Source organism: Mangifera indica, chromosome 4 (assembly GCF_011075055.1).
Source record: "Mangifera indica cultivar Alphonso chromosome 4, CATAS_Mindica_2.1, whole genome shotgun sequence".
NCBI classification, from domain to species: domain Eukaryota; kingdom Viridiplantae; phylum Streptophyta; class Magnoliopsida; order Sapindales; family Anacardiaceae; genus Mangifera; species Mangifera indica.
In genome coordinates this window covers 212,988-355,071 of record NC_058140.1, presented here as the reverse complement: position 1 = coordinate 355,071, position 142,084 = coordinate 212,988, and the positions used below count along the sequence as shown (strand labels likewise).

General features: G+C 32.7%; 15 protein-coding genes, 3 long non-coding RNA genes and 1 pseudogene across 25 annotated transcripts in view; 14 read left to right on the top strand and 5 right to left on the bottom strand.

The window, feature by feature from the left end:
• LOC123214194 overlaps window positions 1-1,220 on the top strand; it is a 1,822-nt gene extending 602 nt beyond the window's left edge. The window contains exons 2-3 of the long non-coding RNA XR_006501822.1: window positions 719-822; window positions 903-1,220. This is a non-coding gene — a long non-coding RNA (uncharacterized LOC123214194). The remainder of the gene's footprint in view (window positions 1-718; window positions 823-902) is intronic.
• Window positions 1,221-1,225: 5 nt separating this feature from the next.
• On the top strand, window positions 1,226-1,889 carry LOC123214191. Its single transcript, XR_006501820.1, has 3 exons — window positions 1,226-1,341; window positions 1,522-1,587; window positions 1,817-1,889. It is a non-coding gene; the product is annotated as an uncharacterized LOC123214191 (long non-coding RNA).
• A 15,088-nt stretch (window positions 1,890-16,977) lies between these two features.
• Window positions 16,978-17,907, top strand: LOC123213586 (PR5-like receptor kinase). The gene has a single exon (XM_044633059.1). The coding sequence runs from the start codon at window positions 16,993-16,995 to the stop codon at window positions 17,905-17,907; it is 915 nt and encodes a 304-aa protein (XP_044488994.1). The 5' UTR covers window positions 16,978-16,992.
• Window positions 17,908-24,537: 6,630 nt separating this feature from the next.
• On the top strand, window positions 24,538-29,101 carry LOC123214189. 3 transcript variants are annotated; one of them, XR_006501819.1, is made up of 7 exons: window positions 24,538-26,009; window positions 26,123-26,162; window positions 27,439-27,533; window positions 27,614-28,033; window positions 28,215-28,280; window positions 28,510-28,581; window positions 28,691-29,101. XR_006501819.1 is itself a non-coding variant. In XM_044633954.1 (5 exons), the coding sequence occupies exons 1-5, from the start codon at window positions 27,399-27,401 to the stop codon at window positions 28,934-28,936; spliced, it is 579 nt and encodes a 192-aa protein (XP_044489889.1). In that variant the 5' UTR covers window positions 26,200-27,398; the 3' UTR covers window positions 28,937-29,101. The 3 variants fall into 3 exon arrangements, 1 of the variants encoding a protein (XP_044489889.1); XR_006501818.1 differs by having other exon boundaries at window positions 27,430-27,533; XM_044633954.1 differs by lacking the exons at window positions 24,538-26,009; window positions 26,123-26,162 and having other exon boundaries at window positions 26,200-27,533; window positions 27,614-27,673.
• Window positions 29,102-36,200: 7,099 nt separating this feature from the next.
• LOC123213584 lies at window positions 36,201-37,195 on the top strand. The gene is made up of 2 exons (XM_044633057.1): window positions 36,201-36,407; window positions 36,680-37,195. The coding sequence occupies exons 1-2, from the start codon at window positions 36,201-36,203 to the stop codon at window positions 37,193-37,195; spliced, it is 723 nt and encodes a 240-aa protein (XP_044488992.1).
• A 12,172-nt stretch (window positions 37,196-49,367) lies between these two features.
• LOC123213581 lies at window positions 49,368-50,488 on the top strand (annotated as a pseudogene).
• A 6,607-nt stretch (window positions 50,489-57,095) lies between these two features.
• On the top strand, window positions 57,096-61,672 carry LOC123213587. Its single transcript, XM_044633060.1, has 6 exons — window positions 57,096-58,567; window positions 58,681-60,104; window positions 60,185-60,244; window positions 60,786-60,851; window positions 61,081-61,152; window positions 61,262-61,672. The coding sequence occupies exons 2-6, from the start codon at window positions 59,970-59,972 to the stop codon at window positions 61,505-61,507; spliced, it is 579 nt and encodes a 192-aa protein (XP_044488995.1). The 5' UTR covers window positions 57,096-58,567; window positions 58,681-59,969; the 3' UTR covers window positions 61,508-61,672.
• A 7,407-nt stretch (window positions 61,673-69,079) lies between these two features.
• On the bottom strand, window positions 69,080-70,038 carry LOC123212730. The gene is made up of 2 exons (XR_006501606.1): window positions 69,517-70,038; window positions 69,080-69,422 (listed from the first exon to the last, which is right to left on the bottom strand). It is a non-coding gene; the product is annotated as an uncharacterized LOC123212730 (long non-coding RNA).
• A 1,314-nt stretch (window positions 70,039-71,352) lies between these two features.
• On the top strand, window positions 71,353-79,718 carry LOC123214103 (glutamine--tRNA ligase, cytoplasmic-like). 2 transcript variants are annotated; one of them, XM_044633832.1, is made up of 24 exons: window positions 71,353-71,608; window positions 71,765-71,815; window positions 72,138-72,209; window positions 72,335-72,434; window positions 72,657-72,752; window positions 73,327-73,388; window positions 73,504-73,602; window positions 73,702-73,794; window positions 74,069-74,221; window positions 74,343-74,398; window positions 75,002-75,092; window positions 75,176-75,262; window positions 75,359-75,556; window positions 75,640-75,738; window positions 76,711-76,842; window positions 76,948-77,084; window positions 77,181-77,280; window positions 77,361-77,456; window positions 77,786-77,886; window positions 77,970-78,075; window positions 78,220-78,309; window positions 78,403-78,532; window positions 78,742-78,885; window positions 79,302-79,718. In XM_044633832.1, exons 1-23 carry the CDS (start codon window positions 71,474-71,476, stop codon window positions 78,834-78,836), a joined length of 2,379 nt encoding a protein of 792 aa, XP_044489767.1. In that variant the 5' UTR covers window positions 71,353-71,473; the 3' UTR covers window positions 78,837-78,885; window positions 79,302-79,718. The 2 variants fall into 2 exon arrangements, with proteins under 2 accessions (XP_044489767.1, XP_044489766.1); XM_044633831.1 differs by lacking the exon at window positions 79,302-79,718 and having other exon boundaries at window positions 78,742-79,118.
• A 2,918-nt stretch (window positions 79,719-82,636) lies between these two features.
• LOC123212857 (transcription factor MYB62) lies at window positions 82,637-84,178 on the bottom strand. The gene is made up of 3 exons (XM_044632082.1): window positions 83,852-84,178; window positions 83,634-83,763; window positions 82,637-83,551 (listed from the first exon to the last, which is right to left on the bottom strand). Exons 1-3 carry the CDS (start codon window positions 84,021-84,023, stop codon window positions 82,936-82,938), a joined length of 918 nt encoding a protein of 305 aa, XP_044488017.1. The 5' UTR covers window positions 84,024-84,178; the 3' UTR covers window positions 82,637-82,935.
• A 6,859-nt stretch (window positions 84,179-91,037) lies between these two features.
• On the top strand, window positions 91,038-96,242 carry LOC123213354 (transcription factor bHLH75-like). Its single transcript, XM_044632772.1, has 8 exons — window positions 91,038-91,550; window positions 91,632-91,751; window positions 91,855-91,920; window positions 92,120-92,188; window positions 92,276-92,353; window positions 92,444-92,493; window positions 93,275-94,772; window positions 95,077-96,242. Exons 1-7 carry the CDS (start codon window positions 91,290-91,292, stop codon window positions 93,366-93,368), a joined length of 738 nt encoding a protein of 245 aa, XP_044488707.1. The 5' UTR covers window positions 91,038-91,289; the 3' UTR covers window positions 93,369-94,772; window positions 95,077-96,242.
• Window positions 93,847-95,974, top strand: LOC123213579. The gene is made up of 6 exons (XM_044633053.1): window positions 93,847-93,858; window positions 93,934-93,945; window positions 94,245-94,252; window positions 94,337-94,523; window positions 94,632-94,772; window positions 95,687-95,974. Exons 1-6 carry the CDS (start codon window positions 93,847-93,849, stop codon window positions 95,972-95,974), a joined length of 648 nt encoding a protein of 215 aa, XP_044488988.1.
• A 665-nt stretch (window positions 96,243-96,907) lies between the features above and the next one.
• Window positions 96,908-99,343, top strand: LOC123212679 (acyl-acyl carrier protein thioesterase ATL3, chloroplastic). 2 transcript variants are annotated; one of them, XR_006501598.1, is made up of 6 exons: window positions 96,908-97,162; window positions 97,268-97,368; window positions 97,864-97,973; window positions 98,387-98,482; window positions 98,572-98,750; window positions 98,984-99,343. XR_006501598.1 is itself a non-coding variant. In XM_044631814.1 (5 exons), the coding sequence occupies exons 1-5, from the start codon at window positions 96,924-96,926 to the stop codon at window positions 98,689-98,691; spliced, it is 666 nt and encodes a 221-aa protein (XP_044487749.1). In that variant the 5' UTR covers window positions 96,909-96,923; the 3' UTR covers window positions 98,692-99,343. The 2 variants fall into 2 exon arrangements, 1 of the variants encoding a protein (XP_044487749.1); XM_044631814.1 differs by having other exon boundaries at window positions 96,909-97,162; window positions 98,572-99,343.
• A 1,702-nt stretch (window positions 99,344-101,045) lies between these two features.
• LOC123214047 (universal stress protein YxiE) lies at window positions 101,046-102,568 on the top strand. Its single transcript, XM_044633742.1, has 4 exons — window positions 101,046-101,286; window positions 101,497-101,588; window positions 102,050-102,168; window positions 102,286-102,568. The coding sequence occupies exons 1-4, from the start codon at window positions 101,103-101,105 to the stop codon at window positions 102,362-102,364; spliced, it is 474 nt and encodes a 157-aa protein (XP_044489677.1). The 5' UTR covers window positions 101,046-101,102; the 3' UTR covers window positions 102,365-102,568.
• A 149-nt stretch (window positions 102,569-102,717) lies between these two features.
• LOC123214048 lies at window positions 102,718-107,389 on the top strand. 4 transcript variants are annotated; one of them, XM_044633746.1, is made up of 4 exons: window positions 102,718-103,789; window positions 103,874-103,962; window positions 104,537-104,692; window positions 107,140-107,389. In XM_044633746.1, exons 1-4 carry the CDS (start codon window positions 103,768-103,770, stop codon window positions 107,158-107,160), a joined length of 288 nt encoding a protein of 95 aa, XP_044489681.1. In that variant the 5' UTR covers window positions 102,718-103,767; the 3' UTR covers window positions 107,161-107,389. The 4 variants fall into 4 exon arrangements, with proteins under 4 accessions (XP_044489681.1, XP_044489678.1, XP_044489680.1 ...); XM_044633743.1 differs by lacking the exon at window positions 107,140-107,389 and adding an exon at window positions 106,514-106,997; XM_044633745.1 differs by lacking the exon at window positions 107,140-107,389 and adding an exon at window positions 105,466-106,042.
• On the bottom strand, window positions 107,060-108,994 carry LOC123214046 (endonuclease 2). Its single transcript, XM_044633741.1, has 9 exons — window positions 108,618-108,994; window positions 108,367-108,541; window positions 108,184-108,285; window positions 108,029-108,084; window positions 107,866-107,949; window positions 107,692-107,784; window positions 107,537-107,604; window positions 107,384-107,457; window positions 107,060-107,291 (listed from the first exon to the last, which is right to left on the bottom strand). The coding sequence occupies exons 1-9, from the start codon at window positions 108,735-108,737 to the stop codon at window positions 107,197-107,199; spliced, it is 867 nt and encodes a 288-aa protein (XP_044489676.1). The 5' UTR covers window positions 108,738-108,994; the 3' UTR covers window positions 107,060-107,196.
• Window positions 108,995-115,344: 6,350 nt separating this feature from the next.
• LOC123212927 lies at window positions 115,345-116,595 on the top strand. The gene has a single exon (XM_044632171.1). The coding sequence runs from the start codon at window positions 115,534-115,536 to the stop codon at window positions 116,533-116,535; it is 1,002 nt and encodes a 333-aa protein (XP_044488106.1). The 5' UTR covers window positions 115,345-115,533; the 3' UTR covers window positions 116,536-116,595.
• Window positions 116,596-119,431: 2,836 nt separating this feature from the next.
• Window positions 119,432-120,139, bottom strand: LOC123215078 (VQ motif-containing protein 8, chloroplastic-like). Its single transcript, XM_044635136.1, has one exon. The coding sequence runs from the start codon at window positions 120,079-120,081 to the stop codon at window positions 119,494-119,496; it is 588 nt and encodes a 195-aa protein (XP_044491071.1). The 5' UTR covers window positions 120,082-120,139; the 3' UTR covers window positions 119,432-119,493.
• Window positions 120,140-130,471: 10,332 nt separating this feature from the next.
• Window positions 130,472-131,760, bottom strand: LOC123214025 (adenylate isopentenyltransferase-like). The gene has a single exon (XM_044633710.1). The coding sequence runs from the start codon at window positions 131,675-131,677 to the stop codon at window positions 130,568-130,570; it is 1,110 nt and encodes a 369-aa protein (XP_044489645.1). The 5' UTR covers window positions 131,678-131,760; the 3' UTR covers window positions 130,472-130,567.
• Window positions 131,761-142,084: the final 10,324 nt, after the last annotated feature.

The window sequence follows — 142,084 nt, the reverse complement described above, 5'->3', positions numbered from 1 at the left end:
TGACGGAGACAAAAGATTCATCATTTTTTATTTTCATTGACAAAAAGACTGTAATGAATCGTTTTCGTCTTTTACTTGATGGAGAAGACGAGACAACTTTGTCTCATCTTCGTGGATGGAGATAGAATTTTTTGTCTCCATCAGCGTCCTCTGTCGAGAGAGGAGACAGTTGGGCTAAAGGTGGAGATGGTGACAACTAGGGGAGAAAACCTTGGGTTTTGGAGGAGGAGGAGGAAGTTACTTTTCAAAGTTAAGACTGGGAATAAAATACGAGTTTTCAATATTTGGGATAGAAATAAGATAAAATTATATATTTTTTTAATATTATTGATAAATAACAATTTTATTTTTAGCTATTATAGAAAATTCTAACAGCAGTTGGTTATTGGGTGAGTGTTTGGATTTTTAAAAAGCTGTAGGCATACTTTTAAGATTGAGCTAAACATTGGGTGGGCGATTGTCCTTTGCCTTAAAAAAAAATTCTATTGTAATTTCCATAAAACCATAAGTTGGCCCTTTAACCTGCAGGTTATAAAATCATGGTTTAAACATAGTAAAAATTCCCTTGTCAAATTGTGTACGCTCAGATTAATAATCACTTGCGATTTTCCTATACTGCCCTTGCTCTCCAGCCCCTATATAAGCAGAAACTACGGTTTTATTCATTTATCTCCATAATTAGCAAATATGTCGGAATTTCATTCAGAGCAATCTGAAGCTTTTGTAGGCGAAAACGCCCCAGTCAATGACTTGGGTTGTGATGACAGGAGCTTATTTTCTGAACAACCCGATGTATTTTTCGAGGGTATTGCCTTTTTTCAGGTCTGTTGATAGATAGATAGATTGTTTTGTCGCCTGATAAATTTCTTATCATATTTGTTAACATGAATCCTGGCCTGCAGGTGATCTATGATGGAGAAGAGTCCTTGACCAAGTTTTTCAGCCTATCGCTTCAAGAAAAGGTACACTCTGTGTTATTTAAGACACACGCCAGAGTTCCAACTGACCAAGAAAACGTTCCCTCAGTTTGGAAGGTTTTTCTTGGTTGTGCTGGAAAAACCAAGAAAATCCTGCCAACGGAGGGAACGTTTTCTTGGTTTAAGTTTACTATCGGTTCAAGAAAAGGTAATGCACGCCACTTTCTCAGCATAGACCACACCGGAGTTCCAACTGACTGAGAAATCCAAGAGAACGTTCCCTCAGTCGGAAGGTTTTTCTTGGTTTTCTTGGTTTTCTTGGTTGTGCCGGAAAAACCAAGAAAAACCTTCTAACGGAGGGAACGTTTTCTTGGTTTAAGTTTATGGAGACCGTTTGGTGGGTGTTTGCGCAGCTTTACCTAAGGTTCGTGAGTTTCTATTTTCTTCTTGGTTCTGATAGCATGTACTAGAGATTATCTGGGGTAGTTTTGTTGTTTAGCTGTTCCTTGGTTTATTCATTGGGCATGATGAGTCAAAGTAACCGTTGATTTTCAATGTTTTATATGGCTCTAATATGTTGATGCTAATTATGATGTTTTAATAGGTCATGTCATGCAGTACTGGCGGTAAGACACCCCTGTCTAACTTTGAAGCTGGTCAGAACTATAAGGTATGTTATTTTAACATTTGGAAATCGTCATTTATATCATTGGTGGAAATTAAGTTGCTGAATAGACATTACTGTTGACATTCTTGGTCTCATCAAATGAAGTTTGAATAATTAAAAAAGTTTATGCGTTTGTGTAACCACCTACCTCCCGGTGAATTTTGGATGGAATTGTACTAATCAAGTCTGTAATTGTTATTCTAAAATCTGTGCTTGCTTACCATGCACACAGGATCGCCTGATAAATGATGAATATCATAATATGGATTCAGGAATAACACAAAGTTCAAATCTGCCGCTACAGGTTTCTATACCAAGAAATATAATCTAGAATTTCTTGTGCTTATGCTGTTTTTGATCACTGATGTCCATATACTAGAAACTAACTTGGGTCGTGTTTGTATTATTTTCAGGGCAATATTGGTTACTTCCAAAATATTAAGTGGATAAAATGCAGTAAAGGTGGGAGGGTTGAGAACATTCGCCCTGGTCGTATCAGCAGATTAAGAAAAAGACGTGACAAGAAGGACGATGATGATGACGGTGAGGACAATCGGCAGCCATCAGACCCTCATGCTCTTTACATTATCTTTTTAATAGCTATCATGCTTATGTTGTTTCTGATCATTCTTTCCTTGATTATCTGGCTTATGAGATAATTAGACGATTCTCTACGCATGTACTTAGGAAAAACAAACTGTTGCTTTTGAGTTTGATCGTTTTTAGTGTTGTTTTTACTTGCTTAAAAAAAGCTTAATCTTGTTTGTGCTTGGTGAAAATTAACATAGGGCTGGCGGCTGTCAGACTCATTTTATTTTCTTTCACTTATGCTGATATATTTTATAGTGTTATAGGTAAACTCCAATCCACTAATAGCTTTGAGAGAAAACGCCAGCAATAGAAATAATAACTCTCTCTTGACTTACATATGAACATCTAAATTATATACATTAATTAACCATGATAAGTCTTATCAACAAATGGAAATACAACTAAGCCATTTCATTTGTAAATCCCAATCACAGTGTTGATAACACACCAAAGGGATGCAAGATGGACAAGTAAGTTTTATACCATTCATTTAAGATGCGTTAGACATTTGTTGAAGGAATTTTATACCAAGAGGCATGTAATATTGCCATTTCCTTTGGAACTTAGTCATCTTGCCCTGTGAAACTTTGGAAGATGTGATTGAAAGCGATGACCTTACAGTGCAGCCTACGCCCACCCCCACTCCCCTGTTCTCCCTCCTTCAGTGGATTATTATATAATGAATAGAAAAGAAATTAGAATCTCCGATCAGCTAAAACTCTTGAGGGAAACTCGGAATGATGAAAGCTGTGGACCTTGATTACTGATTTGTTTCTGCTTTTAGTCACTCTTCGGTAAATTGAATCCAAATTGATTCATCTCGTTCACAGCTACGTGACTTTTTCTTTCATAATTTAATTTACCAAAAGTCAAGACAGATTCCTTTTGTGAAGCTGAAGTTCGCCTTGTTAGACCATAATGACACCTTCCGCACGAGCAGTTTATTCACTTTATGAGCATGCACTCTGGTGTAAATATATTTATGGACTAGTACCAGTAGTTTTTTTGTTGTACAAAATTTCAGCACACTTCTATTTGTCCGAGAGTATATTTATCATGTACCATCATAAGGTAGTTTAGTACATCTTCTTAGATGTAATTTCAAATGTCCAATACTTCAGAAGTGTGACAAAGTTTGTGGAAAACATGTGGTGCCATTATTCGTGCCCATTTATTGTTTTTGTATTTTTAACTAGCTTTTTTTCATTTTTAATTCATTTGGTTTCAAGAGGGGGTTTTCTATGAAGATGGTGAACAAATAATAGATGGGGAATCTGGAGAGCTGATGGTTAGTTTTCAACCCTTGCTTGTAATTTGTATTTTTTATATTCACTTTGCAACAGAAGATAACTCTCACACTCTTTGCAGTTCCGCATTCCCACAGTAATCCATGATACCTTCAGAAGGGAAGGAACTAACTTGCATACAACTGTTACTCTGGTAAATCTCATTTCTAGTAATATTATTAATAATATATAATTTGACAAGAGTAGGGGATACTTATCCCTTTTTGAAGAAAACCAGCCAGTCTCATTGGAGTTCTACCTGGTTGCCTCCTTTCAGGTTCAAGCTCCTGTCGGTTTTGACAAGACCTTCAAGCACCTTGATGAACATTTGGTTGACATTAGGTCAAAGGTTAGCATGAGCATAGCCTTTAAACCATTTGATTTGACTGTGGTTACTGATTAAGTGAGCTGGGAACGGATCGACGCCAAAAATTTATCTGATGGCATACTTCAAATTTTTCTTCAGGGAATCACTAAGCCCAAGGAAGTGAGAAAGTTCAAAGGCGAAGGAATGCCATTGCATTTTAGCAACAAGAAAGGAGACCTTTATGTCACATTTGAGGTTCTGTTTCCCACATGTCTTACAGAAGATCAGAACAAGAAGATCAAGGAAGCCATTTCAAATATACTTGAGTACATGATAACACATCAGGCTTTTGTACCCGTTTGTATATTATTGCTTCACAAAATCACACAATCTATCATGGAAAGAGTTTGAAAGCAGGAGTTCTTTAGCAAGTTGTTTAGCCTATCGGATGAAGAAAACGTTCACGCTATATATTATCTTTATGTACAACTAATTCTTCTCCCTTCCTTCAAGTAGCAGGATCCAGCACAACCAATAAAACCAAGAAAAACCTTCGAACTGAGGGAACGTTTTCTTGTTTTTTCTGGATACTCCTACTGGAAAGAAGGAAGAAGAATTAGTTGTACATAAAGATAATATATAGGATGTATATAGCGTGTACCTTTTCTTCAATTGATAGGCTGAAAAACTTGTTAAAGAACTCTTCTGCTTTCAAACCCTTTCCATGACAGAGAGTGTGATTTTCTGAGGCAATAATACACAAATGGATACAAAAAACTGATGTGTTATCATGTACTCAAGTATATCTTGAAAAAGATTTTGAAAATTCAATCCTTAAATCCACACTTCGTTAAATCAAATAACCCCTTACAAAATTCGGGTCAACACTACGCAACAGATGCACTAGGTATGTTTCATTTTTACAGAACCTTCAAGTTTCTTTTATGAAGTTCGATGATTTATCGCCATCTAAACTCTACTCATGGTTATATATTTAAGAGCTCATTGTTCTGGAGCTTCTGTTATTTAGACGTATGATTAAGATTGCAACGGAGATAGCTAATGCAATTACATGTCTTCATAGTGGATTCTCCAGGCGTATTGTGTTTAGGGATATCAATTCGATTCGATGAGGACTACGTTCCAAAACCGTTAAACTTTTCCTTCTCCCAATTTGTACCAGAAGGTGAAACGCATTTAAAAGGTGCAATTTCTTGAATTGACCTTCAAATGTCTCTCGCATTCAGAAGAAGATAAGCTAAACGCGAAACAGCTCAGGCAAATGCGTCAATCTAGTTAATGTCTCATTAATTATCAAACTTAGGGAGTGTGGTGCTTTCCCTGTTCTTGGATTTTTGCTTTATGTGATGTTTTAAACATCCTATTTAATGCCTTTAATATTTCTCATAAGGATTGGACTCAAGCCAGTTTAATTCAAATTTAAGTCCACAGCAAAGTTCGGCAACTTATATCCCTCTCCTGCCACCATCTCTATCTCTAACAACCTCTTTTTTTCATCCTAAACAATCATCGTTGACTTATCACATTTTTCTCTTTCCATTTTTCTGGCTAGTTGTTTGGATTTGATGAATCTAGATAAAGAGTTTCGTCTGGATGCGTCGTCATCCAAATGAAACTCTTCGTCTGGATGACACTAGACGATGAAAGCTTTTTGTGTTGATTTTGGATGACAAAACTCTCAGGCTCCATGACTTCACCTCTTTGGCACAAAAAGATGAAACCCCTAATGAAAATCAATTTGGACGGACGACAAACAGTTTCGTCATGACTTCACCTCTTCGTCATTTGGTGTCATCCAAACAAAGAGTTTCATTTAGAAGATGATGTGTCCATACGAAACTCTTTACCTAAATTCATCGAATCTAGACGACTAGCCAAAGATGTGAAAAGGGAAAATGTGATATGATAGGACCCGTCTTGACCAGCTAAACTCATAATATTCGAATACTCTTATGAGACTTAGGAGGCTGAGATGTATCTTGCAAAGCTGCTCAAATATTCTACAAAACACACACACACACACACACACATATACAAATGCATCTTAATTTCCATTCAAACATGAAAATAAGTTTTTGTTAGACCTTTAGCCATTCAATTTTTATATAAGTTCACAAGATCCACATACATAAACAAATACGACACCTACGAAGGATGCTCTATTGTGGCACAACCTTGAGCGGAGTCACGGCTTGACACGACCCTAGAGATGTCTTGAAGGGGAAATTTCTATAAGGATGAGCTAAAAGCTCAGTGAGTGGATAATTTATAAAATAATTCTAGAATAACTGAATGTGTATATATAAAGGAATATATAACAGTTTATAATATGTTAACTAATCAGGATGTTAAATTTCTAAGGAGAGTTTGAACCATCACCACACAAATAAAAACCATTTATTGTTGATAATTAAGTTTTATTAAGAAACACTGTACTTGAATTAATACTGGAGTTCTTACTAAAAATTTACAATAACATTTCCCCAAATAAAATTTTCAAACTACAATTACAACTAAACCAAATTGTAGCCACTTTTAGATTTTTCTTTTCTTTTTTTTCCTTTGGCAACATACTCTTGACAACAAAATTTGTCAATGGTTCTATGCATATTAAAATTTCGTGAAAACGTCACACTAGTGATAAGGATGTTTGGGGAAGATCATATTTAAATAGAAAAACTGATTATCAACAACTCATATTTATTTCTTTCTTAATATAAACCCTTCCCCAAAACAATAACTTGAGCTGTACACCACCACTTATATTTTCAAAGAGAAATCTGTCATACTTGTTGAGTATCACCTACATAGGCAGAGCGAGGAAAAATTGTCATACCCGACATCTTGTAATCTTGCTGAGGTAGAACACTAAAATTTGTCATGTCTGACATAAATATACAGACAGAATAACTGAAATATGTCATACCTGACATAAAACACTGTATAAGCAGAACAATTGAAATCTGTCATACCTGATATAAAACATTGTACAACCAGAACAACTGGAATTGTCATACCTGACATAAATCATTACGCAAGTAGAACAACTGGAATCTATCATACCTAGCATAAATCATTGCACAAGCAGAGCAATTGAAATCTATCATACTGATATAAAACACTATACAGTCAGAGCAATTTATCACATGGTATGCATTTGCTGAGAATATTTGAGCAATACCATCTTTTAATACCATATTCATTAGACAGTAACTCACTAATAGATTTAAAATAATCATGATCAAGTAGCCACGTTCTCAGCATACTGAATTAACTATATTAACTCTACATCCAGCTACAAAACTAATTTGATAACATTCAACAATATGGCCATCCCATCACTGAGTTAGGCTAACCACGTAGTCACATTCATTATTGAATTAAGATTCTTAAGCTTTACAGCTACGCATAATATTAGTAATAATTTATTTAGCAATTTCAATCATCCATGAAATTGTGTAATATAACCTTTTGCTATACAACCTCACAAAATATCAATTCAAATAATATTAGCAAATTTTAGTCTCTCATATAACAAAACTAAATATTTAACTCTGCAACCATAAGCAATATCAATTAACAATTTATTCAGCAATTTCAATCCTTTATGGAACTGAATTATAAAACCTTCAATTATAAAATCTCATAATATATAAATTTAAATAACATTTAGCGATTCCAATCCCATAAAACTGAACTAAACATCTTTTAGCTCTACAACTATACACAACACCAAATCAATCAACTCTTAATGATTTCCTTCACTTATAGGACTGAACTAAATATCTTCCAACTTTATAGCTATACAAAATATCAATACATTAAATATCCAAATTTCAGTTAAGTCATAACTAAATTAAACAACATTGGCTCCCTAGCCACACATACAACATTAATTAAATTAACATTCAAAATCTATAATAACACACAACATTGGATTAAGTGGCCTTTAACTATATGGTTACCACAACCAAAATCAACAACATGCACAACATTCTATTCTTTATAAGAGATTCCATGAAATCCATAATATCATTTGTCAGAGATTTAAAATTAAAAAAAAAATTCAATTCAAAGTTTATTTTCCACTGATAGATTTGAGTAAACCCAAAGCCGATGTTGAAATTTCCTACGAATCCCTCCTCCTTCCTCACCTTTTTGCATAAATTTGAAGCAACATGTTAGAATTTTGGAAATCTCCAATTTAAACAGTAATTTAAAACCTAAAACTAAAATGAGGGGAAAATGGGTACTTTTTTCTCCTTTCTCATCCATTCCTCTTCTATTTCCTTCTTCTTCTCTTTTTTTTTTTTTTCTTTTCTTTTTCCTTCTTCTCTTTCTCATCCCTGCTTCTGTTTTTCTTTCTTTCTTTCCTTTCAAAAAAGTAAGCCTAAAGGCTTTTTCCTTTATTTAATGTTTCAATGGCAATTTTTCTTTAAACCCCCATACATTTGCTTAATCTTTTTTACCCCAAACGTTTTCACTACTATAAAAATATTACTTATTTTATATTATTTCTCGTTTAAAACACTCTACCAAAAATATTGGGCATTTCTTGGTAGGTCAACGACAATGGTTTAAGATAAAAAGGGAAGGTCATTAGAGATGAAGATGATGGTCGCAGAGGTAAAGAAGAAAAACCCTAGGTTCGGAGAGAAAATGTGACTTTTTAAAAATATAAAATTTTAGGTAGGGATGATGTTGATAGTTTATAGAACATGAGAGAGATTATAATAAATTATACACTTTTTAATATTATTGTTAAAATAACTATTTTACTCTTGTGTTTTGCTAACGAACTATAACGTGATAAATATTAAAAAAAAATTAGTGAATTATGTTTTCTGATCATTTTTGATTGTTTTGTCATTAATGGTTGATTGGTGGACGACAAGTTGCCCATAGGTAGAAATGATAATTTTTATTTCTATGTTCATTTGTCCATTGTGTCTGATGCTTTCTACTTTCATGTACTTGTTATCTATGGATTAGCAGTTTCGAGTAAGATTTGTATGTTTGTTAATGTTAGGTTATTGTTATCCTTTTCCAACAATAAAAATAGAAAAAGAGAGAGCTCTCCTTGTCCTCTTGTATAAATCAAAATTCAGATATGAATAAAGTAGATAACTGGGTGCTTTTCTTTCTCCTTTTAGATAAACCGTTAGTAAGTTGAGCTTCTTTGTATTTTTTTGTTAAATAATCCAAGTCAGTCGTGGTAGTTGAAAATTATTTGTGTTTTGTTTAAAATGTATGATGATCCTGGTTTTAAGGACATTTTGGAAGCTTTTTACTGTAACAAGTATGACAGACATTTATTAAAGCATAGTGTAAAAGCTTGTACCATATGAAATATATATATGTATAGAAATCCTTCATCAGTGTGCGACGACAAATCATCAGTTTCTTTCATCCTCTGTGTTCTTCTGAAAAATCTGATCTTTCATTTTTTCTTCTTCCTCTTGGTTCAGCCAAAGTATTTCTGAATTTGAATTCTATCTTCTAGTTCAACATCTCAACATGGTATTAAAGCATTATTAGATCTTAAAGGGTTGTGTTGGCTAAAATTAAATTTCTTGATAAGTTTTTTTTAGACTGATCTATTTGATGGCTTTATCCTCTTCTTTTTTGGTTCCACCTGTATACAATGAAGAAAACTATCATATTTGGGCAGTAAAGATGAAAACCTTCCTTAGAGGAGTTGGATTGTGGCATTATGTTGAGGAGGAAAAACAGTCTCCTCCTTTGGGGCCGAATCCTACTCTAAATCAAATCAGACAGCATGAAGAGGACGTAACTAAAACTCCTAGAGCACTGTCCATTCTTCATTAGGGTGTAACAGATGCAGTATTCACAAAGATTGTTGCTTGTGAAACTGCCAAAGAGGCCTGGGACAAGCTCTAAGAAGACTCATAGGGTAATGAAAGGTCAAGGCAGATAATGGCTTTGAATCTTAGAAGAGAGTTTGAAGTACTTAAGATGAAGGAGACTGAATCCATACAAGAATATGCTAACAGAACCATGAAGATTGTTAATCAGATTAGATTGATGGGAGAAAAATTATCTGATGAAAGAATTGTTAAAAAAATCTTGGTGAGCATTTCAGAAAGGTATGAGGCCAAGATATCTTCTCTTGAAGACTCTAAAATTTTTCAAAGTTAACTTTATCTGAAGTGGTTAATGCCTTGAAAGCTCAAGACCAAAGGAGAGCTTTGAGAAGGCAAGAAGAAAACATAGAAAGTGTTTTTAGTGTTAAAACAAATGAGAAGAAGTCTAACAACAATCCTCACAAAAAATTCTTTGGTGAAAAAAAGGAAAAATGGAAACAAGCTGGATGTGAGAGCTAAAAATCTGGAGATAAGAAATGAAGGTATCAACCGTGTCCTCATTGCAAAAAGAGAGGCCACTCTCCAAATTTTTGTTGGCACAGACCTAATGCTAAATGTAGGATCTGTAACCAATTTGGGCATGTTGATAAAGTCTACAAAAGTAAAGAAAACAACTCATTTCAGCAAAGTCAGCAAGTCCAAGAAGTGGAGAAGCAAAATGAAACAAGTGAACATTTGTTTATGGTGTCTAATTGTGACACTACAAAAGAACATTCAACTTGGCTAATAGATAGTGGATGTTCAAACCATATGACGAATGACAACGATCTATTGGTGAAGCTTGACTGCACTTACACCTTCAAAGTGAAGATAAAAAATGGTGAACTGCTAAATGTAAAAGGAAAAGGTGCAATCCTCATTGAGTCTCCAACAGGCATTAAGGTGATCAATGATGTTCTTTATGTTCCTCAAATCAATCATAACTTATTAAGTGTTGCTCAAATGTTAGAGAAGGGTTATGCATTGCATTCAAATCCTTCCTCATTACATGTTCACAAAAAGTTTCATACGGTTTGATGAATCATTTCACTTATTGTAGAGCGATTGTACTTCCAATGTTGGCCATAATTCTAGCTATTTGTTTCAATAAAAAGCTGACTTTGAAACTGATTGCCTTTTAGAAGAAGAAAACTAATAAACATACAAACATTTAGCTTAATTTCAAGAACTGGTTTACATATTTATTTTATTCACAAATTTTATTTTTATTACCTTATATAATTCATTCAGATTTCTGGTTCACTTCACTAGCTTGAAAGTATGCACGGTTTTAAAGAAGTGGGCTTACATTTGTGGATTTAAAGAATTGGGCCTCTAAAAGCCCTTATATATATATATATATATATATATATATATATATATATATATATATATATATATATATTGAAAGTTTGCATGGTTTTAAAGAAGTGGGTTACATTTGTGGATTTAAAGAATTGGGCCTTTAAATGCCCTTATATATATATATATATAAAACCTTATAATTTTTAATTTTAAGGAATTGGGCCGTTAAGAGGTTTGCATGCATGCAGACAGACAAACAGCTTTTAGGGTTTCTCATGCAAATTAATAATAATACTAAAAAAAAACTAAAAATAAACAAAGTTGTGTGGCATGGTAGTGTCTGGTCAAGCTATACAATGGCTGGGACCAGATACGGCTGAATTGGTAGTTGAATCGTAATTCGGCGGGGTTTGCTCAATTGAGTTAAGATTCACAATGTATTCTAATATCCCGGATTAAGTTGGTTCTTAGGTTTGACTGGTTTCATATTTGGATTTTAAATCATTGGTTAAATTTTTTAAACAGATTCCAGAGTCTTTACACAATTCTTTACCACCAATTTATAATATCAAGAATCCTATTTGACAGTGTGTTACTTAGTCTACCTAGAATTAACTTCCAATTTTCGAAAGCATAGAAGAAAACAATGGTACTAAAAGACAAGTGAGCAGAATTGTCTCCTACTCTTTATATATTGTCAAGGCCAAACGACTATTTCCCACCCAAGGTTTGATGTTTCTCAAGTTTCCACCCTTTAACTATGGAAACACCAAACACCCACCTATGGCCGGTTAGATTTAACAAAACTCTAACGGTGGAAAGGGTAAAATCATCATTTTCGCTATAATATTAAAAATAAACTAAAATAGAATCTAATTTTGCCCTCCTAAACTTTAAAAACTAAAATTTTCCCCAAGCCTAAGTTTTAAAAAATGGCAGTTTCACCCTAGGGTTTGGTTTTGAAATCTCCGGTGACCATTTCGGCTCCATTATCGATGGCCTCTCCCTCCTGAAGCAACCTCTCCTTCCGACGAATGCTTTCCTCCCATTTGGAGGCTCGATTGGCTTCGTCTTTGCCTTAGGAGACGAAGAACTTCGTCGCGGAAGACGAAGTTTTTCACCTTCCCAGGCGAAGACGAAGCTGTCATCTTTGTCTGGGAAGACGAAGAACTTTGTCTTCCCCAATGAAGTTCTTCGTTTCCCAAGGCGAAGACGAAGCCGATCGAGCCTCCAAATGCGAGGAAAGCATTCGCCGGAAGGAGAGGCTGCTTCGGGAGGGAGAGGTCGTCGACAATGGAGCCGGAACGATTGTCGGAGATTTCAAAACCAAACCCTACGGTGAAACTGTCATTTTTTAAAACTTAGGCTGAGAGAAAATTTTAGTTTTTAAAGTTTAGGGGGGCAAAAAGAGATAAAATTTTTAGGCGTTAGAGTTTTGTTAAATCTAACCGGTCATGGGTGGATGTTTGGTGTTTCCATAGTTAAAGAGGGGACATTTGAGAAAACATCAAACCTTGGGTGGGAAATAGTCGTTTGGCCTATTGTCAAATCCATTGATAAGAAGTAATGATGCCATTGTTTTGCTTTTCTTTCAGACCTTCACAATTGAATTGAGACTGAGACAGATTGCACTTGGAAAAATATATTCTGATTTAATTCTTCTGTCAATTATGATGACGATGCAAACTATAAATGTGTGTTTTCTTTACAGTAAACATGCATGTAATCATTTATACCATTTTTGTCAAATTTTCATCAACTCCAGCCAATGTCAGATTCATAGAAAAGGTCTCCAGCCGATGCCATTGTAATATTATCGGGTAAAATATTGTAGCAATCTTACAAGGTGACTAAATTTGCCCATAACAATCAGTTGATTTTTTTTTGGTAAATAATGCATATAGACAAAAACAACGAATGTACAGATGAGAGTCCGGGAACAAATTAGGCTCACCGTGTCTAACAGCAGGATAGTAGAAACAAGTTAAAACTAACTTCACCATCCAAGAAAAGACTATACAAAACTAGGGATGTCTTCTCTTAAAGCCCTATCAAAGTTTCAACAATGATAGTTTAAGAGAAAACCCGTACAAAAATTAATAGCATCAAAAAGACCAAAAGAAGTCCTAAGCCAGTTCCTCATGCTCAACCTATACAAACAATCATTTACATCATATTGCATGACAAAAACAACTATGAAAAGGTTAATGACTATGCCACTGGCAATGCTAGGACAAATTAAGGTCACTTGAAGACCACGTCGATGACAGGTATTAGGATTGGTCTGAAACAAGAGATTAAGAGTCATCCAATGATCTGTTGATTTTGACAAAAAGGAGTCTGTTGTAAGAACTTTCCAAAATAGTGTGAACAAGGCAGCAAAGATAACGGCTTGTCCTGTGGGAAGAAGCTTCTTCACGAAAACATAAGCTGGAAATTGGGACAGCATTTTGGAATCAAGATACAGTAATCAGTTTGAATATTGATGATGGTGAAATTTATCTATTTTTGTAGGGACCTGTTTCCATGAATTTCCTTTTTTCTAAAATTTTCTAATCCTTTCTTTCATCTATCACTGTCCACAGATGACTTGATTAAGGTAAGGCCATACAATTTCTTATTTATTAAGTGTAATACTATATATAGTAATGTACAAATGTATTCATAAAATAGTAATTGATTGGGTAGTTTTGAACAGAAAAAAAAAGTTATATTATCCAATCATAAACTATCATTTTTGTTTGTATAAATAAGTTTATACAATTTCTTTTTATACATATTTTTATTCATTTATTAATATTTTCTTTTCTTTTGATCAACAGTTGAATTGAATAAAATCAACTTAAATGGGATCCTTGTAAGGGAATAAGGGATCTTAATATTTACTCTATGTCATTTCTTATTTATTTATTTATTTATTTTCTTTTCCATCCCTTTTAAGAATATTTTCAGATCTCCATAGATTCAAAAACTAAAAAAACATGTCACCGTATTAATTCTTTACCACCAATTTATATAACTTATAAGCATCCTATTTCTAAAGTAAACCAACAACTTGAATGAATTATAAGGCAATAAATATTAAAGAAAATTAGTGAATAAATATGTAAACCTATCTCTATGATTTTTGCAGTGAGTTTTCCTCTACAGTTTACCATAATATTTTAATTAGAACTCATATATTAACCTTGAGTCATCGTTTGAACTTATTGTCAATTTGTCATAAATCTAGAGAACTTCATTGTGATTTCCTATATACTTTTGAAGCAAAGTCTTCTGAACCTCTTTTCTGGTTATGTTCATTCTGCTTCTCATTTTGTAACTAATCTCTTTAAGACTCAAACTCACCTTTTTTTCATCTTCGTCTTGATCTGCTAATTGGCCTTCAAACGTGTATCACATTCAGAAGAAGATAGGCCAGACATGATTGATCTGGCAAAACAGCTCAAGCAAATGCCCCGCTGTCATGCACTGTTGCCCCTTCCCAAAGATCATTCAATTTTTCCTTGGTGGTGAGCAGAAAATGGTCTCCTATGCACTTGCCTGTGCAGTTGGCCCAAATCTTCTCAGTGACGCTTTCTACGACAATGGGTGATGTTAGAAAAATCAATCTAGTTAATGTCCCATTAATTATCAATCTTAGGACTGTGGCACTTTCCCTGTTCTTGGAATTTTCCTTTATGTTATGTATCGGTCATCCTAGTAAATGCCTATAACATTTTTCTTATAGATCTGATTTAAATTAGTTTAGTTCAAATTCAAATTCGGTCATTTTGAATTTACAGTTACCTTGACAATTTGGATTCAAGATTAATTTGTTTGTTTAACAGTGATTTTCTGGTTGGCAAATATGTACGATGCCGCATGACAGCTTAGACTTTTTGTCAATTTGATCTTGCAAGTCTTCTGAAAGTGAAAAACCGGATAGCTGGTCTCATTTCAATAAATAGTGATGGTTTCTCTTAGCTTTTAATAAGTCCACTTTCTACCCTTCTTCACAATTTCATCATCCCCAGATGAAGAATCAAGTTCCAGGCTTCTGTGTTTTCATTCTTTGTACTCTTTCAGCAACAGTTTTGGCCAAAGTGGACCCTTTTTATGAAGCCTGTGTGCGTCGTGAAACTTGTGGCGATGGACAAAACATAACCACTGCTAAAATCACCACTGCAGGTGAAGTTTTGGCACTGGTTAAGAATGATCCTAACCTAGAAAATGTCTCCAGGAAATTGCCTGGCTTCAGTGTTTCAGCTAATCATTTCGTGCGTTTCAACTCGGATAAGGTTCATACTGTGCCTTGCACATCTCCTGGTAAGTCTCTTCTAACTGAAATTCCTTTGAAAATTTTAATTAATTGAGGAACTAGAGAGTGAATGGTTTCAGGGGTGGGTCTGTTGTACCAGGATGCCCTCCCCGGGGTGGTGGAGAGTGTGGGGTGCGGTTGTGTGTGTTTGTGCCTATAATTCAAACATTTCTCAGAATCCTTATTCCCTTTCATACTTAAATCACTTTTTCGCTCAAATTTAAAATGTGCTTCTTAAAACCTATTTTCAAATTATTTCACAAATATTATTTTCATCATAAAATTTGTATAATAAAATATTAAATTAGAGAGTGATTTATGCATATTTTTTTAATGTCTTTATTTTTTTTTTATTGAATGTCATGCATGTTTGTATAAATTAGTTGTTTATAGTAGTGTTTTATAGTTGATTATTTTCTTTGTCTCTTCAAATTACCCAAGTTATATTTAAAATAATAATTAAAATTTTGGATATATATTTTCATGAAAAAAAGACAAATGAGATTTTGACAAAGTACCCATGTTATATTCAAAATAACAAATAATATTTTGGATATACTAAATTACCTAAGTCTCGAAATAAAAATATCATTGAACATTTTAAAATATATCAAATTGAAAAATTGTGTTATATTGAAGAACTTTAAGAATATTATTATAATTTGCCTTTATATTTAAATAATCGATATTCAGATATTCAGATTTTTAGATAGAACATTCTAACTTGATATTTTAATTAGTACACAAAGAAAGTATTAATCTTTAATTTGAATAATTGAGTTTTGATTTTTATAATTAGATTTACAATTATACAACTTAACGTTTGTCTGTTTTTCTGATAATGTAACTCTAAATATTTTTTGTAGATATTGGATTTGAGTGAATTTTCTTTTTTATTCTTTTCACATGAAGATATTTTTCTAATTAAGTAAGAAAGTATTTTGTGTTATTGTATTTTTTCCTTTCATTTTCTTGATATTTTATTATTTTCTTAAGATTTGATGGCTTTCTTAAATTTTTTCCTAATTAATTAATGAACAATAACAAAGTCGAAAGACCCTCCCTTGATGAAAGTTTTGGGTATGCCCATGAGTTTACCGAAAACAAATTATTATTATATTTATGACATTAACATGATAATAATATCATTTCACCTCTCTCATTAATACAAACCACCTACTAGCATTCCTATATCTAAAAGAAATTTTTAAGCGGGTTTGGGAGAGCCGTCGTTGCACCCTCAACTACTCACTGATTAGATGACAAAACCTGTATGCGTCTGCATAGAGCCTTATAAACAAAGTGGTAATCAATTCCAACCATTTGGGGTCTAATATTTTGGAGATTTCAATATTAGAAATAGTAGATTAAGAGTTTTTGTTTTTCTTAGGGAAGTTTGCATTGATGGTATGTTGTATTTTGCAGGCAATGCCAAAATCCTTTTCACCAGAGTTCATTTAACAGGTTATACATTGATTTAACAGGTTTTTATTTCTGTTTGCCCTGTTTTTTGGTGGCAGTGTATTAATGATTCCTTTCTTGATTGCAGCAATAGTAGCCATTGCAATTGGCATGTTGATCTTCCTAGCTATCTGCTTCAGGAACAAATTTTCTTCAAATAATTGCTTGGTCCTCTGGAAAAACAAAACTGAGGATTGCCGAAACATTGAGGCATTTTTAAGGAACCATGAATCCCTTGCACCTAAAAGATATAGTTATTCAGATATTAAGAAAATGACCAACTCATTCAAGCATAAACTAGGCCAAGGAGGCTATGGAGGCGTTTATAAAGGCCACTTGCTTGATGGTCGTAATGTGGCAGTGAAGGTCTTGATTGAATCCAAAAGTAATGGTGAAGAATTTATTAATGAGGTTGCCAGCATCAGTAGGACTTCTCATGTTAACATAGTCACTCTTTTAGGTTTTTGTTTTGAGGGTCGAAAAAGAGCTCTCATCTATGAGTTCATGTTCAATGGATCTCTCGAGAAGTTCATATTTGAAAACAATCAATCCAAGACAGATCATAAGTTAATGTGGGAAGCATTGTACAAAATTGCAATTGGCATAGCTCGAGGATTGGAATATCTACATCATGGTTGCAATACACGAATTTTGCACTTTGACATAAAGCCTCATAACATTCTTTTAGATGAAGATTTTTGTCCCAAAATATCTGATTTTGGACTTGCTAAAATTTGCTCAAAGAAAAAAAGTATTGTATCAATGACAATTGCACGAGGGACTATTGGTTATATTGCTCCAGAAGTATTTTGTAGGAACTTTGGAATAGTCTCTCACAAGTCAGATGTTTATAGTTATGGAATGATGGTTTTAGACATGACTGGAGGAAGAATAAATAACAATGTTAGAGTCGAAAATAGCAATGAAATATATTTTCCACATTGGATTTACCAACGTCTTGAGGCAGATGAAGAACTTGGATTAGAAGGCATGACAAATGAATGTGTTAAGAAGATGGTAATAGTGAGCTTGTGGTGCATCCAGACTAATCCCTCTGACAGACCAACAATTAGTAGAGTGGTGGAAATGTTGGAAGGAAGCCTTGAGTCCTTGCAAATCCCACCAAATCCTTTCTTTACTTCCCCAGAACCACCTGCAAAAGATTCTACAACTTCAGTTGCATTCTAGCCTTGTAATTCAATAATGTTTGTATTGTATCCATTTTGAGAAATTATGTTACACTGTTAATAAAAGTCGCAATTGCGATGTTGAGAAAGCTCTAGTAAAATTGGTAATTTAATTATGCTCACAATATAGAACGAAAAGCTTTATCCAGCAGGTGTAATCATTCACTTTGTAATACCTTACTTTAAATATCCTACTTCGAAACAAATTATTACTAAAATCTAACATGTATGTTTGAAATTCTCAATTTCAAATTAAATAATATATAATCACATTTTGTAACAATAATTCGTATAAGATTTATTTGTTTCAAACCACAGCAGCCACAAGTCCAAGTCAAGCTCAAAAGGTGTAAAATGAGGCAAAAATATTTCCTTCCTTTTTAAAATCTTTAGTAAAACAAATGCCGAATACATGTTATGTAGTGTATGATGTTTCATGTTTTTAATCATTTCAACTAGCCAACGATCATTGGATGGAGAGGAATTTTTACTATATTTGGACCATAATTTTATGACCTGTTTAAAGGGCCAATGCATGGTATGGTTTTATAGAAAATGGCAGACTTAAACATGTTACACATGCCTTCTATAATCTTGTACTAACTGTAATTCATATTACTCACTTCCTTCTGGCAGCAACAAAACCTGTGACAATCCTGGATTCCAACTCTAAGGCAATCGCCAAGGACAATGCCTAGTCAACTTATCCAAAGCCGTTTACACTGTCCACCAAATTTTCTTTATCTTCTTTAATTCTTCCCGTGAATTAATAGAGAATCCCGGGGGGGGGGGGGGGGGGGGGGGGGGGGGGGGGGGGGGTGGGGGCCATTATTAAATTAAATGAAGAATTAAAAAAGATCACATGTCCCATGCACAAGTAAAGTTAATTGGCAAAGCATTTACCTTAATATCATTAAATTATTTGTCCAAGTAAAGTTAATTTGACCTTCACTTGTTTGATGTCTGATATATATTTTTATGAAATTAGTAATATATAAACTTTATTATATATCACTAAATTTTTGTCTTGAACAATTTGCATCCATATTAAAACGTGCCAACTAATTAAGCTCTGCAAAGCTATAGCAGCAGCAGTCCTCTAATTAACTTTAATACATAAATTCACTTAAAAATCTTCCTTGGGAAGTTAGATCTGGAAAAAATTCATGTAAGGGATAGAAGAGAAAAATAAAATAAAATATTAATAAATAAGAAGTTGACGGAAAGTCAATATTGACACCCCTTCTAGGGGGGATTCCAATTATTCAAGTTTATTTTCCTCAATTCAACTGTTGACTAAAAGAAAAGAAATATTAATAAATAAGAAATGTGGTATATTACATAGAATAAAAATGCTTCCAACCAAATAATACATTAACGCAAAATCTTTTTTTGATAATAGATAAGTTTTAATGTTTTACTAGTTTTTGTTAATTTTTAGAATCTAAAAAATAGTATAGTATATTAATTATCAAACAATTTTTAACACAAAACCTTGAAAGAAATGTTAGAAAAAGATGAAGACCGAGATAAAGGGAAGAATCCAGAATGAAGTATTGTTTGTTCATATAAGCTACTCTTCAACAGTCTCGAGTCTCATCCATATTATACAGCTTGACAAGGCACTACCATGCCACACAACTTTGTTTCATTTTAGTTTTTCTTATTTAATATTATAATTAATTTGAACGTGAGAGTATTGTAAACCAATATTGGGATGAAGAGAAACCCTAAAAGCTGCTTCTATGGTCTGCAATCCAATTCCCTAAAATAAAAAAATAAAAAAATAAAAAAATGTAAAATAAAGGGATGTTAAAGGCCCAATTCTTTATCTCCACAAATGTTAGCCCACTTCTCTAAACCCAGACATACTTTCAACTTTGTGAAGTAAACCAAAAATTTGAATGAATTATATAAGGAAATGAAAATAATATTAGTGATTAAATTTGTAAGCCAGTTCTCGAAAATGTGCTCAGTTCGAACGTTCATTAGTTTTCTTCTTCCAGAAGGCAATCAGTGTCGATGTCAGCTTTTTCTTGAAGCAAAGAGCTAGAATTATGGTCAACATTGCAATTATAATCACTGCTATTGCCACAAGAAGTGAAAGGATTCATCGGACCATATAAAGTTAAGTTGTGTAAACCTTTAATAAGCATTTGAATATTTGTACGATCTGACTAAATGAGTTGATTTTGAATCAAAATTCTAATTTAATAGTTAGGTTCAAGATTGACTTAATTATATATTTAATGATATTATTTATTTTATTGACAATAAAATATGAATGGCCTATCACAGATACTATTTATTGAGTTGAAAAAACTTAAACTCAAACACCAACTAGGCATCAACCCATCCTAAGGCCTTGATGACAGCATTACCTAGAGCAACTTTTCTATTAAGGCCTTTTCTATTTACCTGGAATTAACTTCCAAGTTTAAATCCAATTTTCACACAAATCTTTCAAAGAAATAAGAAAAGAAGATAACAGTAGTTGTTGAACAGTTGTTGAAGACTGGCTTATGAAGCTTCTTTCTAGAATCTTTCCCTTATCTCTGTCTGCATGTTCAAAGTGAAAAAAATTATTGTTGTTTGGTCTCCTAATCATTATATTCAATGTTAATAAACGTAGTATTAAAATATTTTTTCACTTGCAAATCCACTAGCTAGTTAATTTAATAATAGCAAACGTGGGTTTGGGTTCTTTACTTTTCTTCTCATAATCTTATTAGGCAAGGGTAAAATTATCATTTTATTATTAAATCTTAAAAAGTTATATCATTTTTTTTTATAAGTTTAAAAAATTAATAATTTTTTTTGACATTAAATTTTAAAAAATTTATTTTTTCCTTATAATTCCTAAACCCTAGGTTTCCAAATCTGTCACGGCTCCTCTGACAATGGCAACAGCAACAATCGCAGCTCCTCCATTTTCTTCCGTTCTCTTTTTGCTACATTTGACATTGTCTGATGACAAGCGCCCAAACAATAACCGATGACAAAATGCGACAATCGAAGATGAAGAAGAAATTTGAATCAGTGACGGAGTTCAAGCTTGCATTTGTGGATTTAAAGAATTGGGCCTTTAAAGGCCCTATTATATATATAAAACCTATATATTTTTTAATTTTAAGGAATTGGGCCGTTAAGAGGTTTGCATGCATGCAGACAGACAAGCAGCTTTTAGGGTTTCCCATGCAAATTAATAATAATACTAAAAAAAAAAAGTTAAAAAAAAAAACTAAAAGTAAACAAAGTTGTGTGGCATGGTAGTGCCTGGTCAAGCTATACAATGGCTGGGACCAGACACGGCTGAACTGGTAGTTGAATCGTAATTTGGTGTGGCTTGCTCAATTGAGTTAAGATTCACAACGCGTTCTAATATCCCCGAATCAAGTTGGTTTTAGGTTTGACTGGTTCCATATTTGGATTTTAAATCATTAGTTAAATTTTTTAAACAGATTCCAGAGTCTTTACACAATTCTTTACCACCAATTTATAATATCAAGAATCCTATTTGACAGCGTGTTACTTACTCTACCTGGAATTAACTTCCAATTTTCGAAAGCATAGAAGAAAACAATGGTACTGAAGGAGATGCGAGCAGAATTGTCTCCTACTCTTTATGTATTGTCAAATCCATTGATAAGAAGTAATGATGCCATTGTTTTGCTTTTCTTTCAGATTCGCAATTGAATTGAGACTGAGAGAGACTGCACTTGGGAAAATATGTTCTGATTTAATTCTTCTGTCAATTATGATGATGATGCAAACTATAAATGTATGTTTTCTTTACAGTAAACATGCATGTAATCATTTACACCATTTTTGTCAAATTTTCATCAACTCCAGCCAATTTCAGATTCATAGAAAAGGTCTCCAGGCCGATGCCATTGTAATACTGTCGGGTAAAATATTGTAGCAATCTTACAAGGTGACTAAATTTGCCCATAACAATCAGTTGATTTTTTTTCTTTTTTTGTTTTTTTTGGGTAAATAATGCATACATATAGACAAAAACAACGAATGTACAGAAGAGAGTCCGGGAACAAATTAGGCTCACCGTATCTAACTGCAGGATAGTAGAAACAAGTTAAAACTAAGTTCACTATCCAAGAAAAGGCCATCAAGAATAAATATTCACTTTGTAATACATTACTTTGAATATCCTATCTTCGAAACAAAACTATTACTAAAATCTAACATGTAAGTATGAAATTCTCAATTTCAAATCAAATAATATCTAATCACATTTTGTAACAATAATTTGTATAAGATTTTTTTGTATATATACTTTCATTTGTTTCGAACCACAGCAGCAACAAGTCCAAGTCAAGCTCAAAAGGTGTGAATGAGGCAAAAATATTTCCTTCCTTTTTTAAATCTTTAGTAAAACAAATGCGGAATACATGTTATGCAGTATGATGTTTCATATTTTTAATCATTTTAATTAGCCAACGATCATTGGATGGAGGGGAATTTTTACTATATTTGGACCATAATTTTCTGACCAGTTTAAAGAAAATGGCAGACTTAAACATGTTAAACATGCCTTCTATAATCTTGTTCTATAATAATCATACTAGAAACTTTTTTATAGACCCAAACTGTAATTCACATTACTCACTTCCTTTTGGCAGCAACAAAACCTGTGACAATCCTGGATTTCAACTATAAAGCAATCGCCAAGGACAATGCCTAGTCAACTTATCCATATCATTTAAATATAACATAAACATATTAAATAACAAAATTAACAAAAATTAAAATCACCTATTATTTTAAATGTCATAAATAACATATTTAAATCACTTTAATATTTATAATAAAAATATAAATAAATTTGAAAAATATAAATAATTTAAAATTACAAGAATATTTAGTATTTTAAATGTAAATATTAATAAAAAAAAAAGATAAGGGTGAGGACGGAGACAAGGTGAGATAGGATGATGTGGAGATATATGTATCTTTATCCTAAATTACGAAAAAATTATTTTATCTCTATTCATTTCCTATTTTTATTATGAGATCTCTTATTTGTTAGAGTTAAGATTCCTAAATTCAGATCAAAATTATTATTTTTAATTTATAAATAAATATTTAGTTTTTTTTTTAAATAATGGATAGAAGGTTTTAAGTTCAGTAAACTTTGGGTGGGAACAAGTCTGTGTTGGCTATATAATAACACCATTCCCAGAGGCCGGCCCCACTTAATGTTTTCTTCCGGCAACACGATGGGAAAATCATAAAAGAAACCGCTAAATGTTACTGTGTGCCAATAATTTGTCTATAAAAAGCCACTTGCAAAATCTTCGATAAGATGTAATGACGTCATTGATTTGTTCCTTCATATGTTCCATATAATATTGCATGGAGGCTGCGTCAGATTGAATATGGCTCACTAACTCGGAAAGAACAGTATATTTTTTGTTTTAATTCTTCAGTCAATTAATTTAATAATAATAATAATAATAATAAACTTGGGTTTTCGTTAAAATTTATACCTTTTTGTCAAATTTTCAACAATATGAACATTTTAGAGTAACAACATTCGAATGAATTATAAGTTTAAATCATAGACGTTACTTCATATTTAATCTAATAATTTTAATTTGTTTTTTGTCTGGATATAAAAGATTATTGGATTGGGTAATTAATGAGTTAACTGAAAGTATATAGAACTAATGAGTTTTTCATTTTCAATTCGGATATTGACATGTGATGCATATAATACATCAATTTTATGATATCCCATATTATTCTATTCTAGGTTTTTCCTCACATAACGCACAAAAAGTATAATAAAATGAAAATAATAATAATAATACCATAATTAGAGCCCCAGCTTTAATAACAAAAATCAAAATATTTGTCAAAATTCAAAGATAAGTAAGTAGATGGGCAATTGCAATTCTGTTAATTAAAGTTAACTGGAGCGTGATATTTACAGAATTATATATCAAATTAGTTAAAAAATTGGTTTTCATGAGTAGGTAGACGGAGGCCTTTGTGGAATCAGGATTTTATCTAAAGGGGCTTCATGACTCTCTTATTATTCATCAATAAACACAACATTTAATCAAATATTAAGTTGTATATCATAAATGATGATGATTTTTTAATTACAATTAAAATTATATTCGAGTTAAGCTTATTTAAATTTAAAAAATGAGTTCAATTTGAATGAGTTTGAAACGAATTCAGCTCAAGCAAACTCAAACTAAAACTCGAGTTTAAGCTTAAAAGTTAAATATTTTTTAATTCGAGTTTGATACGTGTTTGACTAGTTTAGCTTACAAGCTTAGAAAAATTTGATATAAATTGATTAAAATGATGTTTTAATTTATACAAATTAAAACAATATCATTTAATTATTTTTTACTCGATTGTAGTATGAAACCAAATTTGAACAATTTTGAGGGGAGCTTGACTTAACTCAAATCAAAGTCTAATTGCAATACAAATTAATTAGTGATAATTAATTTTATTATTAACTCTGTAATATAACGTATTAAATGAAAGATGGTTATATACATACAGCATGCAAAATTTTAGAAAGATACTAATTGTAACTATTATATAATGCTTGAAAATAGGTATAATATATTAATTTTATGCCAACAACGATTCCTCAACGCCACTTCTTCAATTCCTCAACCCTCCCCCTGATCCTTCTTCCTAGCGTGCTTAACCACTTATCATCAAGCAATTCATCTTCTTTCTGCCAATCTCCCTCAAGATTCCTCCCTTCAACAGTCTCACACTAGGCCCTCAATGTTGAAAAGAGAACCGTCGTCCTCTCCTGTCGTTAAGATTCAGAGATTCAAGAGCGGAAAGGAGGATAAGTTAGGGTTTATCTGATCATCAACATCTTGAGGATCTATTTTCACTCTCTCAATCATCTGTCGTAAGTTCGCCAATTCAGCTATTAAATCTCACTGTCGATTTTGCTTCAATTTTTTTTTTTTTTTTAATTCTTCTTTCGAAATACAACTTAGGGTTTGCTTTTTTCTGTAATGTAAACTAATTTTGCTATTATGAAACATTTCTTCAAACAGCTAGCATTCTTTCTCTTACTTTTATTTATGTTTGAACGCTGTTAGCTTTTGTTATATTATGCCATGCCTTAGCTTTTGAGACTCCTAGGTGAGTAGTAATACCTTATATAAGGAGAACGAAGAACCTGCACAAGATGTGCCAGTTTCTTCTCATAATGAAGGATAAAATTCCATCAATCCACGAGTTGAAGCTCCTCGCCTTTGTACCTTTGGCCGTGGAAGCGACTAACCCTATTCTCCCTGAGGATCAACATCCTCTAAATGGTACCAACACAGCTACTGATGCTAACAACTTTGAAAAAGAGTCCACTTCACATGAAGAATTATCGACCTCTGTTGCTTTAGGGGCCACCGGAGGATCAGATAAGCCTGATATTCAACTGCTTCATGTTGTTGTCAAAGCTTAGTCCAATGAAGCTCCTCGTGATAAACCCCAAGATCAAGTTAATGAAGTTCCTGATGCAAAAACCCTAGCTCAAGCCAATGAAGTTCCTGATGCTAAAACCGAAGTTGAAACCAATGAAGTTCCTGTTACTGTAACCCTAGTTGAAACTAATGAAATTCCTGATAGTATCAACGCCGTTTCCACAAACTCTGAACCCCCAAACAACACCGTTTCCACTAGTTCTGAGCCCCCTAAAAGCACCATTTCCATTCATTCTCAACTCCCTGTCAACTCTGTTTCCTCAAATTCGGAGACCCCTGCAAATCCTGAGGCTGAACCTTCTTCCCAGGCACCGCAAACTAAATTTGAACCTGCTACTCCCAAGCCTGATGTGGTTTCTGCTGACATAAAACCTGATAATGCAAATAGCACAGAAATCAAAAGTGAAGTCAAGAAAATAGAGTTGTCTACACCCACAGCAAATCAAAACTCCAACTCGACATATTCATTTCTCTTAGATGAAAATTATGAGGGTAGTGAATCAGGGACCGAGGAGGAGCAACCTGCATTCATGAAGGAACTTGAAAAAATTTTTAGGGAGAGGAGCATGGAATTGAAGCCTCCTAAGTTCTATGGAGAGGGATTGAGTTGTCTTAAGTAAGTTCCTACCAACACTTACCTCCCTAAATTGTTTTTTATATATCTATTGCAATATTGCCAATTTAGACATTTCTATTTTGGGGTTAATGTAAATATTTATGGGAATACAGGTTGTGGAGAGCTGTGACTAGGTTGGGTGGCTAGGACAAGGTATGCACTGCAACTTTTTTATCCTTTCACTGGCATTTAGTAATTTGTTGATGTTTTTGTTTTGGTCAATTTTATAATTTTATGATTTAGGACATTGATTGGAACATTGCAAATGAGTAGTTTAGCCACCGTTTACAACATTAACCTTTAGGCTTACTGGTATTAGATACTTAGATTGTCAATATGTCTCACTTCAGGTGACCATATCATGCTATATGTTGATATACAAGTAGCAGCTTCCTTGATGCAGTAACAATATTAATCTCTTTTGCATTCTTTTTCATGTTATGTGCTCCCTTTTTTAATTATTACATGGAAGCATGTAGTTTTTGCACAGAAATCAATTCAAAATCAGAAATGCCAGAACGTGAAAACTAGAAAAACCTGTGTATGACACAATTAAAAATTCAGATGGGCTTTTAATAGTTTTGCCCTTTTTGTCCTTTTCCTAGGCTTTGTGTTAGAATTTTCACTGTTGATACAAAAACATTATTACTATTAATAGCGGCCACAGTTTCTGTGATTTCATATTTCATTACACGATTTGTCTCTGTTTCTTTGTTGACGGAGATAAAAGATTCATCATTTTTTATTTCCATTGACAAAGAGACTGCAACGAATCGTCTTTATCTCTTCTTTGAAAGAGAAGACGAGACAACTTTGTCTCATCTTCGTGGATGTAGATAGAGTTTTTCGTCTCCATCGACGTCCTCTGTCGAGAGAGGAGACAGTGGAGATGGTGACAGCCAAGGGAGAAAACCTTGGGTTTTGAGGGGAGAAGAAAGTTACTTTTCAAAGTTGAGATTGGGAGTAAAATACGAGTTTTCAAAATTTGGGGTAGAAATAAGATAAAATTATATATATTTTTAATATTATTGATAAATAACAATTTTATTTTTAGCTATTATAGAAAATTCTAACAGCAGTTGGTTATTGGGTGAGTGTTTGGATTTTTAAAAAGCTGTAGGTATACTTTTGAGATTGAGCTAAACATTGGGTGGGCAATTGTCGTTTGCCTAAAAAAAAAAATTCTATTGTAATTTCCATAAAACCATAAGTTGGCCCTTTAACCTGCAGGTTATAAAATCATGGTTTAAACATAGTAAAAATTCCCTTGTCAAATTGTGTACGCTCAGATTAATAATCACTTGCGATTTTCCTATACTGCCCTTGCCCTCCAGCCCCTATATAAGCAGAAACTACGGTTTTATTCATTTATCTCCATAATTAGAAAATATGTTGGAATTTCACTCAGAGCAATCTGAAGCTTTTGTAGGCGAAAACGCCCCAGTCAATGACTTGGGTTGTGATGACAGGAGCTTATTTTCTGAACAACCCGATGTATTTTTCGAGGGTATTGCCTTTTTTCAGGTCTGTTGATAGATAGATAGTTTGTTTTGTTGCCTGATAAATTTCTTATTATATTTATTAACATGAATCTTGGCCTGCAGGTGATCTATGATGGAGAAGAGTCCTTGAACAAGTTTCTTAGCCTATCGCTTCAAGAAAAGGTACACTCTGTAATATTTAAGATACACGCCAGAGTTCCAACTGACCAAGAAAACGTTCCCTCAGTTTGGAAGGTTTTTCTTGGTTGTGCTGGAAAAACCAAGAAAATCCTGCCAACGGAGGGAACGTTTTCTTGGTTTAAGTTTACTATCGGTTCAAGAAAAGGTAATGCACGCCACTTTCTGAGCATAGACCACACCGGAGTTCCAACTGACTGAGAAATCCAAGAGAAAGTTCCCTCAGTCGGAAGGTTATTCTTGGTTTTCTTGGTTGTGCCGGAAAAACCTTCTAACGGAGGGAACGTTTTCTTGGTTTAAGTTTATGGAGACCGTTTGGTGGGTGTTTGCGCAGCTTTACCTAAGGTTCGTGAGTTTCTATTTTCTTCTTGGTTCTGATAGCATGTACTAGAGATTATCTGGGGTAGTTTTGTTGTTTAGCTGTTCCTTGGTTTATTCATTGGGCATGATGAGTCAAAGTAACGGTTGATTTTCAATGTTTTAATATGGCTCTAATATGTTGATGCTAATTATGATGTTTTAATAGGTCATGTCATGCAGTACTGGCGGTAAGACACCCCTGTCTAACTTTGAAGCTGGTCAGAACTATAAGGTATGTTATTTTAACATTTGGAAGTCGTCATTTATATCATTGGTGGAAATTAAGTTGCTGAATAGACATTACTGTTGACATTCTTGGTCTCATCAAATGAAGTTTGAATAATTAAAAAAGTTTATGCGTTTGTGTAACCACCTACCTCCCGGTGAATTTTGGATGGAATTGTACTAATCAAGTCTGTAATTGTTATTCTAAAATCTGTGCTTGCTTACCATGCACACAGGATCGCCTGATAAATGATGAATATCATATTATGGATTCGGGAATAACACAAAGTTCAAATCTGCCACTACAGGTTTCTATACCAAGAAATATAATCTAGAATTTCTTGTGCTTATGCTGTTTTTGATCACTGATGTCCATATACTAGAAACTAACTTGGGTCGTGTTTGTATTATTTTCAGGGCAATGTTGGTTACTTCCAAAATATTAAGTGGACAAAATGTAGTAAAGGTGGGAGGGTTGAGAACATTCGCCCTGGTCGTATCAGCAGATTAAGAAAAAGACGTGACAAGAAGGACGATGATGATGACGGTGAGGACAATCGGCAGCCATCAGACCCTCATGCTCTTTATATTATCTTTTTAATAGCTATCATGCTTATGTTGTTTCTGATCATTCTTTCCTTGATTATCTGGCTTATGAGATAATTAGACGATTCTCTACGCATGTACTTAGGAAAAACAAACTGTTGCTTTTGAGTTTGATCGTTTTTAGTGTTGTTTTTACTTGCTTAAAAAAAGCTTAATCTTGTTTGTGCTTGGTGAAAATTAACATAGGGCTGGCGGCTGTCAGACTCATTTTATTTTCTTTCACTTATGCTGATATATTTTATAGTGTTATAGGTAAACTGCAATCCACTAATAGCTTTGAGAGAAAACGCCAGCAATAGAAATAATAACTCTCTCTTGACTTACATATGAACATCTAAATTATATACATTAATTAACCATGATAAGTCTTATCAACAAATGGAAATACAACTAAGCCATTTCATTTGTAAATCCCAATCATAGTGTTGATAACACACCAAAGGGATGCAAGATGGACAAGTAAGTTTTATACCATTCATTTAAGATGCGTTAGACCTTTGTTGAAGGAATTTTATACCAAGAGGCATGTAATATTGCCATTTCCTTTGGAACTTAGTCATCTTGCCCTGTGAAACTTTGGAAGATGTGATTGAAAGCGATGACCTTACAGTGCAGCCTACGCCCACCCCCACTCCCCTGTTCTCCCTCCTTCAGTGGATTATTATATAATGAATAGAAAAGAAATTAGACTCTCCGATCAGCTAAGACTCTTGAGGGAAACTCGGAATGATGAAAGCTGTGGACCTTGATTACTGATTTGTTTCTGCTTTTAGTCACTCTTCGGTAAATTGAATCCAAATTCATTCATCTCGTTCACAGCTACGTGACTTTTTCTTTCATAATTTAATTTATCAAAAGTCAAGACAGATTCCTTTTGTGAAGCTGAAGTTCGCCTTGTTAGACCATAATGACACCTTCCGCACGAGCAGTTTATTCACTTTATGAGCATGCACTCTGGTGTAAATATATTTATGGACTAGTACCAGTAGTTTTTTTGTTGTACAAAATTTCAGCACACTTCTATTTGTCCGAGAGTATATTTATCATGTACCATCACAAGGCAGTTTAGTACATCTTCTTAGATGTAATTTCAAATGTCCAATACTTCAGAAGTGTGACAAAGTTTGTGGAAAACATGTGGTGCCATTATTCGTGCCCATTTATTGTTTTTGTATTTTTAACTAGCTTTTTTTCTTTTTTAATTCATTTGGTTTCAAGAGGGGGTTTTCTATGAAGATGGTGAACCAATAATAGATGGGGAATCTGGAGAGCTTATGGTTAGTTTTCAACCCTTGCTTGTAATTTGTATTTTTTATATTCACTTTGCAACAGAAGATAACTCTCACACTCTTTGCAGTTCCGCATTCCCACAGCAATCCATGATACCTTCAGAAGGGAAGGAACTAACTTGCATACAACTGTTACTCTGGTAAATCTCATTTCTAGTAATATTATTAATAATATATAATTTGACAAGAGTAGGGGATACTTATCCCTTTTTGAAGAAAACCATCCAGTCTCATTGGAGTTCTACCTGGTTGCCTCCTTTCAGGTTCAAGCTCCTGTCGGTTTTGACAAGACCTTCAAGCACCTTGATGAACATTTGGTTGACATTAGGTCAAAGGTTAGCATGAGCATAGCCTTTAAACCATTTGATTTGACTGTGGTTACTGATTAAGTGAGCTGGGAACGGATCGACGCTAAAAATTTATCTGATGGCATACTTTAAATTTTTCTTCAGGGAATCACTAAGCCCAAGGAAGTGAGAAAGTTCAAAGGCGAAGGAATGCCATTGCATTTTATCAACAAGAAAGGAGACCTTTATGTCACATTTGAGGTTCTGTTTCCCACATGTCTTACAGAAGATCAGAACAAGAAGATCAAGGAAGCCATTTCAAATATACTTGAGTACATGATAACACATCAGGCTTTTGTACCCGTTTGTATATTATTGCTTCACAAAATCACACAATCTATCATGGAAAGAGTTTGAAAGCAGGAGTTCTTTAGCAAGTTGTTTAGCCTATCGGATGAAGAAAACGTTCACGCTATATATTATCTTTATGTACAACTAATTCTTCTCCCTTCCTTCAAGTAGCAGGATCCAGCACAACCAATAAAACCAAGAAAAACCTTCGAACTGAGGGAACGTTTTCTTGTTTTTTTCTGGATACTCCTACTGGAAAGAAGGAAGAAGCATTAGTTGTACATAAAGATAATATATAGGATGTATATAGCGTGCACCTTTTCTTCAATTGATAGGCTAAGAAACTTGTTAAAGAACTCTTCTGCTTTCAAACCCTTTCCATGACAGAGAGTGTGATTTTCTGAGGCAATAATACACAAATGGATACAAAAAACTGATGTGTTATCATGTACTCAAGTATATCTTGAAAAAGATTTTGAAAATTCAATCCTTAAATCCACACTTCGTTAATTCAAATAACCCCTTACAAAATTCGGGTCAACACTACGCAACAGATACACTAGGTATGTTTCATTTTTACAGAACCTTCAAGTTTCTTTTATGAAGTTCAATGATTTATCGCCATCTAAACTCTACTCATGGTTATATATTTAAGAGCTCATTGTTCTGGAGCTTCTGTTATTTAGACGTATGATTAAGATTGCAATGGAGATAGCTAATGCAATTACATGTCTTCATAGTGGATTCTCCAGGCGTATTGTGTTTAGGGATATCAATTCGATTCGATGAAGACTACGTTCCAAAACCGTTAAACTTTTCCTTCTCCCAATTTATACCAGAAGGTGAAACGCATTTGAAAGGTGCAATTTCTTGAATTGGCCTTCAAATGTCTCTCGCATTCAGAAGAAGATAAGCTAAACATGATTGATGTGGCGAAACAGCTCAGGCAAATGCGTCAATCTAGTTAATGTCTCATTAATTATCAAACTTAGGGAGTGTGGTGCTTTCCCTGTTCTTGGATTTTTGCTTTATGTGATGTTTTAAACATCCTATTTAATGCCTCTAATATTTCTCATAAGGATTGGACTCAAGCCAGTTTAGTTCAAATTTAAGTCCACAGCAAAGTTCGGCAACTTATATCCCTCTCCTGCCACCATCTCTATCTCTAGCAACCTCTTTTTTCCATCTTAAACAATCATCATTGACTTATCACATTTTTCTCTTTCCATTTCTCTGGCTAGTTGTTTGGATTTGATGAATCTAGATAAAGAGTTTCGTCTGGATGCGTCGTCATCCAAATGAAACTCTTCGTCTGGATGACACTAGACAATGAAAGTTTTTTGTGTTGATTTTGGATGACAAAACTCTCAGGCTCCATGACTTCACCTCTTTGGCACAAAAAGATGAAACCCCTAAGGAAAATCAATTTGGACGGACGACAAACTGTTTCGTCATGACTTCACCTCTTCGTCATTTGGTGTCATCCAAACAAAGAGTTTCATTTAGAAGACGATGTGTCCATACGAAACTCTTTACCTAAATTCATCGAATCTAGACGACTAGCCAAAGATGTGAAATGGGAAAATGTGATATGACAGGACCCGTCTTGACCAGCTAAACTCGTAATATTCGAATACTCTTATGAGACTTAGGAGGCTGAGATGTATCTTGCAAAGCTACTCAAATATTTTACAAAACACACACACACACACACACACACACATATATAAATACATCTTAATTTCCATTCAAACATGAGAATAAGTTTTTGTTAGGCCTTTAGCCATTCAATTTTTACATAAGTTCACAAGATCCACATACATAAACAAATACGACACCTACGAAGGATGCTCTATTGTGGCACAACCTTGAGCGAAGTCACGGCTAGACACGACCTTAGAGATGTCTTGAAGGGGAAATTTCTATAAGGATGAGCTAAAAGCTCAGTGAGTGGATAATTTATAAAACAATTCTAGAATAACTGAATATGTATATATAAAGGAATATATAACAGTTTATAATATATTAACTAATCAGGATGTTAAATTTCTAAGGAGAGTTTGAACCATCACCACACAAATAAAAACCATTTATTGTTGATAATTAAGTTTTATTAAGAAACATTGTACTTGAATTAATACTGGAGTTCTTACTAAAAATTTACAATAACATTTTCCCAAATAAAATTTTCAAACTACAATTACAACTAAACCAAATTGTAGCCACTTTTAGATTTTTCTTTTCTTTTTTTTTCCTTTGGCAACATACTCTTGACAACAAGATTTGTCAATGGTTCTATGCATATTAAAATTTCGTGAAAACGTCACACTAGTGATAAGGATGCTTGGGGAAGATCATATTTAAATAGAAAAACTGATTATCAACAACTCATATTTATTTCTTTCTTAATATAAACCCTTCCCCAAAACAATAACTTGAGCTGTACACCACCACTTATATTTTCAAAGAGAAATTTGTCATACCTGTTGAGTATCACCTACATAGGCAGAGCGAGGAAAAACTGTCATACCCGACATCTTGTAATCTTGCTCGGGTAAAACACTAAAATTTGTCATGTCTGACATAAATATACAGACATAACAATTGAAATTTGTTATACCTGACATAAAACACTATATAAGCAGAACAATTGAAATCTGTCATACCTGACATAAAACATTGTATAGCGAGAACAACTGGAATCGTCATACCTGACATAAATCATTACGCAAGTAGAACAATTGGAATCTGTCATACTTAGCATAAATCACTACACAAGCAGAGCAACTGAAATCTATCATACCTGATATAAAACACTATACAGGCAGAACAATTTATCACATGGTATGCATTTGCTGAGAATATTTGAGCAATACCATCTTTTAATACCATATTCATTATACAGTAACTCACTAATAGATTTAAAATAATCATGATCAAGTAGCCACGTTCTCAGCATACTAAATTAACTATATTAACTCTACATCCAACTACAAAACCAATTTGATAACATTCAACAATATGGCCATCCCATCACTGAGTTAGGCTAACCACGTAGTCACATTCATTATTGAATTAAGATTCTTAAGCTTTACAGCTACGCATAATATTAGTAATAATTTATTCAGCAATTTCAATCATCCATGAAATTGTGTAATATAACCTTTTGCTATACAACCTCACAAAATATCAATTCAAATAATATTAGTAAATTTTAGTCTCTCATATAACAAAACTAAATATTTAACTCTGCAACCATAAACAATATCAATTAACAATTTATTCAGCAATTTCAATCCTTTATGGAACTGAACTATAAAACCTTCAATTATAAAATCTCATAATATATAAATTCAAATAACATTTAGCCATTCCAATCCCATAAAACTGAACTAAATATCTTTTAGCTCTACAACTATACACAACACCAAATCAATCAACTCTTGACGATTTCCTTCACTCATAGGACTGAACTAAATATCTTCCAACTTTATAGCTATACAAAATATCAATACATTAAATATCCAAATTTCAGTTAAGTCATAACTAAATTAAACAACATTGGCTCTCTAGCCACACATACAACATTAATTAAATTAACATTCAAAATCTATAATAACACACAACATTGGATTAAGTGGCCTTTAACTATATGGTTACCACAACCAAAATCAACAACATGCACAACATTCTATTCTTTATAAGAGATTCCATGAAATTCATAATATCATTTGTCAGAGATTTAAAATAAAAATAAAATTTCAATTCAAAGTTTATTTTCCACTGATAGATTTGAGTAAACCCAAAGCCGATGTTGAAATTTCCTACGAATCCCTCCTCCTTCCTCACCTTTTTGCATAAATTTGAAGCAACATGTTAGAATTTTGGAAATCTCCAATTTAAACAGTAATTTAAAACCTAAAACTAAAATGAGGGGAAAATGGGTACCTTTTTCTCCTTTCCCATCCATTCCTCTTCTATTTCCTTCTTCTCTTTTCTTTTTTTTCTTTTCTTTTTCCTTCTTCTCTTCTTTCCCTTTCCCTTCTTCTCTTTCTTATCTCTGCTTCTGTTTTTCTTTCTTTCTTTCCTTTCAAAAAAGTAAGCCTAAAGGCTTTTTCCTTTATTTAATGTTTCAATGGCAATTTTTCTTTAAACCCCCATACATTTGCTTAATCTTTTTTACCCCAAACGTTTTCACTACTATAAAAATATTACTTATTTTATATTATTTCTCGTTTAAAACACTCTACCAAAAATATTGGGCATTTCTTGGTAGGTCAACGACAACGGTTTAAGATAAAAAGGGAAGGTCATTAGAGATGAAGATGATGGTCACAGAGGTAAAGAAGAAAAACCCTAGGTTCGGAGAGAAAATGTGACTTTTTAAAAATATAAAATTTTAGGTAGGGATGATGTTGATAGTTTATAGAACATGAGAGAGATTATAATAAATTATACACTTTTTAATATTATTGTTAAAATAACTATTTTACTCTTGTGTTTTGCTAACGAACTATAACGTGATAAATATTAAAAAAAAAAATTAGTGAATTATGTTTTCTGATCATCTTTGATTGTTTTGTCATTAATGGTTGATTGGTGGACGACAAGTTGCCCATAGGTAGAAATAATAATTTTTATTTCTATGTTCATTTGTCCATTGTGTCTGATGCTTTCTACTTTCATGTACTTGTTATCTGTGGATTAGCAGTTCCGAGTAAGATTTGTATGTCTGTTAATGTTAGGTTATTGTTATCCTTTTCCAACAATAAAAATAGAAAAAGAGAGAGCTCTCCTTGTCCTCTTGTATAAATCAAAATTCAGATATGAATAAAGTAGATAACTGGGTTCTTTTCTTTCTCCTTTTAGATAAACTGTTAGTAAGTTGAGCTTGTTTGTATTTTTTTGTTAAATAATCCAAGTCAGCCGTGGTAGTTGAAAATTATTTGTGTTTTGTTTAAAATGTATGATGATCCTGGTTTTAAGGACATTTTGGAAGCTTTTTACTGTAACAAGTATGACTGACATTTATTAAAGCATGATGTAAAAGCTTGTACCATATGAAATATATATATATATAGAAATCCTTCATCAGTGTGCAATGGCAAATCATCAGTTTCTTTCATGCTCTGTGTTCTTCTGAAAAATCTGATCTTCCATTTTTTCTTCTTCCTCTTGGTTCAGCCAAAGTATTTCTGAATTTGAATTCTATCTTTTGGTTCAACATCTCAACATGGTATTAGAGCATTATTAGATCTTAAAGGGTTGTGTTGGCTGAAATTAAATTTCTTGATAAGTTTTTTTTTTAGACTGATCTGTTTGATGGCTTCATCCTCTTCTTTTTTGGTTCCACCTGTACACAATGGAGAAAACTATCATATTTGGGCAGTAAAGATGAAAGCCTTCCTTAGAGGAGTTGGATTGTGGCATTATGTTAAGGAGGAAAAGCAGCCTCCTCCTTTGGGGCCGAATCCTACTCTAAATCAAATCAGACAGCATGAAGAAGACGTAACTAAAACTCCTAGAGCACTGTCCAGTCTTCATCAGGGTGTAACAGATGTAGTATTCACAAAGATTGTTGCTTGTGAAACTGTCAAAGAGGTCTAGGACAAGCTCTAAGAAGACTCTTAGGGTAATGAAAGGTCAAGGCAGATGATGGCCTTGAATCTCAGAAGAGAGTTTGAAGTACTTAAGATAAAGGAGACTGAATCCATACAAGAATATGCTAACAGAACCATGAAGATTGTTAATCAGATTAGATTGATGGGAGAAAAATTATCTGATGAAAGAATTGTTGAAAAAATCTTGGTGAGCATTTCAGAAAGGTATGAGGCCAAGATATCTTCTCTTGAAGTCTCTAAAATTTTTCAAAGTTAACTTTATCTGAAGTGGTTAATGCCTTGAAAGTTGAAGACCAAAGGAGAGCTTTGAGAAGGCAAGAAGAAAACATAGAAGGTGTTTTTAGTGCTAAAACAAATGAGAAGAAGTCTAACAACAGTCCTCATAAAAAATTCTTTGGTGAAAAAAAGGAAAAATGGAAACAAGCTGGAAGTGAGAGCCAGAAATCTGGAGATAAGAAAGGAAGGTATCAACCGTGTCCTCATTGCAAAAAGAGAGGCCACTCTCCAAATTTTTGTTGGCACAAACCTAATGCTAAATGTAGGATCTGTAACCAATTTGGGCATGTTGATAAAGTCTACAAAAGTAAAGAAAGCAGCTCATTTCAACAAAGTCAGCAAGTCCAAGAAGTGGAGAAGCAAAATGAAACAAGTGAACATTTGTTTGTGGTGTCTAATTGTGACACTACAGAAGAACATTCAACTTGGCTAATAGATAGTGGATGTTCAAACCATATGACGTATGAACAACGATCTATTGGTGAAGCTTGACTGCACTTACACCTTCAAAGTGAAGATAAAAAATGGCGAGCTGCTAAATGTAAAAGGAAAAGGTGCAGTCCTCATTGAGTCTCCAATAGGCATTAAGGTGATCAATGATGTTCTTTATGTTCCTCAAATCAATCATAACTTATTAAGTGTTGCTCAAATGTTAGAGAAGGGTTATGCATTGCATTCAAATCCTTCCTCATTACATGTTCACAAAAAGTTTCATACGGTTTGATGAATCATTTCACTTATTGTAGAGCGATTGTACTTCCAATGTTGGCCATAATTCTAGCTATTTGCTTCAATAAAAAGCTGATTTTGAAACTGAATGCCTTCTAGAAGAAGAAAACTAATAAACATACAAACATTTAGCTTAATTTCAAGAACTGGTTTACATATTTATTTTATTCACAAATTTTATTTTATTACCTTATATAATTCATTTAGATTTCTGGTTCACTTCACTAGCTTGAAAGTATGCACGGTTTTAAAGAAGTGGGCTTGCATTTGTGGATTTAAAGAATTGGGCCTCTAAACGCCCTTTTATATATATATATATATATATATATATATTGAAAGTTTGCATGGTTTAAAGAAGTGGGTTACATTTGTGGATTTAAAGAATTGGGCCTTTAAATGCCCTTATATATATATAAAACCTTATAATTTTTAATTTTAAGGAATTGGGCCGTTAAGAGGTTTGCATGCATGCAGACAGACAAGCAGCTTTTAGGGTTTCTTATGCAAATTAATAATAATACTAAAAAAAAAAGTAAAAAAAAAAAAACTAAAAATAAACAAAGTTGTGTGGCATGGTAGTGCCTGGTCAAGCTATACAATAGCTGGGACCAGATACGGTTGAACTGGTAGTTGAATCGTAATTTGGTAGGGTTTGCTCAATTGAGTTAAGATTCACAATGTATTCTAATATCCTAGATTAAGTTGGTTTTTAGGTTTGACTGGTTTCATATTTGGATTTTAAATCATTGGTTAAATTTTTTAAACAGATTCCAGAGTCTTTACACAATTCTTTACCACCAATTTATAATATCAAGAATCCTATTTGACAGCGTGTTACTTAGACTACCTGGAATTAACTTCCAATTTTCGAAAGCATAGACGAAAACAATGGTACTGACGGACAAGTGAGCAGAATTGTCTCCTACTCTTTATATATTGTCAAGGCCAAACGACTATTTCCCACCCAAGGTTTGATGTTTTCTCAAGTTTCCACCCTTTAGCTATGGAAACACCAAACACCTACTTATGGCTGGTTAGATTTAATAAAACCCTAAAGGTGGTAAGGGTAAAATCATCATTTTTGCTATAATATTAAAAATAAACTAAAATAGAATTTAATTTTGCCCCCCTAAACTTTAAAAACTAAAATTTTCCCTCAGCCTAAGTTTTAAAAAATGGCAGTTTCACCCTAGGGTTTGGTTTTGAAATCTCCGGTGACCGTTCCGACTCCATTATCGACGGCCTTTCTCTCCCGAAGTAGCCTCTCCTTCCGGCGAATGCTTTCCTCCCATTTGGAGGCTCGATCAGCTTCGTCTTCGCCTTGGGAGACAAAGAACTTCGTCGGGGAAGATGAAGTTCTTCGCCTTCCCAGGCGAAGATGAAGCCGTCATCTTCAACTGGGAAAACGACGGCTTCGTCTTCATCTGGGAAGACGAAGAACTTCGTCTTCCCCGATGAAGTTCTTCGTCTCCCAAGGCAAAGACGAAGTCGATCGAGCCTCCAAATGGGAGGAAAGCATTTGTCGGAAGGAGAGACTGCTTCGGGAGGGAGAGGTCGTCGGCAATGGAGCCGGAACGATCGTCGGAGATTTCAAAACCAAACCCTAGGGTGAAATTGCCATTTTTTTAAACTTAGGCTGAGGGTAAATTTTAGTTTTTAAAGTTTAGGGGGGCAAAAAGAGATAAAATTTTCAGGCGTTAGGGTTTTGTTAAATCTAACCGATCATAGGTGGGTGTTTGGTGTTTCCATAGTTAAAGGAGGGACATTTGAGAAAACATCAAACCTTGGGTGGGAAATAGTCGTTTGGCCTATTGTCAAATCCATTGATAAGAAGTAATGATGCCATTGTTTCGCTTTTCTTTCAGACCTTCACAATTGAATTGAGACTGAGACAGATTGCACTTGGAAAAATATATTCTGATTTAATTCTTCTGTCAATTATGATGATGATGCAAACTATAAATGTGTGTTTTCTTTACAGTAAACATGCATGTAATCATTTATACCATTTTTGTCAAATTTTCATCAACTCCAGCCAATGTCAGATTCATAGAAAAGGTCTCCAGCCGATGCCATTGTAATACTATCGGGTAAAATATTGTAGCAATCTTACAAGGTGACTAAATTTGCCCATAACAATCAGTTCATTTTTTTTTTGGTAAATAATGCATATAGACAAAAACAACGAATGTACAGAAGAGAGTCCGGGAACAAATTAGGCTCACCGTGTCTAACAGCAGGATAGTAGAAACAAGTTAAAACTAACTTCACCATCCAAGAAAAGACTATACAAAACTAGGGATGTCTTCTCTTAAAGCCCTATCAAAGTTTCAACAATGATAGTTTAAGAGAAAACCCGTACAAAAATTAATAGCATCAAAAAGACCAAAAGAAGTCCTAAGCCAGTTCCTCATGCTCAACCTATACAAACAATCATTTACATCATATTGCATGACAAAAACAACTATGAAAAGGTTAATGACTATGCCACTGGCAATGCTAGGACAAATTAAGGTCACTTGAAGACCACGTTGATGACAGGTATTAGGATTGGTCTGAAACAAGAGATTAAGAGTCATCCAATGATCTGTTGATTTTGACAAAAAGGAGTCTGTTGTAAGAACTTTCCAAAATAGTGTGAACAAGGCAGCAAAGATAACGGCTTGTCCTGTGGGAAGAAGCTTCTTCAAGAAAACATAAGCTGGAAATTGGGACAGCATTTCGGAATCAAGATACAGTAATCAGTTTGAATATTGATGATGGTGAAATTTATCTATTTTTGTAGGGACCTGTTTCCATGAATTTCCTTTTTTCTAAAATTTTCTAATCCTTTCTTTCATCTGTCATTGTCCACAGATGACTTGATTAAGGTAAGGCCATACAATTTCTTATTTATTAAGTGTAATACTATATATAGTAATGTACAAATGTATTCATAAAATAGTAATTGATTGGGTAGTTTTGAACAGAAAAAAAAAGTTATATTATCCAATCATAAACTATCATTTTTGTTTGTATAAATAAGTTTATACAATTTCTTTTTACACATAGTTTTATTCATTTATTAATATTTTCTTTTCTTTTGGTCAATAGTTGAATTGAATAAAATCAACTTAAATGGGATCCTTGTAAGGGAATAAGGGATCTTAATATTTACTCTATGTCATTTCTTATTTATTTATTTATTTTTTTTCTTTTCCATCCCTTTTAAGAATATTTTCAGATCTCCATAGATTCAAAAACTAAAAAAACATGTCACCGTATTAATTCTTTACCACCAATTTATATAACTTATAAGCATCCTATTTCTAAAGTAAACCAACAACTTGAATGAATTATAAGGCAATAAATATTAAAGAAAATTAGTGAATAAATATGTAAACCTATCTCTATGATTTTTGCAGTGAGTTTTCCCCTACAGTTTACCATAATATTTTAATTAGAACTCATATATTAACCTTGAGTCATCGTTTGAACTTATTGTCAATTTGTCATAAATCTAGAGAACTTCATTGTGATTTCCTATATACTTTTGAAGCAAAGTCTTCTGAACCTCTTTTCTGGTTATGTTCATTCTGCTTCTCATTTTGTAACTAATCTCTCTGAGACTCAAAACTCACCTTTTTTTCATCTTCGTCTTGATCTGCTAATTGGCCTTCAAACGTGTATCACATTCAGAAGAAGATAGGCCAGACATGATTGATCTGGCAAAACAGCTCAAGCAAATGCCCCGCTGTCATGCACTGTTGCCCCTTCCCAAAGATCATACAATTTTTTCTTGGTGGTGAGCAGAAAATGGTCTCCTATGCGCTTGCCTGTGCAGTTGGCCCAAATCTTCTCAGTGACGCTTTCTACGACAATGGGTGATGTTAGAAAAATCAATCTAGTTAATGTCCCATTAATTATCAATCTTAGGACTGTGGCACTTTCCCTGTTCTTGGAATTTTCCTTTATGTTATGTATCGGTCATCCTAGTAAATGCCTATAACATTTTTCTTACAGATCTGATTTAAATTAGTTTAGTTCAAATTCAAATTCGGTCATTTTGAATTTACAGTTACCTTGACAATTTGGATTCAAGATTAATTTGTTTGTTTAACAGTGATTTTCTGGTTGGCAACGTTGGTCAATAAAAAATATGTACGATGCCGCATGACAGCTTTGACTTTTTGTCAATTTGATCTTGCAAGTCTTCTGAAAGTGAAAAACCGGATAGCTGGTCTCATTTCAATAAATAGTGATGGTTTCTCTTAGCTTTTAATAAGTCCTCTTTCTACCCTTCTTCACAATTTCATCATCCCCAGATGAAGAATCAAGTTCCAGGCTTCTGTGTTTTCATTCTTTGTACTCTTTCAGCAACAGTTTTGGACAAAGTGGACCCTTTTTATGAAGCCTGTGTGCGTCGTGAAACTTGTGGCGATGGACAAAACATAACCTTCCCGTTTTACATCCGGGACAAACAGCAATCTTTCTATGGCTATTCCAGATTTGAAGTCTCATGCAATAGCCAAGGAAAACCAGTTCTGAACTTGCACAATATCGACTACATTATCCACCAAATCTTCTGCAAGAACCGAATTCTTCGCGTCTCAAACGCTAACAGTACCTCCTGTATAAATCTTTCCAGTCATTGCATCCAAAATGTGTCACTTCCTGAGGACTGGTTCGCGCTTCTTTCTAAACAAACTGCCCATGTTTTGCTATACAATTGTAGCAGTTCATCGCCGGGAGAATTTTCAGTGATGACACTTTAAAAAAAAAAAAAATTAACTCTCAGGATTTCAGAATCTCACCAAAATCTCGAGGGAACTAATTGGAATCTCTCCAATAAATAACAGGGTTTACTAAAACTAATCTGTCTTTATTCATCATAACAGGGCCTTAAATAGCCATCTAATACAGAAACGAAAATGAGAATTTTAAGCACTAACAAATGTGCATCAACAACTAATAACAAATAAACACAAATCAAGGACCCATGTTCCACAGTTTGTTCACATAAATAGGGGAAAGTGGGCTATTATTTAACTGACAATAAAACAGTAAAGACTTGGTCAACCACGTGACTGCCCATGTTACGAAGTAACCACCCATGCTAGTGTCCATGTATGCCATGCAACTGCATCAATTGCCTCCCTCCCAAAGAACTTGCCTCCGACAAGTATTTCTGTACGTAGGCGTTATACAAATCAACATTGAGACGATTAATTTCTTCACCTTGCAACCAAACTGATTCATAAATAGGTTTATTTGTCCAACGAACCAGAAATTTGTAGTAACCTCCTCTACGTGTGGACACGAATTGGTGGTCTAAAATGGCACTTACAGTATCATCTTGCTTAGAAGAGGAAGGAATTCGAATAGGAGTGTCGGTTAAAGAGTTTGGAGGGACTTCTTCACCCTTGAATTCTGTCAAATCTTCCACGTTAAAAACAGAGCTGATGGAATAGTCAGGTGGAAGGTCAATCACATAAGCATTTGGACCCAATTTCTTCAAAACCCGGAATGGACCGGCTCTACGAGCATGAAGCTTGCTGTAACTTCCAGGAGGAAATCGTTCTTGGCGTAAGCGAATCATCACTTGATCTCCAACGACAAACTGTTTATCTTGTCTTCTTAGATTGGCATGTTGGGCATATGCGTCAGTTTGAAGAGCAATCTTCCTCCGAACCTCCTCGTGAATGGACACCATGTGAGCTACAAAATCAAGTCCAGCTTCACTAGTTCGTTGTGGTAGAGGCAACGAAATTGTATCCAAGGGTGTGCGTGGGTTCATGCCGTAAACAAGTTGAAACGGTGTGGTTCTAGTAGTACGGTTGACTGAATTATTAAAGGCAAATTCAGCTTGTGGCAGGATGAGATCCCAAGTTGAAACATGGTCTTGAATTAAGCATCGAAGTAAATTTCCCAAACTACGATTTACAACCTCCGTTTGCCCATCGATTTGGGGATGAAATGCACTAGAGAAACACAACTTCGTACCTAATTTCGCCCAAAGTGTCTTCCAAAAGTAGCTGATGAATTTAACATCACGATCGGAAACAATGGTGTTAGGGAGGCCATGTAACCAAACAATTTCCTTCAAAAAGAGTGTAGCAATATTAGAAGCATCATATGTTTTTCGACAAGGAATAAAATGGGCCATATGAGAGAAACGATCCACAACCACCATGATAGAGTCATTATTGCGTTGGGTACGTGGCAATCCAAGAACAAAATCCATGCTGATATCAATCCAAGGATGATGAGGAATTGGCAGTGGTGTATAGAGTCCGGTGTTGTGTTTTGTACCTTTATTAATCTGGCAAGTGCGACATCTAGCAACAATTTTGTGCACATCACGACGTAAATATGGCCAAAAAAATTTGTCAGCTACTAGGAGGAGAGTTTTATCAAACCCAAAGTGCCCTGCTAAACCCCCTCCATGTAACTCTAAGATAATAAAATCCCTCAGTGAACCATGTGGAATACATATGTGGCCATTCTTGGTAAGGTACCTATCTATTAAAGAAAAATCAGTCCTGTGGGGTAAAGAACCATTTTGTAGGGCTGTCCATATTTCTTTGAAGTCAGGATCAACTGCATAATCATCTTTTATGGCATCAAAACCTGCAGTGTTAATAGTGAATATAGCAAGGATATGGGGTCTTCGACTTAAAGCATCAGCCACCTTGTTTTCACGACCAGATGTGTGTCTAATGATGAAGTCAAATTGTTGCAGGTAATCAAACCATCTAGCATGCTTGGAATCCATCCTGCTTTGAGAATGGAGATGCTTCAAAGAATCATGATCAGTGAATAAAATGAATTCTTGATGGATTAGGTAATGAAGCCAATGTTTTAATGTTTGAATCAAAGCATAAAATTCCACCTCATAAGCCGAATACTTCCTTCTAGCTTCGTTGAGTTTCTCACTAAAGAAAGCAATGGGGTGGCCTTCTTGACTCAATACTCCGCCAATGCCAACATGGGAAGCGTCACATGCTACTTCAAAAACTTTGGAGAAGTCTGGCAGTTTCAAAACTGGGGCAGTTGACATTTTCTGTTTAATTGCATAAAATGCTTTGGCCGCCAATGGAGTCCATATAAAGGTCTTGGATTTGAGACACTCAGTAATTGGAGATGTTATGGTGCTGAATCCTTGTATAAACCTTCGATAAAATGTCGCTAACCCAATAAAGCTACGAATATCAAAGAAAGACTGTAGTTTAAGCTACTCTTGAATTGCTTGAACTTTCACTAGGTCAACTTCAATGCCTTGATGTGATACAATAAATCCCAAGAAATTGGTCTTTTCTTTGAGAAAAGAACACTTGCCTTTGTTAATATAAAGATGTTCTTTTCGGAGTGTTTCAAAGACTTGTCGTAAATGTTCCAAATGATCTGCAACAGACTTGCTAAAAATGAGTATATCGTCAAAATATACTACAATAAACTTACCCAAGAAAGGTCGTAGTGCTTGTGTCATCACGTGCATAAATGTACTGGGTGCATTGGTAAGACCGAATGGCATTACAAGCCATTCATACAATCCTTCTTTAGTTTTGAAGGCTGTTTTCCATTCATCTCCAAGCCTTATCCAGATTTGGTGATATTCGCTTTGAAGATCAATTTTTGTGAAGATCATAGCACCTCCTAGCTGATTGAGCATGTCATCTAGGCGTGGAATTGGAAACCGATATTTGACTATGATCTGATTCACTGCTCAGCTGTTAACACACATTCTCCAGCTACCATTTTTTTTTTGGAGTGAGTAATACGGGCACAGCGCATGGGCTAAGACTTTCACGGATGAAGCCTCTGTTAAGCAAATCTTGAACCTGCCTTTGGAGTTCTTCATACTTAGTTGGGCTCATTCTATAATGAGGTAAATTTGGTGAAGATGATCCAGGTACCAAATCAATCGCATGTTGGATGTCGCGGAGTGGTGGCAGTTGCTGTGGGAGTTCATCTGGCATCAGGTCATGAAATTCCTAGAGAAGAACTTTGACACATTCGGGTACCATGCCATCCATTTGTTTCAACTCACGTCCAACTAGGAACAGTATAGTAGTACCTTTTTGTACAACTTCTTCCACTTGACGAAGAGTTAGCATGTTATTAAACTTCTTTGGGTTGTCAAATTCTGTGATTGGTAGGGGTTCTAACACAATCCTTCGTCCTTGGAATCGGAACGCATAAGTATTCTCTTTACCATCATAGCTAACCTGACGATCATACATCTATGGTCTTCCTAACAGTAAGTGACAAACGGACATAGGTATCACATCACACCACACTTGGTCTACATAATTCTTACCCAATGAAAACTTCACAAGGCAACGAGTTTGGACCAAAACTGAATTGCTATCATTGATCCAGTTGACTTTCTATGGAGTAGGATACGTTTCTTGAGGCAAACCAAGTCATTCAACTACTTCTTTAGCCACAACATTCATGCTGCTTCCGTTGTCGATGATTACATTCAAAGCTTTATCTTCATGTTCGACTCTAGTATGGAAGATGTTGGTTCACTTCCAGTCATGTTCTAAGCGATCCACCTTTGTTTTGCTTCCTGTTAACACATGTTGAATCACACAAAGAGGTAAATCTGTGGCTTGTAGCCGCTCCTCCATATATTCAGACTCTTTATGGTCATTGATGTCTTGAGTATTGTTTGGCTCTTTATCGAACATCAAGTCTTTTTCACATACGAATGTTATCCTTTGGTCTCGTGTTGGACAAACTACTGCAAAGTGGCCAAACCTTTTACATTTATAACATTGGGGTCCTTCACCGAAAGCCTTACCTTTGCCTTTGCTATCATTAACTATCACTCCTTTAGGTGTGTCAACAGAAGGCTTTGAGCTAGTAGGAGCTGGAAAACGAAAAGTTCTCGAATCAGTATAGTAAAAGCGACGAGAATTACTTGATGGCTACCGTTCAAATTGCAAAGCAAGTTGATATGCTTCCTCCACATTATAAAGGCGAGCAGACAACAATTCTCTGTGAATATCAGGTTTCAGCCCCTTTAAATACCGCGCTAACACTTGGACTTCAGTTTCAGCTGACTTGCTTCTAACTGTCAACTCATAGAACCGTTCTGTATATTGATCCACTGTAATTTTAGCACTTTGACTCCATTGAAACATGTCCTCATAAATAAGTTGTTCATAATTGAGGGGGAGGTATTTAGATTTCAAACGTTCTTTCATTTCGTCCCACTCTGTGATAGGAGCTTGACAGGTCCTTTTAAGTCGTTCTTCCACACTGCTCCACCATGCACGGGATGGTCTTTTCAACTTGAGCTTAACAAATCAAACTTTACGATCATCAAGTATCGCAAACCAATCAAAATAATCTTCAAGAGTAGTAATCCAATCATAGAAAGCATCTGGATCAAGTCTCCCTATAAAGTCTGGTACTTAGACTTTCATTCGTTTGGTCAATTCGTCTATGGAGTTCCTTCGAGCATCTACATCATGTGGTTGCCGATGATCAATCCTAGGCTCTCTACATCTGACTTGCCCAGCTGCACTTCCTCAAACTCGTCATCATTATCGCCAATCCCTTCCCTGCCTCTAGGAATACGTCTTCCTTCCCTTGGTAGTCGTCCCACTTCTCGACTGCTACGTTCATCTATCACATCCAAACGGTGCATTACTAAATTCAAAGTTTGGGATAATTGATCAATTTGTTGCTGCACACTAGAAGATGCTTGGGTTGTGTTGGTGTTTGGGTTTGGTGGGTTGTTAGAACTTTGCTCCATGAAATTATAAGATTGACCACTCTTGGTTTTTGGCATAAAGGAAGTGCTTGTCAACGGAACCTGGCTCTGATACCAAATCTTGATGACACTTTTAAAAAAAAAAAAATTAACTTTCAGGATTTCAGAATCTCACCAAAATCTTGAGGGAACTAATTGGAATCTCTCCAATAAATAACAGAGTTTACTAAAACTAATCTATCTTTATCCAATAAATAACAGGGCCTTAAATAGCCATCTAATACAGAAGCGAAAATGAGAATTTTAAGCATTAACAAATGTGCATCAACAACTAATAACAAATAGGCCAAACGACTATTTCCCACCCAAGGTTTGATGTTTTCTCAAATGTCCCCCCTTTAACTATAGAAATACCAAACACCCACCCATGACCGGTTAGATTTAACAAAACCCTAACGCCTGAAAATTTTATCTCTTTTTGCCCCCCTAAACTTTAAAAACTAAAATTTTCCCCTAGCCTAAGTTTTAAAAAATGGCAGTTTCACCCTAGGGTTTGGTTTTGAAATCTCCGGCGACCGTTCTGGCTCCATTGCCAACGGTCTCTCCCTCCCGAAGCAGTCTCTCCTTCCGGGGAATGCTTTCCTCCCATTTAGAGGCTCGATCGGCTTCGTCTTCGCCTTGGGAGACAAAGAACTTCGTCGGAAAAGACGAAGTTCTTCGTCTTCCCAGGCGAAGATAAAGTCGTCGTCTTCCCCGATGAAGTTCTTTGTCTCCCAAGGCGAAGACAAAGCCGATCGAGCCTCTAAATGGGAGGAAAGCATTCGTCGGAAGGAGAGGCTGCTTCGGGAGGGAGAGGTCATCGGCAATGGAGCCGGAACAGTCGCTGGAGATTTCAAAACCAAACCCTAGGGTGAAACTGTCATTTTTTAAAACTTAGGCTGGGGGAAAATTTTAGTTTTTAAAGTTTAGAGGGAAAAAATTAGATTCTATTTTAGTTTATTAAATTAGAGAGTGATTTATGCATATTTTTTTAATGTCTTTATTTTTTTTTTTATTGAATGTCATGCATGTTTGTATATATTAGTTGTTTATAGTAGTGTTTTATAGTTGATTATTTTCTTTGTCTCTTCAAATTACCCAAGTTATATTTAAAATAATAATTAAAATTTTGGATATATATTTTCATGTAAAAAAGACAAATGAGATTTTGACAAAGTACCCAAGTTATATTCAAAATAACAAATAATATTTTGGATATACTAAATTACCTAAGTCTCGAAATAAAAATATTATTGAACATTTTAAAAATATATCAAATTGAAAAATCGCGTTATATTGAAGAACTTTAAGAATATTATTATAATTTGCCTTTATATTTAAATAATCAATATTCGGATATTCAGATTTTTAGACATAACATTCTAATTTGATGTTTTAATTAGTACGCAAAGAAAGTGTTGATCTTTAATCTGAATAATTGAGTTTTGATTTTTATAATTAGATTTACAATTATACAACTAAACGTTTGTCTACTTTTCTGATAATATAACTCTAAATATTTTTTGTAGATATTGGATTTGAGTGAATTTTCTTTTTTATTCTTTTCACGTGAAGACATTTTTCTAATTAAGTAAGAAAGTATTTTGTGTTATTGTATTTTTTCCTTTCAATTTCTTGATATTTTATTATTTTCTTAAGATTTGATGGCTTTCTTAAATTTTTTCCTAATTAATTAATGAACAATAACAAAGTCGAAAGACCCTCCCTTGATGAAAGTTTTGGGTATGCCCATGAGTTTACCAAAAATAGGTTATTATTATATTTATGAGATTAATATGATAATAATATCATTTCACCTCTCTCATTAATACAAACCACCTACTAGCATTCCTATATCTAAAAGAAATTCTTAAACAGGCTTGGGAGAGCCGTCGTTGCACCCTCACCTACTCATTGATTAGATGACAAAACCCGTATGCGTCTACATAGAGCCTTATAAACAAAGTGGTAATCAATTCCAACCATTTGGGGTCTAATATTTTGGAGATTTCAATATTAGAAATAGTAGATTAAGAGATTTTGTTTTTCTTAGGGAAGTTTGCATTGATGGTATGTTGTATTTTGCAGGCAATGCCAAAATCCTTTTCATCAGAGTTCATTTAACAGGTTATACATTGATTTAACAGGTTTTTATTTCTGTTTGCCCTGTTTTTTGGTGGCAGTGTATTAATGATTCCTTTCTTGATTGCAGCAATAGTAGCCATTGCAATTGGCATGTTGATCTTCCTAGCTATCGGCTTTAGGAACAAATTTTCGTCAAATAATTGCTTGGTCCTCTGGAAAAACAAAACTGAGGATTGCCGAAACATTGAGGCATTTTTTAGGAACCATGAATCCCTTACACCTAAAAGATATAGTTATTCAGATATTAAGAAAATGACCAACTCATTCAAGCATAAACTAGGCCAAGGAAGCTATGGAGGCGTTTATAAAGGCCACTTGCTTGATGGTCGTAATGTGGCAGTGAAGGTCTTGATTGAATCCAAAAGTAATGGTGAAGAATTTATTAATGAGGTTGCCAGCATCAGTAGGACTTCTCATGTTAACATAGTCACTCTTTTAGGTTTTTGTTTTGAGGGTCGAAAAAGAGCTCTCATCTATGAGTTCATGTCTAATGGATCTCTCGAGAAGTTCATATTTGAAAACAATCAATCCAAGACAGATCATAAGTTAATGTGGGAAGCATTGTACAAAATTGCAGTTGGCATAGCTCGAGGATTGGAATATCTACATCATGGTTGCAATACACGAATTTTGCACTTTGACATAAAGCCTCATAAAATTCTTTTAGATGATGATTTTTGTCGCAACATATCTGATTTTGGACTTGCTAAAATTTGCTCAAAGAAAAAAAGTATTATATCAATGACAGTTGCACAAGGGACTATTGGTTATATTGCTCCAGAAGTATTTTGTAAGAACTTTGGAACAGTTCTCACAAGTCAAATGTTTATAGTTATGGAATGATGGTTTTAGACATAACTGGAGGAAGAATAAATAACAATGTTAGAATCGAAAATAGCAGTGGAATGTATTTTCCACATTGAATTTACCAACGTCTTGAGGCAGATGAAGAACTTGGATTAGAAGGCATGGCAAATGAATGTGTAAAGAAAATGGTAGTAGTGAGCTTGTGGTGCATCCAGACTAATCCCTCTGACAGACCAACAATTAGTAGAGTAGTGGAAATGTTGGAAGGAAGCCTTGAGTCCTTGCAAATCCCACCAAATCCTTTCTTTACTTCCCCAGAACCACCTGCAAGAGATTCTACAACTTCAGTTGCATTCTAGCCTTGTAATTCAATGATGTTTGTATTGTATCCATTTTCAGAAATTATGTTACACTGTTAATAAAAGTCGCAATTGCGATGTTGAGAAAGCTCTAGTAAAAGTGGTAATTTAGTTATGCTCACAATATAGAACGAAAAGCTTCATCTAGCAAGTGTAACCATCAAGAATATATATTCACTTTGTAATACCTTACTTTAAATATCCTACTTCGAAACAAATTATTACTAAAATCTAATATGTATGTTTGAAATTCTCAATTTCAAATTAAATAATATCTAATCTCATTTTGTAACAATAATTCGTATAAGATTTATTTGTTTCGAACCACAGCAGCCAAAAGTCCAAGTCAAGCTCAAAAGGTGTAAAATGAGGCAAAAATATTTCCTTCCTTTTAAAATCTTTAGTAAAACAAATGCCGAATACATGTTATGTAGTGTATGATGTTTCATGTTTTTAATCATTTCAACTAGCCAACGATCATTGGATGGAGAGGAATTTTTACTATATTTGGACCATAATTTTATGACCTGTTTAAAGGGCCAATGCATGGTATGGTTTTATAGAAAATGGCAGACTTAAACATGTTACACATGCCTTCTATAATCTTGTACTAACTGTAATTCATATTACTCACTTCCTTCTGGCTGCAACAAAACCTGTGACAATCCTGGATTCCAACTCTAAGGCAATCGCCAAGGACAATGCCTAGTCAACTTATCCAAAGCCGTTTACACTGTCCACCAAATTTTCTTTATCTTCTTTAATTCTTCCCGTAAATTAATAGAGAATCCCGGGGGGGTGGGGGCCATTATTAAATTAAATGAAGAATTAAAAAAGATCACATGTCCCATGCACAAGTAAAGTTAATTGGCAAAGCATTTACCTTAATATCATTAAATTATTTGTCCAAGTAAAGTTAATTTGACCTTCACTTGTTTGATGTCTGATATATATTTTTATGAAATTAGTAATATATAAACTTTATTATATATCACTAAATTTTTGTCTTGAACAATTTGCATCCATATTAAAACGTGCCAACTAATTAAGCTCTGCAAAGCTATAGCAGCAGCAGTCCTCTAATTAACTTTAATACATAAATTCACTTAAAAATCTTCCTTGGGAGGTTAGATCTGGAAAAAATTCATGTAAGGGATAGAAGAGAAAAATAAAATAAAATATTAATAAATAAGAAGTTGACGGAAAGTCAATATTGAGACCCCTTCTAGGGGGGATTCCAATTATTCAAGTTTATTTTCCTCAATTCAACTGTTGACTAAAAGAAAAGAAATATTAATAAATAAGAAATGTGGTATATTACATAGAATAAAAATGCTTTCAACCAAATAATACATTAACGCAAAATCTTTTTTTGATAATAGATAAGTTTTAATGTTTTACTAGTTTTTGTTAATTTTTGGAATCTAAAAAATAGTATAGTATATTAATTATCAAACAATTTTTAACACAAAACCTTGAAAGAAATGTTAGAAGAAGATGAAGACCGAGATAAAGAGAAGAATCCAGAATGAAGTATTGTTTGTTCATGTAAGCTAGTCTTCAACAGTCTCGAGTCTCATCCATATTATACAGCTTGACAAGGCACTACCATGCCACACAACTTTGTTTCATTTTAGTTTTTCTTATTTAATATTATAATTAATTTGAACGTGAGAGTATTGCAAACCAATATTGGGATGAAGAGAAACCCTAAAAGCTGCTTCTATGGTCTGCAATCCAATTCCCTAAAATAAAAAAATGTAAAATAAAGGGATGTTAAAGGCCCAATTCTTTAAATCCACAAATGTAAGTCCACTTCTCTAAACCCAGACATACTTTCAACTTTGTGAAGTAAACCAAAAATTTGAATGAATTATATAAGGAAATGAAAATAATATTAGTGATTAAATTTGTAAGCCAGTTCTCGAAAATGTGCTCAGTTCGAACGTTCATTAGTTTTCTTCTTCCAGAAGGCAATCAGTGTCGATGTCAGCTTTTTCTTGAAGCAAAGAGCTAGAATTATGGTCAACATTGCAATTATAATCACTGCTATTGCTGCAAGAAGTGAAAGGATTCATCGGACCATATAAAGTTAAGTTGTGTAAACCTTTAATAAGCATTTGAATATCTGTACAATCTGATTAAATGAGCTGATTTTGAATCAAAATTCTAATTTAATAGTTAGGTTCAAGATTGACTTAATTATATATTTAATGATATTATTTATTTTATTGACAATAAAATATAAATGGCCTATCACAGATACTATTTATTGAGTTGAAAAAACTTAAACTCAAATACCAACTAGGCATCAACCCATCCTAAGGCTTGAACAAATTCACCTTGATGACAGCATTACCTAGAGCAACTTTTCTATTAAGGCCTTTTCTATTTACCTGGAATTAACTTCCAAGTTTAAATCCAATTTTCACACAAATCTTTTAAAGAAATAAGAAAAGAAGATAACAGTAGTTGTTGAACAGTTGTTGAAGACTGCTTATGAAGCTTCTTTCTAGAATCTTTCCCTTATCTCTGTCTGCATGTTCAAAGTGAAAAAAATTATTGTTGTTTGGTCTCCTAATCATTATATTCAATGTTAATAAACGTAGTATTAAAATATTTTTTCACTTGCAAATCCACTAGCTAGTTAATTTAATAATAGCAAACGTGGGTTTGGGTTCTTTACTTTTCTTCTCATAATCTTATTAGACAAGGGTAAAATTATCATTTTATTATTAAATCTTAAAAAGTTATATCATTTTTTTTATAAGTTTAAAAAATTAATAATTTTTTTTCGACATTAAATTTTAAAAAATTTATTTTTTCCTTATAATTCCTAAACCCTAGGTTTCCAAATCTGTCACGGCTCCTCTGACAATGGCAACAGCAACAATCGCAGCTCCTCCATTTTCTTCCGTTCTCTTTTTGCTACATTTGACATTGTCTGATGACAAGCGCCCAAACAATAACCGATGACAAAATGCGACAATCGAAGATGAAGAAGAAATTTGAATCAGTGACGGAGTTCAAGCTTGCATTTGTGGATTTAAAGAATTGGGCCTTTAAAGGCCCTATTATATATATAAAACCTATATATTTTTTAATTTTAAGGAATTGGGCCGTTAAGAGGTTTGCATGCATGCAGACAGACAAGCAGCTTTTAGGGTTTCCCATGCAAATTAATAATAATACTAAAAAAAAAAGTTAAAAAAAAAAACTAAAAGTAAACAAAGTTGTGTGGCATGGTAGTGCCTGGTCAAGCTATACAATGGCTGGGACCAGACACGGCTGAACTGGTAGTTGAATCGTAATTTGGTGTGGCTTGCTCAATTGAGTTAAGATTCACAACGCGTTCTAATATCCCCGAATCAAGTTGGTTTTAGGTTTGACTGGTTCCATATTTGGATTTTAAATCATTAGTTAAATTTTTTAAACAGATTCCAGAGTCTTTACACAATTCTTTACCACCAATTTATAATATCAAGAATCCTATTTGACAGCGTGTTACTTACTCTACCTGGAATTAACTTCCAATTTTCGAAAGCATAGAAGAAAACAATGGTACTGAAGGAGATGCGAGCAGAATTGTCTCCTACTCTTTATGTATTGTCAAATCCATTGATAAGAAGTAATGATGCCATTGTTTTGCTTTTCTTTCAGATTCGCAATTGAATTGAGACTGAGAGAGACTGCACTTGGGAAAATATGTTCTGATTTAATTCTTCTGTCAATTATGATGATGATGCAAACTATAAATGTATGTTTTCTTTACAGTAAACATGCATGTAATCATTTACACCATTTTTGTCAAATTTTCATCAACTCCAGCCAATTTCAGATTCATAGAAAAGGTCTCCAGGCCGATGCCATTGTAATACTGTCGGGTAAAATATTGTAGCAATCTTACAAGGTGACTAAATTTGCCCATAACAATCAGTTGATTTTTTTTCTTTTTTTGTTTTTTTTGGGTAAATAATGCATACATATAGACAAAAACAACGAATGTACAGAAGAGAGTCCGGGAACAAATTAGGCTCACCGTATCTAACTGCAGGATAGTAGAAACAAGTTAAAACTAAGTTCACTATCCAAGAAAAGGCCATCAAGAATAAATATTCACTTTGTAATACATTACTTTGAATATCCTATCTTCGAAACAAAACTATTACTAAAATCTAACATGTAAGTATGAAATTCTCAATTTCAAATCAAATAATATCTAATCACATTTTGTAACAATAATTTGTATAAGATTTTTTTGTATATATACTTTCATTTGTTTCGAACCACAGCAGCAACAAGTCCAAGTCAAGCTCAAAAGGTGTGAATGAGGCAAAAATATTTCCTTCCTTTTTTAAATCTTTAGTAAAACAAATGCGGAATACATGTTATGCAGTATGATGTTTCATATTTTTAATCATTTTAATTAGCCAACGATCATTGGATGGAGGGGAATTTTTACTATATTTGGACCATAATTTTCTGACCAGTTTAAAGAAAATGGCAGACTTAAACATGTTAAACATGCCTTCTATAATCTTGTTCTATAATAATCATACTAGAAACTTTTTTATAGACCCAAACTGTAATTCACATTACTCACTTCCTTTTGGCAGCAACAAAACCTGTGACAATCCTGGATTTCAACTATAAAGCAATCGCCAAGGACAATGCCTAGTCAACTTATCCATATCATTTAAATATAACATAAACATATTAAATAACAAAATTAACAAAAATTAAAATCACCTATTATTTTAAATGTCATAAATAACATATTTAAATCACTTTAATATTTATAATAAAAATATAAATAAATTTGAAAAATATAAATAATTTAAAATTACAAGAATATTTAGTATTTTAAATGTAAATATTAATAAAAAAAAAAGATAAGGGTGAGGACGGAGACAAGGTGAGATAGGATGATGTGGAGATATATGTATCTTTATCCTAAATTACGAAAAAATTATTTTATCTCTATTCATTTCCTATTTTTATTATGAGATCTCTTATTTGTTAGAGTTAAGATTCCTAAATTCAGATCAAAATTATTATTTTTAATTTATAAATAAATATTTAGTTTTTTTTTTAAATAATGGATAGAAGGTTTTAAGTTCAGTAAACTTTGGGTGGGAACAAGTCTGTGTTGGCTATATAATAACACCATTCCCAGAGGCCGGCCCCACTTAATGTTTTCTTCCGGCAACACGATGGGAAAATCATAAAAGAAACCGCTAAATGTTACTGTGTGCCAATAATTTGTCTATAAAAAGCCACTTGCAAAATCTTCGATAAGATGTAATGACGTCATTGATTTGTTCCTTCATATGTTCCATATAATATTGCATGGAGGCTGCGTCAGATTGAATATGGCTCACTAACTCGGAAAGAACAGTATATTTTTTGTTTTAATTCTTCAGTCAATTAATTTAATAATAATAATAATAATAATAAACTTGGGTTTTCGTTAAAATTTATACCTTTTTGTCAAATTTTCAACAATATGAACATTTTAGAGTAACAACATTCGAATGAATTATAAGTTTAAATCATAGACGTTACTTCATATTTAATCTAATAATTTTAATTTGTTTTTTGTCTGGATATAAAAGATTATTGGATTGGGTAATTAATGAGTTAACTGAAAGTATATAGAACTAATGAGTTTTTCATTTTCAATTCGGATATTGACATGTGATGCATATAATACATCAATTTTATGATATCCCATATTATTCTATTCTAGGTTTTTCCTCACATAACGCACAAAAAGTATAATAAAATGAAAATAATAATAATAATACCATAATTAGAGCCCCAGCTTTAATAACAAAAATCAAAATATTTGTCAAAATTCAAAGATAAGTAAGTAGATGGGCAATTGCAATTCTGTTAATTAAAGTTAACTGGAGCGTGATATTTACAGAATTATATATCAAATTAGTTAAAAAATTGGTTTTCATGAGTAGGTAGACGGAGGCCTTTGTGGAATCAGGATTTTATCTAAAGGGGCTTCATGACTCTCTTATTATTCATCAATAAACACAACATTTAATCAAATATTAAGTTGTATATCATAAATGATGATGATTTTTTAATTACAATTAAAATTATATTCGAGTTAAGCTTATTTAAATTTAAAAAATGAGTTCAATTTGAATGAGTTTGAAACGAATTCAGCTCAAGCAAACTCAAACTAAAACTCGAGTTTAAGCTTAAAAGTTAAATATTTTTTAATTCGAGTTTGATACGTGTTTGACTAGTTTAGCTTACAAGCTTAGAAAAATTTGATATAAATTGATTAAAATGATGTTTTAATTTATACAAATTAAAACAATATCATTTAATTATTTTTTACTCGATTGTAGTATGAAACCAAATTTGAACAATTTTGAGGGGAGCTTGACTTAACTCAAATCAAAGTCTAATTGCAATACAAATTAATTAGTGATAATTAATTTTATTATTAACTCTGTAATATAACGTATTAAATGAAAGATGGTTATATACATACAGCATGCAAAATTTTAGAAAGATACTAATTGTAACTATTATATAATGCTTGAAAATAGGTATAATATATTAATTTTATGCCAACAACGATTCCTCAACGCCACTTCTTCAATTCCTCAACCCTCCCCCTGATCCTTCTTCCTAGCGTGCTTAACCACTTATCATCAAGCAATTCATCTTCTTTCTGCCAATCTCCCTCAAGATTCCTCCCTTCAACAGTCTCACACTAGGCCCTCAATGTTGAAAAGAGAACCGTCGTCCTCTCCTGTCGTTAAGATTCAGAGATTCAAGAGCGGAAAGGAGGATAAGTTAGGGTTTATCTGATCATCAACATCTTGAGGATCTATTTTCACTCTCTCAATCATCTGTCGTAAGTTCGCCAATTCAGCTATTAAATCTCACTGTCGATTTTGCTTCAATTTTTTTTTTTTTTTTAATTCTTCTTTCGAAATACAACTTAGGGTTTGCTTTTTTCTGTAATGTAAACTAATTTTGCTATTATGAAACATTTCTTCAAACAGCTAGCATTCTTTCTCTTACTTTTATTTATGTTTGAACGCTGTTAGCTTTTGTTATATTATGCCATGCCTTAGCTTTTGAGACTCCTAGGTGAGTAGTAATACCTTATATAAGGAGAACGAAGAACCTGCACAAGATGTGCCAGTTTCTTCTCATAATGAAGGATAAAATTCCATCAATCCACGAGTTGAAGCTCCTCGCCTTTGTACCTTTGGCCGTGGAAGCGACTAACCCTATTCTCCCTGAGGATCAACATCCTCTAAATGGTACCAACACAGCTACTGATGCTAACAACTTTGAAAAAGAGTCCACTTCACATGAAGAATTATCGACCTCTGTTGCTTTAGGGGCCACCGGAGGATCAGATAAGCCTGATATTCAACTGCTTCATGATATTGTCAAAGCTTAGTCCAATGAAGCTCCTCGTGATAAACCCCAAGATCAAGTTAATGAAGTTCCTGATGCAAAAACCCTAGCTCAAGCCAATGAAGTTCCTGATGCTAAAACCGAAGTTGAAACCAATGAAGTTCCTGTTACTGTAACCCTAGTTGAAACTAATGAAATTCCTGATAGTATCAACGCCGTTTCCACAAACTCTGAACCCCCAAACAACACCGTTTCCACTAGTTCTGAGCCCCCTAAAAACACCATTTCCATTCATTCTCAACTCCCTGTCAACTCTGTTTCCTCAAATTCGGAGACCCCTGCAAATCCTGAGGCTGAACCTTCTTCCCAGGCACCGCAAACTAAATTTGAACCTGCTACTCCCAAGCCTGATGTGGTTTCTGCTGACATAAAACCTGATAATGCAAATAGCACAGAAATCAAAAGTGAAGTCAAGAAAATAGAGTTGTCTACACCCACAGCAAATCAAAACTCCAACTCGACATATTCATTTCTCTTAGATGAAAATTATGAGGGTAGTGAATCAGGGACCGAGGAGGAGCAACCTGCATTCATGAAGGAACTTGAAAAAATTTTTAGGGAGAGGAGCATGGAATTGAAACCTCCTAAGTTCTATGGAGAGGGATTGAGTTGTCTTAAGTAAGTTCCTACCAACACTTACCTCCCTAAATTGTTTTTTATATATCTATTGCAATATTGCCAATTTAGACATTTCTATTTTGGGGTTAATGTAAATATTTATGGGAATACAGGTTGTGGAGAGCTGTGACTAGGTTGGGTGGCTAGGACAAGGTATGCACTGCAACTTTTTTATCCTTTCACTGGCATTTAGTAATTTGTTGATGTTTTTGTTTTGGTCAATTTTATAATTTTATGATTTAGGACATTGATTGGAACATTGCAAATGAGTAGTTTAGCCACCGTTTACAACATTAACCTTTAGGCTTACTGGTATTAGATACTTAGATTGTCAATATGTCTCACTTCAGGTGACCATATCATGCTATATGTTGATATACAAGTAGCAGCTTCCTTGATGCAGTAACAATATTAATCTCTTTTGCATTCTTTTTCATGTTATGTGCTCCCTTTTTTAATTATTACATGGAAGCATGTAGTTTTTGCACAGAAATCAATTCAAAATCAGAAATGCCAGAACGTGAAAACTAGAAAAACCTGTGTATGACACAATTAAAAATTCAGATGGGCTTTTAATAGTTTTGCCCTTTTTGTCCTTTTCCTAGGCTTTGTGTTAGAATTTTCACTGTTGATACAAAAACATTATTACTATTAATAGCGGCCACAGTTTCTGTGATTTCATATTTCATTACACGATTTGTCTCTGTTTCTTTGTTGACGGAGATAAAAGATTCATCATTTTTTATTTCCATTGACAAAGAGACTGCAACGAATCGTCTTTATCTCTTCCTTGAAAGAGAAGACGAGACAACTTTGTCTCATCTTCGTGGATGTAGATAGAGTTTTTCGTCTCCATCGACGTCCTCTGTCGAGAGAGGAGACAGTTGGGCTAAAGGTGGAGATGGTGACAGCCAAGGGAGAAAACCTTGGGTTTTGAGGGGAGAGGAAAGTTACTTTTCAAAGTTGAGATTGGGAGTAAAATACGAGTTTTCAAAATTTGGGGTAGAAATAAGATAAAATTATATATATTTTTAATATTATTGATAAATAACAATTTTATTTTTAGCTATTATAGAAAATTCTAACAGCAGTTGGTTATTGGGGTGAGTGTTTGGATTTTTAAAAAGCTGTAGGTATACTTTTGAGATTGAGCTAAACATTGGGTGGGCAATTGTCGTTTGCCTAAAAAAAAAAATTCTATTGTAATTTCCATAAAACCATAAGTTGGCCCTTTAACCTGCAGGTTATAAAATCATGGTTTAAACATAGTAAAAATTCCCTTGTCAAATTGTGTACGCTCAGGTTAATAATCACTTGCGATTTTCCTATACTGCCCTTGCCCTCCAGCCCCTATATAAGCAGAAACTACGGTTTTATTCATTTATCTCCATAATTAGAAAATATGTTGGAATTTCACTCAGAGCAATCTGAAGCTTTTGTAGGCGAAAACGCCCCAGTCAATGACTTGGGTTGTAATGACAGGAGCTTATTTTCTGAACAACCCGATGTATTTTTCGAGGGTATTGCCTTTTTTCAGGTCTGTTGATAGATAGATAGTTTGTTTTGTTGCCTGATAAATTTCTTATTATATTTATTAACATGAATCTTGGCCTGCAGGTGATCTATGATGGAGAAGAGTCCTTGAACAAGTTTCTTAGCCTATCGCTTCAAGAAAAGGTACACTCTGTAATATTTAAGATACACGCCAGAGTTCCAACTGACCAAGAAAACGTTCCCTCAGTTTGGAAGGTTTTTCTTGGTTGTGCTGGAAAAACCAAGAAAATCCTGCCAACGGAGGGAACGTTTTCTTGGTTTAAGTTTACTATCGGTTCAAGAAAAGGTAATGCACGCCACTTTCTGAGCATAGACCACACCGGAGTTCCAACTGACTGAGAAATCCAAGAGAAAGTTCCCTCAGTCGGAAGGTTATTCTTGGTTTTCTTGGTTGTGCCGGAAAAACCTTCTAACGGAGGGAACGTTTTCTTGGTTTAAGTTTATGGAGACCGTTTGGTGGGTGTTTGCGCAGCTTTACCTAAGGTTCGTGAGTTTCTATTTTCTTCTTGGTTCTGATAGCATGTACTAGAGATTATCTGGGGTAGTTTTGTTGTTTAGCTGTTCCTTGGTTTATTCATTGGGCATGATGAGTCAAAGTAACGGTTGATTTTCAATGTTTTAATATGGCTCTAATATGTTGATGCTAATTATGATGTTTTAATAGGTCATGTCATGCAGTACTGGCGGTAAGACACCCCTGTCTAACTTTGAAGCTGGTCAGAACTATAAGGTATGTTATTTTAACATTTGGAAGTCGTCATTTATATCATTGGTGGAAATTAAGTTGCTGAATAGACATTACTGTTGACATTCTTGGTCTCATCAAATGAAGTTTGAATAATTAAAAAAGTTTATGCGTTTGTGTAACCACCTACCTCCCGGTGAATTTTGGATGGAATTGTACTAATCAAGTCTGTAATTGTTATTCTAAAATCTGTGCTTGCTTACCATGCACACAGGATCGCCTGATAAATGATGAATATCATATTATGGATTCGGGAATAACACAAAGTTCAAATCTGCCACTACAGGTTTCTATACCAAGAAATATAATCTAGAATTTCTTGTGCTTATGCTGTTTTTGATCACTGATGTCCATATACTAGAAACTAACTTGGGTCGTGTTTGTATTATTTTCAGGGCAATGTTGGTTACTTCCAAAATATTAAGTGGACAAAATGTAGTAAAGGTGGGAGGGTTGAGAACATTCGCCCTGGTCGTATCAGCAGATTAAGAAAAAGACGTGACAAGAAGGACGATGATGATGACGGTGAGGACAATCGGCAGCCATCAGACCCTCATGCTCTTTATATTATCTTTTTAATAGCTATCATGCTTATGTTGTTTCTGATCATTCTTTCCTTGATTATCTGGCTTATGAGATAATTAGACGATTCTCTACGCATGTACTTAGGAAAAACAAACTGTTGCTTTTGAGTTTGATCGTTTTTAGTGTTGTTTTTACTTGCTTAAAAAAAGCTTAATCTTGTTTGTGCTTGGTGAAAATTAACATAGGGCTGGCGGCTGTCAGACTCATTTTATTTTCTTTCACTTATGCTGATATATTTTATAGTGTTATAGGTAAACTGCAATCCACTAATAGCTTTGAGAGAAAACGCCAGCAATAGAAATAATAACTCTCTCTTGACTTACATATGAACATCTAAATTATATACATTAATTAACCATGATAAGTCTTATCAACAAATGGAAATACAACTAAGCCATTTCATTTGTAAATCCCAATCACAGTGTTGATAACACACCAAAGGGATGCAAGATGGACAAGTAAGTTTTATACCATTCATTTAAGATGCGTTAGACATTTGTTGAAGGAATTTTATACCAAGAGGCATGTAATATTGCCATTTCCTTTGGAACTTAGTCATCTTGCCCTGTGAAACTTTGGAAGATGTGATTGAAAGCGATGACCTTACAGTGCAGCCTACGCCCACCCCCACTCCCCTGTTCTCCCTCCTTCAGTGGATTATTATATAATGAATAGAAAAGAAATTAGACTCTCCGATCAGCTAAGACTCTTGAGGGAAACTCGGAATGATGAAAGCTGTGGACCTTGATTACTGATTTGTTTCTGCTTTTAGTCACTCTTCGGTAAATTGAATCCAAATTCATTCATCTCGTTCACAGCTACGTGACTTTTTCTTTCATAATTTAATTTATCAAAAGTCAAGACAGATTCCTTTTGTGAAGCTGAAGTTCGCCTTGTTAGACCATAATGACACCTTCCGCACGAGCAGTTTATTCACTTTATGAGCATGCACTCTGGTGTAAATATATTTATGGACTAGTACCAGTAGTTTTTTTGTTGTACAAAATTTCAGCACACTTCTATTTGTCCGAGAGTATATTTATCATGTACCATCACAAGGCAGTTTAGTACATCTTCTTAGATGTAATTTCAAATGTCCAATACTTCAGAAGTGTGACAAAGTTTGTGGAAAACATGTGGTGCCATTATTCGTGCCCATTTATTGTTTTTGTATTTTTAACTAGCTTTTTTTCTTTTTTAATTCATTTGGTTTCAAGAGGGGGTTTTCTATGAAGATGGTGAACCAATAATAGATGGGGAATCTGGAGAGCTTATGGTTAGTTTTCAACCCTTGCTTGTAATTTGTATTTTTTATATTCACTTTGCAACAGAAGATAACTCTCACACTCTTTGCAGTTCCGCATTCCCACAGCAATCCATGATACCTTCAGAAGGGAAGGAACTAACTTGCATACAACTGTTACTCTGGTAAATCTCATTTCTAGTAATATTATTAATAATATATAATTTGACAAGAGTAGGGGATACTTATCCCTTTTTGAAGAAAACCATCCAGTCTCATTGGAGTTCTACCTGGTTGCCTCCTTTCAGGTTCAAGCTCCTGTCGGTTTTGACAAGACCTTCAAGCACCTTGATGAACATTTGGTTGACATTAGGTCAAAGGTTAGCATGAGCATAGCCTTTAAACCATTTGATTTGACTGTGGTTACTGATTAAGTGAGCTGGGAACGGATCGACGCTAAAAATTTATCTGATGGCATACTTTAAATTTTTCTTCAGGGAATCACTAAGCCCAAGGAAGTGAGAAAGTTCAAAGGCGAAGGAATGCCATTGCATTTTATCAACAAGAAAGGAGACCTTTATGTCACATTTGAGGTTCTGTTTCCCACATGTCTTACAGAAGATCAGAACAAGAAGATCAAGGAAGCCATTTCAAATATACTTGAGTACATGATAACACATCAGGCTTTTGTACCCGTTTGTATATTATTGCTTCACAAAATCACACAATCTATCATGGAAAGAGTTTGAAAGCAGGAGTTCTTTAGCAAGTTGTTTAGCCTATCGGATGAAGAAAACGTTCACGCTATATATTATCTTTATGTACAACTAATTCTTCTCCCTTCCTTCAAGTAGCAGGATCCAGCACAACCAATAAAACCAAGAAAAACCTTCGAACTGAGGGAACGTTTTCTTGTTTTTTTCTGGATACTCCTACTGGAAAGAAGGAAGAAGCATTAGTTGTACATAAAGATAATATATAGGATGTATATAGCGTGCACCTTTTCTTCAATTGATAGGCTAAGAAACTTGTTAAAGAACTCTTCTGCTTTCAAACCCTTTCCATGACAGAGAGTGTGATTTTCTGAGGCAATAATACACAAATGGATACAAAAAACTGATGTGTTATCATGTACTCAAGTATATCTTGAAAAAGATTTTGAAAATTCAATCCTTAAATCCACACTTCGTTAATTCAAATAACCCCTTACAAAATTCGGGTCAACACTACGCAACAGATACACTAGGTATGTTTCATTTTTACAGAACCTTCAAGTTTCTTTTATGAAGTTCAATGATTTATCGCCATCTAAACTCTACTCATGGTTATATATTTAAGAGCTCATTGTTCTGGAGCTTCTGTTATTTAGACGTATGATTAAGATTGCAATGGAGATAGCTAATGCAATTACATGTCTTCATAGTGGATTCTCCAGGCGTATTGTGTTTAGGGATATCAATTCGATTCGATGAAGACTACGTTCCAAAACCGTTAAACTTTTCCTTCTCCCAATTTATACCAGAAGGTGAAACGCATTTAAAAGGTGCAATTTCTTGAATTGGCCTTCAAATGTCTCTCGCATTCAGAAGAAGATAAGCTAAACATGATTGATGTGGCGAAACAGCTCAGGCAAATGCGTCAATCTAGTTAATGTCTCATTAATTATCAAACTTAGGGAGTGTGGTGCTTTCCCTGTCCTTGGATTTTCCCTTTATGTGATGTTTTAAACATCTTATTTAATGCCTTTAATATTTCTCATAAGGATTGGACTCAAGCTAGTTCAGTTTGAATTTAAATTTACAGCAAAATTCGGCAACTTATATCCCTTTTCTGCTATTATCTCCATCTTTAACGACCTCTTTTTTTCACCCTAAACCATCCTCATTGGCCTATCACATTTTTCCCTTTCCACTTCTCTAGCCAGTCGTTTGGATTCAATGAAACTAGATAAATAGTTTTATTTGGATGCGTCGTCAATCAAATGAAACTCTTCATTTGGATGACAGACTTAAACTTATGTGTACTTTTGTGAAAAATATTGGAGGGTTGGCGGCTGTTAGACTCATTTTATAATCTTTCACTTATGCAGTTATGCTGCTATTAATAGTGTTATAGATAGCTTTGAGAGAAGACAACAGTACTAGAAATAATAACTCCCTCTTGTCTTATTTGTAGGCATCTCAAGAATATAATATAAAAGCAGACTATCAAGAATATAATTTATTAGTCCTCCTTCGTTACTCCTTGTCTTACAAATCTTCATTATTATTTTATCTTCATTATAAAAACAGACTATCAAGAATACAATATATTAGTCCTCCTTCCTAACTTCTTGTCTTACAAATCTTCATAATTATTTTATCTTCAATTATTATAATAACAATTGTTTCTATTAATTAGTTTCCTTTTACAGCAAGCACGTAATATCCTATTTAATATTTTTTAGGTCTATGTCAATTGATTTCGACGTGGAGACTTTCGATGGTTTCATTGTATTTTTTCTAATTATTATTTTCATTCTTTTTGCTTTCGCTTTTCTTATATGCATTCCCATTTGCTGTGAGACTCAGAACACTTGCTTGAAGACAAAACTTTAAAAGAATCTATTCTTCTATAATTCCTCAGTCAGTCACGATGATAGAATAGTTAATTTACTAATAATAGACGTTGGTTTTCTTTAAAATAAACACGTGACCATTTGTACAGTTATACCCATTTGTCAAATTTTCAATTTACAATACGAAAACTGTAAAACTAACCACATTTGAATGAATTAGAAGGTAATAACAACAAAAACAAAAAAAAAATATAGTGAATTTTTATTACAAGGTGGGTAGCCAAAATATTGTAGAGTGAGAGATTGTGTTACAAGGTGACTAAATTTGCCCTTAATAATAGTTTTGAATATTAGTTTCGAATATCGATGGTGAAATTTCTTCGTGGTTAATTCCATTTACCTAAACTTTGTAGCGACCTGTTAATTCCCATGGAGTTTTCTTTTTTTTGGCTATTTTTTCTATTCCTTTCTTCTATCATTATGGAAGATGACTTGATTAAGGATTTAAGGTAAGGTTAGGCATTGCTTATTTTCTTTCTTTTGGTCAATGGTTTAATTGTTTAAATTCAACAAAAGTGGGAACCCTGTAGAACCTTAATATTTGCTTTCGGTTTATTAATATTTTCAACGATCTTCTAGTTACTCCAACCTACCAGAATTTGGACGAATGGAAAACAAAACCCAAGAAGTTTTACATTATTATTATACACGTCTTTCGTGTAGATAATAATCTTTGGAGTGAAGCAAATTAATGGACACAACAAGTACATACATATTATTAAAAAAAAAAATTAGGTGTTAAAGTATGATAATGATGTCTTAGAATTATCGGACTCTCTCAGTTTCAACGTTATTAAAGAAATTGTTTTAATATTAGCATTCACATGCAGCCACCGTTTAGTAAGCCACACTCCAAAATTCCACGCTATTAGCAGCCGTTTCTAAAAGTGTCTTAGAATTATCTGACTCTTAAGTTCAACATTGGTGGTGATAGCAGCAAGAAGGAGCAACTACCATATCCGAGAGATTGGAATACACCGGAGGAGTCAAACAAGTCCAATAAAGATCTTTTGCACATTTCGATTTGATCAATCACGAGATCAAAAGCTAAGAAGATGTAGTAGACTTTAATAGGGCTTATTGAAGACTTGGAGGTCAAGACAAGTTTGCTTAAAAAGGATTGGATACTTGAAAGATCTAAAAGAGAGATTAATCTAATTTAAATTCAAATTCAAGAGTTCTTGTAATTTTAAACCAAAGAAGTTTCAAGGGTACGTCCAAGATTGCTTAAGTAGGTTTAATATTATGTTATTTTATGATAATTTATATTGGGCTAGAATTATTACTAAAGTTCAAACCTTATTAGTCGAGTTATGTGTGTTTAATAGGTTAAGTTAATTTTTGTTATAAATCCAATTGTTATATTAATTTTAATTAGAGTTTTTGAATAGTTAAATAGGTAATGGATTTAGGAAATATGAAAATCCATTGGGTCATCGGTTAGGTTAGTCCTTTTAGAATTATGATTGCTTATTATATTAATATCTTTTTCTCATAATGAAGGGATGACGTTTTTACACCAAAATTCGTATGCTTGTTGTCTTAATTTAAGATCTCATCATTCTTGATTCAATCTTCAAATAACTTATCAAAAATTTATTCTTGTGGCGTTTAATCACCTAATTATACCAAGGTTTGATTGTTTTCACATCAATCAGGTTAAGGTCCATCCAAATTTCAGAATTGTGATTCAATCTCAGAGTTATTTTCTATTTCAAATGTTAGGTTTTTGTATAGTATTGCCAAGGTTTGCACCAGGTGGTCTTACATCTTCCTTAAGAAACCGTGTGTCTGAAAGACCCACATAAAATTGTGTTAATATTGAAGGATATGTTGCTAGCCTTACAATTTCCGTTATCATTTTTCAAACCATAAAGAAATAAGCGACAATCCAACATCCAGGTTTTTGAGTGCGACAAGCGACACTCAAAAAGTCCATGCAACTTTAGCAACTGTTGCAAAGACACTGTAAAACAGATCATTGGCATTAAGCTACCATATATATTTGCCTTTGTTAATTTCTATTTGCCACGTTTGCACATACTTAATCAATACTTTTAAGCTGAGCAAAGAAGTATTAATTATTTAGTATGAGCCGTGGATGACTAAAGAAATTAAATTTGTAATTTTTTCTAACCCAAACTGTCATTTTTGAATGGTTCCATTTGGTTAATTTAATTACAGTGTGAAACCATTTTTCAGTCAATAACTGAGAATACAAGAGAATCTAGTGCAATATATGATTGGTTATATGTCAATAAAGAAATCACGTATCGTGGACCTGCTATTGAGTGTAATAAGCTACACTCCAAAAGTCTATGCAACTTTAGCACCAGTTATAAATTAATAATCCTGTAGAGCCCTTGTACTCCTCCTGTGGTGCCCTTGCACTCCACCAATGTGTGATTACTAACACATAATTGAACATGGTTATTTTCTTTGTTTCATAGATGATGCAAGAGGCTTGTGAACAGTTAGACAGTATTTCTGTAATTGTTACTCTAAAATTTGTGCTTGCTTCCCATGTAAACAGCTTCGCCTGATAAAGGATGAATATGGATTCTAAAATTTCTGTAATTGTACAAACTATCATGATCTGATACTGATGTTGGTTTTAATAATGCGGCTCTTGAGTTCTACATGGACAAACTACTTGTTTGTATTTCGTGATAATTAATGGAGGTTCAGACTCTCGTTTTATTTTCTTTTACTAAAGCTAGCTGCTAATAGAAGCATTTTAGGGTGAACTCAAACCCTAACTCGTGCAGTAGCTTTCTGACCAGTGACTAGCCGCAAAACTAGCTCCTTGCTATTTCTCGTTCAGAGAATGCAATCTGTTAGAGCCCACAATGGAAAACAATAGCTAGGGTCCATGACTACGAAGATCCTGCTACCGGCAGCTTCAGTTTCATCGTTGGTTCCTTCTATAGCGATTATTCAGCCCATTGTTTCAGTGCTTCCAGGTCTTTCCTAAGACTGTCTTTTAAGTGCCAAGTATATGTATGAAATCATCCTCTGCAACATCGTCGATGGTTTATAGCTTCCAGGTCAATCAGATATGGTCGTTAATAATTATTCCCCTGTGGGCAGAAAGCAGCCACAAAAATAATTTGATTTATGAACGCTAACGGGCTGCCAGAACCCCAATCCTTCAAACCCATTCATGGAAGCCCAGTTCTTCAAACAGAGATGAGATAAATAGTATTATTAATATAATATATAATTTTATAAATAAAATAAAGAGTATATACATTATTTTATTGTATGTCCTTTTGTCAAATCTTGGTGAGAAATAATCATTTGACTTTTTTTCTTTCCTATTTAATGGAAAAAAAATATGCAAAATAAAACAAATATATTTTATTTTTCTTTTAAAACAAGCATGTAACCATTTTGTGCAATTTTTTTGTTCTCAAATTTTCAGTTTACAAAATGAAAATTGTAGAGTAACAACATTTGAACGAATTAATAGGCAATGAAAATAAAAATTAGTGAATAAATATTTATACCACATTTTATTTGTGTCCTTATCTTATCAATAATTTATTTTCACTTTAATAATTCTTTTTCTTTTATAATGTTACTGTTTATCAATCAATCAAGTTGAGTTTAATTTCAAATTAATCGTTTTGATTTTGAATTAAACTTAAACTAATCTCTATTCAAATTAGTTTGATACAAATCTATTTCTATTAATAGTGTCTAAATAACTTTACTTTGTGATTAAAGATTTATTTTGGTTGGAAGCCCATTCATTCTTTCATAAGATTGGCATTAAGTCTTAAGATATTATGGTACTTGAACAAGGCAATTTGATGCAACATCATTGAATTACAGAGCTAGCATGTAAGTGGAGTTTCATAGGTCCGGTCTTGTGTTTCGGATGTTCATTAATTCTCTTCCTTCGGAAGGTAATCAGTTTCAATGACAGCTTTTTCCTGAAGCGAAAAAATAGAAATACGATCGACATTTCTATTCCAATCACAGCTACTTTTGCAAAAAGTGAAGGGATTCATCAGACTGCATGAAACTGTGTGTACACCTTTTATGAGGAAGGATTTGATGACAAAATTTCCTGGAACAAATTTTCTATTAAGGCCTTTTCCATTTCCTGCAATACAGAGCATAACAATTGTATTATTTGGTAGCAGATAAATTAGTACTCTTGATGTGCTGTTAGAAAATAATCATTAAAATCTACTTACTTGAGACAGATTTATGTTGATCATGATCATCAACTGTACAATAACAACATAAAGAAAGAAAAGAAAAAGCAATCAGTACCCAGAAATAGAAATAATAGAGGTACCAATATTCAGTTTGCCAACAGAAATAAGAGAGAATATGAAGTTTGTTTGCATGGAGGTAAGAGATAACTGCAGTCCACATAACTAGAAACCCTTTCTCAGGCCTTTCTTGGATCCCAGGACTGCTTTCTTCTCAGAACATATTCACATCAGCCAATCTTCATACACCTTCAACGCCCTTTCCCAGATCAGGATTTTCGCCGTCCACAGCCAGAATGGCGCTATCTACACTGTTGCAAGAACGGTTCCTGCTTACATATCCAAAAAGAAGTACATATAAAAAACAACAATCATCTAAATGAAGATAAAAATAAACTGATTTTGTCAGGACTCAAGATTCATATGATCACTGCAATTTGATCAGTTTGTGTCACATGCTACACAGAAAAGGGGCAGTAAGCCAAAATTGTCTTCCATGGAATCGATGCTCCCTGTGCAATTCTCCATTTGTTATCACTTAGAATAAAGATTAAAGGAATATACTCATCCATTCATCAAAAATTAAATCACGCAATTAAATTCTTAATGAGCTTACTAATCAAGTTTAATCTTTTGAATAAGTTAGAGCTATAATCACACTGAGCCAATTTAGCTTGTATTGATGTTTGGTTTAATTCAAACTGAATAATATAAATTAAATAATTTAATTCGAATTTAATTCAAATCCTTCTTCTATAATAATATTTATTTTATTAATAATATTATTTATTTTATCTCCATTATTTACAATTTTAAATAGTATCTTTAGACAATTCAAATGACCGTAAGTTAATCATATAAAAGTTGAGTTATGCTTGAGTAAGGCCTTGCTGAGGTAGGCTTGGAATCCAATCCTAATGCAAGGAGTTTCCAAAAGTTGGTTCTTTTGCTTGAAGCACAAGTTGGAAAGTGATGGGTCAATAGCCGACCCAGTCCCATCCCAAGCAACAGATCTTTATATGGAAATTAAGATATTGGGTAAGTTCACTCAAGTCCCTGAACTTCAGTTTGATGGATTAAAATACTTATGGTTTTGAATTTGTTTAAATAAGTCCATAATAATTAATATTAGAGGCATAGAGTTTAGTTTACATCTATCCTTTGAAAAACGCATCCTACATCAATTCAATATTGCTTTCCCTAAGCTATTTTTTTCTAATAGTCTAACATATTACTTGGTGTACTACATTAACCAAACTCGACCCAAAAAATTGATTTGAAATTATATAATTAATTTGGTTTTTATTGAGAAAATTTTGTATGACTTGATATATATAAGTAACTTAACACAATGTTTTAATTATTAGATCAAATCTTGAGTTGATCAAAAGTTTGATCGAAGTTTTTATTAATTTGACTAATTAGATTGATGAAATATATCATAAATAAACTTGTGATTTGATGGTATTGTTTATACGTAACAAATAATAAATCTTGATATTTATAAAAAAAAAAATTACATATGTAATGTTGATGTCAACACAACCTTGAACCACAAACTAATAAAATTAACTCGATTGAACTACTATTCAAAACATTCAAATTTTTTTTTTAGCATAACTCTGGCTAACGATGGGGGTTCAAGGAGCTATATCCAGAATCACAGAAGTTTAATTGTTACCTCACAAGTCAAAATAGATTTGGCAGTCCTATTTGGAAATTAGGTAAAAGTTAGGGGCCTTAAAAATCATTTCACAAAATATCCAGGATTCCACGGATTCTCCATACAAAAGGAAACACGCACGCAGATTCTTCTTGACAATGTTAAGTAGGCTAGGGTTTTTAACTCTCTAGCTATAATAAATTAAGATACAAAATACCCAGTTCTAGAATTAACCTTCCTCAATCTCTCTATTAGCAGCAATAACAATCAACAATGGTGGTGGGGAAAGAGGAGAAAGCAGAGGAGTCGCTTGAGCTCTTCTTGAAGATCGGCCTGGATGAACGAACGGCGAATAACACCATCGCCAACAACAAGGTCACCACCAATTTAATTGCTGTAATTCACGAGGTACTCTATTTTAATCTCTCTCTCTCCGTTTTTTGTTTTCATTTCCCCTTTTTACCTCGTTTTCTTTGTGGGTTTTGTTTCAATTTTTGATGATTTCGATGACTTATTTGTATTGGCATCTTAATAAACGTGATGAACTTATGATGTTAATTTCAGGCTACTGTTACCGACGGATGTGACAGAAGAGTGGGGAATTTACTTTACACTGTAAGTTGTTTGAGCGTTGATTTATTTTAGCCAGGTTTCTTCTTATGAAAGGGCTTTTGGATAGTGGAGTTGCTGGAATGATATGTTTAATCTTTTTTTTTCGTTTTCCTGTTGAAGTTAGAGAAATGGAAAAGTTTTAATTATCCACTGAAGTTTTGTTGGTATTTTATTTGAGAATTTGGATAATGGAGTTGCTTGAATGATACATTTAATTATTTTTTGTTTTTCTGATGAAGTTAGAGGAATGGTAAAAATCAAAATTACCTAGGAGGTAATGTTTATATTTTGTTTGAGAATTTGGTATTTGTTGATTGTGTGACAGGTTGCAACAAAGTACCCAGCAAATGCCCTTGTTCATCGCCCAACTTTGCTGCAGTATGTTGTCTCCTCCAAGGTCTGTGGCACAATCTCATGAAGTTATCATGTATTTAATGCATAGCTGTCTCATTTTACAATTTTAGGATTTTGGGAAAATATGTTTTTGGTTTATCAGTTTTCATATAGGGTTGCATTTTGCAGATCAAATCCCCAGCCCAGTTAGAAGCGGCATTTTCATTTTTTGCAAGAGTTGGTGCAGAGAATTTTAAAGTTGATGAATTTGAAGAAGCGTGTGGTGTTGGTATGACAAAAACAACTCCTCCTTTTGATAAATGATGTTACACGTACTAGGAATTTTCTGTAATTTAAGTTATTGGACGCAATGATATTGGTACAATCTACAAATTAATGCAACATCACATATATGACTGGCAGTTTGAGTACTGTTGTAGCTTTGTTAGTTGAAACATTCCCTTCTACTGTTGTGGGATTCCTGACTCCTCTGTCCTTGTATACTGTACAGGGGTTGAAGTTTCTGTAGAAGATATTGAACAGGCGGTTAATGAAGTCTTTGAAGAGACTAAAAATTCAATTTTGGAGCAACGTTATCGAACAAACGGTCAGTGCTTGATTTTGACTTGTTTTCTTTTCTCCAAATTTTGTAGAATTATAATATGTTTGATCAAAACTTTGATTAAAATTTGTATTTCTTTGTTGCAATATATTTGGCATCATTGTGAAGTCTTATAATGCCATATTGGTTTTGTCTAACATATATAAATAGCTATTAGCATGAGAGTGAGATAGAGGGGGAATGTTTCTGTTTAAGACCTTTGGTTGGAAAAGTCAAGGATTCAAAGCTCATATTAATTAATTTAGATTTCTGGCTAGGAAAAAAATGTTTGCTCTTCCTCCCTCGCTCATATAAGTGGGTCAAGAGAGAAGCTTGTATGGGACGGCTATCTCTCTCTCTCTCCCTCTTTCTTAGGTTCATTTCTTTTAAATGTTCTGATTAATCTTCTACATTTAATCATTGCCTTAATATGTAGCAAATCTATTAGCTAGTTGTTCGCTCCATTCATGTGAGTGTGTGCATGTGAATTGGAGTTCAATTTCTTCAATTCACTAATCTTTTCTCAATCGAAAAATTTGAACAATATTTTGCAGTTGACATTCAATTATTTTGTTTGTAGTGGGTGATTTGTTTGCACATGTTAGGAAGAGGCTACCATGGGCAGATCCAAAGATTGTCAAGGTGAATGATTGTTTCTCCCCTTTGAAGATCAGTTATTTGGAGTAGTATTCATTTTTATGTGAATATAAATGTAATTTTGACACTATTCTGAATTTTCTTTTATTTTACTTGACAGCAACTCATAGATGCTAAACTGTATGAACTACTGGGTGAAAGGACAGCAGCAGATAATGAGAAGCCTGCAAAGAAAAAGGAGAAGCCTGCAAAAGTGGTGGTAAGTCCACATACGTGCTTTTTTTATTTTGTAGGCACACCCTTTTTCTTGTAGAAAAAGTTTTAACTTTTCTACCTGTTGTGTTATTGCACCCTGTAGGATAAACCAACCACGGATGAGGCTCCAGCACAGCCGTCTGAGGAAGAGATCAATCCATTTTTGATATTCCCTCAACCAGTAGATAATATCCAGGTGAATTTGGTTATCTGCTTTCTGCCTTAGTAATTACAATTCATAGGTTTTCTTGTGCCTATTTTCATTAAAAAATGCTATCTTTCTTGAGGTTGTTTGTTGTTTTTTTTAATATTATTTTTTCCATTGCATTAATGGGTTATGGTATATATGCGATTTCATTGTTTTCCCCATTAATAAGTCATCTGGGCTATGAGTTAGTTCATTGCCCAGCCAATCTGGGCATGTTGCTTTAGATTAAGTTGTTTGTTTGCTCTTTTTTGTATATTATTAGGTACATACTGAAATACCTTTCAGTAATGGCACTGTATTAAGATGTTGCAATTCAAAGGAGATGCTTGACAAGCACTTGAAAGTGACAGGGGGAAAGGTCTTTACTCGCTTTCCACCTGAACCAAATGGGTATCTACACATTGGCCATGCAAAGGTAATTGCCTTAATTTGTTTTAAGGTTGAGGTGACTTGTAAAGAGATAGAGAGGGAGAATAAGTTTTGGAATTTGTTGCTTGCTTGAAGTATGGTGTTCATTTTTTTTTCACTCTTTCCAGGCAATGTTTGTTGACTTTGGTTTGGCAAAGGAGAGGGGTGGATGTTGCTACCTTAGGTGAGTTATTTGTTTTTGCTTCTTTGGTTGTATTTGGAAGTTTTATGATTTTCTATGTATTTATGAAGGTTTTTAGCATTTTGAGAATATGTGATTGACTTCCTTTGATTTTCCTAATATAGTTTCTGAATTGTGTGATGCATCTATTCACCTCACCTTCCTCCAACACCCACACTCTCTTAGATTAACACAGTCCCTTAGTGTATTCTGAAGGCATCAGATTTGCATCTATATGTTTAATTTTATTGTTTTTCTTGTTTATATTTTTTATGGTTAGTTGACTCAGAAGCATTGTGATTCTTAAATATTGCAAGATGTACATAGTGGGTCACACATTGAATCAAGCAATTTGCTTCTTAGATCTAGGTGTGTTTTATAGTTATAGTTCCACCTTCTGGTCTAGATTCAAGGCTTTGTGTAGTTTTGCCACATGGCAATTCCTTAGAAATGTCAAGTTTAGCAAACCATTGATTAATTATGTAAGTTAATGAACGGATATTTAAATCTGAATTTCTTCGCTGCACTTATCAAATCAAAAAGAGGATAATGGTTTTGCAGCTATATATGTTTCTGAGTTTTGATTACTATCTTTGCCACTTTCAGATACGATGATACAAATCCAGAAGCCGAAAAAAAAGAATATATTGATCATATTGAAGAAATAGTCAAGTGGATGGGCTGGGAGCCTTTCCAGGTATTGACTGTCTACATTTGTGTTATATAGTCCAGAGATGTTCTTTCTTTTTTGTGACATATACATCTGCTGAATTGATGCAGATCACTTACACCAGTGACTATTTCCAAAATTTGTATGATTTAGCAGTGCAGTTGATACAGAGGGGTCATGCTTATGTTGATCATCAGGTTAAAGTTCAATTGTAACTCACATTTCTATATGTTGATGGGTATAATATTTATTTTGATTATGCAATTTGATTGACATCGGATCAATTCTTCTAGACTCCTGAAGAGATTAAGGAGTACAGGGAAAAGAAGATGAATAGCCCTTGGAGGGATAGGCCAATTGCAGAATCATTGAAACTGTTTGAAGATATGAGAAGAGGCTTGATTGAAGAAGGCAAAGCAACTCTTCGGATGAAACAGGACATGCAGAGTGACAATTTTAATATGTATGACCTCATCGCTTATCGAATCAAGGTAAGAGGTGTTATTTTAACATCTTTAATTACCATAATTGGTTAAGTTTTATATCTCACTGACCTGAGATTCTCCTTTTGCAGTTCACTCCTCATCCACATGCTGGAGATAAGTGGTGTATTTATCCAAGTTATGATTATGCTCATTGCATTGTGGATTCCTTGGAAAATATTACACATTCTGTGAGTTATATTCTTCTAGTCTATTCTGTTTTTCTGGTCATCTTTGATTGTTTTGTCATTAGTAATTGATTGTTGGATGGCAAGTTGCCCATAGGTAGTAATAAAAATTTTTATTTTTCTGTTCAAATTGTCCAGTGCGTCTGCTGCTTGCCACTTTCATATACTTGTTATGTGTAGATTAGCAGTTCTGAGTAAGAATTGTATGTTTGGTAATGCTAGATTATTGTTATCCTTGGTACTTGAGTGGAGCAAGTAGGTCTAGAGCTTTGTTTTTGATGCATAAACAGAGATGGAAGACATCAGAGCACAACTTCCATTCCTTGGTCTGTTGGTACTGACAGTAACAATGTTGTGAACTAAATTATTTGGGTCAGTTGTAAGTGCACAGAGTCTCAGCACTGTTTTCTTGTATTGGGGTTCTTTTGAGTATTTTATATCTCAGTGGATGTACTGAGTAATTATTTATCTCCCTTTTTTCTTTCTCTTTGGACTTTGATTCTCTTGTGGTTGAAAGTTCTGGTTAGAAATGGTTAGGTGTGTATGTCTCTTGAGAGAAATAATTTGAAATGTATCCCCTTCAGCCACTCATCTGGGTTCTTGCTCATTATTACTGACTTAGTAAGCTCACAAGAAATCTAGGCCAGTTAAAATTGCGAGTTTCTGAGAAATTTATACCTTTCCAAAGATAAAAATAGAAAATAAGGGCTCACCTTGTCCTCTTGTAAAAATCAAATTTCTGATATGCATAAAGTAGGTAACCGAGTGCTTATCTTTTTCCTTTTGGATAAACTTTAGTTTTTTCTTTTCTGAATTATCTTGCACTTTCTCTGTCTTAGTTATTTGAGATCTCCACCACTTGAATACAATCTCTTTCAAGTTTCAATAAGTTCCGGTCCTAATAGTTTGTGTTCACTTGATTATGTTAGGTGACATTTGTTTACATTTCTTTAATTTGAGATTTGTTTGATGTAGCTGTGTACACTTGAATTTGAGACACGCCGTGCTTCATATTACTGGTTGTTACATGTGTTGGGTCTTTACCAACCTTATGTGTGGGAGTATTCTCGACTGAATGTTTCAAACACTGTAATGTCTAAGCGCAAGGTAAGCAAAATTATCTGACAATTTTAGTATAAAGCATAAGATTGTAATTTTATTGCTGTTTCATAGTGACTCCAACACTCTTTCCACATTGTTGTGCTGTTGCAGTTAAATTTCTTGGTGAAAAACAAGTATGTTGATGGTTGGGATGATCCCCGTCTTATGACATTAGCCGGTCTACGGCGTAGGGGTGTGACTTCAACGTCAATCAATGCATTTGTTCGAGGAATTGGAATTACTAGAAGGTTTAGCTTTATGTACTTGGTCCAAAGTTGATGCATAAGAGATTTTTTTGTTAATTCTGCTTAGTTTCCTTATGATTTGCCATTCATGTGATACAGTGATTGTAGTCTTATACGTTTGGACCGTTTGGAGTATCATATAAGAGAAGAACTAAACAAAACGGCACCTCGCACACTGGTTGTGCTAAATCCTCTCAAGGTCTGCATCTTTGATTTGTCTGTAATTTTTTTTGGCAAATTATCTTGTTCCTCTCTCCAACTCATTTTAATTTTTATCAGGTAGTTATTACCAACCTGGAATCTGGCTCAATTATCCACCTTGATGCCAAGAGATGGCCTGATGCTCAAACAGATGATGCATCTGCTTTCTACAAGGTGAGTATTAAAGATTACTCAGCAATGATTTCAGAGAATAAAAATGATTTTAAATTCTGAACAAGTTGCTTGGAGTACTTCCTTTTTTTAAATCTTTTTTTTTTTTTTAAATCTTTGGCTTTGAGCTCATATTTTATTTTAGAGGGATGGTAGAATAATTTTATAGTTCATGTTTGCCCAAAGGATTTCTTTGTTGGTCTAAACAAGGAATTATCTAAGCTTGCTGGGGAATTTATGTATTCAGTTTTGGATTGCTGAATACATGTGGTTATCAGTTTGGTCCAAGTGTTTTTATGCCTTAATCTTTTGCTGCTATCTGCTTATTTTAGGTTCCATTTTCAAATGTTGTGTACATTGAGCGCACTGATTTTCGAATGAAAGATTCAAAAGACTATTATGGCCTTGCTCCTGGTAAATCTGTCCTACTAAGGTAAGTGTATATTATAATGATTCCTGGTTTGAAATTGACTTGAGTAAAATTTGGTTCCATAACCATATTATTTATTTTAACAGATATGCTTTTCCTATAAAGTGCACTGAAGCAATTTTAGCTGATGATAATGAGACTGTTCTTGAGATCCGGGCTGAATATGATCCTTCAAAAAAGACAAAGCCAAAGGTTTTCATTCTTTCTTGTTCATATATCATACTGGAATTTTCTGTATAAATGTGATTCTGTGACTAATAAGGGTTTTGAAATTATATTGATGCTGTTTTTTTCTTATTATTCTTTTTTGGTTCAAAATTCCTCATTATCACACAGGGTGTTCTTCACTGGGTAGCTGAACCTTCCCCTGGTGTTCATCCACTTACCGTTGAAGTCAGATTGTTTGACAGATTGTTTAAATCTGAGGTTGACTATTATTTACTTTCTGTGATAATTTTTTCATTCCTTGTCCCCTGAAAATCTCTGAATTCTTATGAGTTGATCGATTTATTGCTTCAGAATCCTGCTGAACTTGAAGATTGGCGCTCTGATCTGGACCCAAAGTCCAAAGAGGTGATTGATGGTGCATTTGCTGAGCCATCACTACTAAATGCTATTGTTGGGGACAGATTTCAATTTGAAAGGCTAGGTAAACTCAAATCCCCACAATTGCTTTTAATGTTTCGAATTTCTGAGTTATTTGCAACATTGAAATGGATAGGTGTTGGAATGGGCCTAGTGTAAATGCAATAGTTGGTCAGATTGTTTGTGAATTTGGGGACTTTTTTCTGTGAAAATGGCTATACTTTTTGTTACAGCATTATCTAACAATTTGTTCTGTTTCAATATTAATTTCAGGGTATTTCACGGTTGATAAGGATTCCATTTCAGAAAAGCTTGTCTTCAATAGGACTGTCACACTTAAAGATAGTTACGGTAAAGGTGGCAAGTAGGACCCTGACCAATGGAAACCCGTGGCAGGAGAATGAGATGAGCCAACATGTAAGACCAACTTTTTAAATGTTCAATGTTTTGTAAAAACTCACCGGTTACTACAATTGATTTATACATAGCTTTTACTTTTACAAACAATTAGATAGATCAAATTATCTGTGCAAAATCTTGTATTATGTTGAAACTTTACAGGAAGTCAGATGTTTTATTACAGGGTCACCTTGAAACTTATTAATATTGTGTCATAGTCATTCTCTCTTATAGATGACTTGATTTTTAGATATTTTTCTGAAGAACTATACTCAAACTGTCTTTTTAGTATAAAATTGACTTTCAGAATGATCACTGGGTTTAAAATGGAATGTGTTACACAAACTCTTGAAGCTTTGAGCCATCCAATTGGTGATTATGAAATTGTTTAATTAGTAATTACTGTGTGTTGGCATATTTTTATAACTTTACAGGGGGATCTATGCCCTGTACGACAAATCTTTTAGTGCTTTGTAGAGGAATTTTTCAGAGAATTCGGGGGAAAGGGGGCATGCTTGATCCAACTCTCAAATGGTAGCCATGTGTCTTGAGGCTTTCACCAAGACATGTTTATCTTTAGACTTTACAGAGTGCTGGTTTAAGGTGCCCTTTCAACATCATTGGTCTTACCTTTTTGAAATGACAGTCCTCCATTATTCCCTTTCTTTTTATCTGCCGTTGGGTTGTGGAGATTGCCCATGGTGGCCCTGGAATTTCATATCTTAATACTTTGAAACAATGCCATTCTCACTATTCTGCTTCAAAAAGAAAGAAATTACTCAGCCTGTCGTTGAACAGTTCGAGGAAAGATTTATTTTAATGCTGTCAAATAATATTAACATTTTGCATGATTGTATAAGTGTCATTTTATGAGACTGCGTACACACAGAAATTTCATCCAAATATATATTTAGGCTGAAAAACAAGGGCCATAAATAACCGACTGGATACATTTGAAGTAGGAACCTGTTTTTGTTGGTTTTGTTTCGGTTCCTAATTTTTATGAGTCAGTTTTGGTTCCGATTTCTAGTTTTTCAGTAAGATATATGGACCTGTTCACCTCTACTGGTTTATCATAACTTTACTTTCAGAGAAGATTGCCATTCACACTATTTTGTAGCGAAAAGAGGGAAAAGTTTTTAGGATAACCAAAAACTCTCGCGTTTTTTCTATTGAAATGATTACTGAAAAGACTGAATTTTCTAATTTTTCTATTGAAGAAACAAAATTTTTAGTATTTTTTATTGATAATACACAATTAAAATTATTTATTTTTTGGTTTAAATAAAGTGCTTAATTTGATACATATAATAGAAATTTGTTCATTTTATTAGAAAAATATGAAAATTTGATATTTTCATAATATGACGTTGTTATCCCTACTTTTTATCCAAAAAATTGTGGAAAAAAATTGTTTTAACAGAGTTTTAATTTCAGATGTTAATCTTTAGAAACGTTGCCCACGGCACTATTTTATTGCAAAAATAGGGATAGATTATGGTCCTACTTATTAACTGTTTTTGAACATGAAAATCATTTGAATGGAGATTACATGGATTAATGAAGTGGTTGGCAAAAGAAACAAAAGAGATGTCAATTTCAATCACAGAGGAAAAGATGGAGAAAAGAAAGAATTAAGCATATGACAACCGAAAGAAAAGAAAGCATCACTGTGTAATTGAGTAGAGAGGGTAGAATAGCATCACTTCAAATTCAAAGTCAAGAACTCTTCCCCCATTGAGTTAAAATAAAGCTTCCTCTTGTAAGAGTTTAGTCTCTCCACGTTTGTCTTTGAAAGTGAAATGTTTTGATTTGACAAATGTCCCAATCCTTTCAAGATTCCTATCTCACATGAAACCCCTAGCATCAAATGAAACCCTTTTTTCTTGTACGAAAAACCCTAATTAACAAAATTCGACCACCAAAATAATAATTTGTAAAACAATTCTAGTAATCCACCACTAGGATAAAAGTGTAGAGTTGAATATGAATTATTTGATTATACATTTAAGATTTTATATCTTAACTAAAAGTATTCAAAATTATTTAATAATTAAACTAAACCAGTATTTGAATTAAAAATTCAACCAAAAATAGGTAATTTGGAAAAATGGTTCAAAAACATAACAAAACTGATTTTTTAATTCAATTATCAGTTTTTCTATTTTTGAAAATCAATTAACCAAGCAGGTTTGATTAATTGACTTCGAACACCCCTAGCCTTAACTAGGTGTTCTACCCATGGTGGGTAATTAAATTTTTTTTTTTTTTTACTGCAAGGATTACGTATGATTTGATCATGACAACTATATATATGCAATATAAATCTTTTAAAGAAACCCAGAATTAGATACTTAATGAGTAGGTTGAGAATTTTGAAGATCAATCAATGGTATGCATCTTTATTAACCCATTTCAAGACATTCACATTCTGTCATATCATTGGATCATCATAACCCTTTTGTTCTTTAGCTTTCTTCCTCCTAGATCCTTTGCTATAATAATTCCTTCTTCTGGTACTCTGTATTCATATGCTAGCTGTTTCATTTAAACAAATCACCACCGCCCACAATATTCATTTCTTTATTCTTTGTGCTTCATGAACTAGGACTTGGACCAAACCTCACTAGCAGTCTTAATCCTTAATCCTAATCCAATCCAGCTTATGTCAAAAACCCTCTATTATTAATAATTAAGCACTTCAATCTTAACTGCAAGTGTCTTTGACCAGCCTTCTTCTCTATTCCACTAGTAAGACAAACAAGTCAATGTCTTTAACAACCTTTGAAATTTGATTTTGTTTTCTTAATAAATTATCCTGTACCTACAAACATCAGCTTTCTACTAGATTGAATAGTTCACATGCAGCAAATCGCACATCCACAATGCACGGTTGAATTGTTGGGTATGCATAAATATCACATATCGCTTGAGGATGATAAAACATAACTGGTTAAATAGTTTATAAGTTTTTAAACTATTGCTTGATGTTACATCACATGACAAATACTGTTATAAAAGTTACAACTCACCAGCTTGATTGGTTGCATGAATGTGAAGGAGAATTTCTAAAGGGTTGTGAATGGCAGACAAGAGGCTGCTAATCTTTCATAATTAAGGTTAACTCAGACTAATTATTCTAATTTAAAATCAAATTGAATTAATCTTCCTCTTAGTCTTGCTTATGTATATGTCTTATATGGTCAATATTTGTGTGAGTATTATTTAAAGTACTCATATGCAGCTCAAGGAACTTTGTTAAAGTGCAAAACTTGCTTTGCTTCCTGCAGACCATCATGAGAATGTGTAATTTTTTGCCCAATGTGGTCTCTTTTTTAACATCCAGAGGTTCATATATGAAGTGATTGCTATACAATTTGATGGTACATGATAAAGCATACCAAGAAGCTATCTTTCTGATGGTGGAGAGCCATTTTTGGAGGTAGATTTTTATGAAAGAAGCTTGATGCTTTATACTGCACCATAATGGGGTCCCAATTTTGTCTTCCAAACTTAAAAATAGGTTTTTAACAAAGTGTTTTATGAGACATTATTCGTGTTTCTGCTGAATTTCTAGTGAATAACATGATATGTAGTTGCCCTGTTCTATATCAGATGTGACTCCACCTTTGTTCCAATAAATTGTCATTTCAATGAACCACTTTCTTGAATTGACAACACCAATCAAAGTACACTTCCTTCTCTGTTATAGTGAGTTTTTGGATGGATCAAGAGGCGATTGAATTCATTTTCCATGTGTAAACAAAGATATTTCAAACACTGTAATCACATCTATTATAGATAATTCAATTGGTTATAGCATAAACACTTGCAGCAAAAGCTGAAAACAGCCCCTAGAAACATGTAAATGTAGAAAAGAGAAAAGGAAATTACAACTTTATGAACTATAGTACTCTAAAATGCTTTGAGTTATCAGATAACTATTGAATTCAATGTAGATGTTTTGATGTTCTGATGAATATGAGTAGTCAAGTTGCTTATATTGTGTTGGTGGACCATCCAGTAATAAAAATGCCACCTGCCCATGAAGATGATGCCCATTTCTACTTACTCCCTAAGCTGCCATATGTCATCCATGTTCCACGAGGCATCTACCATGTCATTCGACATCCAGTCGCTGCCAGCCGCCGGGCATTCGGACGAGGAGGAAAGGTTGAAACTGCCCATTCCTGTCATGGAGCCTAGATTAAAGTTGAACCCCTCCATGTCATAGCCACAACAGTCCACATAGTAACTGTCACTTGGAATTTGGTTGGTGCAGACACTGTTAACATCATACACACTTGTTGACTGTTGGGTAATTTCATGAGGCTGATGCAGGGAGATTTTTGTAAAATCTGAGGGAAATTCAGGTGGGCTGGTGACTGAAACTGAACTTGAGTGATGATTTGTGTTGTACATGAGTGTTGTGATTGGCAGAGTAGAGTTGGCTAAAGCACTAGGAAGAGAAGAAGAAGAAGAAGAAGAAGAAGAAGAAATAGAAGAGTTCTGCTCCATCTTCTGTAGCAACCTTGGCATCCAAAAACATTTCACAGCTTCAAGAAATCTCTTGCTGTTAGACTCAATATTAAGTTGGCGGGCTTGCTTTTGAACCCTTGTTCTCCAATAGTTCTTTATTTCATTGTCTGTTCTCCCAGGCAGACATTGTGCAATTTTTGACCATCTGCAGCAATTCCCAGTAATTAAAACACACAATAGATATGCATACTTTGTTAAAAATGAAATTAAAGTCTTTTTTTTTTTACCTGTTTCCCCACTTGGAATGGAGTTCCAGGATCAACAGCTGCTCCTGTGGAGTCAGGTTCCCTCGTTTAATGTCAGGTTTCAAGTAGTTCAGCCATCTCAATCTACAGCTTTTCCCAGTTCTCTTCAGTCCTGGAATTAACATAACAAACACAAAACAATTAACAAAAGCTAATTCAGTCCTCCTGGAAACAACAAACAGAGCTCTAAACCAGTTTACCTGCACATTTAGCAAGCATATTCCAGCGGCCTTCTCCGTGGTGAGAGATGTATCTAGTGAGAAGAGTGTCTTCTTCAAGAGTCCAAGGCCCTCTCCTTAACTCACTGTCGTCTTCACTAGAATTGCAGTCCATTTTTGCAACACCTGCAGCAGGCTGCCTAGCTACTCTCATTTTCTAAAGTTTTTTAAAGGGTTAAGGTTGAAAATTAGAAGAAAAAAAAAAGAGACTCAGAAACAATTATAATAGAAGGAATTAGAAAGCAGAAAAGCGCCTAGAAGCTTCAAACTAAACTTAGAAAACGTGTAAGCAAGTTGGAGTTTAAGGACAAGAGTGGTGATGCTTTTTATATACAAAATGGATAGGAATTTTCATGTGCATATAAGATAGGCTGCATTGGTGGCAAAGCTAGAGAAGACATAGTACTAATTAGGGTTGGATTCGAACCGAGCTAGGCTCGAACGAGTTCGAAACGAGCCAGCGCTCGAGCTCGAGCCAATGTTTTCGAGCTCAAGTTTAATTGTCAAAGTTTGTAAATTAAAATTTTTGATACAAAACGACGTCGTTTTGATTAATATGTATTAAAACGACGTCGTTTTAATAACGAATACTAAAATTCGAAGCGAGCTAAGCAGAACTCAAGCAGAGTTTGAGCTCAAGCATAACGAGCTCGACGAGCCCGAGCTCGAGCTCAATTCGGTTTGAATTCAGTCCTACTATTAATCGGTCCAATCTACCAAGTAAATAGTGAAAGACATCAATTTGGAACATTCAAAGTGTTTTATATTTTTTCATCATCAATAAAAAAGAAACCAAATCACAAGGCAATTATTATTCACACAAGTGATATTGGGTTCCTCTTTATTAACATATCCCCACCAACTCATCCATATGCATCCATATATTTCCAATACGTGAACACTTTCCTTTTTTTTTTTTTTTTTCTAAATTATACAAAAATTTTATCAAGATTAGTCCTGGTCTAATAACCTACTTTACCATCAAAATACTACCTATTTTGAACAAATAATTTGTCACAATTTTGTTTTTTGGTTTTGTAACCCAAAATATATATTGATAGTTTAAAAACTCTATCCTCTTTAAACAATATGAGATGTTGTTATACATTTAGTATTTCTCTCGCACTTTATCGATATTGAATTTGTCTATCCTTGTAAAAGGATAAATATAACACCCTAGATAAATCTCATATTAATAAAATACATTAAAAATTATGGATATGTATAAAAATCTCACATCATTTAAGAATGATAAAAAAAGATAAATTAAATAATTTGTGAATTTTTAAGCTATTAAGATACATATTGGTGAAACTATAGTAAATTGTGCATTCAAATCAGACAATATCTTAACATTCAGGTCGAATTATTGGATGTTACAATCAAACAGCTTATATTGGAATCCATTTTTTTATAATGGTATTGAATGGATACTAGAAGTTCCTTGGGGTATTAATGCAAACTAAAAACAACTCATTGTCAAACATGTAGATCGAAGTTGATGTCAATAAAAAATTGAGATTTTAAAGCCTAAAGAAGAGGAAGAAAGATGCTTTGAAACTGAAATTCTAAATGAGTTTTCTTATGGGGAATGATTCTTTCCATTTTCTTGTGTTTCTAGATTATCCTTTTACAAGAAACGTGATTGACTGAACAAAATATATTATAAGCTCAAAACACACAACTAAACGTGGAAATTATTGGGCGGCACTGAAGCATGTTAGAAAATTTAGCAACACTTGAACATTTTGTTTGAATAAAGTTTATGCATTCTTCAAGAAAACAACACTGCTAGTTCCAATGTGGTTCTTGTTTCTTCCAACTATGAACTCTTTCATAGAAAGTTGAGATTATGGCTCATCAAAGTAATAATAATACCACATTAATGCAGCAATATTTGACTTTGTCATTAGTTTAGGGTTTTAACATTTTGTTAGCGGTTGATTAATGCGTGAATCCGAGTTTGAAACCAAAGTCTCCGTTAGATGTAATGTCCAAAGACAAATCCCATATTAATAAAACATGAGATAGTTATTGAATGTGTCTAAACATATTCCACATATTTGAATATGATAACTACTGATTGATTAAATAATTTATGAACTCTTAAATTATCTAAACATATACTGTGATATATTGTGTTCAAAGCAAATAATATATTAATAGTTAACTGTGCTATTGGATTATAAGTTTACAACTAGTAAGGGATTAATGTAACATCCTATAAACAAATCTCATATCGATAAAACATATAAGAGATGTTAAATATGTATAATTATTTCACGTTGTATCTTAAATCACTTGGACATGATATTAGACTAGGATAGCAAAATACATATTGACAATGGACTAAACTATTGAAATCAAGTGTTACATCAAATCTCCTGCAAATCCACATGAGAACAAATTATGCGATAGCAAAACGCGTATTGATAAAGGGTGGTCAGACTTTTGGCCAAGGATGTTACATTCTTGACAATAAACCAAATTTAAAATGGGTTGCCCAGCCCAAGAAGTAATAATGTTGACAACGAACCAGATTTAATAAGAAATTGGATTATTGAATCAAAATGTTACAAATCCGGATGGGCGTAAATTATATTTAAGGAAAGAAGCGAAGTGGTGACAAACTATATGTTTAAAATGGATAATATGAACATTACATCAGGATGTTATATCAAACCTCTTAGGAATCCACGTGGGAGCAAATTATAGTTGAGGAAGGATGACTAAAATTTGGCATTATACATTGTGGCACGAGGGTATCAAAATGAAGCATTAAAGCTTAGGTGTAAAAACAAAAGGAAGTGGGGGTCCGGGGTATAAAGATGAGAATAGACTGAGAATCAATAATTGAGAGGAGTGTGCGATAAGAGTTGAACTAGAAATGATAGAGTTTTTCCTTATTAAGTCTATAGCTTTATAAAATGGTGAAGATGCCTTTGTCACTTGACTATTTCTGGATGTAAAATACGAAGCCTTCTCATGTGACTTGGTATTCATAAAGCAACCGTTACTGCAGCTTGTTGTTACACAGGACACATTCCCACAATAATTTATCAACAAAGATAAGAAAAAGACAAAAGAAATGTGATCTTATAAGCGCATGCGTGTGCCAACTTGAACCCTTGAACATGATCATTTCATGGAAGAAATAATAAATGAAAAAGATAGTTATGAGAAGTGCTTGTTGATTCAAATAAGTAAGAGAGAGGATTTGTAGGGCACCCTATAATACATAGGGATTAATAAGAGAACAATAATAATAAAATATTTCAAAACATATTTATGTGTGTAAAGATTAAAAATAAAATTATATTTACGAAATATAATATTATAAATTTATTATACCCATTTTGCACGACGATGAGACATTGATAAAATTCAAGAGAGATATTAGAAATATATGAGCATCCCACATTGGTAATTAAATAGCTTATGAACTTTTAACGGCGATGAACTAAATTGTTTGGAAAACAAATGGTTGAAATGAGAGCATGGCTAACCGTATTGCCATCAACATCCTCATTGTAAGTTGGTAGATTATTGAAAGTTTCATTGACTGAAGAATATGGCTTGCATATTTGACAAGTTAAAATCAATTCTGTCAAGTCTTGAGAGAAATGACAGGAGGCAAGGGGTGGTGCATGTGAAAACCTGGTAAGAGAGATGTTAAATTGTAGTTGTGAAGCACTTGCCAACTTTAATTGGCTGCTAGTTTGACCTGAACTTGAAGATCTAATCATTTGTCGTGTGAAATTTTGAATGTTTGCTTTGGGCTTCATTGGTTGCTCAAGATGAACACTAAAGTCAATGGGTTTGATTAGATGTAAGAAAGAGGTGGATTTAAATAGAATAGGCATAGGCTTGAATTTATATTCGATTTGAATAAATCAAATTTGAGTTAGAGTTTTAATATAATAGTTTGGTTCAAATTCTATTCATTTATCCACTCAATAATATTATTTATCTCTTCAATAACAATATTTACTATTTGGGTTATATTCTTCACTTTATCTGTAACACTAATCACGTCATCAAAAATCTTCAAATGATATTATACATGAGCTTGAATAAGCTCAAACTCAATAAAAATATTATGAATTCAAGATAAATTTGAATAAACTTAGTTCGAATCCACTTTTTCCTGCAACACAAAAATTTTCACTCTCTTTCTTGAATTTATTAGTACGTTATCATTGGTTTTTTATGTCAATGATCTACTATTTTATTGCTTGAACTTTGTAATTGGATGGATAGTTTTATTGGTAAACTGTTTTTTTTTTTTTTTTGGTTTTCGGAAATCTAACATGAAAGTCATAGTTGGACAACTGTTAAAAGACACTTTCTCAAACATTTATATTATCTTTCGATGAACAGTTTCAAAATTTGCGGAAAAGTCTGGTATCCTCATGGACAAGGGCACATGCTAGTAGAGGTGGCTTTTACGCAAGTTTGTTCAATTTAAACAAATTAATTTTGATTTAAAATTTTACTTTAATAAATATTACTGAAATCGACTTTTTCTATTAATTTAATTATAATATTTATTTTGTTGATAATATTATTTATTTTTTTAATAATATTATTTATTTTATTTATAATTTTTTAATAATATTATTTATCAATTTAAATAAATTTAAGTTTAATTTAAATACGGCAGATTCTACTCAAATTTTAACTAACTGTAGAGTCATTCGATCGGTATCAAATCTATCTCACTGTGCTTTCAAAATGTCATTCCAATGTTCAATTCATGTGAGACTGTAGCACAGACGAACCCAACAAATATGCAATCGGTGCATAGGGGCTAGAGCCATCCCACTGTGCTCTTGGATTTATGGAAAATTATCGAATGAGTGGTCGAAGAGAAGATTGAGAGAGTTTGATGGGCTGAGATTTTCAGTCCAAACAGTGGAACTTTAGAGCTGATCCAATAGAATTGAGCCCAATACTAGTCTGAGGCCCAAGTTTAATCCTCCTTGGGAAGAATGTCCAAATTCGGCCTAAACTTCGTCATTACTCAAGAAATTTACACTGTTAATTAATTGGCTTCAGAGGTGGTTTCGATATCATTGTTTGGCTTGGGTTGGCTTCAGCTCTCTAGCCTTGCCTTGTTGATGATTTTCCTCCTTCTTCAATGATTATATTTTCTTCCTGATCGGTTGGTTAATATCAAGCTTATCATTCTGGATTCAAACCAAACTCAAATCAATCTTTATTTATTTTTATTTTGAATGAAGCCAAACATAAACTCAGCCTGTCACTCTCATTAAATGCCAAAAGAAACTGAATATATGAAATTAGCACCAACAAATAGCTATACCCTTACTTCATTTATGTGCTTTTAAATGGAAATCTCTCATTTTCACTGTTCTTTGGCCATCAGAATGCATCAATTATTGAAGTTAGTTAAAGTTAATCTTAGAGAGCCGATTGATAGCAGAAAAAATAAATAAATAAAAGCTCTTAGCCAATTGAAGTTTGGCTTCATTAACTTTTATGTAACTGCCAATGCCTTATCTTCCCAGAATCCAAATTCATACGAACTTGGGTCATTTTCGAAAGGAAAACTCCCAGGAGACTAGTCTAATAACTCATGGCTAACTTTTCAACACAGGCATGTCAGAAAGGTGCTAGTGTAAGTGCTCTCAAATTCATTTGTGGGTATGTAGAGTCAAATTTGAATCCTCTTGTTTCACGTTTGAGATTTCATGCTTTAACCAGTTATTCTTCTAGCGAGGATGTTGGTAGTCTCAAATCACATATAATTTTTTCACTTTATGTCAAAATTGTTCCAACAATTGAGGATGGGTTTGGCAATCTTGAACAAACTCAAAGTTCAAATGAAAAAAGATGAATTCAATTAAAAGCAGACAAAGAAATCACTGCCCAATCGCAGTGAATTAATGTTGCTTCATAAATAATTAGTTGAAATACTATTCTGGGTTGCTTACAATCTCACTGGAAGAGATTTTCAAACACCAAATTTACATATATTGGAGTTTTCAGCAGGCCTACATACTGTTAACTGGGCATTCAATTCAATTGGGCAGCAAATTTCCAGACTTAGATTGATTTTAGTCAATGCTGTCAACAATCTCTATGTCTTATGTTCATCTTGAAATGGCTAAGTTGGTGGTAGATTTTCTAACTTAATGAAGACACTTGGACTTGAGAATGAAAGCCACAAATTAAAATTTTGTTCTGTACTAAACTCATTTACAATGTCATAGGACTATACATATTTATTTTTGGACTTTATGCAAAAGTCTTGCACTAAAAAGTTAAAAAATACTTGTTGTAAAGTAGATATGGTCTATTTTGGATCTAATCTAAACATATTTGTTTTTCTTATTTCATGAGTAGACATTGTTCACTTTGAATCCCAGTTGTACAAAATTATTTTTAAATTTTATAGTTTATACAAACATCTATCACCAAACTCACTAAAAATTTCATTTTTAAGTATATATTATTTGCTTTAGGTCTAAAATTTAAGAACTTTGAGTTTCAGACAAGTCTTTTGCACCCAAAATAGAATACTTTAAACAGCAAAACAGATTAAAAATTGATTTGCGAAGAGCTTAAATCTCAAGACATACAAAATTTATTTTATATAGACTAATTTTATAATCATATGTGTGACTTCAGAATGCATTTTTCTCTTGTTTCATTGAAGCATAGAGACTGAGGATTTGACTTGGGTGAAGGGTCTATTTCTTGGGCAAAGATTTGAACAAACTCTAGTTTAACTCTATAGAAGCTGAATTCTGAACAAATTAAGAATAGAATTAAATTTATTTCTGAATTCAGGATTATGTGATTTCCCAGAAAGCCTTAATATGAATGAGATTGAATCTAAGATTTGAACCATACTCAATCAAAGACAACTAGTGGTCCAACTTACTGGATTTATAAACTAAATGTGGACCTGTCATCGATGCCCATCAATCTATAACACATTGACAAGTGGCAGTCAAATAGCCACTATAACTTTTCTAATCCAATATTTTAGCCTACTCTTAAGATATTATCAATTTTAAACACAATCCATCATGGTTTTCTTTTTGAACTTTACAATCTAAAACACATAAAATTGTCCGCTATTTAACCAATTTTGTGTTAGCATCTCCATGTGATATGGAATGCCTATATTACATACCTATCATCTTTCCCATATTTTGTGTATATGAAATTTGCTTTAGGGTGTTACAATCACCTTCATTATTGCATTTAATTATATCAAAAAATTTAAATATGAATATATTTAAATAATCCTTTTCTGCAATAAGAACTTGGAAGATTTTATATAAGTTGCATATAAATATGATACACAATTAGTATCAGAACATTCATCAAGTTTTCTGAAACCTTTAGTCTCTCATCACCTGAGGTTTCTCAAAATTTTCAGAGTGCAATGGAGAATCAAAATTTGAGTAATCCTGAGAATGCCTTCATGGCTTTTTCTAACGGCAGCTGCTTTGATCATCAACAGACTCAGCTTTCCATCAACTTTACTGATAATATTCAGAGCTTTACACACCCTGGAGACCAAACAGGGGAGATTCCAGGTATAGCATTGGCGGCCAATTTCAATCCTGACGGCAGGATTCAAAAGCCGAAGCATACTTTCGAAAGCCTGGGGAATTTTTCTCCTCCTGTTTCTGCAAATAAAAAGGTCAATAGAAGTCCTTTGTTTTCCAATTTCTTGATTTTCAGTTTCAGCAGAATGAAAGTTATTTTTGTTTGACTTTTGCAGAGCTTGGATGGAAGAAAAAGAAAGAGAAACAGTGAGAGCGTGGTGGAGAAACCAAAAGAAGTTATCCATGTGAGAGCAAAGAGAGGTCAAGCTACTGATAGTCACAGTTTGGCAGAAAGGGTATTAATTTTTTTTTTGTTCTCTTCAGTATCTCTAAATCAGATCAAAATTCTCAATTGCAGACTTTTTGTATTCCTGACATTCAGTTCTTATCTGATGTTAGGTAAGAAGAGAGAAAATAAATGAAAGGTTGAGGTGCTTACAGGACCTGGTTCCTGGATGCTACAAGGTAAGAAATAAACAAATATATATACATAGGTATATTATAACTCTTCAACGTCGACAAAGCACAAGAGATGTAAGCTCCTCAACTGTCAAAACGCGATTTGAGTAGTAAAAGCAAAAGTAAAACCGTAATGGAATATGTGTTATACTTTTTACTTGATTAAGAAATTAATGAATGTTACATTTTATGAATAAAATTGCAGACAATGGGGATGGCAGTGATGTTGGATGTTATTATAAATTATGTTCAGTCTTTGCAGAATCAAATTGAGGTTGGTCTTCAATGAAGAAATTAATTTTTCTATTGTCTGAATAGAGATTTTTTAATAAAAATGACCTCTCTGGAATGCTGTTCCTAGTTTCTGTCAATGAAGCTTTCAGCAGCCAGTATGTATTACGACTTCAACTTGGAGCTGGATGCTACAGACACCATGCAGGTAAATGACAAAATACATAAATAAATTAGTTAATTTTTTGTTTGTTTCAGATAAATTGGTTTTTTTATTTAATGAATTGTAATGTTGCAGGGGACAAATGCATATTATGCACAAGAGATGGAGAGAATGATGGGAGATGGGTATGGAGGCCCTTCTTGCTTCCACTCTACTTGGTCACTTTGAAACCTTTCTTCTTTTAATATAATTTGCTTTTACTTTTGTTCTTAGATGTAGAACATAAAATACTTTGCAAAATTTACAAAAATTATGTATGTAATATTCTATCTAAAGGTGGATTTAAGTTGAGTCAAACTCGAATAAAGATTGATTAAAGTTTAACTTAAATATAAAAAATCTAGCTCGAGTTGACGATAAGTTGTCAGATAAACCACTAGAAAAGAAGAATAAAGATTGTCAAAGATAAAGAAAAACAAGAATCATACGAGAAGAAATCAGAGAAGATAGATTTAACAATGATTTTTTGACGAATCAATCAATTCGAATCAGTTCAACTCAAACTTAAATTGAGACCATCTCAAATTGAGACTATCTCAACTTAGGTTTAGACTTGTTCAAATTGAATCAGACCAATTCAATTTGGATTCATCCCTAATTCTATCAAAAATTAATGATTAAAGGACAAAACAATAGATTTATATTATAATTTTGTATAATTATTATATTTGGGTTCGATTTGTGTCTCATTTATGTTGTATCTGTTTAATATTCATGTAATATACTATTAATAAGAGTAACTTTCGCAACAATTTGTCATCATAGTACTAAAAGTTTATTGTAAAGTCGCTTTTTCTTATAATAGTAATAAATATTGTCTATAAAAAAGATGATCCCACAAATGTTTGATTATTGGTAGAGATTTATATAATGAATGCTTCAGAAATGGTTGTTATGAAATGGCAGGTACAATCCAATTATTTCAGAATATGTAGATGAGAAAGTTTCAATCCACTTCCCAGAAGAGAATGGACCCATCGGAAGGGTTCCTTGCCCTTAATTTGGAAGGACAAAAGAAACTGTCCTTTCATGTCATCATATAAGTGTTAATTAAACATTATTGTGGATAATATTGTTAACGGGATGAGCAAGTTAATCTTTATTTAAATTATTAAACTAAAACTTTAATTTAAAATTAATTCATTTGAGCAATTAGTGGATTTGAGTCAATCCACTCCTACTATCATAAATGCATTGTAGAAAAAAAAAAGGGTCCTTCAACTGGAATTTGGATCCTCTTTCAAAAGGATTATGCGATATTACTTTTCATTAACTCCCAATTATAAGTCAATTGATTCTGATCTTATCCGGTCTACCTATCAACAACTTGAAGGAGACTTATGAACTGATCTAAATTCAATTAAATGGGCAGATTCAGCCAACCTAAAACATGTGATGTCTGCGTAATATCGTTATGAACATCTGTAATACCTGATTAAGAAAGGAAAGAGGTTTGCAGTAGCTACACAATAACGAGAATGAAGAAAAAGGCATGTATAAAGAACTTTTTCGTAAAAGAAAAAATATTGTTCTGGTGTATGATTGCTGAATGTTTCTTTTTGAAGTGGAGGTCGAAGGTAGTTTAGTTTGAGATGGATCAATTACCACTTCCAAGAAAATCTACAAATGAAAACTGTGCAGCATGCATTTGAGATGTTATTTTCTTTGGCTATCATCTGATGGAAACCAAGGTGGGTGAATAGAAACAGATTTGCATTATATTTCCCTAACAGTTGGAGCAATCCATAATGTGCACAATTTAGTGCTATGATGTGCTATTTGTGTTTTAAGACCTCAGGTTAAACAATTCCAGAGTGCACTTCTTAGTTGTGAGACTGTGTTAATATTTGGATATTGTGTTTTCTTTGGCCAATAGGTTATTGGGTAATCATTGACAACATTTACAAGAGGCCGGTACCCTATTTTTGTTACGTTGAATCCAATATTCTGACCTTTTTCACATAATAGGGATTGTCCGACAGAATTGCGAGAAGCTATCGCAAGCATAATTTTTGCTGCTCCTAGATGTTCCGATTTGCCAGATTTGTTGCAGATCAAGAACTTATTTACTTCAAAATATAGGAAGGAGTATGTTGCAGCTATTGCCGAGCTTCGTCCAGATACTAGTGTCAACCGTACAGTTAATTGGCTTTTAGTACATCAATAGCAAGTGTGATGTTTCTATTGGAGCAGCCATTGTAACTCGCATGCTGATATTTCTTTTCCTACTTTTTCTTTTCTCTTTTTTTATATTTTTATGCAGATAATTGAGAAACTTTCAGTTAGTGCTCCATCACCCGAGGCAAGGCTCAGTGTGTTGAAGGAAATTGCAGGGGAGTACAATGTGGTTTGGGACTCCTTTCAAACTGAAGCAGCACTTAATAAAAAGCACGAAGATTTACTGGTATCTAGTCAAATTTATGATTCAGATTTCATTTCTTTTAGAGTTGCCATAGTGTTGTTGTTAGACATTACTTTTTGCTTTATGATGAGAACTCTTTGTTATTATGACTCTTCTTGCTACTGTTAGGAACCATTGTATAGTTAACGGAAAACCTATATTCCAAAAAGTGGAGACTGTGGCCTAGGTAGTGGGTTTGCATGTGTAGTAATTGGCGGGATTCTTCTTGGTTAGCATGAAAAAATCTAAATCAATAGACATGAATGATTGTGTAAGCATCAAAGAACTAACCAAAAGCATTCACCAGGGAATGATTTCAACGTCATCTCAATGATGGATATGAGAGACTGACACAGGCGGATAGACCAGCCAAGCAAAAGCAGTGGATTCAAAGTCAAATTGAAGATTAGCACACTGCATAATAAGATTGAGCTATTGATGATAGAAAATTGAAAGAGTCTGAAGCTTTTCACAAGGCTAAGTTGATAGGAAAATACTTGAGCCAAGTAATATAAGCTTGCCTAGAAATTCAAATGTGTTAATTTGGGCACATTATCATGAACCACCAAGCCTTCGACCCTGCCAACGTAGAATCAAATATTAGCGAGTTAATTTGCTTATTAGCCAAATATAGCTGTAGACCCATTACAAGTGGACAGTTTGTTCTTCCAAGAAGAAATGTTTACTACAATGTTCGGAGTATCTATTGGACTAAACAAGCTGTTGTTAGTTACTTCAACGTTTTTGCTTGCTTAGGACTTATCAAATGAGAAAAATAACAATTATTGCATGTTTAGGTGCTTATAATAGCCTTTTAACTATTGGACTTAATTCTGTCCTCTCAATGTTAATATTTTTTTCAGGGTGGTTCAGAAGAAATATACGTTATAGCTTCAACTCCTTAAGCTTCTATTAAGCCGAGCTCTCCAAGATCTTCAACTTCTAATGGGGCACATCCTATTCTGCCTTCGGAGAGTAGACTGGGATCTCAACACCTTCAAGTTCCCAGTCCAACAAATGAAATTGAACAATCAGCTAAAAGTAGTAATGCCGTTCTCGTTAGTGATACTAAAAGGGAGACAACATTACAATCATCCGATGTATTGGAAAGAGCTCGAGCTGCTATTGCCTCCGCAGAACGTGCAGCCGCTCAGCTTGTGAATGCTGAATTTGGTTTGTTGAAACTAGAAGGGAAGTCATCATAGCACCGACATGATTGACCTGTTACATCCCATATCTTCATGATCTTACTTCACTAGCCTCCCCTTTTCCAGGGATAGCTGGGAAAGATTAAGTGCTGGAAGAAAGGAAGTATATATGACTCAAGCTAAAATAGTTTGGTATTTGAGAATGTTGGAAGAGAACTGCATTTGTTACTAAGATAACTTATCTTGAGTTGTGGGATCAAGTCGATTTGGGAATTGTAATATACTATCACCTCAAAAGTTAGTTATAAAAATGTTACCTTAAAGACATAACATACAATTATATTTTATGGTCCAATTTCAATACTTATGTGAATTGGTTGTATGTTAACTCTTTGTTAAAGTTAAACAAACATCGCAATATTAATATTTTCACAAGTACAACTATAAAATATAATGATAATTATGATATATGAAAAATATAAAAATATTATATTTTTTATGTGTAAATTTATATATAAACTATTAGTATTTATACTAATATTCAATTGATAAAAAATCAAAAAATTAATTTTTTAATTGTCTAATCTTTGTGATTAATTTTTTAATTTATGAGATTGATTGATTATTGATTGTTAACTTGATCGGTGGGATTGTTTGAAATATTGATCTTGATTTATGATTATTTGTTTGATTGATGATTGATGTTTGATTCTTATTTGATTGATTAATGATTGTTTATTTGATTTTTGCTTGATTGATGATATATTGGATAATTTCAATAATGTCAAAGGATAGAAACTTTAGGAGAATTATCTCCCAAAAACTAGATGTTGAAACCATAGAGTTCAATTATACACCCAAAACTCATATTTTATAGTGTGAGAGTACATCTCTTACCCTACTTGGCAACAGAAATTGTAAAGTAATGGGCCCAATGATGGTTGTCAATTTACCTTTTTGCCCTCCTGGCAACTTGCCCCGACCGGTGAGGAGGTAGTTAAATAGAATGGCATGGTTTCGACCGCCTAACTTCTCATCTATCCCCGTCTTCAATCAACAAATGTTGCAGGCTTTTGCTTCTATCTCGCCCTTCCACGTGGCACTCCCTGCCGTCGCACGTGTCAAGTCTCCTCCAGTTGCTTTCCCTATCAGCCAGCCACGACCAGGACATTTCCGATCACGCTCCATCGGGACCGCCGCCAAGTCCACTCCCTCTGCATTTCTTGACCTCAAAGCCAGCAAAGGGTATCAAATATATTTCTGGGTTTCTTACTTTTTAGCATAAAGCTCGTTCTTTTTTTTTCACAAAGTATGCATTTTTATTAATGCTGATTAATAATGTTATTGTAGAATGAGTGAGTTTCATGATGCTGAGCTGAAAGTCCGGGATTATGAATTGGATCAGTATGGAGTTGTGAATAATGCTGTTTATGCAAGTTATTGTCAACATGGTAAGAACTTTTTCACTGATTCTTGTTCAGTTTTTTTTTTTTTTTTTCCCTGTTGTGCTTGCTGTTGAGTTAAGAGAATTAGATGAAAATTCTTAGTTCATGTATTGGATTTGGATTTGGTTTGGATTGGCCCTTATGTTGACTTAAATTGTTCAAACTTGTTTCACCTAAATGGGTGCTAGGCAAGGACTAAAATATGGAATGGCTCCTGTCTCATTTGAAGTTGTTCAAACTTGTGCTCTTAAATGGGTACTAAGCTGGGATAGATTTAGATGCTTAGTTTTAATAACAGAGGAAAGCTTTTGGATGCTTTCAACAATGGAGATTTTGTTTTTGGAAGCATTTATTTTAAGATCTGAAACAATTTGATAAATTGTGTTCTGTATATGAAGGAGATGGTAGGAGTTTCTTAGTTTTGAAATGTGTTGGTTTATGTTTTATAGAATCACGAAGAATCTATTCTTTGTCTTGATGTAGACTTCAAATCTTGTTCAGGTCGTCATGAGCTTTTGGAAAAAATTGGCATCAATTGTGATGCAGTTGCCCGGACTGGTGATGCCTTGGCCCTGTCGGAGTTGTCACTCAAATTCCTTGCACCTCTGAGAGTATGCCCACTGATCGTTAAATCTGTGATTACTAACTTCATGTATTTACACAATACTCCTGACTGGTTATTTGTTCTGTGACCTTTTGAGCACTTACAGATCTAAAGTGATTAATATGAGCTTCATGTTGTAAAAATAATAAAAATGACTTTGATGGAAAATTTATACATGCTAGTTTCTTTGTATCTGAGAATGAAAAATCATTTAACACGGAGTCCTTCTCTTTGTTTCTGTAAAGTGAAGTGGCTATCTCTGGAAAAGATTGACTTTTTCTGCTTGACAATAAGAGATTTCCGTGCTGGAACCGTATGCATGCTTCAATCTGTGTCTGCCAATTTAGTTTTTAATCACTGAAATTTTATAACTAGAGAATCTTAGTTGTATCCCTTCTCCTGCTGCTTCTTTGCAAGTAGAGTGGAGATAAGTTTGTTGTGAAGGTGAGGATCTCAGTCTCGTCAGCTGCTCGCTTACACTTTGAGCACTTCATTTTTAAGTTGCCGAATGAAGAGGTCTGTCATTCTCAACCCTGAAACTGAACTTCTACATTGTTTTTTTCTGAACCGCCATGATGCTCAGTGCTTTTTTATGCTTTGTGCAGCCTATTTTGGAGGCAAAGGCCACAGCAGTTTGGCTTGACAAAAATTATCGCCCTGTCCGAATTCCACCAGAGATGAGATCTAAATTTGTTCAGTTCCTTCACCATGAGGATTCTAATTGATTTAAATGCAACAAACACTTTGCAGAAAAAAATTCTTACCTATTCACCCATCGTAATAGGTAATACATTTCCCCATTTGCAATATACCTTCTTCAAATTCATATAGAAACTTGGACTCTACAGTATTAATCATATACACGTTCCATAATTTCTTGAACGATTGCTGGGTGGAGTAAGAAATGAGCAACCATGAGTTTGAAGAGTGTAAAAGATCCCTTCTTTAAACTTGATTCTTGTTTGTGTAATGACGTTGCTGTTTTTTGACATGGACCTCCTTGATGGCAATTGATAGAGCCAAATCCTGGAGCTCAAATGCTTACATACTGTCTCGTAGAATTTTCTTTTTCGGTGGTTCAAATGAAATTAGGCCCTCAAAACGAAACGATATGAATCCAAACATGGGCTGACTTGAACGGATAATAGGACAGTTCATCAAGTTGTATTGAAAGGAAGCGGAGCTTGAGCTTAGCTTGGTGGAGAACTTTGAAGCTTGAAGCTTGGCTCGTATTCATGGTTTTTTTATTTGGCTTGAGCTCATGAACTGTGACATATAAAATAACATTATTTATGTTAATAGTTAAAATAATGTCATTTTTTCCATTATTAAAACGATGGATTTTTCATAATGATCCAAATTTCATTGCTTTGACAATCATTTGACTTGGTTTGATTGTGCTTTATGTCAAACTCAAATTGAATTGAATCGTTGCAATACGCTTACAATTTGGATCAAGCCAAAGATTTTCTATTTCGAGGTTGACTCAATTATTGGCCGAGCCTATTAACTCTTATTTGTGCTCAGTTTGAGCTTGATTCATATGTACTAGAACTAAGCTCAACTTAGTTAAGCCGACATTGAAACTCTCAGGTCTAAACCTAATTGAAGTTGATTTATATGAAAATGAAACTCAAATCACTAGTTGAATAAATAGTTGTTGGTTTTGCATTAACAATGAAGGTTTTTGAAAACTCACCAAAACCATTCGATATATAATAATAATAGCACAAATACATGTGCAAAAATACTTTATATACTAATAACGAGTATATATATATATATACACACACACACATATTGATTGAGTTACATGATAATACATAAATGTTTGTATTCGTGTTAATATTTATTGTTAATTCATATAATATTATTCTACATATAAAATACAGCATGCACTTATGTGCATGTTGTAGTTTTATTCCTTCCTATGAAAAAATAGTATTTATGTTTAATTTTGGAACAATTTGATAATTGTATGTTCTAAACTGATTAATAAAAGTTGAAAAAAAAAACAAATTCTAGAAATATCTGCATTTTGATAATTGACTGTATAAATGTATTTATCAAACACATTTTGGTCAATTATTCAGATAAAAAAAAAAGTGATGATGGGGGCAGTAACTTCCCAAACTAACCCCTAGTTTTGGTTGGGAGGACCTAAAAATTGGTTCAAACCAAGAGCCGATTCAAGATTAATAAGATATAGTTTGAACTTGATTTGAAAATAATTTAACTATAAATTTGATTTGAATTAGTTTAAACTTGATTAAATCTAAACTTAACTCATTCAATCCTAACTCTAATAGTTTGTATTCGATATAGAAGTGGATTTGAATCAAGCCAACTTGGCTTGAAATGGCATTCTACTTGATTCGAATTAAATTTGAGTTGGTTTAAATTTGATTCGAGTTTGATTTAAATCTTCTCTCAATTATACTATTTATTCTGTTAGTAATATTATTTATATCGTCAATGATGCTATTTATTTTACCTATAATATATTCATCTCATCAGTTGCCTTTTAACTATATCTCTAACTAGTTAGAATTTAGCTTGAGTTTATCATAATAAATTTAAATTTAACATAATTTAATCAATATTTTAACTTGATTTAAATTCAATTCTAATAAAATATTTGATTCAAAATAATAAAAAATTATTTAAATAATTTTTTAAATAATAAATCTCAATAATAATATTTTATTTTTTATAATAAAGATAAATCCAACCAAATCCTCCGGTGGAATAATATTTATTTAATTTTGGTTATCCAAACCAAAAACATCGATAAATGCTAGTCCGACTTTATTTTAGTCATAGTTTGGATTTTGTTTTTAAATAAATAAATGAAAATACAACAAAACCACGGTAAAGGCCGGATAAGGGTGCCCACATCACGGCCCATGGAACCGAAACAAAACCAGAGTCGTGTTCATTGGTTTCCATGCAGACCGGGAATTGAAGAGACTTGGTCTAGACTTGGCTTCACATCTCAACTAACTTACTCGCACGTGAGTTGATTGTCAGTTCTGACCATACATTTAACCTACATTATATAAATACCCCACTTGATTTCTGTTCGTCTGATTCAGATTTCTGAATTGAAGTACATAGAGTCTGCGCTTCTTAAGAAATGGGAGAAGAAGAGGGGAAGAAGAAGGTGATGGTGGCAATTGATGAGAGTGATTGTAGCTACTACGCTCTCAAATGGACTCTTGAAAGTCTCGCTGATACCATCTCCAATTCTCAACTTATCATCTTCACTGCACGGCCTGCTGATTTCAATTATGTTTATGCTTCCACTTTTGGTGCTGCTCGTACGTTGCTCTCTCTCTCTCTCTCTCTCTCTCTCTCTCTCTCTCTCTCTCTCTTTCTCTGTCTCTCTCTGTCTTTGATTTTGTTTTGACTGACTATGCTCTCCAATAGTTCTAATTATGGAAGAGAAATTGAGTTATTATTATTTGTGTGAATTGGGTGGAAAAAATAATGATCATGTGGCTGAATTGTGCCAATCTTACGTCTTTCAGCTCCAGACTTGATAAATTCGTTGCAAGAAAATCAGAAGAAGATTGCTGTTGCTCTTCTCAGCAGAGCAAAGGAGATCTGCGCCCAGCATGGGGTAAAATTTTCCAGATATCATTAATATGAACTTCATTGTTTTTAAGTCTTTAGAAAATCTCCTAGTATGTTGGTGTCAAAAATCCCATGTAGACTTATTGTCTCCCTCGAGGAGTCTTTTAAAGATTCCTAGTGGTTTTAAGTGGGTTGCCTTTTATGTGCGGATTGAACCAACATCAACACTGGCGTATATCTGGGGACAAAGCGTTCTCCCCAAGCCTTTCGTCTGAGGCTATGTTGATGCTAAAAATCTCATATTGGGTCAATATAAACACATCTCTCTAAAGACACTTTTTAAGGATAAAATCATGGGGTGAACGAAGTTTATAAGGTACATTGTCTCATGGCTTTAAGTGACCTATTATATGCAGATCGAGATAACAGCAAGAGATTATATACAAATTATATTTATACTCTTGGTTTTAGCAAAGCATTTACAGAAAATTTGTTTGCTTACTCCAGATTGAGGCAGAGACAATGACTGAAGCTGGGAATCCTAAAGAGGTAATATGTGCAGCTGCTGAAAAGCTCAATGTCCAATTGCTTATAGTAGGCAGCCACAGCCGTGGAGTAATAAAGAGGTTAGTCTAAACACTTTGGAATCTAAATTGCTATCGCATTCTTGGCAGGTTTATGTGTTCATCGATACCAGGATTAGTGTTCTGATGATAATTTTTTTGCCACTTCTTATGGGGCAGGGCTTTCCTGGGAAGTGTGAGCAATTACTGTGTTCATAATGCTAAGTGCCCCGTACTTGTCGTCAGGAAACCAAGTTGAAGATTGAAAAGCTAAGAGTTGAAGCTGAATGCAGAAAACAGGTCAACTCTCAGTTCTGAGGAGGTCAGAAGTTAATGTTTATATCAACTTGGTGTTTGTAAGTAAAAGTAAGCAATTGTTCAATTGTTGTTTTATATTTATGTAAATAATTTCTGTAAACGGATATTGAATTTGTAATGATATAAACAATATGGATACAGTGAAGTTAAAGTGTGAATGAAACAGAGAGTATGAAGAATTAATAAAGCAAATAATTGTATGCTAACCAATATAAATAGTAAAAAAAGAGAATGTGCTCCTTGTCATGGTTCTCCCAAAAATAGAGTTACATCGAATAAAATCAATATCATTTTAATATCTTATCTTCTCTTGTTATAATGAATATATTTACTAATAAATTATTATATCATTCAAACAAGAGAATAATATATTTATATACGAAGAGAAATCCTAAAGTGGTTTTTCATAGGGTAAATCAAAACTACTTATAGGCTTGAGGATGTTATCTCCTACAACTTGTCCATTTGTTGGGAAATGAATCTCCCACCAACTTATTGAATGGTGGGACTCATATGCATCACACTTTACAAATAAAGTGATTGTCAATTCTAACAATGTAATCTCTTGTACATTATTTGATATTACTGTCATCAATTTTTTAAGATGACAACACAAAACAAAAACACATCTACTCTCTCTTGTATTCCAAACATAAATATATAAATAATGGACCAAAATGACCATAAATTTCTTATCAAAGGGTTGTAACACTTTTAAAAAAATCATACTTTGAGAGAATGGGTATCTTACATTGTTTGGGATGATAACACTAGATTATTTAAATAGTTTGTGAGCTCTTAACTATCAACATGCATTTTGAATTGCAAAATCAAAAAACAAAAGCTTGATCAAATGATTTGAACTATTGAACCAGAATGTTGTGTGAGCACTGCAAGAGCACCCCTTCGAATTTGATCCCCAGTTCATGTACCTCCTTCCTTTAAGCATATCCCCAATGAGCCTTATATATTTATGCAAATAAATATCTCAACAGTGAGCCCAATTCATAGTTTTGACTGGAAGTTATGAGCATATTCCCAACTACTTTTTACAAAACAGTGACTTCAAGCAGTAAACTCGACTGCTTATTTTACATATATAATCTTTATGAGCTCCATCTGATCACCCCTATACAGAAAGATGGCTGAGGAGTTTATAGCAGGAGAAGGAAGCGGCAAGAAGGTGATGCTGGCCATTGATGAGAGTGAGTAAGTCACTATGCACTCATGTGGGTTCTGGACAATCTCAAGGATTCGATCACCAAGGGCCAGTTTATTTTCTTAATGGCGCAGCAGCCAACCAATTAAAACTACACCTTCGCAGCATCTCTTGGTTCTGCTCGCATGTACTGCCCTACTGCAGCCAGTTAAGTCTACCAACTTCATCAGTTGTTTTAGTTCACTGTTTTGTTCTTATAATAAATTGAGCTTTCGTGCTGTGTATACACAGATTCAGATGTGAAGTTTGCTCAAGAGAATCATCAGAAGCTTGCATTGGCTTACTTGCAGAAAGCTAAGGACATTTGTTTTAATAAAGGGGTATTTTCTTTTGTTAATTCATCTGTTATTGTAATTTTAGTGTAACATAGTTGTCCAATGTCCAAATGTCTATCATAGTATTGCTTCCGTGCTTTGCAACCTAGTAAGTGTCTTAACAGTTTGGAAATTCAAACTTTTTAACTAGTTTTTTCTTATTATCCCCAAACAATGTGTTTGGGATATCCATACATACCCTATATATCTCTAGTGTTTTAATTTATCGATGTGAGATTGAGATTTTCCTATAGATATTACATTCATCATTTCCTACAAATCAATCTAGAATTTGCTTAGAGATATTACTTTCATTTTTTATAAGATCGCTCAAAAGGATACACAGAGCAGTTGTGACATCATTTGTAACCTTCGTGTCCAATAATATGGCCTATTGTGTATGTTTTTGAAGCAATTTTGTTTATGGGTTTTGCAATCCAAATTGTGTCTCGAGTTCACCAACTATTTATCTAATGTTCTCTTATTACCCTAAAGAACGTACTTGTGATGTTCATGCATACTTAATATATCTTTCGTGTTTTGTTAATATAAAATTTGACAAGTTGTGTTACATTAGTAGTGTGTCTGCAGATTAAGTTTACAATCAACTTTTGCTGGTGACAGCAGAACTGTTCACAGACGTAGGGTATCCGAACGCATTCTTATTGACTGCAGTTCAAAAACTCAATTTCAATATGCTGATTTTGGGCAAGCACGGCCTCAGAAAAATCAAAAGGTTGGTCTCTTTCTCTTGAAACTACATAAACTAGATGAAATTATAATTATGTTTCATGGTTAAATTCGAAGATCTTGACATTGTTGGCTGGTGATATTGACATGTTCATACAGGTCTTTTATAGAAAGTGTGACCAATTACTGCACTCAACATGCTAACTGTCCAGTTCTTGTAGTGAAAAAAACCACAATCTACAATGGCAAATTAGAAGTCACCTACATTTCTCTTTTGATAAAATGTTGTTTGAAATGTAAATTACATGGATTGTACAAATGTTGTTATAAAAATTTCCTATGTGGGTTAATAAAATCGAATAATAAAATAGTCTAATGTCAATTTATGAATAAGCTTAATATAATTAATAAGTATAAATTCAGTACACTTTATAATTTAAAATTTGGGTAGACAACTTCGGTGTGTGTTTTATATTCCCCACTTTGAAACCTTACCATTTAGTTAAGTCTTTTCTTTAGAACCCTTACGATTTAGACGACTTCGGCTTGTTAGAACTTTGACAAGCAATCTCACATGGTGAAGATTTTGCTTCCTTGTGTACCACTGGACATCAATTGTGTTTCCTCCTTTATCTGAAGTAAATCCCACATGCAATGGCTGCAACATTGGACTAGAAAAAGTTATGTATGAAAGTTAAAAACTAGACCTTGTTTTCTTAATCATTGTCATTATCACACCTGATGAATGTCTCCCATGAAATGAGAAAGAAACAGAAGTGCTTTTGTGAGATTTATCTAATAATGGAATTCATTTCACAGAGAAGAGAAATTTGTTCAGCAAAATTGTTGTAAGAAACAAGAAGTGCAGAAATTTAGATTTGGTGACAAGATTTACATTTAGATGAAGCATCATTGTAGGTGAGAAGCTGGGTGGAGTAATTGTTAATAGCTCCAGCAGCACACCTTCCTTAACGAAATGAAGAGCAGATGACCAACGATAACGGAAGTTCACCGTGTCTGCCCATGAACACACATTCGCCAAGTCATTGTTTGCAGACTGTGGAAGCAATTTTTTCCCGGCAACTTCAGCTGCTTTACTCAAGCGAGACTGTCACAACAAAAAAACATATAACAAATAAAATTTTCCAGAAAAATGAAGTTAAGATTGACAGTTAAAAATGAAAAAACAACCTGAGCAATTTTACAAACTGTGAAATGGCCTTTAGTTCCCCAGGCATAAGTCCCTGGAAAGAGAACTAGAATTAAGAGTAGAGTTAAAATCTGATAGACCCTGCAAACCTCCATTTTCATAATCTCCATATTTTCTATTGAATGCAATATTCTAGTATGCCTTTATATTAGTAGTCAATCAAAATGCAACAATATCTTCTACTTATCTGATTTGGCATGATGTTAATGATATTATTATTATTATTATTTATTATATGTCAATTATGAGAGAATCTGAAACAAAATACATAATGTTTTGGATGATGGGGTGGAGTGGTGTTAACATAAGGAACTTATGGAATGTAACAAACTGGAATATTAATCGTATGTGTTAAATTTTTATAATTAAAGACAGTTCTGAAGTCTTCCTGGTATGGGTTATTTAATCATTTCCCGGTCAAGATAATTTTAACTTGATTCTTGTGCTCGGGTTGGTTTGAAAAATCTCCCTGTTCTCTTCGATCTTGGTACGATTCGGTGAGAAATATTGTAACTATTAGGGCCAGCATAGCCTCGGAAAAATCAAAAGCTTGGTTCTCTTGAAACTTCACAAACCAGATGAAATTATAATTATGTTTTATGGTTTTGTTAGAAGATCTCGACGTTGTTGGTTGATGATGTTAACATGTTCATTCAGGGCTTAATATGGAGTGTGAGCAATTATTGCATTCAACATGCTAAGTGTCCAGTTTTTGTACTGAAGAAACCACGAGCTAGGACGACAAATTAGAAATAACCTACATTTTTTTTTCGATAAAATGTTTTTCAAAACTTTATTATGTATTGACTAAATCTCTACTTTAAAACCATAATACAATAGCTCTACTCATTGAAAGTCGTCATTCAGAGAGATTTTAAGAAAGAAAAACCTGTATAATGTAGTTAAATTTTAAGAATTTCATAGATTTAGAACGCATATAATTTAATTCAATGTTTTATAACTTAGCTACATGACTTGTTTTTTTGTCTTCAAGCTTGGATTTCTGACTTTCAATGTTACGTAGAATGAAGTGGATGCTAAAGAAGGAATGGTAACTTCTTGTGAAAGTTTACTTTTTATACTTATGTCATATTCTCTTGGTATAAAATCTGGGATACCCTGGAAACCATTCTTGAAGACTTATTTAAATTGTAAAGATTACAATGGACTTCAATTCTTATAAACTAATAGCTATGCATGTCAGAACGGTAAAATGCTTTCAAGAAATATTTTTCTCATTTCTGCAAGCAATGCATGAAGCTGATTAACATGTGATGTATCAGTGTATCTCCATATTTTATTAAGCTTTGCTTACATTCTGACCAACCACAAGCACTCGTTCATCCAAAGATTCGGTTGAGAGTGGCTGCAAGTCTAACTCCGCCTTGAGCTAACCGCAAATTTACTATTGGTAAACGGGAGTTGAAGTATGCATCTGCAGAATTTTTTTTTTGGTTACTATTCCTAGATGATGAAATGAAATTGTACATGAATATGCATAACAATGTCAAAAGAATTTCTTGTTACCTTCTAGTGTTGAATCTTCAGTTACGCCTTTATAAGCCCAGTCACATGCTGCTTTTATACCTTCTGATGCATATCTGTAAAACATAAACAATTGTTGTTATGTACAATTTATAGTGCTCTGAATAACTACTAAATTGTGTTGCAGGATCATACATGTCCGGACATGTCGTCTTGTTTAAGCTACAGGTTTCCCATTTTTTCACTTGATTTGCCCATTTAGTCTGTAATTTGCATATTAGGAGTAAGGGATAATAAAACACATCGGATTTTCGAAAGCAAAGACTATTGAATGAAATTAAAAGAGGTACCGTAATGTTATGTTGCAAGGCATCAACAAAGTCATCAATATTTGAATCATAAAGCTTGTCTTCAGCTGTTTCAATGATATTGCTATCCCAGACCTGAAACATTCTTTTGAAGTTGGTAAGAGTTTATAGGCTAAACGGTAATCGACTCCTTAAAACTTCTACAAACAATCTTACATGGTGAAGATTTTGCTTCCTTGTGTACCAGTGGACATCAATTGTGTTTCCTCCTCTATCTGAAGTAAATCCCACATGCAATGGCTGCAACATTTGACAAAAAAAGTTATGTATGAAAATTTAAAAGTAGACCTTGTTTTCTTAATTATTGACATTATCACACCTGATGAATGTCGCCTATGAAATGAGAAAGGAACAGAAGTGCTTCGGTCAGATTATCTGATAATAGAATTCATTTCACATAGAGACAAAATTGTTCAGCAAAATTGTTGCAAGAAACAAAAAGTGAGGAAATTTAGATTTGGCCAGAAGATTTACATTCAGATGAAGCGTCATTGTAGGTGAGAAGCTGAGTGGTGTAATTGTTAATAGCTCCAGCAACACACCTTCCTTTCACTCCATCTTCATCCTTGCAATCCCCTGAATCAAAAATATTAGTGAAGGCCCGTCAATTGAACCACTTCAGCGTCAATTCTTGAAAAATTAGGGAAAAGAACTGACTGTTGTACTGGTAAGTGCAGAGTTCATCTGGGGTGTCAATGTAATGAAGAGCACTTGACCAATGATAACGAAACTTCACTTTGTCGGCCCATAAACACACATTCGCCAATTCATTGTTTGCAGACTCCGGAAGCAATTGGTTCACAGCATCTTCAGCCGCTTCACTCAAGCGAGACTGCCACAACAAAAAATATGTAACACATGATTTTACAAAAAGGATAAGTTAAGATTGACCGGGAAAAAAAACCAACCTGAGCAATTTTACAAACTGTGAAATGACCTTCAGATCCCCAGGCATAAGACCCTGGAAAGAGAAGTACAAGTGAAAGTAAAGTTAAAATCTGATAAACCCTGCAAGCCTCCATTTTCATTCTCTTCTCTATATTACTAGTATTGAAATGCAACAAAAATCTTTTCACTGATCTGATTTTGAGGTGATATTTCTGATATTATTATAATTATATGCGAATAAGAAAAGAATCTGCCCAGAATATTGTCAGGAGAGAAAATGGAAACAAATTAAATAGTGTTTTGGATTATGGGGAGAATGATGTGAACGGAAGGAACTTATGGAAAGTAACCTATGGAAACACAGGATTTTCTTCTGTCTGTCAATGGCTACGTGATTGGAAAGTAAAGCAATTTGAAAAGAAAAGCGTGTGGGCTAAAATGACGGGAAAGTTGCCGCAATTTTTCAAAAGGCAAGCCGAGTGAGAAAGCCTGCACGTCATTTATGCATCTCTTCTGTTTCTTTTCATGTGCAATCTGTGGACCAAAGAAATATATCGAGACACAACTAAACAAGTCATAGAGGTTGGATCGGCACGCTGCACAACATGGCCCGGCTTCCTCAATTCTGGCATGGTCCATTGGGAGCTTTAAAACACAGCCCAGATCATAAAAAAAAATTTAACTACAAAAAAATAATATAACAGAACCGGCTTACCATATTATTAGTTTGGGGTGGTATTGATTTCCCTTTATGACACATAATATGCAAGCATGCTTTAGCAAGGCGGAGCGCATGGTAATATGGTACGGCACAACCCACTGCCATGTTTGGACACAACACCTAAACCCACAAATAACAATGAGCAAGACTAAATTGAGGAATATATAAACAAAATTTTGATTTAGTCCAACCCAAAGTGCTGGCAAACCCAGTCCACAAATGAAATAGAAAAGTGTTACTACTTAAGATTGTGCACATTTTCCTTCATAAGAGGCACAATCTACTTGGGAATCTTGTAATATTCTATAACCCGATTCACATTTACACGACTAAAAGTTCTCAATGAAATTCCCCTCAATCACTTAAAAGAAATTCAGAATGACTTTTGTATCATTATAATACTTTTTAGACACATAATCCTTAAGGGGGTGTTTGATTTGAGTAATATTTTATTATCAAAATAGAAAAATTACCGTGAAGATAGATTACTTAAAAGATTACTGGATATAAATGATTACTATGTTTTATAAAATTTAGTAGGTATAAATAATTATTGTGTTTAGTTAAAGGTAATAAAAGATTATTAATAAATTATTTTACTTAAACACCTTAAAATATAATTATTTTTAAATATTTTTTATATTATTTGTCATATTAATTAAAAATAAATTTATTTTTATCTCAAAAAATTAATAAATAATAATAAAATTATAATAAAATCAATATTATCTTGATAATCTTTAAATACCTAAGATGAATGTAGTAATCAGATTACCACTTATATAACCTGTTACATCAACATTAGTAATAGAAGATTACTGTAATCTTTTATTACTGACAAACCAAATAAGAAAATAAAAAATAGATTAACAAAGTAATTTGCAAAAACTAGAATCAAATGGTCCTTTAAAGTTTTATCTTTTAGTTTTACAATCTAAAACATCTTTTTCATAGTTTAAAAAATACCAAGATATTTAACCAAAATTATTCCTCTATACATCTCCAACATACGTTGTTTAACGTGGGATTCGGGGGGCTACAATACACTTCCATTTATTTATTAATTTGGCCTTTGAAATCCAAAGCCAAAACCAAAGTTTAGGAAAGGAAACAAATGAGGATCAGGTGTGGTTTATAGGTAGGGGCATGGCCATCTTCAATATCACCGAACATCACCAAAGTTTTAAAATTTCTCAAATATATTCATGTTTCATCATTATTTTTTTCAAAAATGTATTAATCTATATCAATAAAATTATTAATATATATCGTATTATACAATATATTCATTATATCAAATCAATTTTATTAATACAAATTTATATATTATATCATAAGATATATTTATTGTATCAATTTTTAATACAATTTAAAATATAAATAATCCTGGTTATACTTGTTGCATGGATTATTATGGCATCTTCTAATCTTAAAAAAAAACAGAAAAAAAAAACCCATAAAAATCAATTAAATTAGTAATTAGAGATAATACTTTACCTAATACACACCAGCATACAGAACCCACTTTCCATCTTCAATCCATGATCAAAATTTTTAACATAATCAAGTCGGTTCGTTAAGGAGAATCAGCCACCGTCCATCTAATCATTCAACTCAACATATTTAATTCGTGATGAATGTGACCCTCTTTGATAATGATAATTCAGTTATGCACCATTTAACCTAAAATCATTATTGATTAATCTAGTCAATAGTTTGTGTGTGTTAGTGGTCATGTTTATATTATATTAATTTAAGTTTTATGATAAAAATCTTTAATGCTAATTTGATTTAAATTAAAATTATGTTAAATTTTTAATCATAACTCAACGTTTAAATATTTAAGTTAATTGATTTGAAATTATTTATTGTTTTTACTTTTTAAAGTATTTTTACTCTTTTAACTTTTTCACTAAATTATCTCAATCTACTATTAATAAAATATATAATATAACATTTTGTTTAATTTATAAATAATTTAAAAATTATATATTATAACATTTAAAACATAATAATAATTTAACTAACTAAATCATATTTTTATTATATAATAATAAAATAAAATTTTTAAATGAAAATAAAAAATAAAAAAGAAAATATGTAAATATATATAAATTAAAAAACATACATTTATCACTCTCACGCGTCATTTAAATTTAAATTAGTGGTCACTTCACTTTGCCTAACAAAAATAATTTTCTTAGGTTTGGAAGTTGATAAAATTTTCTCATAGTGGACCAATTAATTTGGAAAAGGGAAATTATAATAAATTTCCAAAACTAAAGGGTGTTAAATGACATTGTTCAAAATTCTGAGGATTAAGCAAAAATACCCTTAATTTAAGATATAACCAAACTGCCCTCATATATAAACCACACATTTCCTACGGATTTATTGTTTCAATTTAGAGAAAATTTGGATCTCCCACCGGTGCAACGGTTTCATCTTTTTTGTTGATTTTTCGTATTTTTCGACAATCAAAAATGACAAATAAGAATAGTACATCATCTCACTTCTTGTTTGAATCAATTTACTGTTAAGATTATTAAGATTTAAGAGAGATTTTAAGGTTTGAATATTTAGAGTTTCGAATCTGAACAATGCATAAAATGTTTTGATTCTTGATTGTTTTGCTTAAATTTTTTGAGGGGTTTTGTGTTATTGGATGTGTAGATTTGATTTGTGTTAAAATTAAAGGTCAAAATGATCATTTTTGATTAGAAAATGGGTTAGATTTATCAACGCTACATAATCTTTCAAAGACGCCTATGGGGTTTGGAGGGGGGTGGGGAATTTAACATTTTCAAAATTTTAGAGGGAGGGGGAAGAGGGGGAGATCCATGGGGGTCCATGGGAAATTTTATACTGAACAGTGGGACAGTCCATGAAAACCGTGGGTTGGGTAGAAATTGATTTTTTTAAAACTATACGGCTCGTAGGAGACAGACTTTGAACGGTTATAACTTTTAATCCGTGAGGAGTTACGGGGTCTGTAATATATTAACACGAAACTCGTTTCGAGCTCTATAATAACAACTTGCTTCGTCGGTTGCGCCCAATTTGGAAGCCCAAATAAAACTGTTTCAGTATATATTATGCAATTTTTTTGTTTTACTAAATTTAGGATTTTCGTTTTTATGATTTTGAGCTTGTTTGTGACCGCGCTAGAATTTTTTTATAAATAGTTTTCAAATTTAATATCTGTCTCTTTAGTTTTGTGTTTTTCTAAACATATTTTCTAATGTAATTACGAAATTTCAGATCAATTTTTCGGTTTTTTTTTCCATAAATTATTATCAACTATCCAAATGCCCTCTTTACATGAGATACAAATTATATTTAACAAATAAAATTAAGTTTTGAGTTAAGATTCATATAAATATTTTTTTTCACGAATTGATTTTTTTATTTGAATTTAAAAATACAAAATTCTTCCTTCCAAACGAACCCATAGTAATTGATATTAAGTAAAAATGAGAATGAGAGTGAGAGTGACTATTTAAGTGATATGAAAAGTGTATGTAATGAGAATGAGAGTGAAAGGTTTTATATAGATGTGATGAAGGATAATTTTGATATTTTAAGAAAAATTTAGGATATTTTTGCTTAAGAATAAAAAAAATAGATATTTTTGTTTAAAAATTGATCAACTGAATATTTTTATTTAATAAAAAAATAAAATAGGTATTTTATATAATTTCTCTTTGGAAAAAGACATTAATCCCATGATCCTCGTGTATGACCAAGACCTCCATCACCACCATCAAAAACAGGGCCCACCATAAATAACATCCAAAGCAACGAATCATGAAAGCTCCATCAAACTCTAGAGCTAAATTACAGTTTTTGTTTGTAGACGACAAGCTGTCAACGCGTGGCAGATATCCAGTGGGTTAAAACTTTAAGCTTTCACTGACTTCTCCACCTTAAAAATTCTTGTCCGTCCGTTTGTATGACTCATCAACGGCCCCACTTTAATCATTAAATTTCAATAAATGATGCAAAATACTTTTCAGTCTACGGGTCTAATAATAGCCGAGTAGATAATATATATATTTATTGGAAAAAGAATATAAGTTCAAATTTTTTAATAATATTTTAAAATTAAAATTTTAATTTATATAATTTAATAATTATAAAAATTAATTATTAAGTTTAAAATTATATTTATTTAAGATAATTAATTTAATTTTTAAAAAATAGTAATTAATTAAATAAATAATGGGTACAAATTCAAAACTACTATAATTTGTCAAATAAAAGTTGATGTGAATACTTTTATTATCCTTTGTGCAATGCTGACTCATTGCCTATCATTTTTCTCATCCTCATTCCAACCGAAAAGGACTCGCCTTTTCTGACGTGTTCATCTTCTCCACCATTTGGCCAATCTTTATCTGCCACATCATTCTTATGCATCAACCTTTATTTTATCAACAGATAACTGTTAGCGGGGAATCTCAATCCATTATCCTGTTTGAGTTGCAATCCATCCAATTCGAATATGTATATGCTTTCCTGACAAATTCGTCTTTTTCGATAATACATTTATTTTTTAATCTTTATTTAACTCCTTTTTTTTAAAATGGTTTTTCAACTATTTATCCGAGTCCGACAATTTAGAGCCAATGGAACAACTTTAAGTTGTTTATCTGGAATGGCCACAGGGTTATTTCCCACCCAAATTATGATGTCATCATTTCATATCTATATAATTTATAAAATTTAAATCCTCACCTATAAATTAATTATGATTAAAATTTTTTATTAAAGATATAAATAAAATCTTTATTTTATTACTTATATTAAAAAATATAAAATTAATTATATTTTTCTTTTCAAATTTGAAAAATTAATAATTTTATTTTTACTTAAAATTTTTTAATTTTAAAAAGTTATATTTTTCTTTTTAAATCTTAGAATTTTTTTTTTTCTTTGACTTCCATCTTTAGCACTAACGAGCTTCTCTCTCCGCCTTAAATTGGTGAGTAACGTAGAATAAGTAATCTAAAGCAAATCTCTTCATTGGAGATAAAGAAATCTAGTGATAAAGAGACAGAGATCCAAATGATGAAGAGATTTACTCCAAATTGCTTCTCTTACATCGGCTACTGCTTTAGAGTGAAGAAGAGAGATCGTCAGTGTCTAAGATAGTGTCAGGAGAGGGGGTAAAGAAAAAATTTAAAGGGATGAATGTCGCTTTTCAAAATTAAAAAACTTTATATAAACGTAAAGTTGTTAATTTTTTAAATTTAGAAAAAAATATGATAAATTTATATATTTTTAATATTATTAATAAAATAATGATTTTACACTTATCTCTAATAAAAAAATTTAATAATAATTTGCTTATATACAAAACTTTAGGGTGCGTTTGGTTGAGGGTTTATAAAATTACCTTGATAATCTATCTTGTTTGGTTTGTCAGTAATAAAATATTACAATAATCTTCTATTACCAATACTGACGTGGCAGGTAATATAGGTGGTAATCTGATTACCACCTTCACCTTAGGTATTTAAAGATTACTAGGGTAATCTTGAGTTTATTATAGAAAAATTATTATTTATTAATTTTTTGAGATCAAAATAAATTTATTTTTAATTAATATGATAAATAATATAAAAATATTTAAAAATAATTATATTCAAGGGCATTTAAATAAAATAATTTACTAGTAATCTTTTATTACCTTTAACCAAACACAATAATTATTTATACCTATCAAATTTTATCAAACATAGTAATTATTTATACCCAGTAATCTTCTAAGTAATATATCTTCAAGATAATCTTTATATTTTACTAATCAAACATTATCCAAACCAAACGCCCCCTTAAAGTTTTCAGGCACTATAAATGTAATTTTAAGATTGCATCCTAACTTAGTTGGTAAACAGTTCTTTGGCCATCCGGAATCGAGCATATTCTTGTTTAGATTCTGTACCACTCTCTGCTTTTACAGGTATATTACCAACAAATAAAATATTATTCAGCGTTCCAGTCTTTCACCAAGACTTTTTCAATTTCACTATTTCAACCCCAACCTCTGTCCAGCCTAACTTTATAAAAGCCCAACTAATCCTCCTTTTTGAACCTCCTGTATTCTCTGCGTCCGAAGCTCATCCTTCTCCTACACTCTTCGCCAATTTCTCTCCAAAAACACCTCTTTGCTTCATTATTTCTTCATTTTTCTTTCTTCTGTTGTTGTAGCCATGGAGATTCAGATTCCTGTTGTCAATAGAATAATCGATTTGGAAACCAACATAAACAACTTACCTCTTCTCCCTCAAGTTTCTGCTCTTTCCGGCCTCGAAAAGCTTCCCCAAGTTTACAGTTTTTGGAAGTGGGGCGCTTTAATACTCGCCCTTATAGCTTCCTTCACCACCATCGTCACAAAAATCAAACTTTTAATCCTTAGATTACGAGAATACCTCTCTCTTTCTCCACAACTCCGTCTCCCTCTTCTCGCAGACTCCGATTACGATTCCGATACAGATGTCGCGTCTTCTTCTTCCTCAGACGTTGAAGACGATAACGGTCTTAGCGAAGATGATGAAGACGACACCGAAGTTGATCAAAATGACTTTCGTGTACGAGGTACCGGCCACGTTTATGTAAATGAGCACTGGGAAAACCGTAAATTGGGTCTCAGACGACGCCGTAGAAGGAGTATCGGAGACTTTTTTTCTTGGTCGGAATTTACTGGTGGTAAGAGTGTCGTCAAGTTATGGGATAATCTAGGTTTAGGATTAGGTCTGAATGTTGAAGACGACTATTCGGGTCCGCAAAATATGTTGACAATTTATGATATGAACAACGGGCAAGAAATCCGAAATATCGCTTCCGTTTCTCACCAGAAATGCGAGATTCCCGCTTATATTGCTACATCATCAGCGTCTCCGTCGTTGATGTTCTCCCCGGCTGAAAATGACGGCGGGGGTGTGACTTTGGGCGGCTGGGACATGCGAATCGGATCTAAACTCCCGGCGATATTAGCCGAGTGGAGACCGAAACTCGTGAATATAGTTGGAGGAGTCAAGGCCGGCGGCGTGGCGAAAGTTTACGTGAGAGATGACGTCAACGGCGCGTTAACGGTTGGCGATGTAAGGAAGGTAAAGTCGCCGTTAGAGAATGTAACGGAGAATGACGTGGATACATGGTGGGATGCAGACGCTGTTATTGTAACGGAGGAGTGTTCTGAGGAGTCAAGTTGAAACTAATTGTAAATAAATTTATTATTTGTTGAATAATTGAAATTCTGATTTATGCTTTAATTTATCTTCCAAATTCTGATTTATACTTTATGTGCCAATCCTTCATGTACAGACATATTATCTGATTGAATATTTTAAATTAAAGCATTAAATATCCACATTTTTCGATCAAATTTGAATAAAATCCTAATTTTTTCATTGAAAAATAAGTAACTGAAGTTTATAAAATTGATCATAGAAAGTTTACCATTTCAATTGTTTCCTTAATCACCAAGAGTTTGAATAAATGAATAATCTCACCCAGAAAGCAAACTAAAAGAAAAGTCAATTAGATTTATAAAAACAATTTGTATTTCACATTTTTTAATATACACATTATATATTATCTTATATATTTGTATGATTTTAAATTAAAAATAAAATAATATATAATTATATGATAACACATTATCTTATATCTTTTATAAAAAAATAATATTATATTATATAAACTGTGAGTATCATATACTAACAAATTAATATATTATTATATATTATTTTTTTATTAATTTAAAATTATTTAATTATGTAATAACATGTTAATTTATTTATATAAATAAAAACGTACCCTTTATACATGAAACATTATTAAAACATAAGAATCATGTGTAAATTTGAGTGTGTAGCTGTCAATGTTAACTTAAACCTAACAAACAAAGTTCATACTTGAAATGTGGGTAAGAAAGATTTCTCTGTTCACAAGTAATCTTTTCTTGTATTATGCGTCTATATTTTGCAAGAGAGCTCTTGTTGATTCTTTCTTAATTTTATTTTTACACTAACAAAATTTTCAATTGATTTGGCCATTGAAATAGTGATCAGGGTTAAATTTTCCAGGATTTGTATCAAGCATGTTCCCAATATATTGACTGAAGAATTTGGAAAGAGCCAACGAAGTTGGTTATAGAGGCAAAAGTACTTCCTTCTAACTATTTTATGTTTGTCTATCACTATATATTATAAAAATTATACGGGTAATATTATTTATAAGTACTTTAAATATACAAATAGATGTATATTTATCTATATAATTAAATATTATTTTATTCTTAATTTAAAATACTCTAATCACAAGATGATATTAAAAAAATACATTAATTTATGTATTCAAAATAAACAGTATAGTTTTAATGAAATTATATTAATCCTTTAGACTTCATTATTTCTTATTGGCTTCTTATATTTTAGTTTTTAGTTAACATTAACTTCTAAAGTTTTATTTTTAATTGCATCACTACCTCTATGAATAATTATTATGAGAGCGATCAAGAAGAAGGATTTTGAATGATCCTGACAATTCATCTAACACTTAGATATAAACAAATAATAATGTTATAATATAAGCTTATGTATTTATTTTTATTAAAAAGGTTAAAGCGTTACACTTCGCATAATATAAGGCTAATAATTGAATATACAACTGTACCTTGTCAAGGAGTTAATTATAGTTGGTGCACCTAATTAATGAGATGTTGGGAATTTCCATGTTCACGTCTTTGCCACCAAACATATTCACATATAATTCGTCTCATTTATTAATAATAATAATAATAATAATAATATTAATTTATTACTATAATTAAAAGTACGCAAGAGAAAATAAGTTATTCAAATTAATTTCGTCGAAATTTTGAAATCTCTTTGCAAACTTTCCATAAACTTGGGCCCAATTTTGTGGATTGGGCTACTTGTGGGCCCAGTTAATCCAATGAATGCTACGGAAGCACAAGTTTAAAAGTGTCTATTCCACTGAATTTTCAGTATGTCAAGAATTCAAGGTTTTGTATATTAATTAGAAACTATTTACGGACATCGAACTATTAATTTTTTAATTTTATTTTTTCAACTGAAAATTTTTAAATTTACTAATTAAAGAAACCAAATTTTTAGATTTTTTAAATTAAAATAACTAATTAAACTTTAACTATTTTTTATTAAAACTATCGGACTAATTATGTTACTTTTGAAATAAAACAAAATAAATAATTTTAATTCAATAAAAAATACAAAGAGTTTAATCTATTCTATAGAAAAGTTTGAAAGTCTAATTCCTTTAATAAAAAATTTTAAGAATTCAATTATTTCAATGAAAAAAAAACAAAGTTAGATCTTTTTAATTAAAAAAAAAAAAGTGATAGTTAATAAAGTGTTGTTATATATGCTCATTTTAATTTGTATTGCTATGATAATATTTTATTTCAATAATACAACCGAATGGATTCAAGTAAAGTTAGGTACTAAATAAATGTAAGTTTTAATTTGACTTAAATTTAAAATGATGGGAACAACATTGAGCTCGACTCACTTGAGCTAGTTGTTTAGTGACACATAAAAAGAAGAGTTTTTGAATAAGAAAAAGAATCATAGAAAAAAGAAGAATTTTCATTAGTAAGACAAGCTTTGATATAATAATGTCAACGAAGTGTCACAAACTATTGATCTTGAGTCGAGCTCAAAATCAACGAATTAAAACTTCAAGTTAAGGTTGGCTCGTTCAAGCCAAACAACAATCCAAGTACGGGCCATATCACGTCCACCAATATAGTGCAACACTTAAGAAAGTTAAATACTAAACAAACAGCCTAAATGACATATTTTGTTCTCTGATTTATTCAATAACATTATTCTTGCTCTCTAGTTTATTTTATTTTTCGTCTACACTTGTGCTTGAAAAAGGGACATTGATACAAATATTCATACATCTGCCCACTTGAAAGCTGAAAAATTGGGCTGCCTGCCGAAGATTAAATTAATAAAGCGTGGTTCGGTGGCTAACAGTATTAAATTTTCATATTAATTGATTAAGATTAAACAATCATCCTTCAAGATTCAGCCAATATTCTCTACAACCAATCGACAGATTTCAATGTGAATGTTCAAAGAATTAATGAATTAAACCACTACATAATACACATTTAATCATGGTAATTCCTTGATGAACTCCAACACCGAAGGCGAGATTGGATTGTTGCTATTTGGCGAAGTGTAATCTGAAAATCTATGCATTGGCCTCGGCGGACAGAAGAAATCAGTTGAATTGGGAGAGAAGAGAGGATTCATAACGTGAGAAACGGATGATGAATCATCATGATTTTCATCTGTTTCATTATGACCAAGATTAGGGTTCTTATTATTGTTGGACTCTTCTTGTTCTTGATCATCATCATGGGAAGTGGAGCTTGAAAGTCCAGTGAGTTTTTGCACCAAAGCCATGAAATCCCTCGCCTGTGTATGAATAACCTTTGGTGAATGCGTGTATATAATCACTGGTTGTCGCTGCTGCTGCTGCTGCTTGTTATCGACATTATGAACAACCCCAGGTAAGGACGTGGAGGTTGAAGAAGAAAAAGAAGAAAACGGTGAATAGGATGATTTGTGAATGGTGTAAGACTCTTTGCTTATCTTCAATGGAGATGGACGAGGGCCGCCATTGATGAAATCTTTGTTGCTACTTTTTGAACGCTCGTAGGGACGATCGTGATCTTCATGGAACTTAGCGGGGCTCATGGTAATGGTGGTTTAATTCAAGTTGGTTCAGGATTTAAAGGGATTATACAGAAGGGTTTTGTTTTGAAAATGGAGACGAAATGGAAGATTATATAGGAGGTTAAGTTCTGAGGAAGGGATTAAAAGAGAGAGAGCCAGCGATTTCTGACCATTGACAATTCAACATAGAGGAATACTATACATTTTGATGTTTCAAAAATGCTCAACCATGCCAGCCTTATCATTGTGGTTTTTTTTATTTATTTATAAGGATGATTTCATTTACCTCCCTCGAAGTTAGCTGAATGTTTTTTTTGGCACCCAAATGTTTATGAATTGTAAGGACATCTCCTCTCCAAGTTAGGCATGTTCCATAATGATTCACATGTTAAAATAGACTGATGTGTTTTTGTTCTTCTGATATTAAATGTGTTCGAGTAATACTATGTATGCTAACAAATGATACTAATAGTTGACATGTCATCATATGATTATGTGATTTAATTATTTCTTTCATCTTTAATTTAACGTTATCTATCACATGATGACATGTGTTAATACAAAAGTATTTGCTCTTTAACTATGCCAAGACCAAACATAGGAAGGGGTGGATTCTAGTTAAAGGAAACACAAACAAAAGTCAAGTCAAGCTTGATTAGAATTTAGATCATCCGGTTTAAGCTAATAAACAATATTATAAATAGTATAAACAATAACTTTGAAGAGGTGGATCGACGAACCTTTAAACACAAATCGAATTGTCAAGTTAGAACTTTAACTCAAATCTGACTACTTCAAGCGAAACATGAATTTGAGCTTGAGATAACTTAATTCAAATCTACCCCTGATCGTATGGTAAAGTTAACAAGCTTGAGGGATGGTGTTGTTACAATTTAGAAAGCTATGGGTGTCGTCCGTGGACTTCTTATGAATTTCCATTACCAGTTGTTTTCTTGGGCGTCTTTTCGGCGGCAGCCCAAGTATAATATTTCAACGAGTTTTTGTTCATTCTTATTCTAAATAACTTCAATTAATTACTACGATTAAAGACGTATCAATTTGGTTCTTATTATTAATAAGTTGGTAAAACAAATTGCGTCACTTGCGTATGGATGTTGAGCTCCTTAATATGTACCAATCTGATAAATATTTTTTGTAGAATTTATCTACTCTAGTTTTCTAATATTGAATTTGTCGCTCTATCTCACGTCAGCTAGTTTTTGGGATACGATAAACATAAACAAAAACATTTCACCCTACCTAGTTTCAAAAGTCGGTTATAATAACATACACATATTATTTGTATACTTATTTCAACAAATTCAATATAGATTTTAGTGGGTTCAAAATTGTTAATTACTATAAAATATATATAAGTTTTATGAAATTATAAAATTTCAATGGATCAAGTAACCCTTTTTTTTTTCATGGAAGTTTTAGAATTCAAGTTTACATATTGAGGTGCCTGTCGAGGGTATTTTTGGTCAATTTGGGCTTTTAAAAAAAAGTGTAAATTTGTAGGTTAAAAACTAATTTAACTTTTGTTTTAATGCATTAATTATATAATGAAGTTCCAGCGTCAACTTTCCAAGACAATGAATCTGTTTTCATTTCTCACTCAAATGAGGCTGCTGCTCTATGACTAAATTCAAATCAAGTAATTTTTTTTATATCTTGATTGTGATCCCTCCTTTTTCAATGAGAATGCAATCATGATGTTGACTAAAATTTTGAATTATTTTATTTATTTCGTTTATTTAACAACATTCAATGGCATCAACAAGATTAATAACTTGAAAAGCAATAAAATTATAATATATATATATATTTGACAAGAAAACCTATTTAATGAAGCCTAATCTTCTATTAAGGATGGAGCTGAATCATCAAACCAGTAAATCTATAAAAGACTGGATCAATAATCTATTGATTGTCTATTAGAACGTGTTTATGTGCATTTAAGTATATTTGCAGGAATGTGGATTAATAAGGTAAAAACATCCACTCTATACAAAAAGTATGAATTCAATACCCATTGTGACATATCAGAATAAAATACTTTACTAATATAATATTATGATTATAAGATCAATCATTAATTTAAAATTTTATTTATTTGATACGATCGATTCAAACTTAAGAAAATGATTCTATTCAAATAATAAGAATAACAATTCCTTTAATTTCACGCGGGTAATTATAATATATTTGCAAAAGTTAAAGTCAATTTTTTTTTTTTTGTTTTTAACAACTGCAAGAGAAGGAGACAGAACACCAAACTTGATAATTAATATTATTAAATAAGAAAATGGAAACTTCCTAAACAAGATAAATAAGAAATTAGTGCTCGTCTTAATCAGATTCCAATATTCCCGCACATACATACAATGAATCAAAGATGGCTGCTCACTAAGAATTTTATATATGGGTTGCCTGAGTTCACTTGTTACTTCAAACATATAACGTAAGCTGAAGAAATTAATCAAATAAATGCTCCCTGCCAAGCAAATAATATTGAAAATTCGAAACAACAAATCAAAATGTTACAGTCCCGTGTTGGAGAGGTAAATGCTGACAATTATACTTTTAAATTTGCAGTTAATCCATTCCATTTTCCTTGTACATATGTAAAGAATATAGATAGTCAAAATGTAATCGATTTCCATTTTTCCGGGCCTTATTTTATCTTGGTGCATATATTTTTTCCCTAGATTTTGTCTTCCCCAGCCGATTGTTAGAATGTAATAGGCCAAAAACTTATTTCCCACCCAAGTTTAGGTGTGATCCCAAAGTTATACCCACAAAATTTAAAAAACTTGAAATCTCAACTATAATGTAATTACTGTTAAAATTTTTTGTTCAAGACAGAAACAAAATTGTTATTTTACTAATATTACTAAAAAAATATAAAATTCAGTATATTTTCTTCCTTAATTTTTAAAAACTAATAATTATACCCTTACCTAAAGTTTTCTAACTTTGAAAAGTCATATTTTTCTCTCAAATTTTTTCTTCACCTCTTTGGCCACAATCTTTGGCATCGATGACCTCTCTTCTCTACCCTAAATAGTTGGTTGATGCACGTAAACAAATTTAGAATAGATCTTTTCGTTGAAGATAAGGAGATCCAACTGGATCAAGGTGAAGAGATTCCGAAACTCTTCGTTGACAAAGAGATATGAAATCTCTTCACTAGAGATGAAGAGATCTGAAATCTCTTCATCGGAGACGAAGAGATTCAAAACCTAGATCTCTTCATCGATGAAGAGGTTTTATCGTTGTTCTTTCTATATTGTCAGAGGGAAAAAAAAATTCTAAGATTTTGGGAGGAAAAATATGATTTTTCAAAGTTAAAAACTTTATGAAGAGTGAAATATTAGTTTTTAAAAATTAGGAGAGAAAAATGTAATAAATTTTATATTTTTTAATATTATTAATAAAATAACGATTTTATCTCTGCTTATAACATAAATTTTTAATCTCAGTTGATCAACGGGTGGGATTTCGAGTTTTTCAGGCTGCATAGGTGTGACTTTGAAATTACACCTAAACTTAGGTGAGAAATTGTCCTTTGGCCAATGTAATAAGTGATAAAAAAAGAAAAAAAACGTTTAGAGTCCTTTTTTTATTATTTATTTTTGTGAATTATTGGTGTGACATGACTAAGATTTGAATCTAAGATATTATCAAAGATTGAATGAACACTTGTCCAGAAATAGCAATTTTTGGTACGATCGATTAACTTAATATGATATAACATATAAAAAAAATATATTTGGATTGAGTATTAATTTTTCTTTCTTTCTATTGTTTTTAACAATTATAAATCCATCACAACAAAGATTTGAATATAAGATATTGTCGAGATTAATGTATGTAACCCATTATATGTTTCGTTAATAGGTCAAGAGATAAATGTGTGTCAAAAGTGGCAAACATTTTTTCATTCAAGGTTTGACCAATAAAAGCTTTTCCATCTTTAAATAGCATAAATAACACTTTTCTACTAAAAAACAAACTTTGTTATTAGGAAAGTATTTTGGTAAAAATATTTAAAAGTTAAATTACCAAACTGCCCCTAACCATCTCACTTTTCAAAATTACCATATTGCCCCAAAGTAACAAAAATAAAGAAAAAAAACCATATAGGTATAGATACCTAATTTACATAAAAACTTGCTTAATTTCTTTTTCTTTCCTTTCACTTTCATCCTCTTCTATATTGGACCCCTAGTTGGCCCCTACCACTTCCCTTTCTTTAATAGCCCACCCCAAAGTCCCAATCCCTCAGTCCACCCTCTCTCTTGTACCAGCATTTTTCTTCCTCTTTTTTATCATGAGTTTTGACTCTTAAAACCCTCTCTCCTACCGTCATCAAAGCTATTGTCAACAACTCCTCTCGATCAAGTCATCAATGACTTAATTGAATGAAAGAGCCATCAACAACAGTTTTGATGTGATAAGAGAGAGGGTGGTGGGGGTTGAAACTCATGGTAACAATGAGATTATAACATTGCTGAATGAGGTCTTCGACAATTAGCATTTCTAGTGGATTATAGGGATTAAAATGCAAAATTTCAAATATTTATTATAATGTTTTAAATATTTAAGTGAGATTTATGGATGAAAAATTGTTATTTATGTTATCAAGAGACGGAGAAGTGTTTTTAAGCCAAACCTCATTATTTGTATCTTAACTTATGTTCCTAAATTTATTAACAAGAAATAGTAGTAAAATTGAACAAGCTTAGCTCGAATTGGACAGATTTCGGGGACCAATTTGATGAGAGACCAGATTAGCTTACGTGCAAACAAAAGAGGCTGAAACCAACAGTATCATGGGCCATGGCGAAGTTATGGAATTGAATTTTAGATTGTAGCCCAATAAAAACTATGGTATGAAGTTTTGGGTTGACAAAGATATAAGGCTTTTGAAATGCTTAAAAAAATCTCATTCTAAAACATTCCTATAACATATTCATGTTTACTTTTTGATGGGTGAGATTCATTATACCGGCTCGAACCCTCTCGGTTTGCCAATATCATCGTACTAGAGTTTTTCTCACCGATATTTTTTTTCTTCTTCTTCGACGTACTGATAAATTAGAATAATTTTTTTCTTTTTTGATAACTCTTTCTTTTTTCCTTTTTAAGTAATATTATTTATTGTTTTAGATTCAAATTGATTTTAAGTTAATCTTTGTTCAAACTAAGTTCAAATACCCTCGTAAATTTAACTATATTTTAACTTAGAGGTTTATTACTTTTCACAAAAAAGTATTTAATTTATGAAACAAATTACCACCTACAATTAAAAAATGAATAATCAATTGCAAGAGACATGTACCTAACAAAGCAACAACATCATTCTCGAAAAACTTGGATTAATTAAGGAAAAAAATTCTGGCATGCAGTTTTCCGAGACCCACATTGTTTGCCATTGTGCTCGGAAAAATCAGTGGGGAAATTATAAATTCACAGCAGTCTATGAAACTTGGAACATCAACTTCCCCCTATAATTTTATAATTCTTCAAAGGCTGGCTCTGTTATATAGGATCATGCGCAGAGCTTCACGGCACGCGCACTGACTCACTCCATTCTCGGTTGCCAGCCATGCCTCCTCTCCCCAACCTCCTTCTTCAATTCCATCATCTAATCACCTAATTAATGTTTTATAAATATTCTAAGCAAGCCTTCCTTTTTCATTTTAATATCAATATTCATTTTCTATATCAAATTCAAAGAGGGATTTCAATTTAATCCTCTAAACGAAGTCTTAGACTTATTGATAAAAAAGGATGATGACAGGGTTTACTAAAATCCATGCAGTTAAGAACACGATATGACAGATTATTCTCTATTCGGTTCGTCTCCTCTCTCACATATCCTTTAAACTATTAAATATTAAATTATATTTTAAAGTTTTGAATTATTATAAATATATTTTGAGATGTAATATAAATTTTATTGTTTTTCAATTATTCTCGTAGATCTCTCTTGTAGGAGTGAAGACAAGGTTTAGGGTATCCATCCCCTTGCCTAGTTGCCATCCCTAAATTCAAAAGGAAAAAACTTTTATACAATAGATAGGTATAATTTGATAACAATAATTGTCCTAGCTATAATTAAAGATGAAGTTCGGTCCCTTATAGACTTCTAGTTCCATTGGTGCAGGTTTTATGTTAAAAATATAATGTGTGAGCGTGATGATTCAGAAGGCTGAGGGAACTCGCATATCGATGATTTTGTCTTTCACTCTTTTTAGCTCCATCTTGGATCTCCCATTAACATATATGGCTAAACTTTCCATTATTCCGTTTCTGTATTTGATTGTGTTGTACAATGGAAATATAAAACACAACTTCTATGCTATTGAATATAATAAATAATTAAAACAGAAAATAAAATACAGAAAAATAAAAAAAAGAGAACACAAGTATTTACGAGGTTCGATAAATGTACTTATGTCCTTGGCGTCACTGACTATTTTTACTATCTCAAAAAATAGTTACAAAGAAAAATAAACTATTAGAGATCTCTAGTAATAAGATTCTCTTAATACAATTGTATCTGACTACAACTGTCTTAGGGATGATTTTAAACTAAAACCAAGGCCTCTATTTATAGCCTTTGGTAAATACAAAGAGATTAAATTAATAGATGTGAGACATAAAGAGTCACTTATTTCAACAGATTGTATTTATATATTTCTTTAATCATAATCAATTTTTCAATTGACACTCTCAAGAGCTTGCAGCAGTAGCAGCAGCAGTTGCTTCTGTAAAACCAGCTCGTGCCTATAATGGGGCCCTGTGTTCACATATATTTTAATTTATATCATAATAATAAGTTCAGAATGACTTTAGAGTTGCCATGGTATTATTCTGCAACTTTAGATTCATCATTTTCCAAACATTTTCAGTGAAAAGGAAGTGAAAAGCAAAACCCATTTCTTCATTCTAATAGATGCACTCAGAACTAGAAACAAATTTTACTACAGATATTCTATAATCATGAGATCAAAAGTTGTTTCTTATATATTGTTATACGCTTCCTTTTTCCATTTCCATAAATTATTCCATATCTTACATATTTTTATTTATTTTCGAGAGCTGGTGAGAGTGTTCATCTTTGCTACTTCATGAAGCAAGCAAGCAAGCAGCATGAAGACACAAAGAGCTAGTTGTGTATTTTAATTCGTATGGTGGTGTTTGAGTTGGCGGTTTTGTCCATGAATATGCAAACACAAGTGTGTGGGTAATTATCATATACAATTAGCCTTTGTTGATCCATCTGTACACGCACATCCCAATAACAATAATCATGTCTTCAATTTTTTCTTTTAATTTCAATGCACATGCACTGATGCACCAACCAACCTAACTTCTGCACTAACTCTATATATATTTTTAAGCTTCGAGGATTGCATTTTGTTCATTGATTAACTCAAACCCGAAATACAATCAAGTTCATATAGGAATCAGTATTTGTCATTGAGGTTCATCCAGTCTATAAATCGAAAATGAAAAGTTTTAAGTAATATAGAAAGTGTTTAGAGATCAAGGGAGATGTAATATATTCAAATAAATGAGTGATTAATTCTTGATAACGATATAAATTAACAAGTACTTGAAGAAATGGAGTTGTATTATATTATATTACCTTATAATTAATTATAGTTGAGGGAAAAAATGGCAGCCACATTAAGTTAGTTAGGTTAAAAGAAAACTTAATGTATAATTAATTTTCTTTCTTTGAACTCATGTTATGATTCAAAATGTAGGGTATAATATTTGGACTTTTTATCGAAAAGTATGTATGAGATTTATATGTTTTTAAACTCTTTAATCTTAAAAACTATTTTGGGATGTAGTTTTCCTGATATTCGTATCATTTTGTATCAAAACCATCACCATCATGTTTCTAAATGCTATTGATTAGTATAGGTATTAGTTTTTGCCTAAGTATAAGGAGAGAGTTAACACATAATCAACTTATTTATATGGACGCTCCAATGAATGTCAACCACTAGCTCTTAGCTTTTCTGTATGTTCGAAGAGCATTCAACATTTGCTGAAATTTTGATAGTTTCAAAGGTAGCTTTCTTTCGTTGTCATTTTAATTCGCGATCATCAATTTCAGTTCAGTCTCATCAAAATTTATGAGCTGGATGAAACAGATGTGTCAAAGCACAGGGAAAGTCGTCAATAATTTTAGCTCTAGCTTTCCTTCTTCAGGAAAGTGGTCTATCATTTTTCACATATCGAAGCTATGGAAAAATTTAAAGACTTTGAATATGATGGAAACCTACACCAAAAATTCTATTAATTATTGCCTGCCTCTGGTTTCTGCAGATTATGCATTCAATTTTGTCCACATAATTATCTATATTTATTTGGAAATTTTTCAGATAATGCTACTGCTAATTTGTCTCATCTCTTTTCGTTACAAAAGTTTTTGGAATTGTCTTAGAAATTAGTTTGAACCACATGCAAACACAAGATGGTTGTTCATCGTTGGTTGGCATGTACCATCATTTGTGAGAATCGGATAATTTGGAAACGATTTAGTTAGCAATGACGAAAGGTTAGTTTTATATTCTATATTTTTAAATTTCAGGCTTCGATGCATAGATAGATAGATAGATAGATCATTTTAATATGTTTAACAAATGTTAGTTGAATTAAGATTGAATTAAGAAATAAACAAGTAGTAGTAGTATTATTGTTATTAGAGAAAATGATAGACAGAAAGAATCCTAGTCTTCATATATCTATCAAATAAAATCCAAAGAAAGATCCTAAACACGGTTAGCCAGAATTAATTAGAACTAATCATATTTTATTTTTGGTTATTGACTCCTACGTGCAAGCCTTATAGTTATATAATTAAAACAAAATGCAGACAAATTAATAAATATATATATATATATATATATATATATATATAATAAATAATGATTTGATAATTCTTACAAGATTCATAGACAAATACTTATAGGTAGGTTGAATCTGAAAGTGAATAAATGTCATTCTCAAAAATCTAATTTCATGGTACAAATACGGAAACAATGTGCGCATTTGAAACCTAGGATTTGGACCAGAATCTTGTTCTCCTAAATTAAATTGAAGGACAACATGGAAAACATTGTCCCTTGAAATTGTTTTGTTTGTTTATGTGTATAGTTAATACTAGAAGTTGAGGTAGGCTCGAATTAAACTAATTTGGATTTGAGTTCATATTTAATTTGAATAATATAATCAATAAAATAAATTATATTATTAAAAAAATAAATAAATCAAATTTCCAAATTAAAACTCTACCTTAATTTTAATTCATCCTGTCAACTGGTAAATTCAAACCCAACTAATCTAAACAGAACCCATCCCAATTAACTCAACTGCAATAATCTACATTAAACATATTAATTATAGTTTAATGGGCCGGACAAAGATTTCATTGTTCATTGAAAAACGTGTAATCCAAACAACAAAAACCAACTTTTGTTGTTGTTGTATTACTTTCACCAAAAACGCAACACACACACACTCTAATTGTGAACACATAACAGTCCCCATTTCTCATCCATTTTTGATTTGTTGTGCAAAAACACAAGCTGAAGGACAATTTCTCACCCAAGGAGAGGTGCTATCTCAAAGTAACATTTATAGAATTTAAAAAATTTGAAGTCTCATCTATTAATCAATTAATGTTAAATTTTTTTATATATTTTTTTTTAAGTTTAAAAAACTAATATTTCACCCTTCTTAAAGTTTTTTAACTTTAAAAAATCATATTTTTCTCTCAAAATCTTAGAATTTTCTTTTTTCCCTCTGACTGTTTTTTCTAATGATCTAAAAAAGACGATAATAAAGCCTCTTGATCGACAAAGAAATCTGGGTTTTAGATCTCTTCATCAATGAAGAGATTTAGATCTCTTTATCGATAAAAAAATTTAGGCTTTGAATCTATTCGTCGACAACGAAGAGATTTCAAATCTTTTCATCTCTAATATAGAGATTCTATATCTCTGCGTTGACAAAGAGATCTAGAATCTCTCTCAGATTTGTTTACCTGTGTTAACTAATCATTTAGGGTAGGATGGGGAGGGGAGGTCGTCGGCATCAGAGATGGTAACCGAAAAGGTGAAGAAAAAAATTATAAGGAAAATGTAACTTTTCAAAGTTAAAAAACTTTAGGTCAATATAAAGTTGTTAGTTTTAAAAAATTAGAGGGGAAAATATAATAAAATTTATAATTTTTAAATATTATTAATAAAATAATGATTTTAATTCTATCTTTAATAAAAAATTTTAATGAAAATTATATCATAAGTGATACTTTAGATTTTTTAAATCTTATAGGTCTGACTTTGAGATAACACTTAAACTTATACGAAAAATAGCCTTTACGCCAAAATAACTTCCAAAAATTACAGCTCTGTTTGCTTTCTATTTCCTATCAAAATTCATATTAACTCTATGCATAATATTCAGATTGAAAATTTCAACCCCAATCAATTTTATTAACTGACCCTTCCTCCAACAAGAACCTCTCCACAATCTTCTTGCTTTCTTCTAATATCCCTTCCTCCCAAACACTTCTCCATTCTTCCTTCTTTGTACACGTCATCAACGCCGTGAACGCCGCCGTCGCGTCCAACCGCCGTAGGTCCCATCCTCCATCTCTCAGTTTCTTTATTTTCCCTATCTGCCTCTTCACTAGCTGACGTGTGTTCTCTTTTATCTCCCTTATTGCTTCCTCGTATACGCCTCGCCGCACTTGATCCCACCTTAGTCTACCCTTCAAGCTCTCTGCTTTCTCCGCCGTGTGCTCCCTGAAATACTTCTCAAACTCCGGCAATCCGATGGCCTTCCTTAATCCGGTACGCCTGACTGAGTTAAAGCAGTATTTCAACTCTTCTGACTCGCGAAAATACTCCTGTAACTCCTCGAACATCCCCGTCTCAAACATTTCATCAACTCTCTTGTCTAGATATTCATACAAAACAGGTAATGACGAGTCAACCCAGAGAAAACAACAGTTATATCTCAAGCTCGAACTCACCGAGTTGAAAGTTTCGAAAGCATCCAGCTTTGGGTTGTACTCTTCTACGAGTAATGAATATATGAAGGAGTTGGAGCCGCCGACGATGAAGGGTGTTTTCTTACGGGAGATAATATCGGAGATGGTTAAGTGAGCGAGGTGGCGGAACTCGAGGGGAGTCAACTCGCCATCCTGCGAGTCGAACTCGCCGAGAAAGTGGTGGGGAATGTTTTGACGTTCATGCGGAGAAATCTTGTTGGTGGTGATATCAAGACCCTTGTAGGCTTGCATTTTATCAGAGTTGATGATTTCTGAGGGAAAATACCTGGTGGCGAGATCAATGGAAAGACGAGATTTTCCGGTGCCGGTGGCGCCCATGATAACGATGATCTTGTCCCTTTTACGGCGGTGGTGGAAGGTGGGAGCAGTAGTGGAAGTGGTGGAGGTAGAGGCAGCAGCCATGAGAGTGAACATGGAGGATCTTCTGGAGGGTAAACGCCGTCGTTTAAGGAAAGAAAAATGCAATTGGTTGTGGGTAGTAGAAGTAGTTGGTGAAAATGCAAGTTTCATAGCATAAGAGAAGTGTGTGTTTGTGAGAGAGAAGGAAGAAATGTTGTGAGAAAATGTTTTTGGGAAGCAAACTTGCGTGGGGTGGGGAGTGAAATGGCAGTGAGCAAACTATAAAGTTGTATTATTTATTCAATAAAATTATGTGTACTCACTTTAAGTATACAAATGTGTACATATTTATATATATCATCATATGATTGGATGATTTTGAATTAAGAATAAAATAATAACCAATCATATGATGACACATATGAGTGTGTATACATTTGTGTATCCAAAGTAGGTATACATAATATTGCTTTTATTTATTTAGTGTTATTAAGAAAGAAATGGGATTTTATTTATTAATTAATTAATTTATTTGTTTGTTTGCTTTCAAAGGATTAGTGATTAAGCAGATAGATTAATATTTAAAATAAATTATATAATTTGGTTTAGTCCATGAATCCCCACTTCACTTCAATTTCTTACCCATCTCTTTCCCTAAAATCTCAACCAATGTTCTTAAAACAATACCAATGTTTTGAGTTCTTGTGTTACAGTGAGTAAAACCACAAAATCTAGAGAAATGTCGACAATGACTTGTAAATTTGAATTACTTTTTTAATACTTATCAATGTCTATCTATAGTCTGATTAGTTGTATTAGATTATACAAAAGATATTTATATTTTATCAAATTTAGATTGATTTGACTAAAAAATTCATCAATATACAGTAAAATAAGTAGGAATTAAAAACAAAATTAAAATAATTTATGAGTGCGATGCAACGGAAAACATTATGAAACATTAGAGGGGTTGTTGATCATGGCAATGTTGCTAAAATGCCCCCATTTCCATGCTGCACCTCCGAGTCCACCCATGGGCTGGTCGGGTCCACCCAAACTTGGCCACAAACATGCACCAGGGACTCCCACCCACCTTGTGCGCGTCACCCTCTCCGATTTGCGGTGTCTTTTCTTAACCTTGTACCTTGTGGGATCGATTTAAAACAGTAATGTAATCTTACAATGGAGTGAATATTTTCTCATGGTTATGCTTGTGGAAAGAGTGATTTAAAGTTTTTAAAGATGAAATACTATCACAAAGATAGATTATTTATTGAGTGGAAATTCAGTTAATTAATATAATATTATCTAACAATTCCTAATCACATAATTTAGTTAAATTTTTATCGTTCTTAGAATTAATAGTTTTAATTATAAGAATATTCAATGAATTTTATTTTTAATGCTTACTATCATAAAAGATAAAAAAAAGATAAAAGTGTATCAACTAGAGGTGAATTCGATCCAAGTTATCTCAACTTAAATCCATTGTTCTGTTTAAACAAACTGATCTTTGAGTTAGAGTTTTAACTTGGTTAAAGGTGTCTATAGGCAAAGTCGAGTTGGCTCCAATATAACCCATGTGATGTAAAGGCCCACGATCCGACTTAATAAATACGAGGTCAGACTAGGCCTTAAATAGGTTAGTCTATGGGTTAACCTATTAATTTTTTATATTATAACTATCAATTAATTAATTAAAATATTATGTAAACAATGCCAACCCACGGGCCTTGTATCTAAGCCCATGGGCCAAGCCTAACATGCTATAGTACTAGGCTAGGTCATTTTTCTGGGCTTCGGCTCAGCTCGGCCCAATTGACACCTGGAAACTTGATAGCTCAGATCAAAATTAGTTTATATATCTATGTGGTGAAATCATTTATTTCTCCGATAATATCATTCATTGCTCTAACAACCTTTTGGTGACATTATATATCAATATGAACAAACTCAAGTTAGACATTATGGATTTAAATTGGACATGAATCAGCTCTAAGTTCAACTTGATTTCAATCGAACCCACCCCTAATGTCTTTGTCATTTAATCAGGCTTAGATGTAGTGTGGAGCATTAATATTTCGATTTTCTAAGGGACATGCATGTTTGTGTGTGTAGTGTTTTGGCAACCTCAGAAATAGGAGCATTTTTAGTGGTTGTGTTTTGCAAGAGAAAGAAGAAGCATCTTGTCGGGAAACATATTGAAATCTAGTGTTTAATCGCTGTCTTCGGCCAACTTGATTTTTAATCTGGTTATGAGAAGCAATCGACATTTCACATGTACATTTAATTATGTTCATGCCTTGTGGGAAAGTTGTCATTCATCATCATTTTAATTTCACAAAAAAAAAATAATAATAATAATAATGACGAAATAAAAATATTCTCAATTATTGATGAATGATGATCTTTAATTTGTCTCAAACTAAAGTATTAACATGAAATTTAATATCAATTTATATGAGTTAGTATGTAAAGTTTATCAATATTATTCGTTAAAACTTCTCTTTCAACAAAATTATAAGAATAATGATCAAATACGTCATCTATTTGTATATCAAATTAGAATTTGGAGAAAAAATTTATTATTGAAAGACAATGAGGAGAACTCCATTTAATAATTAAACTCTTCAATATTTATGAGATCATTAGATAAAAATGAGAGAAAAAATAATTTTTTAAAAGATAACTTCCTTATAAACAATATTAATAAATTTGTTTTATGGTGAAAAATAACATAATTATGGATATCAACTCTTGAATAATGGGTTAAACTATATTAAATACTCTCGTATTTATTATTTACTCGTGCTAAATCTCACCTACTATCTCATACACAATCATTGTATATAGTGGTTAACGGAAATATCATACAATTTCAATCATCATTATCATAATTTCTTACACAAGACTTACATATTGCATACTTGTGATTGGTATATGGAAAATCATATCAACATCTTTCAATTTATATACATAATTTATTGTAACCAACCATAGAATGGATAGCCAAATTCAACTTGAAACTTCGATCTCTAATCCATGATTTAGCAGTAAATTGTGAGAATGGAGTTGATAAATTTCACTATCATGTAATACATGAATTTCTTTAATTCATATTTCTTATTCGTGCCAAAAGAATTATTTACACTCAAAAATATTTATTTGAATAATACTAATAATAAATACAAATACGGGTAAAAAAAAGAATGTGTTATTATATTATTAGGTTTTATTTTATATATAATTCAAAATTGTTAAATTTTGTAATAACATGTCAATGTTTGTATTCATATTTATACCTCAGTTTATTAAGTATTCTTTGTTTGTATATTTATCTTGGAAAATGTTAAAATTGAATTTAGTTTAAAACAAAATTAAATTCTCTATTCTCCTAAAGGTGAATAAATTGCTATCTAAATTGCAGTCTATCATGGGGAAGTTGTTGTGCAAATACAAAACGACTCCGCATTCATATTTATGAAGTAAAAATATGAATGCAAAGTGGATGGATCAACCATGAAAATGAAATGGAAAGCTATTTGGAAGGTGAGATTTCAGCATCATCACCCAAGACTTCTGCTCCGACCACTGCCGCGTGTTTTCATTAACAAGTAAATGAAAACGTGTCGAATCAACTGATTGAAAACATTGACAATAAATGAAAGGTGTAGAGCACTTCAGCTCTTCGATATAATTCATCGCCAATCCTTATATATGGTGATTGAATAATTCAATGAAAGACTGAAGAACCTAAAATGATGGGTTATGATTGAAGCAAATAGTTCAATGTAGACTTTGTTATTGGACCATTTGATAATCTCATATGTATTATATAGTTTTCTTCGTTAAAACTTTAACACACGTTTACTTGTATTGAAAGTCATCGTTTAGAAGAGGATCAATCATATTCATTAAAAGTCGTCATTTTAACAAATTTTGAGAATAGAAGATTTGTTTCCGCATTTCAGAAACTCTACGAATTTAGAAAGTATGTCGTGTAATTCATTATTGGATTAAGATTGAATTTGTTTTATTATGTACGGATTATCTACATGTTCAATGTCACGCAGATATGAAAATCTTTGCAGACTAATATTTTTGCACTTTAAAGGAACGAATAAGGCATTTCCAGCGGCTTTTAGTCCACCTCCACGGCCACAATCATGCATTTTTCTTACATGAAAGCTTAGCTTTTAATCTATCTGATTATATTGATGTGAAATAAAGAAAGGATTATCCCAAGGCTGCAAAGAGTCGATAACTAATATCGTAGTCACGAATTTTCTTTTAAAGAAGGCGCATGCATGCACATCACATCACATCACACTACATTATCTTCTTCTTACATTATGTTTTACATATGCTTTTATTGATCAGCCAGCCATACATTGTAATACACCGGCGATGTCAAATTGAGATTTGTTACTTTTGTTCTATTAGGGATAATGAAGAAATCAAACTTTCACAATTTTTTATAAAATAAACTAAATTTACAATATTTCTTATGAAAATATAGAACAAACATAATTAAAATTATTTATTTTATTTTATGATAAAAGTAAGACGATTAATTTAGTATTTTTAGTTAAAAATAAAGAAAATTTAATTTTTTCAATATAAAAATATGAAAGTTGGTTCATTCAATAAGAAAGTCTGATAATTCAATTATGTTCAAAAACAAAAGTTTGATTGAGGAGTCAACCAAGTTGAAACGTTAACCAAGCTAATTCATTTTTAGTTAAACATATAACAGAATTTGAGGTACCGTTAGAATAAATAAGAAAGCTCCGTTGTATGCATGTAATTTGATGAGCCACTTTTAGTACAAATATCAAGCACAGTTTCCCCCCTCTCCTTTTCTCCTTGTCTATTTCTTGAACCCTAAAAGAATTTTTTATATCTCCAAATGTTATTATTCTTCATAGAAACAAGGGAAAAGGATTATTTCCCACCCAAGTTTTAGCTAAAATTGAAAATCACATCTGCGACAATTAAAAAACCCAAACTTCTATTTATAACTCAACTTCTGTTAACTTTTTCTATTAGAAGTAAGAAAAAAATGATTATTTTACTGTTTATATTAAAAATATATAAAACTTATTACTTTTTCCTCCAGGTTTTAGAAACTAACAATTTTACCCTTACTTAAAGCTTTCAAACTTTAAAAATAACATTTTTACCTCCAAACCTAGGGTTTTCATATTTTTCAAACTCATTCACCCCCCATAACTTTCAAAAACAACAGTTTCATCCCTACTCTTCAACTTCAGCCTCCAACATCCCTTCTAGCATCCTCTTCGACTTCTCCTTCATCTCTTCATCGCACCACTATTAGACAAAAAGAGGTCTCTTCGTCATACCATTGAATGACGAAGAGACATCTCTTCATTGAAGAAATCTTCGTCTTTTTGTCACAACTCCTACCATAGGCTTGGAGGAAGGAGGAAGTCGGAAGAGATGTTGAAGCTAAAGTTGAAGAGTGGGGTTGAAACTGCTGTTTTTGAAAACGTTAAGCAAAAGTGAAATTGTTAGTTTCTAAAACCTGGGGGAAAAGTAACAAGTTTTACATTTCTTTATATAAATGGTAAAATAACTATTTTACCCTTATTTCTAATAAAAAAAATTAATAGAAGTTAGATCATGGGTGAAAGTTTAAGTTTTTCAACTATCGTGGGTGTGATTAAATTTTAGCTAAAACTTGGATGGAAAATAATCATTTTCTCTAGAAACAATTGTTCTTTAAAAATATTTAATTGAACCGTCGGTGTATCCTCCTTGAGTAATCTATTAAATTCAAAGAGTCATGAGTGTGGAACATGTATGGTTGAAAGATTGGCTTGGCAAAGCTTGATTTCGTACAATTTTAGTCCGAGAATTGGAATAAACGATGTAAAGTTGTAACAAATTTATATTCTAACATAGTTTATGCACCAAGAGTCCAATAAACTTAACACCAGTCAAATTACTTGGCTAGTCATTTTGGATTATTGGTGGGGTTGAAAGTTGCATATATATATTCAACACGATAATGATGTGAGATGAAATCTATCTTCTTTTTGAAAACAGAGTACCCGCACTATACTTGTCAATCAAATATTATTAAGGGTTTGATTTGAAATTGGATGCGATCTAATTGAGTTGCATAAAAATATTGTAACAGACTCAAGTCAACAAAAATAATTAAATTATTAATATAACACAAAATTAGCTTTATTTATATAAAAGATTGGTATAAAGATCCAAAAGAAAATTAAAAAAAAAACAAAATTATTAAAAAAAAGTCGAAACTTATCTATCACTTGTATTCCTAATGTTAGATCATGCTATGTGTGAAATGCACAAAATGGTTTGCACTCCAGAGTTTGATAAAACTTGAACATCAATAATTTTCAAAAATATATATATTTTGGAATGAATAACTCGAGATTCTTCCATGAGAAGAGCAATATATATAAATATATATAAATGAGTAGCACATCAATAATTTTCAAAGAGATTTCTTCTGATTATCTTATTAATTAATTCAGTGTATATATATATATATATATATATATATATATATATATATATATATATATATATATATATATTTATCACTATGTCACTTCAATACCTTGTCAATCGCATCAAATAACTTAATAACCAATCAATTAGAAACACATATCAATCTTGTCATACTTTAACCCAAAAAGAAAAGCTTTCACCATAAGCATATTTATCTTTGCCGAACAGGAGTTGGGGTTATCCTACTACGAACTGAATTTGATTTAAAAGCTGGTTGATTTCGAGTTCATTTGAACATTCAGATTGAATTGAACATTCAGCTTGTTAATTTTAAATTAATAGCAAATTAAGTCTTATTTAAATAAACTCATCCGAATCAAATCCAACTACAATTAAGTGAAAAGGCGCACAAATAAATGGAGTATTATATTATATATAATCATGGTCAAGTTTAGTGTGTTGAGCATGGGATATTAAGAAGAGAGTTGGAAAATCCTGAAGACAATGACAAGAGCCAATAACACGCAAAAGCAAATTTGAAAATACATAAGGTGGGCTGGTGGGAAATTAAGAAAAGGTTCAGAATACTGAAATAATCTTATCCTTTGATTTGATCATTATCTTTGAATCAATGTTTGAAAAAATTAATCATTTGTAACGCGGGGGGGGCTCGATCCTTTTTCTAATTGGAAAATTTAGTGTTTAAAAACTCAGTGGATCAATCTTTGCGCATGCTTGTTGCAACATGTACATATTTGTTAGAACAAATTAAAGCCTAGAATTGGATTGATTTACAAAAAGTTTTAAGACTTAAATAGTCGTAAAGTTGCTTGGAGGAATCTTCATCTGTACACATTTGCATTTAACTTTTCTTTTTAAGGGAGATATGGTGATGAAGGAGATGATGAAATTATTAATTGCGACTTTATGACTCAGATTTTAGACTCAAATCTCCAATGCCGATGCTGAAAATATTCAAATTATTTTTCTCTGATTATGATGCTATGCAGTGCATAATAATAAGAAGATAGTTCATGAACCTAGATGATGATGATGGATCTTTCCGTTTATAAGACTTGAGACATAATTTTGGAACATAAAGTCTATGCTTTGGATTGAAATTATGATGTCTGCATGATTTAGTCAATTCATTTTAGTCAGAGATTTCTCTTTTAATTTCGAAGAAAATGAAATATAGAGAAAAAAAATTGTACGAATTGACGGTGATTTATAAAGATTTGAATGTAATGATTCTAGCTTTCAATTAAGTTGACTTAATTGAAAGACAATAATCATTAAGAAAAACTCGGAATTCAAATTAATGGTAAACCAATAGCTAAAACTTATTTAGGTTAAAGTTAAATAAAAGTAAAATATAAAATATTAATTAAGAGAGTAAGTGTAAATTTTAATAATTATATTGATATTTTAGGTATAATAAACTAAATTTTTATAAAATTAAGGCTCTATTACCTTTGGATTTGTCATTGTTCCATAATAAATTCTATATCAAACGAAACATCCGAATGAGTAGTTGATGAAAAATAAAATCAAATTGGAAAGGGTGGTTGATGATGTTGCCAGTGAGTAATTCCAAATAGAAGATAATTTTGCTTTAATATGTATTTAAATTAACCTAATTGATGTGGGAAAATTGGCAAGCTTTTTCTAAACCCTAAAACCTCTACCAATCTTCACAACTATGTATGATGTATGATGTATGATGTATGATGTATGATGTATCTTCAACATCTTAAATTTAGAGATGAGTTTTAATGACTCATTCTTAATACTTAATCAATCAATCATCTTGACTCTAAATAGAGCAAATCGGCTTTCCATCAAATTGTATAATGTATAACACTATTATTCCATTTGACGTTGATGTGCAAACTATAAATTGATATGATATATTACAACAATGTACATAAATTTATTCATCACTGAAAATGATTTTTGAAGTTCAATGTTCCATGCATAACATTACTTACTTATATGTCGTAATGACTCAAATTCAGTAAAAGGTATTTGAATTCAGAAAGTATGAATGTAAAAAGATGAATTTTAAAAAATTTACGGTGATAGTAGAAGAATTAGGTCACTACAGCTAGACATGTCAATGAGTTAGGTCGAGTTAGCTCCAGCTCAACCCATCGGACTCATATGTCAGGTTGGGCCCTAGGCTTACACAGTACTGAGGCTTTAGGCTAGGTTGGCCTATGGATTTTCAAAGGGCCATTTAAACAATTTTTTTTTTTTAATTTTAATTATACTTTTTAAACACAAATTATTTTTCAATTATTAAAACGGAGGACAATACCTTAAATATTTTATTTATAATATCTCACTTGTAGCAAAAGAATACTATAGTTACATGATGAAAAATATTAAAAGTTTATAACATAGTATAAATAAATTAATTTACATATTATATAATTACAAATATAAATAAAATATATATATCATACCATTTATCTACTCATCTTCAACATCCACCTTCTGCATCATTAATAATATCATCAGCGTCAGTATGATAATATTCAAATGGATTGAATTTATTTGATATTAGATCCATTTCTAATATTTTGTAATGATAAAATTGAAATGAAAACGAAATTATAAATGCAAATAATTATTATTTACGAATTCAGATAGTTACTAAAAAAAGTTAGTGAGAGAAAATAAGATTAAAAATATAATGAAAAAATTAAGATTGAGAGATTTGTAAATAAAATTTAAAATGAATAAAAGTTGAATTGGTTTATACAAAGAAAAAAAAAAATTAAACAACGACTATTGGCCAGAGGTCAATAGCTATTGAAGGCTTCTGCCTTTGTGGCATAAGAGAGTAATTGTGAACATATATTTTTTTATTTTTATTTTTTTAAACAGTGTCGGGTCAGATTGGGTTGACACATGAGCTTAATATTAAAGCTTAAGGCTTGGTCTAGAAGGCCCATGGATTGGACCCGTCACGTTACAGTGTCGGGGCTTGGCCTAAATTTTGTGCTTTAGGCTGAACCTCCATTTGGTATGACCTAATTGACGTGTCTAACTACATCTAATATGCACATTTTTTAATTAAACTTAAGTAAATATCATAGTTAGAACCTTTACACATGTTAATCTAATCAAATGTAAGTATCAAGTATCTATCCGTTAGAATTTATATATAAAAGTTATATTATAATATATGTAAATAAATAAATAAGAGTATACCTCAGAATAGAGCGAGTTAAGAGTAAGAGCTCAAACATATAAAACAAATCACCTCTTTTTTTTTTTTTTTTTTTTAATCTATAATGAAATTTGTTCTGTATTGGGTTTTCCATGTAATTATTAATATATATGTATCGAGTATTTGTACATATTTTTGTGTTAATTTTCTTTTAGTTTCATAACGATTACTTAATACAACATCATGTTTAAGCTACAAATCTTTTCACCCCTGCATACATCTTCTTGTTACCTAATTGATCAAATCTTTCTCTCATATTACTCATGATAACTCCACTGATAATATAAAATAATATATGTGCGGCATTTTCCATTTTATACCCAAACTAGTAATCAGTAAACATCTCTTACCAAATTTGTATTTTTACATTCGGAAATCCTCATCCTCTCAATACGATTAGAGCATATATTATAAATTGACCCATGCCAAATTGTTGAAAAAATATATAATAACCATAAATATCAACTTTGTAACAACATTCATCATTTATAGCCAAGTTTTTCTTCTAGATTGAAACGTGAACCAAATCCCATTTTGGCCAACAAAATCAGCCGACAATTTTGCTAATTATAAAAGCTGTTGACTCTTGAATTGATATTGCTTTACTTATTTTTAATTTTGTCTCATGAAGTCCTCCTCAATATAATGCCCCAATAACCTCTTAGTGGTAATATGAGTGATAAAAAAAAGAAATTTTATATATAAGATAGTATGAATTCAAGTTTTTTTTAACGATATATCAAAATTAAACTCATGATTTATCTGATTCAGTAATTGTAGGGTCAGTCACTGGATTCAAAGATTATCTTATTCGATGTAGTTGATTCAATCTT

Coding starts and splice junctions, on each gene's coding strand:
- LOC123213584 (XM_044633057.1), top strand. CDS start 36,201: ATGAAAGCCTTCCTTAGAGGAGTTGGATTGTGGCATTATGTTAAGGAG. Junction 36,408..36,679: donor CTTGTGAAACTGTCAAAGAG/GTCTAGGACAAG, acceptor AATTTTTCAAAG/TTAACTTTATCTGAAGTGGT.
- LOC123214048 (XM_044633743.1), top strand. CDS start 103,768: ATGTACTGCCCTACTGCAGCCA. Junction 103,790..103,873: donor GTACTGCCCTACTGCAGCCA/GTTAAGTCTACC, acceptor GTGTATACACAG/ATTCAGATGTGAAGTTTGCT. Junction 103,963..104,536: donor ACATTTGTTTTAATAAAGGG/GTATTTTCTTTT, acceptor TTACATTAGTAG/TGTGTCTGCAGATTAAGTTT.
- LOC123212679 (XM_044631814.1), top strand. CDS start 96,924: ATGGCATGGTTTCGACCGCCTAACTTCTCATCTATCCCCGTCTTCAAT. Junction 97,163..97,267: donor GACCTCAAAGCCAGCAAAGG/GTATCAAATATA, acceptor ATGTTATTGTAG/AATGAGTGAGTTTCATGATG. Junction 98,483..98,571: donor TTAAGTTGCCGAATGAAGAG/GTCTGTCATTCT, acceptor TGCTTTGTGCAG/CCTATTTTGGAGGCAAAGGC.
- LOC123214047 (XM_044633742.1), top strand. CDS start 101,103: ATGGGAGAAGAAGAGGGGAAGAAGAAGGTGATGGTGGCAATTGATGAG. Junction 101,287..101,496: donor TTCCACTTTTGGTGCTGCTC/GTACGTTGCTCT, acceptor TACGTCTTTCAG/CTCCAGACTTGATAAATTCG. Junction 101,589..102,049: donor AGATCTGCGCCCAGCATGGG/GTAAAATTTTCC, acceptor TGCTTACTCCAG/ATTGAGGCAGAGACAATGAC.
- LOC123213586 (XM_044633059.1), top strand. CDS start 16,993: ATGACCAACTCATTCAAGCATAAACTAGGCCAAGGAGGCTATGGAGGC.
- LOC123214046 (XM_044633741.1), bottom strand. CDS start 108,737: ATGAAAATGGAGGCTTGCAGGGTTTATCAGATTTTAACTTTACTTTCA. Junction 108,542..108,617: donor CAGTTTGTAAAATTGCTCAG/GTTGGTTTTTTT, acceptor TTGTTGTGGCAG/TCTCGCTTGAGTGAAGCGGC. Junction 107,292..107,383: donor TGAAGATTCAACACTAGAAG/GTAACAAGAAAT, acceptor AAAATTCTGCAG/ATGCATACTTCAACTCCCGT.
- LOC123214103 (XM_044633832.1), top strand. CDS start 71,474: ATGGTGGTGGGGAAAGAGGAGAAAGCAGAGGAGTCGCTTGAGCTCTTC. Junction 72,210..72,334: donor AGTATGTTGTCTCCTCCAAG/GTCTGTGGCACA, acceptor TGCATTTTGCAG/ATCAAATCCCCAGCCCAGTT. Junction 78,076..78,219: donor CAAAAAAGACAAAGCCAAAG/GTTTTCATTCTT, acceptor ATTATCACACAG/GGTGTTCTTCACTGGGTAGC.
- LOC123213354 (XM_044632772.1), top strand. CDS start 91,290: ATGGAGAATCAAAATTTGAGTAATCCTGAGAATGCCTTCATGGCTTTT. Junction 92,354..92,443: donor ATGCTACAGACACCATGCAG/GTAAATGACAAA, acceptor GTAATGTTGCAG/GGGACAAATGCATATTATGC. Junction 92,494..93,274: donor GAGAGAATGATGGGAGATGG/GTATGGAGGCCC, acceptor ATGAAATGGCAG/GTACAATCCAATTATTTCAG.
- LOC123215078 (XM_044635136.1), bottom strand. CDS start 120,081: ATGAGCCCCGCTAAGTTCCATGAAGATCACGATCGTCCCTACGAGCGT.
- LOC123213579 (XM_044633053.1), top strand. Junction 94,524..94,631: donor GTACAGTTAATTGGCTTTTA/GTACATCAATAG, acceptor ATTTTTATGCAG/ATAATTGAGAAACTTTCAGT. Junction 94,773..95,686: donor AAAAGCACGAAGATTTACTG/GTATCTAGTCAA, acceptor GCTTCTATTAAG/CCGAGCTCTCCAAGATCTTC.
- LOC123214189 (XM_044633954.1), top strand. CDS start 27,399: ATGTTGGAATTTCACTCAGAGCAATCTGAAGCTTTTGTAGGCGAAAAC. Junction 27,534..27,613: donor AGGGTATTGCCTTTTTTCAG/GTCTGTTGATAG, acceptor CTTGGCCTGCAG/GTGATCTATGATGGAGAAGA. Junction 28,582..28,690: donor GTTCAAATCTGCCACTACAG/GTTTCTATACCA, acceptor TATTATTTTCAG/GGCAATGTTGGTTACTTCCA.
- LOC123212927 (XM_044632171.1), top strand. CDS start 115,534: ATGGAGATTCAGATTCCTGTTGTCAATAGAATAATCGATTTGGAAACC.
- LOC123212857 (XM_044632082.1), bottom strand. CDS start 84,023: ATGAGAGTAGCTAGGCAGCCTGCTGCAGGTGTTGCAAAAATGGACTGC. Junction 83,764..83,851: donor TATGCTTGCTAAATGTGCAG/GTAAACTGGTTT, acceptor TGTTAATTCCAG/GACTGAAGAGAACTGGGAAA. Junction 83,552..83,633: donor CATTCCAAGTGGGGAAACAG/GTAAAAAAAAAA, acceptor GAATTGCTGCAG/ATGGTCAAAAATTGCACAAT.
- LOC123213587 (XM_044633060.1), top strand. CDS start 59,970: ATGTTGGAATTTCACTCAGAGCAATCTGAAGCTTTTGTAGGCGAAAAC. Junction 60,852..61,080: donor AAGCTGGTCAGAACTATAAG/GTATGTTATTTT, acceptor CCATGCACACAG/GATCGCCTGATAAATGATGA. Junction 61,153..61,261: donor GTTCAAATCTGCCACTACAG/GTTTCTATACCA, acceptor TATTATTTTCAG/GGCAATGTTGGTTACTTCCA.
- LOC123214025 (XM_044633710.1), bottom strand. CDS start 131,677: ATGAAACTTGCATTTTCACCAACTACTTCTACTACCCACAACCAATTG.